This window comes from Aquarana catesbeiana, linkage group LG05 (assembly GCF_042186555.1).
Source record: "Aquarana catesbeiana isolate 2022-GZ linkage group LG05, ASM4218655v1, whole genome shotgun sequence".
NCBI classification, from domain to species: Eukaryota; Metazoa; Chordata; class Amphibia; order Anura; family Ranidae; genus Aquarana; species Aquarana catesbeiana.
The window spans coordinates 301,359,956-301,504,134 of NC_133328.1; the positions used below are offsets into that span (position 1 = coordinate 301,359,956).

At 42.1% G+C, this 144,179-nt stretch overlaps 1 protein-coding gene across 1 annotated transcript; it reads left to right on the forward strand.

Moving 5' to 3' along the window:
• Positions 1 to 46,483: 46,483 nt before the first annotated feature.
• Positions 46,484 to 111,477, forward strand: LOC141144792 (uncharacterized). The gene is made up of 14 exons (XM_073630821.1): positions 46,484 to 48,322; positions 48,443 to 48,668; positions 49,842 to 49,972; positions 54,077 to 54,233; positions 61,412 to 61,548; positions 69,855 to 69,989; positions 75,782 to 75,939; positions 81,451 to 81,577; positions 82,095 to 82,277; positions 82,393 to 82,536; positions 87,698 to 87,852; positions 98,865 to 98,991; positions 104,888 to 105,073; positions 111,316 to 111,477. The coding sequence occupies exons 1-14, from the start codon at positions 46,513 to 46,515 to the stop codon at positions 111,342 to 111,344; spliced, it is 3,705 nt and encodes a 1,234-aa protein (XP_073486922.1). The 5' UTR covers positions 46,484 to 46,512; the 3' UTR covers positions 111,345 to 111,477.
• Positions 111,478 to 144,179: the final 32,702 nt, after the last annotated feature.

Here is a 144,179-nt window from a genome sequence, read left to right on the forward strand (position 1 = left end):
GTGAGAAGGCCGCAAGCGGACATCTTTTTAAACCCACCCAAGTCTTGCATCTCACTTATTTCTACCAGTAGATTCAGCAGTGAAATATAGTATTTAGAAGTCTGTGACACTGTTTTGATTTTGAATTTTAAAAGTATCGGCAAGCCTGCTGATCTCACAGGTTTGCTAATCTGACCAAACACCACTGCTTTTAAAATTCAATATCAAAACAACTTGACGGATTTCAAAATACTGTATTTCACTACATAATCTGAGTTTACTGGTAAAAATAAGTGTGAAATGCAAGAGTTGGGTGGGTGTAAACAGATGTCCACTTGCAGTCTCCTGACCGTAGGCTTACTGCGGACAAGTGCAGGTGTACCAAGATGGCCACGGTGGAACGTCACTTCGGTTGCATTTTCTGATGGGTAGTGGTATTCTGATAGAACACCGGCAATTGGGAGAACATTATACTCCAAGGCAAATAATTCACATCAAAGCCAGAAAGGCATACTACACTGTGGGGTTGCTTTACTAAAACTGAAGAGTGTAAAATCTGGTGCAGCTGCGCATGATAGCCAATCAGCTTCTAACTTAAGCTTGTTCAATTAAAGCTGAACTTTATCCATAACAACTTGACAAAACATAATGTTCTTTAGCAAGGAACATACATTCCACATTAATAATTATGCTACCAAAATGAGTGTGTGCTGTAAATTGCCTCCAGCATTGCTCCTGTTCCTTCTTGCTGGAGGCTGCCATTTTGTTGAAGTCCAGAGCCCCTAAACAGTAGTAAATCATAAAGTGGAACTAAACCCATCGATTTAACGGTTTTAAAAAACAGTTACATTCCTGGAATGCTGGGATTGCTAACTGTCACATTTGATTGTGACCTCAACCAAACTGTCAAACCATCAAATGTCTGGTGTCATAACTGGTCACATGTGCAGCACCATGGCAGTTGCAGATCAAAACACAAGTAGCATTCTTGTAAGAGATAGGAGGGTTTAATTCTGTTTTAAGGGATTGTAAAGGTTCGTTTTTTTTTTGTTTTTTTTTTAAATAACAAACATGTTATACTTACCTGATCTGCGCAAAGGGTTTTGCACAGAGCAGCCCAGATCCTCCTCTTCTGGGGTGCCCTGGCGGTGCTCCTGGCTCTTCGTTTTCATCGGGTGCCCCCATGGAAGAGCTGCTTTCCATGGGGGCACCCGTGCGGGCGCGCTCATGAGTCCCGCTGCTGCGTCCATTGACACAGACAGCAGGATTCGGCCCCACCCCCCGCTCTTGTCTCACTGGATTTGATTGACAGTAGCGGAAGCCAATGGCTCCTGATGCTATCAATCTATCCAATGAGACAGCAGCTGGAGCTGCTGGACTCGTGCTCATCGCTGGAATGGATGGGTTCAGGTAACAAAAAAGGGTAAGGATGCAGCTGCAGCACAGAAGGTTTTTCACCTTAATGCATAGAATGCTTTAAGGTGAAAAACCTTGAGACTTTCCAACCTCTTTAAGGCTGTCAGCAGATCAGCCTCAACAAATTCAGCAGTGCCTAAAAATGCCTAAAAATAGAGAGCAACTGAGCATGTGCAGAGCAGGGTAACTTGGATTTTAAACAGTAGACACTTATTTTTAATGATTTACTTAGCTATACCTGCAAAAGAGGCCAGCCTAAAGTGATCGAGCAGAACTTTATTTTCTGACTAAAGTTCCACTTTCACACTTGTACGACTTGTCCTGGGACTGCAAAGTCGCATGACAAGTCGTTCCCCATGATTTCCAATGACAACCATTCATATTAGTACAACTTCAATTCGTGCTGACTTCAAAGTAGCCTCTGCACTACTTTGGTCCGACTTTGATGCGAGTTACACAGGCATTTCCTGAAATCGCAGCCAGTGGCCTCACTAGAGTTGGCGTCACCTGGTGCAGTAAAACATGGTGTCACCCCCCCCACTGGGAGAATACCATGTTATACGTTATACCGCACCACTGTGGCTCTCACTTCCTAGCCTGCCACAGTGCTCTGTCCTGTTGCTGTGGAGTGACAGCAGAAGCAGGACAGATCAGTAGACACTTGGCAGGCTAGCGCATAAGGCTCTCCTGTCTAGCCTGCCACAGTGCACTTGATTTTGTCACCCAAGGCTCAACCACACCCCCACCTGCTCCACAGAGGGAGAGAACACCGCATTAAAGGGTAGGTTTGGTCGAATTGCACTAACAATGGGAGGACCATACAAAGGCATTGATAATTACCATGAGTGCATTATGCACAGTGTTCAGAAGTACACTACATACAGAGTGCAGCGTTTAGGAATGTGATACAATCAGGGCTCAGAAGTTTGCTATGTACAGGGTGCAGGGCTCAGAAGTTTGCTATGTACAGGGTGCAGGGCTCAGAAGTTTGCTATGCACAGGGCTCAGAAGTTTGCTATGTACAGGGCGCAAGGATCGCTATGTACAGGGTGCAAGGGTCAAGAGTCCTCTATGTATAAGGTGCAAAGTTAAGTACTGCGTGCTTCACAGGACAGAAGAGTGGACAGAGGGGCTGCTGCCAAAGAGCAGCTTCAACTTACAGAGGGTGTGCAGTCTGCACGCATGGGCTGTAGAAGGAGCTGCCAGGCTGGGATAGTGGAGCCGCTGCTGGCCGGCATAGTGCAGCTGCTGCGGGGATGGTAGAGCTGCCGTGCACATCATCCCCCCACCCCTCACCCTTTCATAGAAATACCGCTGGGCAGGGAGGACTGTGCACACTGCCGGGGCGCTGTCACCTGTCCTGTGTGAAAGTGAAAGCAGTGAGCGCGCGCAAGGGACTATTGCCGGAGGTGGTCACCCGGGTGTGGGCCGCACCCCCATAGCGACACCACTGATCGCGGCAAAATCACGGCTGCAAAATTGTGCAACTTTAAAGTCGCGCAAGTGTGAAAGGGGCCTTTCACGATACAATTTATTCACTTCCTGTCATAAACAGGAAGTGAGGTTAAAACCCTACCAATTTCTTTCCTTGGGGACACACAGGTCAATCTAAATAGTTTCCCCATTAGGTAAATTGCACTCTAGCATTTTGCTTTGTACACCCAAATTATTAGGTATCTTGGACTTTGAGGTTTATTTACTAAATAAAGTGCAATTTGCCTAATGGGGATACTAGTTAGATTGACCTGTGTGTCCCCATGGAAAGACATTGGTAGGGTTTTACCCTCACTTTCTGTTTGGCTATGTGACAGGAAGTGAAGCCAATTTTCAGAAAAGGGACACAAAGCCCAACCTAAAAAAGGCAAGCGGGGGTTCTAACACCCACTTGGTTTCCCTCAAATGCCCACCATTAGAATAGGATTGTCTTGATCTAGATTTTAGCTCAATGCTCTAAATCAGTGGTTCTCAACCCTGTCCTCAAGTACCCCCAACAGGCCATGTTTGCAGGTTTTCCTTCATCTTGCACATGTGCTTTAAATCAGAGTCAATGGCTTGGTATTTTGGACAGCTATTTAAGCTAAGATAAATTCCCAAAACGTGCCCTGTCGGGGGTATTTGAGGACTGAGGCTGAGAACCACTGCGCTAAAATGGAAAATTGAATACTTACCTCTCTGTAATTTTCCTTTCCTGGTGCCTATCCATGGCAGCATACGCACAATCCATGCATATGCTACCATGAAGGCACCAGGAAAGTAGCTTTTAGACAAATCACACCTTTTTTTGTTTTGCCATGCCAATCAGCCTGGTTAAGCTGCAGCTGGGAAATCTGTTGCATGAAAATTGTTTGGGGGGGGGGGGATGCATTACTTGGATTGAGCGTGCATCTGCAAACAAATTATTAATATTATGGAGAAAAGTACGGAAAGCAAAAAACACATGTATGTTAATTTGAGACACTAACAGAATATGGTTTTTAAGGTCTGACCATTTTGCAGAGGAAATTAAAAGGAGTTAAAAGGACTTGAAAACACATGCACAGTCCATGAAACACACAAAATGCAAGTTCACCCAATGTAGAGAACGAACTTCAAAGTGGGTACACCTGTTAAGGATGTCCTTAAATTACTAACCCAAAAACCACACTCTGAGCATGCCCAGAAAAATCCAAGAGCTGTTCACACACAAAAAGCACAAAAAGAAAAAAAAACAAAGTCCCTGAGCATACTCAGAACAACCTAAGTGCAGCTAGCACAAAATAAGCCACCCCCCTGTCCAAAATTAAGCACATCATCCAGCATGCTACAAAATTACAGATGGGACAAACACCCCCTGTCCAGGGGGGAAAGCAAAGAGCCTAACATGGGCAAAAGTTATACAACCAATACCATTGCAATCTATGGGAACTGACTTGTTAATTTTGCTAGTCGCCACTTGGCTGGCTTATATTCTAGTTATTGGCCTTAAAATTAGGTATGGGGGCCCAGATCCCACCCTGAGGGACATATATCAATGTCACCAATTTGGACAACCCCAAAAATGAAACAGGGAGAAGTACCTTTAAAAATGCAAAATTGCTTAAAAGCTAGTAACTTGGGGGGGGAGGGGCTTACTCTGCCTGTAAAGTGGTGCATCAGTAGCATGCATCCAAAATGCTGCTTCAATGATGTACGGCTTTAGAGAAAACTTACAAATCTACATTGCAGCTGCAAGATTTTAACCCAAAACAAAAAATAGCCTGCCCCACAATACATACAAGGCCATTTGGGTCTGTTAAGGCTTAAAATGAGAACCCCCACGTGAAAAATACCACCCCAAACTAAAAAAATATTGTGCCCCTCCCAAACACTAACAAACCCCTAGCCAAACACACAGCAAGCCAGTCCATGAAAGGGGGGTGGATGCTTGGGGGCAGGAGGGGCTCGGGCACCCCAAAATTCAACCACCCTGTTCCCATATTCAGGGCGACAAGGGCCTCTTCCACACAACCCTAGGCTGGGGTTGTGGGGGGCTGCAGATAGGGGGCTTTACGGAATGTGGAAAGCCCCTTTAAACTAGTGGGTACAAGGTGCTTTGTGGTTGGTATTGGGATGAGCTCAACATGCCCCAAGGGCAGCCAGCTATGTTGAGTTCATGTGGCCTTGTATGGTTCAGGAGGGGGTTGGGTGATCGCTCTTCTCACCCCCTTTCCTAGCTGGCCCTGTTGTATGCTGTGAAAAAGGATGTGGTTTGGATTGGTGAAGGCAGTTCCCAGCCTTTGGAGAATGGAGTGGAGTGTGGAGTTCCCCTTTAAAAGCAAAAGTTAGCTATGGGAACGAGAGTCTTTTTACAAGGTGCATGTCACATGTTGGCAACGTAACATGCTAACATGACCTGTGTGCAAATCTCCTTAAAAAAAATGCATGAAGGTGAACCAGCGTAAAAAAAAATTGTCAAGTTTAGAGATGCGCCCGTTCAACCCATGCAATTGCATGTAGGTTGCTTAACATTTACAAAGATTTTGGCCGCGCAGTGAGCAAACTCATGTGAACAAGCGCAAGAGCCGCTTGCGCATGCACACTGCTTACATTGATCTCACGCAGTTCTAAACGTACTTGCAGGCACAGCAGGCTTTCTATGAAAAAGTTACTTGCTCATTCTATTTTGGGCATATTTGTTATTGGGGCAGTTGTTACTAAACTTCTTCACATCACCCCGAAATATTGGCACCTCCATCTGTCAATATTGAATTAGAAATGCCATGTGCCATATCCATAGTGGCGCACAGATTGCATTCTCCCGTGCGCCGAGATCGCTATAGTAAATGGAGGATTGCTTGTTTTGTTATATTATAGAACACCGTATGCATATGCATATGATACCCCATTATGTATATGAATACGAATGCGTGTGATGCCCATACTGTGTTAAGTTGCCTTATTTATATTATTTTATTTATATTATATTACTTAATTTTTATTCTCTTTTATCCTCATATATGCATATGCACGTTTTTATTATGGTGATATCAATTCCTCATTCCGACCTATGCAGGTAAAATTAGATGAAAGGAACCCCATAGGGGGGCTAGAACCCGGGTCTTAGGGACATACTCTACCCTATGACTCTGACATCTCATTCGCACGCATAGCTTGCATACATAGGGGGTATTATGATATAACATTATGATTAGATTAGCAATATACTGGACTATCACTAGGCTCATTTATCGTATGCTTTATTTGATCCCCCCTCCTATTTCTGCATAAAAACAGCTTGGAATGAGAAATGATATCGCTTAAATGCAGCTTGAGAGGTTAATGTAGTACCAATGTTATGTTTAAACACTATTATTTATGTAGTTCAGGATCGCATTATGTTATGTCTGCCCTTTTAACGACAAGCGGAGATATAAGTTCAGGTTCCCTTATATGGCAATCGGATTATCCTCCATTGTCTGTTATGATCTGACCTGGGAGGTGACATGAGTCTGTGATCACGCCTAGGGGAGGAGAGTGGGAGGAATATACTATCACTGCTTGTCTTTAAATAGCATAGGACGAGGTACGTTAGCTGCGCCTTTGATAACGTTGATGACGAAACGCGTAAGGCGGAGCTACGCACTGACGTCACACGCGGAAGTAGGAGAGTGTGGAACGCAGCTGAGGCGCACGCCGCACAGCTGCTGGTTCTAGATGCACGAGCTCTCTCCATACTAAACAAACTATACGCTGTGTGACCAATTGGCTTTCAATTTTATTTTACTTTATTTTCTTTGAGTTATTCATTTATCTCATCTTATGTGCTGTTATGATAGCTAAATAAAGTATTTAAAACGTATCACACTATGGAGCCCTGTTTCTTCCATATGAGGATATACTGAAGGATACTTCACAGCTGGAGCGGGGGACCCTGAGAACCCATAAACATCATATCGCTGCCTGGTACTACACGCTTACTACCCCTGCAGGGGTGTAGGGAGCTGGTGAGTGGGGATCTTTGAGGGGGAGCACCGCAAGTCACTGGATCTGATCAGCTGTTCTCACGAAAGTCACCTACCATAGACGCTTTGCTTTGTTTTTTGTTTTCTGTTTTTTGCTTTTTGCTCCTTGATGCTGGACTTTGATATACATACAAATTATTTTTTATATATTTTTTATATACTTTTTATATTTTTTCACTTTTTCACTATTTTTTACCATTTTTTCTGCACTGTATGCCTAAGTTGGGACTACTCATGATATATGTATTTATATTTATTTATTCACTCATGATATATGTATTTATATTTATCTGATTCACTTTATGCATAAACACTTTTTGGACACACCTGGGGATCAACATAGGATTTAGACATCTTGATTAATGTCACTCAGATAGTAGATTGCACACTGGGTCCGAGTAGGGGGATCCCCCTAAGACTGATCCCCTTTCGTGGCACAAACAGTGGTGTTTAATTCATCTTGTATTGTCATACATTATTTTGTATTGTCATATATTAATTTTTATAAGGTGTCACTTATATTATTTTATGGTGGTCAATTACACGGTGTACACGTGTATGAAGGTTTAAGACTGACACGTTAGTACAGTTTATAGTTTATGTTGGATACTGATATTCATTGTCCAATGAATTTGAATGAATAAGGTGTTGCACTAAACACACTTACTTACTCATATTTTTATTTATATTTTTATTAGTTATTTTTATTTCTCCTTTTGAGGCTCAACATATTTCAATTAGGGTACCCTGGGAAGGTAGCGCCATTCACCCCTAATTAACTTTCCTTTACTATTTTAACTTACCCCTTTGGGGGTAAGTGTAAGGGGAGGCTGCAAGCCTTCAGGTCTGTGAGCGCGGAAACTCGTCCCTTAGTCTATTCAATCCACACACCACCTATTGGTGCGTGATTTTTTCTGCAGCTATGGACATATTTGGGTACATGCACAACAGAAGTATAGATTTGGGAGGTATTTTCTGTCAAGAACAGGTCACTAACGCACAAGATATGCATAGCCTGATGAGACAACTTAAACATACCCTGGAGAAGCAATTAAGAGTATGGTGGGATGTCGCCACGCTAGAAACATATATTACGGCAAAAATGACTCCAAGGAGGCTTAGATGGGACGTACATCCCAATGACAACATTAATGATGCCGGCCTTATGGCGGATTGGTTCTCATTTTTTAACAAATGTGAGGGAGAGTTGCTCCAAAACATTGTCAAAAGGAGACAATTTAAGCTAAGGTTGATAGAAACCAATATCGCAGAAATAAAAGGCCTATTAGTACCATTTTCTAGCCAGAGAGATTATAAAGATAAAGAAAAGGAATTACAAGAACATATTAAGAAGTATGATGGTGAAGTGCAGGCAAAAAAACAGAAGAAATTCAAAAGGGATGTCCTGGATTATAAAAACAACAGAGTGTATAAATGGCAATCCAATTTGGAAGATGCCAGTAATGATATGGAGGACACCATAATGGATGATCACTCAGAAGAGGCCATCGAAGCTAGAATACTGGGATTAAGGGAAAACACCCCGCCACCAGGGACGCCGGTATACCCTATGATGAACACTAGAGGGAGACCAAGAACACCTCAACAGTATGGATATACACCCAACCAGAGGAGGGTGAGCTATCGGGAGCCCTCAGATCAGAGAACATCCAGAAGGTATAATGTCCCCACATACAATAGGTTCTCCCCTATAAGAAACGCACACCACTCTTACCCCTCATATGGGAGGGAATATGAAGAACAGTGGGATTTTCGCAGGGAAGACTACCAGAACAGGCCCCCAGGAAGGTGGAAAACTCGTGTCCCCTACAGGACCCCAGTATGGAGAGCACAACGGGGGAATGGAGGCGGACCCCCAAGAGGTGGACAGAGAAGAATAGGCAATCCCACCCCTGCAGGGAGACAGGATCCCAGAGAATGGACACATCCCAACAACGGGAGGGAATACAACCAGGAAAGAAACAGGGGCACAATGCCAAGCTATCCGGAAAGAAGAGGCAGACAAGAGGAAGGAGAGGAGGTAGGAAGAAAAAGAAGGAGAGTCTATTAGGAAAAGGAATATTCAACCTGAGTTCCTCTACTTTCTCTGACGAAGAACTCAAGATATTAGACCTAGGACTCAAGTTCGCTCCTGAAAAAACGCTAGATAAATTCGAAGCCTACATTGACCTCCAGAAATTTATGAGGAAACTCAACCTCAAAAAACACTTTGCTCTAAATCAAGTAGATGGTACACGGGAAGTTCCTGAGTATTTACAAACTAATCTTAAAAACAATTCCATCTACAACCCGAAAACACCAGGTAGCCAATGCATGAATGCATTCAAGAAGATGGTTGAAGAAGATCTAAGAAATCTAAGGAGAAAGGATAGAAAAGGGAAACATATATGGGACGCTATCAAGAAACTAGGGGAACGACATGAGGTGATCATAAGACCAGCGGATAAGGGGGGAGGACTGGTCATTCTGGATAAGAAAGATTACCAGGAGGAAATGGAAAATTTATTAAAGGTAGAGAATACCTACCAGAAACTAAGGAGTAACCCCAAGAAAAAGTATCAAAGGAAATTGAAGACCTTTATTGAGAAGGGGAAGAAACTAGGGATACTAAATCTAAAAGAGGCTGAATATCTGTTCTCAAAGTCCACTAAGACTCCAGTCATGTATTACACACCAAAAATACATAAAAGGTTGCATAAACCACCAAGCAGGCCCATAATAAGTGGGATTAACTCCATATTTTCGAGGCTAGGAGAATACCTGGATAAATACCTCAAATCAATAGTCCAAAAAGGGAAATCCTACTTACGGGATAGTCAACAGCTCATCCAGGAACTCCAAGAAATTCAAGATGGTGGTAATTGGATCCTGGCAACCATAGATGTCAATTCATTATACACCAGTATTGTACAAAAAGATGGGTTAGCCGGAGTAGAAAAGGCGCTGCATGAGAAAACAGGGATGAAGCAACAGCAGATCAACTACATCCTGGAGGGGCTGAAGATGGCCATGGAATGTAACTACTTTTGGTACAATAACAACTACTATGTACAAACCAAAGTTGTAGCCATGGGGGCACGATATGCCCCCAGTGTAGCGAACCTCTTTCTGGATATGTGGGAGGAGGAGTACATCTATGACCGGCAAATCCCTCAAATTAAGATGTATAGGCGCTACATTGATGACTTGATCATTCTATGGGACGGAACACCGGACACATTTGAGGAATTCCTCAGACAACTGAATGCCAATAAATATGGAATCACCTTTACAGGAAAGTGGAACTTTGAGAAGATAGAGTACCTTGATTTAGAAATCTTCAAGCTAGGTACATCTTTATGCACTCGCACCTTTTTTAAAGAAACGGACCGCAATGGGTATATACCCAGTTCCAGCTGCCACCACCCGAGGTGGAAGGGAAATGTCCCAAAGGGCCAACTAATGCGGCTTTGCAGGAATTGCGATCTAACTGCGGATTTTGATAAACAAGCAGATGTGCTCATCCAGAGGTTCCAAGAAAAAGGATATGCAGCTAATACCCTAGCAAAGCTGAAACTAGATATCATGAAGATAGATAGGAAGACCTTGTTCAAAAATACTAGGAAGAAAAACGCACAAGGAGAGATTTCGTTCATCACAGGGTACAATAATCAATATAAGGATGTTGAACGGATTATCCACAAGTACTGGCCAATCCTACAAGAAGACAGAGTTTTATCAAAAATCCTCCCTAGGAAACCTAAATTTGTTTACAGGAGAGCACCCAATCTCCGAAACTTTTTAGTACATAATGCTATAGACCCTCCGAAACAAGTTAAAATCAGCACCGGTCTAAAAGGGTTCTATAAATGTCGTAGATGCCTAGCATGTAGAGTCAGCAAACCACAACCTAGGAAAAGAGACATATTCAAATCTACGGTCGACCACAAACAATATAAGATTAAAAAATTAATCACATGCCAGAGCACTTACGTTACGTATATTATAGAATGTCCATGTCACCTCCAGTACGTGGGAAGAACCACCCGCCCCCTGGCAGTCAGAATCAGGGAACATATTAACAACATAAAGAAGGGGTTCCCTAAACATCATCTGTCCAGACATTTTGATGAGGTACATCAGAGAGACCTCACAGGGCTTGTGTTCTATGGTATAGACCATGTGGAAGATCATTGGAGAGGAAACAACAAACTCACTCTGATCTCCCAAAATGAAACTGAGTGGATCTATCGCTTACAATCCCTGGCCCTGAAAGGGTTAAACCTGGACATAGACTTAAATTGCTTTATAGCCAATCCCTAGATATAGGTTTGTTTAATTACCTAATGAACCCGGTGGATGGTTGTTTGGGTAATCATTGGGCTAAGTTTTATGTAATTTTGGGCAAAAACTTTTTGATTTTTCCTGGCCCTTCTCCTTTTACTTCCCTTTTAGCTAGAGAGCGGGAAGACAATAGGGTAGAGACCCCCTAATTTAATAAATATTGATTGATAAATATTTTTATACATTTTTACTTTTATCTTTAATGTTTGGGCTCACACACTTGAATTAAGATCCCGTACCTGGGATCAAGTAATATTAATACTAAAATTAATCTTAGTACTGGCACTCCTCCTGTGCCCCAATATATTCCTTTATGTAGGCTAATATCCTATGACTTCTTACAAATTTATGGGGTATTATCTAATACCATACAGTCTAGGTGTACGGGCCCCCAAGGTATCACTCTGGCTTGGGAATATACGGCCAAAGGCTTACATGTGGAGCCCCTTATGTGGAATGACCCCGGGAGGGGACATAATGGGAAGTACACACATCCGATCACACATAGATGCTTGTTCTGTTATATTATAGAACACCGTATGCATATGCATATGATACCCCATTATGTATATGAATACGAATGCGTGTGATGCCCATACTGTGTTAAGTTGCCTTATTTATATTATTTTATTTATATTATATTACTTAATTTTTATTCTCTTTTATTCTCATATATGCATATGTACGTTTTTATTATGGTGATATCAATTCCTCATTCCGACCTATGCAGGTAAAATTAGATGAAAGGAACCCCATAGGGGGGCTAGAACCCGGGTCTTAGGGACATACTCTACCCTATGACTCTGACATCTCATTCGCACGCATAGCTTGCATACATAGGGGGTATTATGATATAACATTATGATTAGATTAGCAATATACTGGACTATCACTAGGCTCATTTATCGTATGCTTTATTTGATCCCCCCTCCTATTTCTGCATAAAAACAGCTTGGAATGAGAAATGATATCGCTTAAATGCAGCTTGAGAGGTTAATGTAGTACCAATGTTATGTTTAAACACTATTATTTATGTAGTTCAGGATCGCATTATGTTATGTCTGCCCTTTTAATGACAAGCGGAGATATAAGTTCAGGTTCAGGTTCCCTTATATGGCATATCCTCCATTGTCTGTTATGATCTGACCTGGGAGGTGACATGAGTCTGTGATCACGCCTAGGGGAGGAGAGTGGGAGGAATATACTATCACTGCTTGTCTTTAAATAGCATAGGACGAGGTACGTTAGCTGCGCCTTTGATAACGTCGATGACGAAACGCGTAAGGCGGAGCTACGCACTGACGTCACACGCGGAAGTAGGAGAGTGTGGAACGCAGCTGAGGCGCACGCCGCGCAGCTGCTGGTTCTAGATGCACGAGCTCTCTCCATACTAAACAAACTATACGCTGTGTGACCAATTGGCTTTCAATTTTATTTTACTTTATTTTCTTTGAGTTATTCATTTATCTCATCTTATGTGCTGTTATGATAGCTAAATAAAGTATTTAAAACGTATCACACTATGGAGCCCTGTTTCTTCCATATGAGGATATACTGAAGGATACTTCACAGCTGGAGCGGGGAACCCTGAGAACCCATAAACATCATATTGCTGCCTGGTACTACACGCTTACTACCCCTGCAGGGGTGTAGGGAGCTGGTGAGTGGGGATCTTTGAGGGGGAGCACCGCAAGTCACTGGATCTGATCAGCTGTTCTCACGAAAGTCACCTACCATAGACGCTTTGCTTTGTTTTTTGTTTTCTGTTTTTTGCTTTTTGCTCCTTGATGCTGGACTTTAATATACATACAAATTATTTTTTATATATTTTTTATATACTTTTTATATTTTTTCCCTTTTTCACTATTTTTTACCATTTTTTCTGCACTGTATGCCTAAGTTGGGACTACTCATGATATATGTATTTATATTTATTTATTCACTCATGATATATGTATTTATACTTATCTGATTCACTTTATGCATAAACACTTTTTGGACACACCTGGGGATCAACATAGGATTTAGACATCTTGATTAATGTCACTCAGATAGTAGATTGCACACTGGGTCCGAGTAGGGGGATCCCCCTAAGACTGATCCCCTTTCGTGGCACAAACAGTGGTGTTTAATTCATCTTGTATTGTCATACATTATTTTGTATTGTCATATATTAATTTTTATAAGGTGTCACTTATATTATTTTATGGTGGTCAATTACACGGTGTACACGTGTATGAAGGTTTAAGACTGACACGTTAGTACAGTTTATAGTTTATGTTGGATACTGATATTCATTGTCCAATGAATTTGAATGAATAAGGTTTTGCACTAAACACACTTACTTACTCATATTTTTATTTATATTTTTATTAGTTATTTTTATTTCTCCTTTTGAGGGTCAACATATTTCAATTAAGGTACCCTGGGACGGTAGCGCCATTCACCCATAATTAACTTTCCTTTACTATTTTATCTTACCCCTTTGGGGGTAAGTGTAAGAGGAGGCTGCAAGCCTTCAGGTCTGTGAGCGCGGAAACTCGTCCCTTAATGGGGGATTTGCGCTTTGTTACCGGCACACCATTTCGTACATATGGAAATGTGCATTGCACCTCGCTGTGTGCCTCTACTGATGGCGCATGGCTTTTCGTAAATCACTCCCAATGTATTACTGGATTTTAAACAGTACAGGCACTTATTTTTAGTGTTTTACATAGCTATACCTACAAAAGGGGCCAGCCTCATTCTGGGACAACATCATATGACGGCACCCCAGAACGGGCACTCTCATGCGCCTGTGGGGGGCATGAAGCATGGCGATCACAGCCGCACCGTGTTCCTAGGACACGGCATGACCCCGATCTCAGAAAGGACCCGATGACACGGCTCTTTAACTATGTGATTGGCTGTGTCCAATCACAGCCGGTCACATGTATATGCGGAAGTGCCGTTTATCAGCTCTCCTCGACTCACACTGACAGTGAGTGTCTCACAGGGGAGACCAGAACAGCTAATCAGGGCACTATTAATGATGCCAGTCAGTGCTGCCTTTCAGTTCCCATCAGTGCCTACTCATCAGTGCTGCCCATCAATGCCCATCAGTGTCGCCCATCAGTGTCGCCTATCAGTGCCACCTATCAGTGCCCACCAGTTCCACCTATTAGTGCCCATCAGTGCCGCCTACCAGTGCCCATCAGTGCAGCATATTAGTGCTTCCTCATCAGTGCCCATAAGTGTCGCCTATCCATGCTCCATATTAGTGCCCACCTGTGCCGCCTATCAGTGCCACCTATCAGTGTCTACCAGTGCCACCTATCAGTGCACATCAGTGCCGCATATCAATGTCGCCTATAAGTGCCCATCAGTGTGGCATATTAGTGCCTCCTCATCAGTGCCACCTAATCAGTGCCCTTCAGTGCCGCCTCATCAGTGCCCATAAGTGCAGCCTATCAGTGGCCATCAGTGCCTCCTCATCAATGCACAACAGTGAAGGAGAAAAATTACTTATTTACAAAATTTACTGACAGAAAGTAAGAAAAACGTTTTTTATTTCAAAATTTTCGGTCTTTTTTCTTTTTTTTTGTAAAAAATAAAAAAAACAAAATGCCACCAAAAGAAAGCTTTATTTGTGTGAAAAAAGTGATAAAAATGTAATTTGGGGGGGCGTGGCCTGAGGAGCTATGGAGTAGGACGTTTGGAAAGAGAGCTCCCTTTGCCCAAATCCTGTAATCGACATCCTGCTCCAATCCTAGCAATCCTGACAGGACAGGACACTTCAATAGGCTTGTCCCATCATCTGTGTGGCCCTGGGCGCTGCCTGGCCGTCTGGAGCATTGCTCGAGGCCGCGGAGACCGGATCGTCCCGCCCCGGACCCGGCCTGTAGGAAAGTCCCCGGCTTCGGCCTAGTGCTTGGAGCGGCGGCCATATTGCTCCACCCGGCGGCGGCTCCTACTCATCCCCTGGCTATACAAGGCTCCCCAGAGACGGATCTTTGCCTGCCTCGGCCCCCGGACTACCTGTGGCCCCCAGCGCTGACCTTCTGCACCCTGAAACAGCTCCTGGGACGGCCCGAGGATCCGGCCTGGTCCTCGGAGCGGCGGCCATCTTGCTACACCCGGCGGCAACTCCTGCTTATCCCCCGGACATACAAGGCTCCCCAGAGACAGATCTTTGCTTGCCTCAGCCCCCGGACTGCCTGTGGCCCCCAGCGCTGAACCTCTGCACCCTGAGACGGCTCCTGGGACGGCCCGGGGCTCCGGCCTGGTCCTCGGAACGGCGGCCATCTTGCTGCATCCAGCAACAGCCCTGCAGATTCTCCTGACTTGCCGAGCCCCCCAAAGGACTACTTTCTGCGTGCAAGGGCCTCCAGATCTCCTCTGGGGACACAGTACCTGAGGAGAGGTCTGAAAGGTGAGGGAGTGAGATACTGACAGAGCAAACTTCCAGCACACAAACTCCTGATAGAGGTCCTGAGGAACGATACACCAAAGTAATTCATCACAAGGGTTCCCCTTCTGTCCCGGGACCACTGAGGACTATGTCACCACCAAAGCGGAACACTGGGACGACAGACAAGCTCGCGCAATTTCGCCGCCTGGAGAAAGACATGCAGCAGGAGGGCAGCGCAGACACGTGTAAGGGTCCCGCTCCTCAGGCGTCAGACACCGACAAAGTGCTGGACGCTATAGCTGCCTTGCAAGGTACGCTGACTGCGAAGATAGACGAGGTAAAAATCGATATATCCCTGATCAGACAGGACGTCTCAAAACTGAAAGACAGGGTTACGGAGGCAGAAACCAGAATCAGCAACGCGGAAGATGCCCTGCACCCCATGAGACATACTACAGAAGAGATGCAGAGACAAATACAACAACTTAATGCCCATCAGGATGACATGGAGAACCGCCTTAGACGCTGTAACCTCCGCTTCATAGGACTGCCGGAGAAAGAGGAAGGAGCGGACCCGGCAACCTATCTAGAAACGCTCCTGCTCAAAACGTATGGCCGGGAAGCCTTTTCAGTAATGTTTGCGGTGGAGAGGGCGCACCGCATACCTGCGTGGCCACCACCACCTGGAGCGCCTCCCCGCACATTCATCGCCAAATTTCTAAATTTTCGGGACCGAGACAAAATCCTTAAACTCACCCGGGAGAGAGGAAACATACAGATAGGGAACAGCCAGATAGCAGTATTTCCGGATTTTTCCAGCGAGGTGCAAAGGAAGAGAGCACAATATCAAGAGGTGAAGCGCCGATTGAGGACCCTCCATCTCAAGTATGCGATGTTATTCCCTGCCCGGCTGCGGGTGGAGGAAGACGGAAAAGTACAGTTCTTTGACGACCCGGCGGCAGCGACAGCATGGCTGGATCGTAGAGACAGGCTGGCTTAATCTGTCTAAGTTCATACAACCACAGATGTTGGCGCCACAGCTTGACCCATGAAACTCTGACCTGAATCATATAATGTGCCACCGGACGTGGGTCAGAGAGAGGTAGCCTAGTTACTTTCCTTGGTTCTGTTGCATAGTTGGAATACTGGCTCCCCTTGTCCTTCACAGCTAGAACGCAGGTAAAACTACGTGACTTTTGTCATGAGTACCACTAAGGGTTAAGCACAATACTTTTTAAGGTGTCCCTAAGCTGTATCCTGACTGGTAACTATAACAGTTTTATAATCACTGACATGGAACGGCTCACACAGGAAAACACAGATTGGAGACTTGAACATATCCTGTCATAAACTCAAGTATGACCTTTAAGGGAGCTCCCACTTGGGGAGATCTGTGATGGTATCGTTCCTATTTTCCACGTTTTGCTCCACGGTTGACAGTGAATTTTTCGCCCCCAAAGAAATAGTTACTCAACATGATATACAGCTACCATTCATATTAAGTTTAGTGCCTCCAGCTAGCCAGACAAGCTGGATGTTTATTCTCATGTTGATTGTTCGGGTTTGCATGCTCACACCAGGTTGGGGAGGTGTGCAGCTGGGAGGGAAGGGATGGGTTAACCACTGGTTGCAAAGTTTTGGGGAAATTGGCTTTGTCGTAGCACATGAATGTACAGATATGCATATTGTATTTGAAAGTAAATGGGTCACACTGCACAGAAACAGGATCAGGAATTGTGTCAGTAATTATGATAGCTTGGTCTTGTTCTGCTGGTCCGCAAAGGCGAAATACTCACTAGACAAAGATGACAAACATTAAATTCCTAACATGGAACGTGAGGGGTCTGAGGGACAAAGTTAAGCGAACCGCAGCACTCGCGTTCCTAAAATCACAGAAAGCTGACATTATAGCTCTACAGGAGACGCATGTAACCGGCCACCTGCAGGCGGCTTTAAAAAAACCATGGGTGGGATGGATTTATCATAGTACACACACAAACCAATCCAGGGGAGTTTCCCTTATTATAGCTAAAAACGTCCCATTTGAGTTAATAGAGCTGGAGTCGGACCAGCAGGGAAGATTTCTGTTTCTGAACGCCATGATAGGGGGTAATCCGGTTTTGGTCATGGCAAGCTATGTTCCTCCCCCATTCACGACAGAGGTGATCATGAAGGGATTGGCGTACTTAGCCAAGCACCCAACGGTACCGGCTGTCTGGATGGGGGACTTCAACATGACCATGAACCCGGCACTTGATAAACCAGATCAGGGTGGAGTCCCCGGTGCCTCAATACAACATACCAGACTGAGTCGCTTGTTGAAGGAGTTTGCTCTAACGGATGTATGGAGGCGGCAAAATCCGTCCACGAGAGCATACACATGTCACTCTGTCAGCCACCGTACAATGTCGAGGATAGACTATGTATTGGTGACAAACACCCTACTCCCTAGAGTTACTGGATCAGGCATAGCACCCAGAGCCCTATCGGATCACTCGCCATGCTGGATAACAGTTTCCATGTTAAAGGCAGCTCCCACTCCTACATGGCGTCTTAATCCATTCTGGCTCACGGTTATGCCGGACCTTGAGGCCATAAAGAGAGAACTGCAGTACATACTGCACAACACGTGCAAAGTAGATATACCGGGTATGGAATGGGACGCATTTAAAGTTCAGGCATGCAGGGTACTAACATCCAATATAAACAGATTTAAACTATCGTCCAAAACCTTACTACAGATGACGACTGACACACTTACAGAACTAGAGAATGTATATGCCTCAGACCCCAATCCTGATAATCTTCAAAAAGTAAACCTACAAGCCAGGGTGGTAAACCAGATACACGTAGAGAAAGCCAGACAGCACGTATTCTTCTGCAAACAGCGAGTGTTTGAGCACGGTGAACAGGCAGGGAAAATGCTAGCGTACTTAGCGCATTTGAATGACAAACCACCGGTGGTGGTCTCCCTGACTACACCTCAGGGAGACATAGTCACTGACCCCCCACAGGTAGCGGCCAGATTTCAGGAATTCTACAGTGAGCTGTACAAATCACAGAGCACATATTCCCAACAAGAAATAAAAAACTTTCTACATACAATACAGTTCCCCAAGCTTAATTTGGAACAAATCGAGATGCTCGAAGCCCCTATAACACAAGATGACATCGCAGAAGCTATATCCCAAATGTCTAAATCAAAGGCACCAGGACTGGATGGTCTGCCCCTAGAATTCTATGACACATTCTCGGAGATAATTATCCCAAAACTTAAACAGCTATACCAGAATATCTTTGATAAAGGTACACTCCCCTCCTCTATGCAGGAAGCACAAATAATAGTACTACCCAAAGCAGGAAAAGACCCCCGGTACCCAGAATCGTACCGACCCATATCCCTACTGCAAGTGGATATCAAAATATTAGCCAAAATACTTGCATCGCGCCTTAACAAGGCCATTTTATCGCTAATACACCCTGACCAAACTGGCTTTATGCCAGGGAAAAATACGGCCATGAATATTAGGAGGCTATTCATGAACATCCAAGCAAAACATGATAATCACGGAACTAGAGTGGTAGTAGCCTTGGATACAGCCAAGGCCTTCGACTCAGTAGAGTGGCGCTTTTTATGGGAATGCTTGAGGGAATTCGGTTTCGGACAAAACTTTATAAAATGGGTGCAGATTCTGTACCAAACACCTAAAGCGAGAGTATTCGTAAACGGCTGTCTATCGAAACAATTCCCCCTAGAGAGGGGTACTCGGCAGGGGTGCCCCCTCTCCCCTCTTCTGTATGCCCTGGCGGCTGAGCCACTGGCAATTGCTATTCGAGCGGAAACTGAAATAGTGGGCCTGCGCGTCGACAATTATACGGAAAAAATAGGATTATACGCGGATGACACCATTTTATATTTGGCAGATCAAGGTCCATCGCTGCAGGCAGCGTTAAAGTTCATAGAACAAATGGGCAGTTTCTCGGGACTGCGCATAAATTGGGATAAATCCCAAATTCTTCCCATAGACCATTTCCCTCCGTCGGTCACATACCCAGAATTACCCTTAGCCAGAGTAAACACTATCAAATATTTGGGGGTAGTGGTTACTCGGGAATTGGGAGACTACATCACCAATAACGTAGAGCCACTGTTTCAACTGATAAAAACCAAAACGCAGGCCTGGTCCAGACTGCCCCTAGGGGTAACAGGCCGAATAAACACCATCAAAATGATTCTACTCCCTAAAATTCTATACATGGTCTGGCACGCACCACTATACATTCCCCCCAAGTTCTTTAAAAAGATGGAGGCTATTCTTAACTCGTTTGTATGGGGACACGGAAGGCATAAATTAGCCTGGCACATCCTTAAAAACCCCACCTCCATGGGGGGGATGGCACTACCAGATTTACAGGAATATTACATAGCCGCCCAACTATCACACATGTATTACTTTAACAAGGAAGAATTACAGCGATATCAAATGTTGATTTGCAATGACCCAAGAAGTCCACTGTCATCACCACTACAAACTATTTTCCGAGGGGGACTAACGAGCAAACGATCCACCCGATATAATGAGGGCATGCTAACACACCACCGGAAAATATGGGAAATAACCTTAAAGAGGCTTAAAATAGGGCATATCCATTCCCATACCCCCCTTTGGCTCAACAAACACATGCCAGAACTTGAAAATCTCCCAGACCCGCATATATGGGCTAGGTATGGTATAATATATCTCCACCAGGTCATGACTGACTCAAGGCTCAAGACTTTCCAAGCCCTTAAAGACAACTACTCAATACCGCAACACTTGTTATTCAAATACTTGCAACTCCGCCATGCTCTGCGCATTCAACTTAGGGACACTGCTAATATTACTGCTCACCCGCAGGTCCTAGAGATAATCTTGGGTGCTGAACCTCAAAAGCTGATTTCAAACCTATATTACACTATCCGACTCCCCAGAATAGCAGCAGTAATCCAAAAGGCCAAATCAGGTTGGGAAAAGAACGTAGGGGACATCAGTGACTCGGACTGGGACGAAATTTTAGAGAACGTTAAACAGTCATCGCCAAAACTCTCAGACAGATTGACACAGCTCTACATTGTCCACCAAACATACTTGACACCCAAAAGAATAGCCAAATTCCAACCATCACAGAGCTCGGTGTGCCTTATGTGTACACATGGACCGGGAACCTTTTACCATTTGATATGGGAATGCCCATGTTTACAGGATTATTGGGCACAAGTGATAAAATTTCTACATGATAAAATGGGTTCCCCAGTAGTAACGGACCCAAAATTGTGTATACTGGGGCTGCTACCTGATACAGATATAGAGAAGTTTCATGCTACCTTTATACATGAAACCCTATTTACAGCTAGGAAAGCTATAGCTAAAACCTGGATGCAGTCTCTGCCCCCTACAACATCGTCCTGGAAAAGAGATGTAAACAATGTACTACCATATAAAAAGCTGATATACATACATAGAGGATGCAAACAGAAATATTCAAAGGTATGGGATAGATGGCTGGAAGACGGAGAGACCTGTACTTAAAGGCTCAACGCTGCACAGTTACATAAAACAGTGTATATGACATGATGGGGGGGGAGGGAGAGGTAAGGGCCGCGAAATAAAATAAAATAAAAGAAATATAAATAAGTGCATCTTAAGAGTGTGGTACCAAGCTTATCAATGGTTCTGTCTCAAACTGTATAACTATTAAGAAAATTGAATGTAATAATTTCAAGGTGCAAGGTAAATACCTACTTTCTAATATATGTACACAGTTAATGCTTGTTATGTATCTGTCAATTGAAGCTTAATAAAGTCGGATTTCCCAATTAAAAAAAAAAATGTAATTTGGGTATAGTGTTGCGCAATTGTCATTCAAAGTGTGAGAGCGCTGAAAGCTGAAAATTGGCCTGGGCAGGAAGGGGGTGAAAGGGCCCAGTAGGCAAGTGTTTGAGCAAATCCTATCTTGTAAGAAAGTGAGTAAACTACCACCTTCCTGCCAAAGTCAACTATAGTGAAGACTACTGAGCCTATCAGTGGTGCTGAAAGAACACACAATAAGAGCACCTGTTTGGTTGTCCTGTTTTTTGTTTTGGTTGACATCTCTACGTAAGGTACCCACAGTGTTCAGATGTTGCTGGTCGAATGTACAGCAATTGTGTCCAGTGGCTGCAGCTCAGCCATAAAGTGGGCTCTTCTGATTTAGAAACTACAAGACGATTGTTGAATGGTGTCTTCTACCCTCGTTTCTTTTTAAAGAACTAGGTATAGCTGTTCTGGCTACTTAACTTTTGTTTGTAGGTGTGCCATCTTTTATATGGATGTATTGAAGGAGTACTATGGCTGGTTAAAGCAATCCCACTGTGGGATAGGCAAATAAATGCCCACAGGTTCTGGATGCAATGACAACAGCAAAGCTGTGAACTGCCTGTAGCTCAAAAAGCCTGCCCATAGATTCTTATACCAGATGCTGGCTTCAGATGAGGCCAAATGCCCACCTGCCCCTGTTGCAAGTGCGCTAATATGGCTACAGCCATTTTAAGCACCTGGTAGAACATAGAGAAAGTGAGGATCGAAGCCTAGGTGGCAACCTTTCAGATCTGAGAAATAGTCATCTGCAGCCAAGATCTAAGGCATCACTCATAGATTTAGTAGAGTGCGTTCTGTCAGGAACGGATGCAACCTGAACCCTAGATCATGCAGTTTTTCGATAAACTCAGCATAGTGGAACTAGAAATTGGAGGATCAGTACAGGGTCTTAAAAAAAAAGAGGAATCTTGACATTGAGAGATAGACTCTCTATCCCAATCACATCCAATCAATAGAAGGAAACTTCCTTTGGGTGAACTTGAAGCAGACCAAGGAACTGACTAAGGATGTCCTGTTTGGGGAGGAATTACTCCCACAGGATTAGGCGCTGCTGTCAGATGCTGTCTGCCTGCCACTGTGTATACCTAGAATGCTCATGCATGACAAGACTGATGTTCCGCCAAGGATAGGACCCAACCTATCTTTTGCTACAGAAACATTCTGGATCCACCTGACAATTCATGTATGCCACCTTCATGGCATTGTCTGATTGAAACCAGATAGTATAACCTTCCACTTAGGGGGTCTGATAGTTCAGGAATAGTCAAACTGTTCACAACTTCTTGATCTCTCTTGGGAAATGAGAAGCCAAAGACAACCAAGTCCCTGGGTGTCCGGGTCTCAACAGATCAACCTCCTGGTATCGCATCCTTCAAGGGAATTTCTGAAACAAAAGGAAGGGAGAAATCCCTCACTTCAGAGCCAGACCCTTGAACCTCAGCTATAAGCAAGTCACCTGTCCGAAGACTGAATCAACCTGTCCCTTGAAGAGCAAAGGCCTGGGGTGAAATTATTCAAAAGGAATTGCCTCACACAAGGCTACACTCAGTTCTAGGACTCTCATACAAAAAATGAAGAGCCAGATGGCTCCTGGTCTAGATAGCTTTAATCTGATATCAAAGTGTGTAAAGTTACCAGAGAGGAAAAGCACTCTGTCCTTAGCTGTGTGCAGGACCATTTAGATATTCCTAATGCGAGTCGGTTCCAGGAATGATCTATGAAGGTTCTGGACTCATTCAAATTACTGGAATAACCTGAGGATCATGTCAGTTCGATAGAGCCTGCCCCGCATCAATTTTTCTTCAACAGAGGTCATATAAAGATCAAACCATGAGTATAAGGGATATCGAAAGCCAGCATCAAACAGCATAGATTACCAGATCTGTGTAGTTGCACATAGGAAACTGAAGTCAGACTGAGTAAGGTTAAAGTAAGTTTTAATAATGCAGACAAAATTAATCCAACACCAATAGATTAATAGCAAAGCAAACATGAAAAATAAACATGACAGTGAAGCAAACCAAACCAATACCCTAACTACTGTATATACAGTACACTATCTACAAATGGAAGGAAGCTGGCATACATGGGATGTGAGCAGGGCTGGTACTGGGAAACAGGGGTGCAGATATACGTAGGTTGAACAAGATACAGGGTACTGGATCCAAGGTACAGAGCAGGAGTAGGATCAGGCAGGGATTAAGATCAAGGTTATTCAGAAGGCAGGTACTGTATCTGGCCAGTAGGCAAAACACTGAGGCAAAATGGAATAGTAGAGGCGGGACTAAATACCTTCCCAGCAGCCAGCATCAGTTGAAGGCTAATTGCTGGGATCTGCTGGCTGCTGGGAGACACTCCCTGGTTGACACTGGCACTGCAACCTTCTGGTCTACAAACCCCAGTGCCACCAGCAGGTGATACAGTTGTTGGAATTTCTCCCCCTCTAAGGAGCGGCCTCCAGACACTCCAAACAGCCTTGGTCATACAAGTCCATATAAGAGATCCACATGCTGAAAAAGTCCAAAAAGAATGTTTTTCATTGAGAGAAGATGTGTCAGATTCCCTATTATAAAAGTCTGATAACCGATAAAATGCCTCGCCGCCAGGATCAAATAACAGGCTAGACGCCCTAGACCCATCTAGGTATGGCAACTGACTGGGTGCCCTCTCAACTGGATTCTTGGAGAGATATAAACCTTGGTGATGGGCCGAACACCCCTCGTTTCAGTTTTCACCAGAACTCCTGAACATGTAAAAGGTTTGGACTAAAGCCAAGAACTCTATTAAAGTCTATGGCACCCGAACTTGAAAAATCTAAAGTCCCCATTTTGACTTATATGCAAGTTATTGGCCATAAAAAAGGGTATTGGGGCCCAAGTCTTTTTTTTGTGTATGTGTGCGCTATTATCTATTGTGCAGTTTGTATATTGGTCTTTATAGCAGCACCAACCTTAGAAATGCATGTTTAGGGTGTGACCCCCAACACTTTGTTACATATTGAGTCCTGACCAGACTTCCTGGGTGGAGCACCCCACTCTCCCACACCAGTACTTTATTATCAGTGTCCACCAGTAAGTAGTTATAGGAGGAGCAGGAGTCCCTTTATAGTGCAGTTTAAGCAAAGGAATCTGCAGCTAGCACACTTCTCCCATGTAAGGAGTGAGTATGCCCCATGGTTTTGAGAAAGGGGATTTATCTTTTATTCTATGAGTAGTGTAGGATGCACTGAAAATGGTGGGCTTAAGCATGGTATGGCTATATAGTGTGACTAAATCCCCATATTTACTTATGAAGTTCAGGTGTGCCCCACTGCCCCAAAGCACCTTGTCCCCATGTTGGGGACAGGGGCCTCTTCCCCACAACCCTGGGCACAACCCTGGGCAGTAGTTGTGGGGGTCTGTGGGCAGGGGGCTTATCAGCATTTGGAAGTCCCATTTAACAAGGGGACCCCAGATACCGGCCTCCCCCCCACTATGTGAATGAGTATGTGGTACCTACCCATTCACCCAAAAAATAAATAAAAAGCCAGTGCAGTGTAAAAATAACCAAAAAAAAACAGTGTAGTGTAGAAAAAAACTGGAGCCAGTTTTTGACAAGTCCTTTATTAAAAAATGAAAAAAACAATGTCCCCAATGTAGGTCCATCGTTAATCACTTCGCCTGCCGAACTACCGGATCCGAAAAAAGAAAAAAAAATGCTGATAGCCTGCTTCTCCATCTGACAGTTCTTAAATAGGTAAGGGACGGGGCCACCTGGTGATATAACCAGGTGGCACAGCCCCCCTTGTGACGTCATCGACTGGTGCATTAGGGTCTGGTATGGATTTTGGGGGGACCTCACTGTGTTTTTTTTTTATTTTGGCCTGGCGTTCCCCTTAAAATCTATACCTTTTACAGCCTCCTGGGACATGATACATTTGATTAGTCAGTCTTTAGGTAAAAACAAAGTTGAACCACGGTAAGGGGGTGATTTAAAAAGAGGCAGCCATCCTCAGAGTGAGTCCAGCAACTCTGAAAAACATATAAAAGAAACAAGGGGCGGGAGGCACCTCTCTAAGTGTAGTATTAAAACAGTATAATTTATTGCACAAGATTAAAAACACTTACAAGGCTACGTGCTCGGAGCTCACAGCTCCTTCTACTGCCAGTCGAAGGAGCTGTGAGCTCTGAGTGTGTAGCCTTTCATTCCACAGAGACAGTCCTGACCACTTCCTCCCGCCCTGTACTGGTGAGTGGTGACATCATTTCCTCTTCTGGTTCAAGCTGGACAGCATGGAGCTGACTACTTCCTGGTTTTCCTGAATGTACAGCTATTCAGCACAACATCACACCAGAACCTTTCCCAGCTACCTGGATCGAGGAGCCTATGGGACGCAGTAGAACTGCCAGGACTACATACTTATGACGAGCATGACTCCCACTTATATCTTGTAAGTGTTTTTAATCTTGTGCAATAAATTATACTGTAAAGTATATTATTCCTGCGCTACCATGTAGTAAATATAGTAATAAGGGGAAAAGCCGCTTGCACCGGATAGGGTCCAACCTGGCCCCTAAGAAAGACGTAAGCTAGCAAGTGGGTGTGGTGCTGCGCTAATCCAGGTAAATAACCAAAAATGTATAAGTGCAATCGTGCTACAGTGTAAATGAGTCAGGGGCTATTCGCCTGACCTGGGCGTGAGGTGTGTGTTAAACTCAAACAACATGGGGAAATAAAGATGTAGATATACTGTGCCCAGTCTAAAAAATAAATAAATAAATAAATTGGGTCAAACTATCCGGACTATGTAAAATTGCAATAGTAACATCAACATGAGTGGTTTAAAAGCATGCAGTGTCAAACTGAACATATAGTGCATATATGGGAAAGTGGGTGAGTAAAGCACAATAACAGCTTCCTAAAAATACAGAAAAAAAAATGCAATGTTACACTGTACGTCCGGAGAGATCACAATGCCTGTGAGAAATGCAATAAAGTGTCCAGTGCTAACAATAGGTGCTCAAAATTGTCTAAAGACATAAATACAGTCCAAAAAAAAAGTGACTTGTGCAACAGCAAAATCTCCAATGATTCATCGATCTTCAGCGTGCCAAACAGTGAGATAGTGCAAGCAGCAAACTGGATTCTAAAATCAATCACTTGAATGGGTGAGAAGTGTGAAGTGTATAGGTCAGTCCTCTTCATGCAGCAATCCTACACTGGTGGGTAATGGCCCCTTACCTCATTATACTGAGGTTACAGCATCAGTCAGTCACCACTTATGGTAGCTCCTATGGAGGTTGGTCCTGGGTCCCGGACTATGTCTCTATATGCCTCAGGTCCACAGGGGGCATGGCGGCCGAGGGAGAAACAAGGATGCCATATAGTGTAGTATTTAAAACATAAAGACTTTATTCATAGATAAAACAAAGGTACTAACACGGTGAAACGGCAGAGGGCGCATATAACCAAATGAGCGGTGAGCTCGTACCCTGCTGACAGTGGAAGGTGCCTGTCCCTAAGCGTGGCGTCACGGGTCACGTGACTTCATCAGGGGATGCTAGAGGGCACACAGGGTTGTCTTTAAATAGATCAGGTAAAGTGGATGTGCGACAGCCATTTTCTCGAAGTCCTATGGAAAAATGCCATGGCGGCCATTTTCCCAGGGTTGCATGGAGGCGGCCATTTTAATGGTTATCAAAAAACTGACAGAAGTGCCAGTAAAACTAATGACCGGTGTCTACTGTATATCAGCAGCACACACATGCTCCAAAGAGTTAGAAATAGGGTAATCTAGCCGTAACAAGGGAGGGGATGGCCTGGGTAATATGACCAAATCCCTCCAGTATCCACTTATCATCAAAATAGTGGCGGCCAGTGCATAAATATAAGCAGAAAATCGAGGGCTCGTAGAGATTTAATATAAAAAAATGGGAATGTTGGTATATAATTTAATATTAATATTAAAATTGGGAAGGTGGGTAGTAAATCACTATGGGAAAAGACCTTCCACTGTAATCGGTGTACAATCATAAAATTACTATACAGGTGGTCCTCCCGGGGGTATCAGGTATTCTCCCCCAAAATTAAAATAAAACAGGAAAATATAATAAAAAAATGTATTATAAAAATATATAAAGTAGGAAAGCAGTAGGTATATATAAAATATTAAAAATATTAGTAAAGACGCCCCAGAGGCTGAAACCCGATCTAAAAATAGCAATAAGTAACAGGTGCAGTAGGACCATAATGGGACCATATTCGTAAGGGAATAATTTACAATAACAGATGTAGAAAAGCAGAGCAGGGATATGGGTAGTAAGGGGGTGGGAATAAGATAGAACAAGGGAAAGTAAGGGAAAGGGGTATGGGAAGAGAGAGGGGAGGATGGGGGGCCAGTATGGCATAGGAACTCGGTGTCTTGCATAAAACTAAAAGTCACTCAGAAAATAATTCAAGTCGAATTCTATGTTTAGGCCCCGAGGTGCAAACGTGTCCAACATGAATATCCATCTGGATTCGGCCTGACTGAGGGTCCTAACGTTGTGTCCCCCCCGCCAGTGTCTGATATATGGTTCAATCCCCCAGAATTTGAGATGGGTCGGGTCCTTGTTGTGGCATAGTAAAAAGTGTTTCGAAACGCTGTGCTTATTGTAGCCGTTTAGGATATTTTTCACATGTTCTTTAATCCGTACTCTAAGTTGTCTTTTTGTCCGTCCAATGTACTGGAGCCCACAGCTGCACTCTAGGGCATATACAGCTCCTTCAGTGTTACAGCAAATAAAATTGTTTATCTTGTATGTGTCTCCAGTACTTGTTGATGTGAACTGAAATTTTTTTTCATTTGGCCTTCTCGTTTTCAGGCATGCAAAGCACCTTTTGCATGGAAAGAAGCCTTTACCCGTAAAAAAGGTATAGGTCCTCTTGGGTGGATCTATTACATTCTTCACCACTCTATCACGAATAGTTGGTGCTCTTTTGTATATAAAACGCGGGAGCGTGGGTAGGGATCCTTGCAATTGTTTATCTGCTAATAGAATGTGCCAGTGGCGTTTAATGATCTTTTCGATTTTCCTGTGTTGTGCACTAAAATCTAAAATCAAAGGTGCTCCCCCTAGTGGCTGTTTGGATTTGTTGGTATCCTTAATCAATACATTCCGGTCCAGCACAGAGACCTCTTTCACTTTCTTCTCTATAAATTGGCGATCGTATCCTTTATTTGAAAATCTCAGTGCTATCTTTTCTGCTTGGTCCAGAAAAGTATTTAGCTGCGTGCAATTCCGTCTCAGTCGTACGAATTGGCCCTTTGGTACATTAAAGAGCCAATTCTTATGATGACAACTCTCGATAGGGAGGTAACTATTTCTATCAACGTTTTTGAAATGCGTTTGCGATCTTAGTACGGAGTTTTCTTGTATAATTTCTAGGTCTAGAAACGTTACTTTGCTATTGCTGATGTCCCAGGTAAGTGTAATATTTTTCAGTTCCCCTGGTGCATTTCTAAAGATATTATCCTCCTCCCACTGGGCCATGAATAATCCGGCTATACTCGGGGCAAATTTAGCTCCCATTGCAACTCCGGTGTGTTGATGGTAGTACTTACTATTGTACCAAAAATAATGATTCTTTAAATTGAAGTCGATGCACTTTATTAGAAATTTCCTCTGCATACAGGGTAGTTAGGTATATTTCCTCAAACCCCATTTTGCTGCTTCACATGCCAGATGGTGCAGTATTTTAGTATATAACGAGGCAACATCTGCAGTAGCCATAATCCATGGGCCTTCTTCTTTTGGGATATTTTCTAGAATCTGCAGCATTTGTTTTGTGTCCCTCAAATATGCTTGTGTGTTTTGTACAGCAGGTTGCAGAAATACATCGATATATTGGCCTAATCTAGATGTTAGTGAATCTATACCATTCACTATTGGTCTCGGTGGTGGGTTAGTGTTGTCTTTATGAATCTTTGGTAGAGTATAAATGATGGGTGTACGACAGGACTCTGGGACTAGGAATCTAGCTTCCTTTTTATTTAGTATATTTTTCTTGACTCCAAGACTATGATCTGTTCGAGTGCCTTCCTGCACTTGTACATGGGATTGCTCAATAGCCTAGTATAAGTATTCTCATCGCTTAGCATCTCCATCATGGTCTGGTGGTATTGTTCTTTTGAGAGCACAACAATACCCCCTCCTTTATCAGCTGGCCGGATGACCAAATCTTTCCTCCTTATTAGCTTCCAAATGCCACTTTTTATATAGTCGGGGTCCTCCTTTTTCTTAATTTTAAGATCTTTAATATCTTCTAAAAGCACTTTTTTAAAAACTTCAATATATTTATTATCCTTTATGGTCGGATTAAAAACAGATTTGTTCCTCAATGTGCTGTGTGTGACACCATTATCCTCGACAATCGGGTATTTTGGTCGGGTGGGGTTACTTGTGATGTATTTCTGGATATTCAGTTTTCTTATAAATTTTTGAATTCCAATATACGTCTGGAATTTATCCAGATTTTTCATGGGTGCATACTTGAGGCCTTTATCCAACACAGCAATCTCTTTGTGTGTCAATTCCTGCCCACTTAGATTGAAAATACCTTCTCCCTTCATTCTCTTTTTGTTTTGTTCTCTCTTTCCTGATCTCCGTCCTCTCTTCTTACTGGACTTTTTCTGGAATTTCTGCTCTCGTCTATCAATCTCGGTGGGTGGTCTTCCCTGCCCCTGTCTAAAAAAGGCCTATTATAAGCTTGGTCTCTATACTGTGGGGGATAGTTTCTCTCTTGTCTTTTTTCTTCACCTCTGTGCATTAGTGGGGCATAGTAATTGTATGTCGGTATCGGGCTCCGTTCATTTTGATATTGGTTTCTTTGTTGGGGGCCTCTTCTTTCCCCATAACCGTATTCATGCGTTGGACTTCTCCCTCTTGGCCAGTGATGTTCTTATGGTGGTTCCCTATTCTCCTTATCTTCATAAACCGGTCTTCTTTGGTCTCTGGGTCCTTGGGGTGGTCCCCTATACTCTCTCTGATCGTAGGGTGGTTTATGCCAGTTGTTATGGGGCTTCCTGTTGTTTTTCCAATAGGGTTTTCTACCTCCATTTTGGGGTGTACGGTTCGACTGTGGTCTTCTATCACCTCGATAGGGGGTAGAAGGTTGGTAGTATGTGTTCCTCCCATCAGAGTCTTGGTATCTCGGGGTGGTTACTATATGCCCTTCACTTGGGTCTTGGTAACTCCTGGTTTGGGTATTGGATGGTTCACCGGTCTGGTGTGGATCGACCCTCACCATTTTCTCTGGTGTGGAGTAGGTGGATGCGTTATCTCCCCTACCTAGTAGGCTCTGCCATTTAAATACCTGATCATTTCTAAAATCTTTTAAGTCTCTAGTGTACTTCTTGCTCTTCCTCTGCTGGACTTCTTTGTCTTTTTTAATAAGATCTTTATTTAGCTGTGTGGTTAAAGTTTCAAATTCCGTTGTTTCTTTATACACTTCAAGTTCTTCTTTAAGTTGGGTAATATTTTGGTCTATGATTTTAATTTTTCTTTGTTTCCTTTCTAATAAAAATCTTAATAGTTCCAATCCTTTATCGTTAAAGAATTTGAACCATTCCTCATTAGACTCTTGGTCTGTGAGGCCATCATTCAGGGGTACGTCCCATCTCAGTCTCCTTGGGACTAGGCTTTCTTTTAAGTATGTTTCAAAGGTGGAGGTGTCCCACCAGAGACTCACCTTTTTTTCCATGTTGTGTCCAAGCCTCCTCATTAGACTCTCTAAGTCTAAGTTTTTATTAGTGTTAGTATTAGAAGCATTAAAAACTTCTTCAAGATTCACTTTCCTTTTTTCCATATAGGAAAAAACATCCATGATTGCAGCAGGAATGGGTATGGTGGGTAAGTAAGCAATGCAAAGTATATTATTCCTGCGCTACCATGTAGTAAATATAGTGATAAGGGGAAAAGCCGCTTGCACCGGATAGGGTCCAACCTGGCCCCTAATAAAGACATAAGCTAGCAAGTGGGTGTGGTGCTGCGCTAATACAGGTAAATAAACAAATGTATAAGTGCAATCGTGCTACAGTGTAAAGGAGTCAGGGGCTATTCACCTGACCTGGGCATGGGGTGTGTGTTAAACTCAAACAACATGGGAAAATAAAGATGTAGATATACTGTGCCCAGTCTAAAAAATAAATAAATAAATAAATTGGGTCAAACTATCTGGACTATGTAAAATTGCAATAGTATCATCAACATGAGTGGTTTAAAAGCATGCAGTGTCAAACTGAACATATAGTGCATATATGGGCAAGTGGGTGACTAAAGCATAATAATATATACAGTTTAATAAATTATACTGTTTTAACACTACACTTAGAGAGGCGCCTCCCCCCCACCCTGTTTCTTTTAAGTGCTGGACTCCAGGCACTGGTAAGTACCTGATTTTTAAAAGTCAGCAGCTAAATTTTTTTTTAGCTGTTGACTTAAAAAAAAGAAAAAAAAATCACAAACTAAAGTTCCTCTTTAGGCTTTGTTTACACAGGGCGTATCAATGTGTATTCCATGTTCTGTGCATCCCAGTGCAGGCAGTCCCAGTAAAGTCCATTGAGATACAGCCACTGCACAGACACAGCTGCTGCTCCCAGTTCGACACCTGTGCGGATGTGGGTGCAAGTCCTGAATGCAGGCATATCAGTGGAGTTAGTTTTCTTTGTCTCAGAGAATTCTTATGCCTCTATCAGTCCAACATGATCTTCTTCGGTGGACTATTCCTTGAAGTATGTTTCAGAGGAAGACCCTGGTTCTTGGTGTATGGGCCCCTCTTACATCAGATGCCAGGCAAGGGATGGGGTGCTCACTTCAAGGGATGCCAGGTCCAAGCAAGATGGCAGCAGTGTCCTTCGCATTACTCCAACCTCCTGTAATTGACAGCAGCCCTGATAGTTCTCATTTACTTTTCCCCTCTTCTTTAGGGCAGGCCGGTGGTAGTTTTGATGGCTAACTAAACAGCAGTATCTTACATTATAAAGTAAAGTAGGACCAGAAGTATGTAAATTCCTTGTGTCACGGTGGAGATTTTTTAGTGGGCAGAAGGACTGTTGTTGCAATCCTATCAGACAGTAATCTGCCAGGGTCAGATTCTTCGAGCAGGAGGTTTGCAGTCCAGAAAAAATGGTGGTTGAACTTGAAATATCTGTGGAAGACCTAATGGCAACAGACCAGAATTGCTGCTTTTCTGTTCCATATAATGGACTTGTGGGACAACTGTCCAGGACACCTTTATGTTCCAGTGGGATTTCCTGCTGGCTTATGTGTATGGCTTATGTGTATCCTCCGACAGCATTAAAATTCAAGGCGAACCAACATGAGAGGGTCAGGGCCATTATAGTGTTACCTTTCTTGCCCAGAAGAATCTGGTTTCCCCTGCTCCTGAGGAGGGCCTGGACTCCACCTTGGTATTTTCCCTCGGGGAGGGTACTTCTTCAAGGAGGGTGAAATTGTGCATTTCCAAACCCTCAACACTTTTGTTTAATGGCAATGCCTAATGCTTAATGGCGTTGCGCCTAATGTGGTTGAGACCTTGTTAAAGTCAAGCTCTCAACTAATGTAACCTATTTCCAGATATGGCAAAATATGGCAAAATATAAGATTCTTCCAGTTTGGGCAGGAAGATAAGTCTGATCCTCTTAATCTGACAATTAACAAGGTGCTCCTTTTCCTCCAGTCAGGCCATTTTCCTCCAGTCAAGACTGACACCAAAGATAGGGCCTGTCTTTACACATACATACACCAGTGAAGGGACTTATTTTTTTACTCCTACTGAAACTAATGATGGGGCTTATATTTTACTGCTACTGACACCAAAGATGAGTTTTTTTTTCTGCTACTGACAACAATGATGGGGCTTATTGTTATTCCCACTGACACCAGTAATGGGGCTTATTTTTAAACACACTAGGACCAACAACGCTTATTATTTTATATCTACTGACACTAACAATGGGGCATATTTTTATTTTCACTGACAGAAATGATATGGCCTATTTTTTCCCCTACCTACCAACACCAATGATGGGCTTATTTTTACTGCTACAGACACACTGTGGCTTATTTCTATTGCCACTGACACCAACAACAATGTGGCTTCTTTCTACACATGCTGACACCAACAATGGGACTTATGTTTACACACTCTGAGATTAATGAAGGGGCTTTTTTTCACATACTGACACCAATGCAGGGACTTATTCCCAATTGTTGGGCATTTTTTTTGTCTAACTGTCACCAACAATGGGCCTAATTTTACACATACTGACACCAATGATGGGCTTTATTTTTACAGAAAATGATGGACACATTTTTACACATATTGACACAAGCTATAGGATTTGTTTTTAATACCACTAACACCAGTATTGTGGATTATTTTTATTTCCAGTGACACCACTTATGGGACTTATTTTACTCCCACTGTTTCCAGTGATGGGGCTTAATGTTACTCCTACTGACAACAATGTGTTTTTTTTTTTATTTCTGCTGACCGCAATTATGGAGCATTTTTTTGTAATCCCACTGACTATTTTTAGTCTTATTGACACTAGCCATGTGACTTATTTTTACACTCCCTGACACCAATATTGTTTATTATTTTTATTCCCGGTGACACCAATTATGGGGATTTTTTTAATCCCACTGACTTCTATGATGGGGTTTATTTTTCTTCTACAGACACCAACAATATGGATTACTTTTACTTCAGCTGAAATCAATGATGGGACTTATCTTTAAGCCTTATCAATGTTGTCAGTGAGACTATAAGTAAGCCCTTTACCCACAATGACATGGTTGATGGTGCTTATTTTGTACTCTGACACCAATAATGGGGATTATTTTTACACTCACTGATATTAATGATGGGGTTTAAGACACCCACTGACCAGCAAAGTAAGAGGCACTATACTACTGTATACGTCAGATATTCATGCTCAAAGTATTTGTTGCTTTAACAGTTTGCTGTATAGTCTTGTTTTTATTGACATCCGGGGGATACAAAAATTGCCAAAAGCAGCACACTGTGAAGAGAGCATCTTCATACTTCGCTTTCCGCTTGTTTGCAGAAATATCACTTTGTAGCAGAGTTCCTGGTGCTGTTCTTATTCCATTGGTTAAAATGTATCCTTTGTCCTGATGGTTATATGTGTCTATGAGACTGCCACTTGTGTCATTGCTTTTCTAGTTGAAGCTTGTATTATAAGCTGAACTGCTCATATTTTGCCTTCCCTGGTTCCACCTTCCCCTTCATCAACATACTAATGGCATTCATAAATAAAGTCTTTCTGTTTTCATTAAATACCTTATTTTGGACCCAATGATGACATCACTGGATCTCTATGCTGATCTATGCAATGTAGGCAGATCATGACTGGTAAAGGGGGCCAACAGAGTGCTGTACTAAGCGTCATGAAAACATCACAGCACCTTGCCTTTGTACTCCACTCCAGAGCCCTCAGCCCTGATGTAAGTAGTGGCTCTTGGGAGTAGTTATGCAAATATCAAACTGCCTTCATTGGTGGGTGTCAGTCTGAAGGCATGGGAGTTCATAGGCAGACTGAATTTGTATGCAGACTGCCCTAAGTGACACTGCGCCTCCATAATTGAAAGGACTGAAATCAGTTAAATGGAAGGGGTGGGCCAGGGACAGATCAGCTGGGGAGAAAAAGCAATAGATGATGCTGGATGTCTTCCACCCAGGAAATGGGGTGGGCGCTATCTGACTTGCTGCAGCTTCTAATGCACACTGTTAAAAGCACACCTTGCGCAGTGAAATCAGAGTAAGCAATTTCAGGGCAATAGAGGAGCTTGTACAACTGTGCAAGGCTGAAAGTAACGCTAGCGTTCAGCTCTAAAGCATATCTAAGCCTTAATAATGAACTTCTCCTTTTTTTTTTATGTTTTGCTCTTTTAGATATATAATTGACAGCTTTTTGTTATATCTGTTTGATGTGTTTAAAAATACCTTTTGATCTTGCCAGAAAACTCTAGCTAGTGTGCTAGGTGTAAATAGGTTTTGTTAGTGTAGGAAAATTGGTCTTGCTGAGAGCCAGGCCTGGGTTGAATCTAGGTCAGGGCTGAGTGACCTCGGGAGGCTGGATGACTCAGCAAGCAGTTGCCTCCCCTTGCCTCTTAGGTGCCTCCCCTGTTTCTGGAACCTTGAAGAAACTTCCAGATGTAGTTGATGGAGACTAGGAGGCACTGCTTGGCATATTTATGAGGTCCTCGACCAATCCCCAGCAAAAAGGGGCTGGAAGGGGTAGACACCTTATAACTAGGCATGAGTCATGCCAACAGGGGCAGTTGGGTGGAAGATGGAGATGGAGTGCTGAAGAGGCTGTCGAGGGCCCTTGAGGGTGCCCTTAAGGTCTGAGGGGGGTGACCTCGGGCCTGGAACTCGGGTGCTTGAAGGATCCCCCACAACACATGGAGGAACCCCTTCCTGGATGCATGGGAGCAAGGAGAGGACAGCGGGACCAGGCCAGCATGTCCAGGAGATCTCCTGAGAAGTCAGCTGGGTGGGCTGGTAAGTGATCAGTCTGGGAGGACTGTGGAGAGAGTTTCAGCCTGGCAGGACTGTGGAGAAGTTAGTCTGGAGGGCTAGTGAAAGGGGCAGCTGCAGCCAGGCATGCTGGCAGTGCCTGAAGAGGTTGTGCTGGGATCAGTAGCCACAGGAGTGATAAATTTGGACACTCAAATGGGCCTCGGGTTCCTTCCTATAACAGGCTGTTGCTCTAAATCTGACTGAGTGCTTTTTATCAGATCCACAAACAGTGTGCCAGCAGGAGTTCTGCAAGCAAGTGTGCTGGAGGAATTGAGGAGTGTATATAGACTGTATATAGAAGAAGTTGTCCCTGAAGTTGTTTGAAGTCAGGGGGCATCCCATAATTTCCTAATCCCTATCCAAGTTATTTTCCGTCAATAAAACAAAAAAAAAACAAAGTACTGAATGTTTTCTGACTCTGAAGTGACTAAAAATTTTGTTGTGCTTGGCTGTGCAGGGTGCACAGAGGCTCCTTAGGGGGTGCGCTACATTGTTATATTGTTCTCTCTGAGGTTATCTCTGAGGGGTGCAGAACTCTCCCCTCTATGTTAGCGACAGTAGGAGAGGGGAGAGTTCTGTGGTCCAGTCTTTCTATAGTCCTGATGCAGAAGGGTGGGTGGGTATTGTCATCTTAGGACTGAAAGTGTCTTGGTGGCATAGTCACCAGGTGAAAAGAAAAAAACCTGAGAAAAAAGAAAATGAATGCAAAGACCACAAATGAAAAGCTTGATATTACATATTTGTTTTTTGGGTTTAGATATGTTCATACTCTAGTTATTGCCAATATTGATTGCAATGTTGTTTCTGCCTTTAGGGTGCATTTAGCATGCTCTATTGCAACAGCATAAATAAACTAGCATGAACAGGGTTAACGTAAATTCTAGCTTCCTTCAAGGAAGGCTTTTTTAAACAATCTCTTCCCTGCTTGGTTTTCCAATCCATCCTCTACTTCTTCAGGATGGTACATTTCCTTCCTTTCTTTTTCCTTTAAGGGTCTTTTCGCAGTGAAACTCAAGCCCATTGTAGTATTAGCTATAATTGTGTACTATGGAGTGGTTGTTATTCTGCATGCTTCAAGTTGGGCTCCTCTCTACAAGCTTCTGCATCCCACCATGCAAGCACTACTTGAATCGTAAGTTCACATTTGCAACTGCATTAGTAATAATATTGGAATACAAAATCAGTTTTATGCTTATCATGACAATTTTCATACAAATAAATATTTTATATGCCTAAAGAAGTCAAAGTATTATACCGTATATGGTCTATATAGTTTTATTATTTCTTTGACCAACATCCAAATTATGGAAATTCAGTTTTTTTCTCTGTATATACTTCTTGCAATCTTAACAACTTTTTCATTTTTCACTGTGCAAATATAAAATCAGTGCTATTAGGTGTTGTATTAATTACATATGGGCAAAATTAAAGAATATGTTAGTGAAATTACTGTTATTAAACACTGTAAAATGACCTCCCACCGGTAATGTGGCTGATTATAACTGCACCTCTATTGAGTCTTTATAAACTATATGTTCTCTTTTTATCACAATGTTAGCCATGATACATTGGTTTGTAGCCAGTAAAGAGAAAATAGGGTAATTTAAGCCAAGGTTGAGATTCTGGGTGGATATCTCTATTTGCATAATTCCCCTTCCTCCGTCCTGTAGCTTGTTTTCAAAGGTCCCATTGGGAGTCTGAGATTGATGAAATGCAGTGAAGTCCCCTCAAAATGTCATCTCACATAAAACATCAGGAAACAAAGCAAATGTGTGTTAAAATGAAATTTTATATTGTTAAACTTTTTTTTTTTTTTTTTTTTTTAATAGTACTCAGTTTATTATTAATTCATATGTACTTTTGAAAGTAATTTATTTTTGTCTATTTCAACTCAACTTGAAACAACTTGAAAGAAAAAAACACAAACATGAGACTGGAACAAATATAGGAAATACTGGCAACAAATTTAGCACTTTTTAGAGGTATTTAAAAATAAAAGGACGCACCAAAGTGGTAAGTGGTAAACTTGGGCAAAGTAAGTAGTTATATAGTTTATATAATGCTTGAGTAGTCTCCCACGGTGGCTTCTTTGAATACAAAGAGGACAAATCAGAGTTGAGTGATGTTTACTTTTAATCAAATGTTACAGAACAATAAAAAAATAGAAATAAATAAAATCAAGAGAATAGCCATAATTACTTGTTTTGCCTGTCTGTCAGCACAACGTTCACATTGTGTCTTTCATTGTTTTCATGCAGTTCCATTATAATCCCAGTTTACAGCCACCGAAGGAGTCTTTCAAACAAACATCTTGAAAAAGTGGTGATTTTGGTCACAATAAAATCAGTGTCAAAATGCATTCAAAAATTCAAGAAAAAGTTTATGTAAGAGCAGGGTAATGTCAAAGTGATATAGATTCCCATTTAAATTATAAATGCCAATTTCATACTAAATAAGCTTTAGATATCAAAAAGGCAAACAAGCAGAACAATATTACATAACTACATTCTAAATGTTTAAATGGAAGATATATACACTATATAACTATATATATATTGGATCTGATTTTTTTAATAAACTGTTTTAGATGTATAATTAATTATACAATTATTTGTATAAAATCTTTATTTACAAATTAAAATGAAAAAAAAAATTCCCTCTTTGCTAGGACAAAAAGGTTTCCCTTTTTCTGAGCCATCCTATTTTGAGTATAACAGCTGCTGTTTAAAGCAGAACTTCAGTAATTTTTTCAACTTTCCATCTATTAAATCTTCTGCCCTTGTTGTTTTAACTTTGGAAAGTAAAACATTTTATTTCTGCCAGTAAATATCTTATACAGCCCACTTCCTGTTTCTTGTCTGGAAAAAAAAGCCTAGGCTTATGACATCATACACAGGTCTCTTGCTCACTCTTGTGAGGGTTTGCCAGGAAGAGAGGGGGAATGAGTCATAAGAGGACCAATGAAAGCTGCAGAGCTGTAGGTGTGCCTCTATGCGTGTCTGTGTTTATCCAGAAAGTGAACAGGCAGCAGCTTCAGCTGCCTACAGTTAAAATGGTTGCAGCCAGACTCAGTGGAGGGGACAGAGAAAAGCGGGGCTAACAGAAGGACAAAATACAGGTGTATCTATCAAAAGTGAAAATTTATTGGCATAAACACAAGTTATAGGTAAAAGGGTAGAGACTCAATATTGCACTGTACCTAGAAAAACATCGCCGACCGCCTGGAGAGGCTGGTCTGTCGCGACCACAGATAACAAAACAACATTAAACATGGACATAAAACATAAACAGCGTCCGGACGCAAATTTTAATTGGTGTCAGCCTTGTCGTCCACCATGGAAGTAGATTAGCAAATGCTGAATGAGGCTCCAAGGCTGACATCAATCCCTGAGGTGAATGAGAGGAGCTCGGGGGAGGGGGATGAAGGACTGGGAACAGAGAAGGTCGTAGAGTGTCCACAGGGCATCTGGGGGGCTCAAAGTCGACACCAACTGGTGGGGGTGCCTTACCGGTGTCTACAGGCTAACAGATCCAGACAGCCTAAAGTAAGGGGCAAAATGAGCAAAGTTCGGTGCTGTGTAAATGTATATCACCAATGCAGCAATATTGCTAGGAATAGCCTGTGGTCCGGAATGTCCTGAGCTGAGTGTATTCCCAGAGAGCCTGGAACAGTGAACTGTCTGTAAAGTGCACAACTGGCATGAAAAAATAATTGTATCAAGAAGTGAGAACAGCCATGGTACATTACCACCCCAGGTAATCGATGGATGCCATCATCTGCTTCTAGAAGTTGGCGTCTTCCTATATCAATGTCCTGCCGTCATGAAGTCACAAACACATCGTTGGTATGGAATGGTTGGAGATCCAGGCATGGTGTTGAAAGACAATAAAGTGCCAGACAGTGAATAGCAACGGTGGACTGAAGTCATCCATTGTGCATAAAGGGCTATATAATTTCAAATCAAAAAGGAGAGGGGATGGGAAACGGGGAAGGGAGAGGGAGGGATTGATCACATGACCGCTCGGCACTCAGGGAGATCAGAGAAAGACACAGACCAGGCCCTATACCTGGATGGCTGATCAACACATGCTTCCTCATATATGTCAGCCCACCTGTACTCTACATGCAGTGCTTCCTATAGAGATACTGCCCTATGGTATTGTGACTTCATGACGGCAGGACATTGATATAGGAAGACGCCAACTTCTAGAAGCAGATGATGGCATCCATCGATTACCTGGGGTGGTAATGTACCATGGCTGTTCTCACTTCTTGATACAATTATTTTTTCATGCCATTTGTGCACTTTACAGACAGCTCACTGTTCCAGGATCTCTGGGAATACACTCAGCTCAGGACATTCCGGACCACAGGCTATTCCTAGCAATATTGCTGCATTGGTGATATACATTCACACAGCACCGAACTTTGCTCATTTTGCCCCTTACTTTAGGCTGTCTGGATCTGTTAGCCTGTAGACACCGGTAAGGTACCCCCACCAGTTGGTGTTGACTTTGAGCCCCCCAGACGCCCTGTGGACACTCTACGACCTTCTCTGTTGTTCCCAGTCCTCCAACCCCTCCCCCGAGCTCCTCTCATTCACCTCAGGGATTGATGTCAGCCTTGGAGCCTCATTCAGCATTTGCTAATCTACTTCCATGGTGGACGACAAGGCTGACACCAATTTAATTTGCGTCCGGACGCTATTTATGTTTTATGTCCTTGTTAATTATTGTTTTGTTCCTCCCTGTTATCTGTGGTCGCGGCAGACCAGCCTCTCCAGGCGGTCGGCGATATTTTACCAGGTACAGTACAATATTGGGTCTCTACCCTTTTACCTATAACTTGTGTTTATGCCAATAAATTTTCACTTTTGATAGATACACCTGTATTTTGTCCTTCTGTTAGCCCCGCTTTTCTCTGTCCCCTCCTGTTTGGGATACTTTTTGCATTGTCTTTTTTTGGGGTTGAAGTGCAATTACAGTGACTTTTTTAGGCATATACTGCCCATATAGGAGACAAGCCTCTTCTCGCTCATATATTTTTGTACAGACTCAGTGGTGGCAGCATATTTGGCAAGTACAGAATCACAGTATATATAAAATAATATGCAAAGTGGTTGGAGGGAAGCTTCAGAGTGGCAAAGATGTTTTTATTACAAATTATGTGAGCAGACTGCAGTTCCTCTTTAAGCCTTTAGAGTGCCCCTATTGTTGACTAAAGCTACATTGCTAATTCACAATATTTTATAGGTGCTTGGTTAATCACTTGACCACCGGAAGATTTTACCTTCTTCATAACCAGGATATTTTTTGCTATTCAGCACGGTGCTACTCTAACTGCAAATGCTCGGTCATGCAACAATGTACGCAAATGAAATTTAAATAATTTTTTCACACAGAAAAATAGAGTTTTCTTTTGGTGGTATTTAATCACCACTGGGTTTTTAATTCTTTGCCATTTTTTTCTGTTATAAAATTTTGCAAACATATCATCTTTCTTCATACATTTACGACAAAATGTATTCTGCTAAATTTTTGCGTAAAAATAACCCAAATCAGTGTATATTTTTAGTCTGTGTAAAGGTTATACAGTCTACAATCTGATATATATTTGAAAATTGATCAATCCTGATGTACTGATGGCCTATCTCATTTCTTGAAGCTCCAAAATGCCAGGACAGTACAAATACCCCCCCAAATTACCCCTTTTTGGAAAGTAGACAGTCCAGGGTATTTAGTAAGAAGCAATTTTAAAAAATGTTTTGGAAAATGAAGAAATTAAATTTACATTTTTTTTTTTTTTACATTTTTTTAAATACTGTCGCCAGTGGAGTACAATGTCATCATATGATTGGTGTGGCAGTGATCAGGGATACTGACTGGTAACAGGAAAAAAAAAAACAGTTTACCTGTCATGAATGGCTTTCATTCATGATCGCTTGATTCCTGTTGTGATCTGTGATTGGCTACAGATAACCACATGGTACAGGGTGCTGTGACCAGAGGCGGCTCTCTAATTAGGCAAATTAGGCGGTCGCCTAAGGCCTCGCGCTCCCAGGGGCCTCGCGGACGCCTAAATTTGCCTAATGTGTGTGTGGAAGTTGGAGCGAATGTCCCCTGGTTGGTGACCCCAGGGCCGTGTTTATGGCTGAAGAATAGTTTTCCCCAGCCAGGGTGCAGACTGACCACTTAATCACTTCCCGAGGTCCCAGGGTCAGTGCGTTGTGGCTCCATGTACTTCCTTCCTCCAGCTCCTCCCCTTCTGCCACGCTATGCGGATCTCCTGCAATATGCAGAGCGCGGCAGCTGAGCAGCTCCCTGATCCACTCTCCAGGACAGATGCTGGATGGTCTTTGTAATGGAGGAACCTTCCATAGCTGGTGCTTGGCGATCGGGAAGCCTGTCTGCGGCTCGTGGTACAGCTTGACGGACGGTCCTGCCTACAGACACATCCTGGGATGTCACCCCCCCTGACCGAGGGTGCCCCGAAAATCACTGCTGCCAACCACCCCACACACACAGCCATGATCTGTATATCATCCGGTATATGATGCCACCTACTGACCACCAGTCATACATTCATCCCACCTGTACCCCTCTGCCAGCTTCCTATCACCCCACCCCTGTCATTTTCATCCCACCTGTACCCCACTGCCAGCTTCCAACCACCCCCCTGTCATCTTCATCCTACCTGTACTCCATTGCCAGTTTCCTACCACCCCCCACCCCCATCATCATCCCACCTGTACCCCACTGCCAGCTTCCTACCACCCCCTGTCATTATCATCCCCACTGTACCCCTCTGCCAGCTTCCTACCACCTCACCCCTGTCTTCATCATCCGACCTGTACCCCACTGCCAGCTTCCAACCACCCCCCTGTCATCTTTATCCCACCCCCCTGTCATCTTTAGCCCACTCACCCCGCCAGTCCCTGGGCGGGCGGGGTGAGTGGGCTGCCACACACTGGAGTAAAGCCATGGAGGTTCCAGCCAGCTGTAACAACCCCCCCCCACACTGAGAACATCTCATCAGCTGCAGCCAATAACAGGCTCTAATGTCATCCTGGCCTTCTCCAAAGTTGTAGTTCTCCACACTACACACTGGTCAGCCATTACCTGCGCTCTGCAGAGACTACACCTCCCAGAATGCACTCTTGGGCGCTCAAAGCGAATGTCTTGGTTTCTCTTGCTTGTAGCTGGGAATGGAGGAGTGTATAGAGGGATCATCTGTCTGTACCCTGTCTGTGGTGGGATCATGTGTGGTTGTGGCTCTAGTGTTTGGCTGCTGCAACAATGTGGTGTTAGTGTGTTAGGCGGGTGAGAGTTTGCTTGTCATTACCATTAAGACCATCTCTTTTATCATGTCTGCAGCCTCTGACCATCTCTTGTATTATAGCCGCACAGTCTCTGACCATCTCCTGTATCATGTCTACAGTCTTTAGGGGGGGGGGGGTACAGAGGAGTCAAGAGTGGGAACGCTGCTAGGGCAGGGGTCATGGGAGGAGTCAGGTGTGTGTGGACTGTGGAGAGGAGAATATTGGATGAGACCAGATCCGCCACACTAGAGCTCAGAGAGAACTGTCTGACTGAGCCCTGCACAGTGCACCTAAGAGGAGGTCAGTGACAGCGTGGCCAGGCTGAGGGGGGGGGGGTCACTGATGTAAGGGGGAGTGGATACAGTAAGGTAAGGGGGCACTGATATAAAAGTTCCCCCTTATATCAGTAACCCCCACACCCTTACATCAGCGTTCTCCTTTATACCAAAGTCTGCACCATTCCCCCTTGCATCAAATTTCCCCTTTCACGGTAAGGGGTTCTCCTGCAGACTCTGATGTAAGTGGGAACTCTGTGCTGGCTGGATTATATTAACCTGACCTTGATGTTAAATGGAGAAATATGGTTTTTGACACTTTTGCTATAACTTAAACACATTGCTAATATACCCTATGTTTAATGATATTTGATTGAAGAGTAATTGGTTAGAGAAAATTCTAGAAACTGTGTATACATAGTTCATATGATTTAAGGCTCTTAATATATGCAATTTATACAGTTAATTTCTATCTCTTTAATTTTTTTTCCCATTATGGGCGTGAGTGGGGCCTTGTGTCTAAGATTTGCCTAAGGCCTCACAAAGTCTAGAGCCGCTTCTGGCTGTGACTGGTATCATGTGATAGCTGTGGGTCAATCACAGCATCACAATAATAAGAAAAACAGTCATGAATGGAACCATTTATGACTGTTTTGTTGACATTGTAATCATGTGATTGCTATGACCAATTATAGCGATCACATGATACCCTGCCCGCTCATAGCATCGCCAGTACCATAGCACAATTTTTCTCAACTCCAGTCCTCAAGGCACCACAACAGGTCATGTTTTCAGGATTTCCCTCAGATGAAACAGCTGTGGTAATTACTAAGGCAGTGTGTTTTTGATTGAGTGGAGATTAGTGCACCTGTCAGTTTATGCTGTCTGTGCCCCCGTAACAGAAATTCACCCTCTCTATTTGTCCTGTTTACTGTTATCATTGAAAGTGAAAGTAGAGGAAAATCACAACTTTTAGGTTGAAATCTTCCAATGGGGACACTAGTTCTGGTGACCCTGGTGACACTGGGATTCCCTAATTTTGGAGGTATTTCCTCTCACTTCCTATTTTGGCTATTAGAATGGAAGTGGAGGTAAATCTCCCCAGTGGGACACAGATAGCAAAAAAAAAATAAAAATTGATGGTGGTTATAACCCTCCCATACACTATCCAAAATGAAAAAAAAGTTTTGCCTTTATATTACACTTAAAGTTATAGTTATATACACTGATCAGCCATAACTTTATGACCACCCACCTAATATTGAGCAGATCCTCCTTTTGCCTCAAAACAGCCCTGACCCATCGAGGCATAGACTCCACTAGACCTCAGAAGGTATGCTGTGGTATCTGGCACCAAGCTGTCAGAAGTAGATCCTTTAAAGAGGAAGTAAACCCTGATGGGTTTTACTTCCGTTCTTTTACCCTGCAAAGTAAAAGCATAATGTGCTAGTATGCATCGCATACTAGCACATTATGTGACACTTACTTGCAAATGAAGCCCGCGCCATCCCCGCTGCAGGCCTTCCGTGGCCGCGGACTCAGGCTCTGTGACTGGCTGGAGCCGCGTGAGAGCTGCCATTCACGGCACTTGCTCGTGAAGAAACGGCACGAGGAGGTCGTTTCTTAACAGTGCATGCGCCAATGACATCATCGGCGCAGTATACAGTAAATATCTCCTAAACGGCACACGTTTAGGATATATGTACAGTATCTATAGGTAATCCTTATTCTAGGCTTACCTATAGGTACAACTTGCAAAGGGAGGTTTACAACCACTTTAAGTCCTGTAAGTTGTGAGATGGGGTCTCCATGGATTGAACTTGTTTTTCAAACATATCCTACATATGCTATCCCACATATGCTAGATTGGATTGAGATCTGGAGAATTTGGAGGCCAAGTCAACACCTCAAACTTGTTATTGTGTTCCTTATTGTGTTCCTCAAACCATTCTTGAAGCATTTATGTACTGTGGCAGGGTGCATTATCCTGCTGAAAGAGGCCACTGTACTTAGCAGTGTACTTGGTCAGCAACAATGTTTAGGTAGGTGGTATGTGTCAAAGTAACATCCACATCAATGGCAGGACCTACATTTTTCCAGCAGAACATTGCCCAATGCATCACACTGCCTCTGCTGTCTTGCCTTCTTCCCATAGTGTATACTGGTGCCATCTCTTTCCCAGGTAACCGACGCACATTCACCAGGCCATCCGCATGATGTAAAAGAAAATTTGATTTATCAGACCAGGCCACCTTGCTCTGTGGTCCAGTTCTGATGCTCACATGCTCATTATAAGCATATTTAGCTGAAGACATGAGTCAGCATGGGCACCCTGACCGGTCTGCAACCACACAGCCCCAAACACAAAAAAACGCGATACGATTTATTCCGCTTTCAACACATCAACTTCAGGGTCATGTTTTCTTGCTTTCTAATATATCCTTCCAACTTTCAGATGCCATTAAGCCGTAAAGAGATAATTAATGTTATTTACTTTAACTGTCAGTGGTAATAAAGTTATGGCTGATCGATGTATTTTGTTCTCTGGAAAAGAGAACAAAGTAGACTCTGAAGAACCTAATAAATGTTTTGTTTTAGTCTTGACCTACAGTACAAAATTACTGTTTATTAGTTGCTGTAGGATTAATATGATAATCTTAGAAGAGAAGCATATACTGAGAATGAAAGCTTGCCTATAGACCAATAGAACTTGTGCTGTACAGTTTGTCAGTATCATACTAATAGCTGCAAGAATGTGTAAAAATAAATGTTATACCTAATATTCTCTAATAATATTTTTGATTTCAAGGCCGTAAGGAGGGTGTATTTCATTATGATCGCCACATGAGATACCAGCTAACATACTTCAACGCTCAACATGCGTGTGTACAGGATTTTGGTGGAAAACTGGCTACAAGAGACCAGTTATTACAAGCACTGAAGTCTGGCCTTGAGGAATGCCGAGCTGGCTGGATCGCATTAGCAGAGGTGGCTTACCCAAGAATAAACAGTCACTGGAACTGCGGGTTTAATAAAACAGGACTAATATCTTATGGCATCAGACAAAATCTACATGAAAAGTGGGATGTGTTTTGCTTTAAAGATGACGATGACTGTTCACATTATGATCGGGTGTATTTTGGGGTGCCATTTGGAACACTGGAAATCCAAACAAGTAACCCATCTCCTACCTCTGTACCAGAAACTACTAAATCAACTTTTAGTTTGGAATCATTAGCAAGTTCTTTAAACTCATCAACTTCTATAAGGAATGTGAACCTCCTGCAGGAAATGCTGACGCCAGAGCCATTGGCAGAAGGAGCATTCGAGCTTCCAGCCACGCTTTCTGAACATCATTCTTCCACTGAAAATGAATTAGTAGAAAATAAAGAAAAGATGTCTGTAAATACAGACCTCGGCAACCCTACACAAAAATATAAAGATGATCAAAACAGCAATTACAAAAATGTGCAAGTACCCAAGCTGGTTTCATACATAGGTGAATCAGAAGTAAATTCTTCGAACAGAGGACACACAGTAAGTTCCCTTAGAACTGAGGTCACTAGTAACATAATGATAAGCACAACACCTTTACAATCCTTTCCTAATCGGCATGATATAAGAAATCCAGGAATAAATGAACACCTATTAGACTCTCAGTTCTTTGGAATAAAAGAAATTGATAATTTGTCTTTGCAGTCGCTACATACAACTCCCTACAGTTCTGATTTGTTTAGTAAGTTATTTGAGTCAACAAGCAACATTGTTTCAGAACAAAAAGTTATGCCAGAAATAGGTAGTAAATCAAGTGTAACACCAGAACCAAAGGCCTACTTAGCCAATAACTTCCAAACTGAAATTATCCCATATATGACAAATGTACCCATAATATTTGCAACTCAAGAAGACACAGAAGAGAATGGTTTACAAAATTCTCCAAATAGTACCAATATTGCGGCGGAATTTTTTTCTGGGACAGGGCAGGATTTTATCATAACAGCAAACTCAAAAATTACGCCATTGACACCCTTGTCCACTGGAAAACAAATGGATGGTAAAGCTGTTGGTGAAAACACAGACAGTTTTTACACCAACCTGTTTCAATTGCAACATAAACTAGAAAAGGATGTTACAGTTGACTTCAACAGTGTATCAAATACTAATGGGCCAAACATGTCTATTGATCGTCAAGCTAATGAGTATCAGCCAGTAACAGATAACAAAAGCCAAGCAGAAAGTGTTTACAAACAAAATGAAATGTTTACTGTACAACCCACTACATTTAATCTCTTAAATCTCCAAAAAACAGATCAGTCATTTTCACCCTCAGAAAGTAGTAGCCTTTCATACATGATTTTAACATCCATTTCTGGAAAACACAATACAGCCCAGCTGAGTAAAAATGAAAGAAATGACTCTTTGACCGGGCATTTAACACCAAAGGAAATTAGGACAGAAGATGTAATATTTTCAGCCACGGAACAACCAACCATAACATACACTCATAGGCCGGTGACTACACGTGATACTGTAGAGGAATTTGCTTCCACAATACAGACAGATACAACAACATATTCACTTTTCAGTCCTTCTCCGCAACTGAAAGGAACCATTAACCCAGAATCTAAGATGGCTGTAACAGACAAACATGTGGGTAAGCAGAAACATTAATCTAGTCCTAATGAAAGAAAAAACCCACCTTATATATTCTATTTAACAGAGATTAATAACGAAGATTTTCTAGAGTTACTCAAACCAACTTATTTTGTTTCAGGTATGTGTGGGGGCTTACTGAGAGGACTATCTGGGCAGTTCAACAGTCCTGGATTTCCACAGTCCTATGAAAAAGATATGAATTGTTCATGGGTCATAAAAGCTCCACTTGGCCACAATATAATTTTGGAGTTTTTGTCCCTTGCTATAGAAGCCCATAGGAAATGTGAATATGACTATGTAATTGTGTATGATGGAAAGGAGAGTAATAACAATGTGCTGGGCAGGTAATGTATCAATAAACATTTTTTTTATGCTTTCTTCACAAATGAAAACTATTAAAAATGTAATTCAATTTAATTCAACTGCAGAACCATGTAACAAAAGCCTGTGCTACTCCTAGAGGCCAATTTAGAAGCTACCTAACTCTGAATAAATAGTATTTTATAAACCTTAAGTAAAGCTGACTTTAACTCAAAATGTAAAGATTTGCTATAGGGAGCATATACATTATGCCTAAGCAGTACCCTGAAAAATCCACCTTTTGTCTTAAATTCTTATTGAACAAAAACAGTGCAGTTCCTGGTAAGTGATGGTACATATGTACTACTGTGCATACAGCCTTATAGCTGTATATCTGCAGTCTGAGCTATAGGGCACTGCCGGCTCTAACTGGTAGTCAGATTAGGTGATATCGCTACTGTGCTGCTTACTGTTGTTCTTTCCTGGAGGTATATTAAGCACATAAGCATAAAACAAGAGATCACATAACACCTGCATGCAGATAGCATATCTCCTAAATTCCAAATCACACATTTATTTCAATGTTTTTTTTTAGTAAGAAGGCAGTGTTAATGTGCAACAGCCGTAACTCTTTAGTAGTGGGGGAGGGTGTAAATCGCATCTTAGTCCTAGGTATTTGCTTACGAACAGGGTTTCATGTAGAAAAATAGAACTATAATTATGTAATTCCAACTCACTCAGTAGGCCCAGGAGGTAAATCTTTTCATCATGTAAGAATGTATTATTTGTTTTCAGTACCACTGGATGGCTGGGAACATTCAAAATAAATGAAAATGGTTCCCTGTGCATTAGAACATGTTGGACATAAGGGGCTAGTTAAAAGTATGAACTTAAAAATAACATGTGTGCTTTGCCATGAAAAAAATGCTGCTTTTGAGCTTCCTCATGTGATTCAAATCCAAAGGGGCTCTTGGGAGCTGTGTTATGATGCCTGCTGAGCACCCCTAACCATTGGGCCTAGAAGAGTTCAGTGAGCAGAACAAATTTCATACCACTGTGTTTGTCAAGGTTCAAAACCTTTCAAACTGGCCTGAACATTGCAATGGCTGGGTTATATCACTCTATCAACTGTATGTTTTATTTGTGGTTTCTGTACTGATTTACATATCTTCAATTTTCTATAATATCAGTTATTATCTTTTACCTCTTATGACCAGGTTTTGTGGCTCCCAACATCCCCCCCAAATGCGATCAGCTTCCAATGTGGTGACAGTGATAATGAGGTCTGATTCTTCAGTAGAATTGGATGGGTTTTCTTTACGCTTCAGCACAATGCAGTCCACCTCTGGTAATGTTGACATCACTGTTCAAATAAACCCTAATGTTGAAAGAAAGAGATTATAACAGTGACTCTTACCTTTATTCTATATGTACATTTTATATATTCTTTATAATTGTGAGGGTTTAAAGTATATTAGTTACATAATTACATAGTTGGTAAGGTTGAAAAAAGACACAATTCCATCAAGTCTAACCTGTGTGTGAACTCTTTTATGTCAATATTACATTGTATATCCCTATATGTTGTGGTCGTTTAGGTGCCTATCTAATAGTTTTTTGAAATGATCTATGCTCCCTGCTGAAACCACTGCTTGTGGAAGAGAATTCCACATTCTTACCGCTCTTATGCCCTGTACACACGGTCGGACATTCCAACGACAAAATCCATCAGATTTTTTCCGACGGCTTTTGGGCCAAACTTGTCTTGCATACACACGGTCGCACACAGTTGTCGGAAAATCCGATCGTTCTGAACGCGGTGACGTAAAACATGTACGTCGGGACTATAAATGGGGCAGTAGCCAATAGCTTTCGTCTCTTAATTTATTCTGAGCATGCGTGGCACTTTGTGCATCGGATTTGTGTACACACGATTGGAATTTAAACGATCGGATTTTGTTGTGGGAAAATTTTATATCCTGCTCTCAAACTTTGTGTCAGAAATTCCGACGGCAAAAGTCCGATCGGAATTTCCAACAACACAATCCGATCGCACTTTTTCCATCCGAAAATCCGACCGTGTGTACAGGGCATTACCGTAAAGAACCCTCTACGCAGTTTCGAGTTAAATCGATTTTCCTCTAATTTTAGTGAATGGCCGCGAGTCTTTTTAAATGCCCTTTTGCGGAAAGGTTTTATCCCTATTGTGGGGTCACCAGTACGGTATTTGTACATTGAAATCATTTCCCCTCTCAAGCGTCTCTTATCCAGAGAGAATAAGTTCAGTGCTAGTAATCTTTCCTCATAACTAAGATCCTCCATTCCCTTTATTAGCTTTGTTACTCTTCTCTGTACTCTCTCCATTTCCAGCACATCCTTCCTGAGGACTGGTGCCCAGAACTTGGCGGCATACTCCAGGTGCGGCCAGACCAAAATCTTGTAGAGTGGGAGAATTATCGTTTTATCCCTGGAGTTTATTGCATGCCAATAGTTTATTGGCTTTGCTTGCAGCAGTTTGCTGACCCTGTCATCTACTAGGACTTCCAGGTCCTTTTACATCCTAGATTCCCACAGAGGTTCCCACCCTAGTGAGTAGATTGCATTAATGTTTTTGCCACTTAAATGCATTATTTTAGATTTTTATACATTAAACCTCATTTGCCATGTAGTTTCCACATCCTGCGGAGAAGCTATTGCCCTGCTTAGCTTAGTATCGTCCGCAAATACTGAGATTGAGCTGTTTATCCCATCCTCCAGGTCATTTATGAATAAATTAAATAAGATTGGTTCCAGGACAGAACCCTGAGGGACCCCACTTTCCACATTGAACCATTCCGAGTACTCCCCATTTATCACTACCCTCTAAACTCGCCCTTGTAGGCAGTTTTCAACCCAGGTACTCACCCTTTGGTCCATGCCGACAGACCTTAGCTTGTATAGTAAACGTTTGTGGGTAACTGTATCAAATGTCTTTGCAAAACCCAGATACACTACGTCTACGGGCCTTCCTTCCTCTAGATGGCAGCTCACCTCCTCATAGAAGGTTAATAGATTTGTTTGGCAAGAATGATTTTTCATGAATCCGTGCTGATTACTGAAATGATACAGTTTTCATTACTAAAATCTTGTATATAGTCCCTTATCACCCCTTCCAAGAGCTTGCATACTATTGATGTTAGGCTAACTGGTCTGTAGTTCCCCAGGGATATATCTTGGTCCTTTTTTAAAGATTGGAGAAAAGCCAACGTTGCACCAATCAGCTGGTACCATACCAGTCAGTAGACTGTTTGTAAAAATTAGGAAAAAACGGTCTGGCAATTACTTGGTTCCTTAAGGACTCTCGGGTGCAAGCCATCTGGTCCTGGTGACTTATTTATGTTAAGTTTTTCAAGTCTGTTTCTGATTTTATCCTCTGTTAACCATGGGGGTGCTTCCTGTGACATGTCATGAGGATAAACATTGCAGTGTTGGTTACTGAAGCCCCCCGTTTCTCTCGTGAAGACTGAGGAGAAGAATTCATTCAAAACCTTTGCCATCTCACCATCCTTTGCAACCAGAATCCCTTCATCATTTTTTATGGGGCCAATATGATCTGTCCTCCCTCTTTTACTATTCATGTACTTGAAGAATTTCTTGGAATTTTTCTTACTCTCTTCTGCTGTGTGCCTCTTGTGTTCTATCTTAGCTGCCCTGATTACATCCTTACATTTCTTATTGCATTCTTTGTACAGTTGGAATGCTGATGATGATCCCTCAGCCTTGTATTTTTTGAAGGCCTTCTCCTTTGCTTTTATATAATACTTTACATTGACATTAAGCCACCCAGGTCTTTTATTAGCTTTTTTAAATGTATTACCCTTTGGGATGCACTGGCTAATACCCTTATTTAATATGCTCCTAAAGCACACCCATTTTTCCTCTGTGTTCTTTGTTCCTAGAATTTTATCCCATTTAATATCTTCTAGCAAGAAGCATAGTTTCTGGAAGTTGGCTCTTTTGAAATTCAGTGTCTTTGTATCCCACTTATGTTTCCTATTTTTGTGATTTATGCTGAAACTAATTGACTTGTGATCGCTATTTCCTAAGTTGCCCCGTATTTCTACATCCGTATTTCTACAAGTCTGTATTGTTAGTAATCAGTAGGTCTATTAACGCATTGTTTCTTGTTGGTGCATTTACAATCTGACCCATGAAATTGTCCTGTAAGGCATTTAGAAATATCATCAACAACAAAAAACTTGTTTTAGAGATGGAACCCAGGGACACACACATGCTGTCATTGAATGAAAGTTCTATCAATAAGCACTGGCGGTTTTATTCGTCCCTTGGCTTTGAGTCCACTGCAGAACTTTGTTTTTTCAGTCCTTGAATGCCCTCTATGGTCACCTTTAGCACATGGTTCTCCCATTTAGACACCTGTGACCCTCAAGTGATTTGACTGATATTTCAAGAGACTAAGAAGGCTTGTACCTCTAGCTGGACAGCATCCCCTGAAGAAGCCTGATATATGGGTGAAACATGTTGGGAATTCTATCCTTTTATGCTGTATCCAGAAAATCTTGTTGATTTGTACTTGCTGATTGTTGTGTTTTTAACAATTTTTTATTTTTTCTAAAAAAAAAAACTTTCTTATACAATATAGTTGTTGCTATTTTTCAAACTAATTTGCACCTTAAAAATCCAATTCCTTCCTTCTACATATAATCTATTAAGAGATGTGGTGCTATTACTAAATTGATTTGTCTGTGATCAAAACAACTTCCTTTTTAAAGGTGATGTGTTGTTGTTTACTGCTAATTTAATTTATTATCTATAATACATAAAGGATGTAACCTAGTATGCTATAGAAGAATTTGCTCTTCAATTGAGTTAGCTTTACATTGATAACTGATCCTGCGTACACCTGTCAGTTTAGAGTACATATACTAAACCAAATGAATACGAAGCCTGTGTGCTGAATAAACTCCTCATTAAGTTTTATGAAGATCTGGCCTATTGCCAAAGTTGAAGGTAGTTCCACTTATTATAACTGCTGCAATATATGATGTCTGGGATGTTCACTAAAGTCTTTTTTTAACTTATGTTTACTGAAGTCTTGACCAAAGACATAGTCTCATGAGAAGGGGTAGTGCTAGTTACTGATTATAGCCATAACCAACACAAATCACTCAGAATCTTGTAATAAAGATCTTTTTGACAGAAAACTCTGCCCCCTGCTTTGTTTCCTGGGAAGCAAGATGGCAGCACCTATATACAGATTTTATTTTATATTCTCTGATAAAATATACAAGGTAAACAGTGTGTGTTTTAAATACCCTTTTTAAGTAACTCTCTATTAATACATTTGTTTTAAATTGAGTAGACAAAGTACAGGTATTTAAAAAATGCATCATCACCCTCCATCAATGTGTTGGTATCCTTGGACATTTTAAACAGTTAATATTTTTATAAGGTATTCACCTGGTTGGGGGAAAAAATAGCTTGGAAGGAATAGTTGAAGTGGACTACCAGGGATTTCGAGGAAACATTTGTCCTAAGCATTGGAGTAACAAGGATGCCAAAGTCGTGTGTCGCCAGCTTGGCTTTCAAGGACCTGCAATAGCTACCAGGTATTTTTTTTTTTATTAAACTCTATCACTTTTGTCTTGCTTGAATTATGGATTATGTTAATCAAACACAACCTTACATAACACATGCTTGCTTGATCAAACTTTAAATATTCATACTGGAATTAACTGAATATGGCACCACTAAACAGAACTGACAATTTCAAAGAACCAGCGCCATGCATAATTAGTAGAGAGAATTCTTAAAATCCCATTCTTGCTCTATTCAACCACAGGTATCTGTCCACAACAACAAATGTGCTATATATCACCACAGGTGTCAGCTAGCAATTGAAGAGAGAATATGGTCTGTGTACTGTACAATAACAACAAAGGACTCCCTAAGAGAAAAAGAGAGGGGCAAGTGGGACTTTAAATGAAGCATGTCAATTGAAAGTATAATAATAATGAATACATGTGAGTAGGTAAAATGATTGGATTTAATTTATAGTCAAGTCCATGATTTTGATGCATACAGTACCAATAAAGTAGTATAGATACAGACATAGTCGCATGAATTGATAAATAAGCATATTTAGCAGTAACAATCATTGAAGACTCAGTAGTGTAAAACAAATCAATGGACATACATATATGCAATTCATAACAGAAATACATGAATTAAAATTGGCAATCAAAATCACAAAATCGCATGAAATGAGAAAACTCGATAAAAAATTGATAAATGTCAGGGATATGATTTAGGCTTGATAGGGCATCCTTAGTTTGCGAACCCGACGCGTTTCTTGGCTTCTTGCCAGTCATCAGGGGTGGGATGCATAATTTAACTGAGAAAAACAAAGGAATATCATAAATATTGATACATGTGGAACCTCCAGCCAATAGAGAAAATCGTATCAGAAATGTCCATTGTCTACTTTGAATAGTGAAGCTACTTACAAAATAGCCCAAAAGTCAAGGAGAGTCGCCAGCAATGGGATCTGTTAGGGTGTGAGATATAACCGTCTCAACCGAGGTTGAGGCAGGGCACCGACCATCCTCCCAAAATGATTGGAGGGTGGGCCAGGAGAAACCACAGCCAACTGATTCCTGAGCCCTCAATATACTGGTCAATGAGTTGTAAATGGGAAAATCTGCAGAAAATTGAAAAAAATGGAATGTGTCAAAGAAAGTAAATCTAGAGTAGAACGTGTTGGATGAATAGAATGACTAAAAGAAATATGTACTAAGTACATCTGAAAGAGTAAATGTGTGAAAAATGAGATGATAAAGGGGAATAGAAATAAAATAGATGCATAAAAATGCACGTGAAAAGAGATAGAAAAAGAAATCCCTAGGAAATGTGTGAAAATAGAGAGTGTCGTGCGCCAGGTAAATGGGTGAGAGGATGGGAATGTGTGTACTGTAAGCAGAAAAAAAGATATATAAAAAAATAAATAAAAATATATATTAATTACCCATGTGTTGAATAGTGGCTGCTTAACAGAGCGGTCCCTTCCTAGCGAAGCACAGTGAGGGAGTGAACCGTCAGTCTGTCGGTCCCAGCTGATATACTCTGGCCCTGGGCGGGTCCCTGCCAGCGTCATGCATGATGTCATTGGCAGCTGAGAGACGAGAGAGCAATCACAGCTGAGAGTAACTCAGTGGATGTCTACTCATCACAGCTGTAGGCGTCAGATGGAGAAAAAAAAAAAAAAAGGGTGCATGGCGCCGATGCGTTGAGATCGGGCCCCAGCCGCCCCGAAATAAATGAGGGGAGGTGGGGAGGGAGCTGAGCGCATCACAACCCCGGACATAGAGACTGCAAAATATCAAAACACCCCAGCCCATATGCTGGATTTAAATCATTAAGTGGATTCCAGGGAATAAAAACCCTGGAATTAGTACAAAATAGTTCTCAATAAACTCAAGGAAACACATGTAAAAATACAAAAAGATATTTGAACTAAGGATGAACAAAAATTAATGATGGTGCGACTTGGTCACCGAGGGAGCGGGTGTCTTCCACCCAAATATAAATATAGACAAAAGAAAGTGACCAGTCGCATAACTAAATATCAATGGCATGCTTCCATCCCGGGTTCATATATAAAAGAAAAAGAGAGGGGCAAGTGGGACTTTAAATGAAGCATGTCAATTGAAAGTATAATATTAATGAATACATGTGAGTAGGTAAAATGATTGGATTTAATTTATAGTCAAGTCCATGATTTTGATGCATACAGTACCAATAAAGTAGTATAGATATAGACATAGTCGCATGAATTGATAAATAAGCATATTTAGCAGTAACCGAGGTTGAGGCAGGGCACCGACCATCCCCCTCCAATCATTTTGGGAGGATGGTCGGTGCCCTGCCTCAACCTCGGTTGAGACGGTTATATCTCACACCCTAACAGATCCCATTGCTGGCGACTCTCCTTGAGTTTTGGGCTATTTTGTAAGTAGCTTCACTATTCAAAGTAGACAATGGACATTTCTGATACGATTTTCTCTATTGGCTGGAGGTTCCACATGTATCAATATTTATGATATTCCTTTGTTTTTCTCAGTTAAATTATGCATCCCACCCCTGATGACTGGCAAGAAGCCAAGAAACGCGTCGGGTTCGCAAACTAAGGATGCCCTATCAAGCCTAAATCATATCCCTGACATTTATCAATTTTTTATCGAGTTTTCTCATTTCATGCGATTTTGTGATTTTGATTGGCGATTTTAATTCATGTATTTCTGTTATGAATTGCATATATGTATGTCCATTGATTTGTTTTACACTACTGAGTCTTCAATGATTGTTACTGCTAAATATGCTTATTTATCAATTCATGCGACTATGTCTGTATCTATACTACTTTATTGGTACTGTATGCATTAAAATCATGGACTTGACTATAAATTAAATCCAATCATTTTACCTACTCACATGTATTCATTATTATTATACTTTCAATTGACATGCTTCATTTAAAGTCCCACTTGCCCCTCTCTTTTTCTTTTATATATGAACCCGGGATGGAAGCATGCCATTGATATTTAGTTATGCGACTGGTCACTTTCTTTTGTCTGGACTCCCTAAGAGGTTCACCTGTCACTGCAAACCAGTGTCAAAAGCTGCAATTTTTACATATGGCAAGCATCTTCTGTAGTGATCCAACAGATTACTTCAGATATCCTCCACAGACAACAGGCAATATATAAGTTGAAACAAACTCAGTAACACAAGTTAGTAAATCTAAATATAAACCAGTCCATTTTTGTTTCAGAACAATATATTTCAAATTCAGTCCTTAATTAGCCCATTTAGATTTACTCAGTCTTGCACAGGCAGTTTAGCCTGTGGGGTATAAAAAAGAGGGCATTTTCTATGTCTTTAGGCTTTTGGGATGTAAATGTTATGCTGATCAGATCATTAGTTAGACCTCATTTAGAATACTGGGTCTAGTTCTGGAAAATCTACTTACAAAAGATATTGATAGGATAAAACAAGTCCAGAGACAGACTCCATGAGTCCAGAGACAGACTCCATAAATCCAGAGACAAAAAAAAAATAAAATCTCTAGGGGACAAACATATCAGGAGAAACTTCTGGAACATAATATGTACCGTCTCCAGGAAAGAAGGGAAAGGGGAGACATGATTGAAACCTTTAAATACATTAAGATGTGAATAAGGTTCAGAAGGGCAGTATTTTTATTATGAAGCTAAGATCAAGAACATAGGGACATGACCTCAAACTAGAAGGAGGAAAGTTCAACACTAATCTTAGCAAGTATTTTTCCAAAAGAGTAGTTGATGTTTGGAATAGACTTCCAGCAGAGATAATGAGTCTGTCAACAATAAGTGGATTCAAACAAGCTTGGGACAAATAAATAAAAAAAACAAAATTATTAGCTAAAAATATTTAAATAAAGTACATGGGGCAGACTCGATAGACCACTTGTTTTTATTTCTGTTATCACTCTTCTGTGTTTCTACTTTTCTTGTCTTGTCTATTTATACTCAGTGCAGCTCCAAGTTCACAAACCGAGCAATGCTTTTGCGAGTTAGCTGCCAAACCTGTACCTGCCTGCTATCCAGGCTGTTCTCCACTATTGATTCCTGTATATCAACATCCAGTTTCCTTCCTGCTACCTGCCTTGACCCTTGGCTTTGCTCCTGGCTATCTGAGTCTGCTGCCTGGCCTGATTCCTCTGCCTTATTCCTAGCTGTCCAAATTTACTATTTGTCTTGACCCTTGGCTTCATTGTTGGTTACCCGCTTCCACTGCCGGACATGAACTGCTACCTTCCGTACGTTGTCCACAACCAGCTCCAACCTTTGGACTGTCACTGTAGTGTACCTCCCTGATTCAGTCCTGGGTCTTATGTAGGGTGAACCTAGAAGTCGTGACATGGGGTTAGCACAGTAGCTGTGGTGAACACTGGCTGACCCTTGGATCTCACATCACCGGCTCTCACCTTTTTCTGTGAGTATTGATCCTATTTCCAGACCACATTTGCCTGTGATACCCTGCTTTACTGTGAAACAGTGGTCAGCCTACACTTCTTGGCCGAATCATCTCTCCATGGGGTATCCCTTACAGTGTAGCTAGAGGGTCGTTCCATGTCGACACAGCCGCTGCCCTGAGTTTGCTTGGGGCATTGACACTCCTGATGCACCACTGCCTCCAGATGAACAAATTCAGAGAACTTAAAGCTCAGAAATTCAATGTGATGCAATTCCTGTAAGAACTGGAAACTTGTTTTGAACATTGCAACCAGAAGCAGCACTTGTTCAAACCTTAGTTGCAGTTAGTCCTTTCTTGCATTTAACCACTCTTCCATGCTATTTAGGAGACTCCAAGAGCTGCAGGAGGTTCACAAACCAGTGTATCATCCACTTTAAATTTCAATCTCCTCAGGGTTTTCCATCATTACAGGTCAAAGTGGCTTACATTACCTTCCTTTTCGCCTGTGCTACACCTATTTGGGAGAAGAATGATCTGGTAACCTCCAACCTCTCCAACTTACTCCATTTTTGAGGAACTGGGATGGACTACATCAAATGCTCTCTTACATCTCTATTAGGGATCCACTATTTTAGGACAATACGCTCTTCAGTTTTACAAACACATGGGAGAGTTAAATTGAAAGAACAAGGCCTTGATCGCTACCTATTGGTGATTAGTGCCTTAGGGATAAAATCAAGGATGTGTTTGGCAAAAGAACCATTTCCATAATCCTGGATAAGTTAATATCTCTATGTACTTAGATCAAAATTCGCTTTCAAGAAAGCTCCCTGGAGAGGGCTTGCCAGCGTCACTGCTTTCCAAGTCATTCTCTGTCTACTTCCCTCCAACCTATGAAGCATAAATCATAGGAAAAGGAGGCATGAGGGTAGTAAAAGAATACTACTTCAAAAGAGCCAACGATAATCCTGCCACTTTATAAAACTCTGATTCGGCTACACCTGGAGTATTCCATCCAGTTCTGGTCACCAATCCTGATGAAGGATGTGCTGGAACTGGATAGAGTCCAGAAAAGGGCAGCAAAGTTAATAAAGGGACTGGAGGACCTTGAATAATGAGGAACGTCTACAAGCACTACATTTATTCTCCCTGGAGAAGAGACGCTTGAGAGGAGATATTACAGCAATATACAGTACAAATACCTCAAAGATGATCCCAGCGTAGGAAGAAAACAATTTAGTCTCCGGGAGTGTAGAAAGACACAGGGCCACTCAATGAGATTGGAGGAGAAGCAATTTAACCTTAAGCTGCACAGGGGTTTTTCACTGTAAGAGCACTAAGAATGTGGAACTCTCTTCCACAATTGGTGGTGTCAGCAGGAAGTATTGATAGTTTCAAAACAGTTTTGGAAGTGCATCTTAGTGAACACATTATACAGGGATATGGGAAATATCAACATGAACACACATACACCAATTACACAGGTTGGACTAGATGGACTGGTGCCTTTATTCAACCTTACCAACTTTGAAACTATGAGTATGAACCTTCACCAATCACCTCTTTCTCTGCTGAGGAACATATGCAGTTTGGAAGAACCATTACAGCATGCGAGTACCACCGCACACTGGATTCAGGTGTGAAGTAATTGAAACACAAGCTTCAGCTGTAATCCCCACCCATAGGTCATACCCTTCTATGATATTTGAAAGAACCAATATTACTTCCAAGGAATGCTTTAGACGCTGAAACCTGGGCCTATGTTTTTACTGCGGCGCCAAAGGACACTTTTGTGATTCTTGCCAAGTTCAGCTGGGAAATTCTGGTCTAACGCACATGAAAGGTGGAGTATTAGACCCTTTAACATCACCTTCACAATCTAATCTCTGACTGTGATCCTTCACACCAATTCCCATCTTCACTCACTTTCAGCCTACATCAATTCTGGGGATGTTGGCAACTTCATGGACTGCGGAACAGTGACATCCCTAAAGTTTACCATATTACCTCTTCTCTCTCTTCTTTTGGACCAATTCACTTTCAGACCTGTTCTTCGGGGGTACTCCACCACAATTAGATATCCTTCCTTGTTTTACCTAAAGCCTCAACTATTCTCCTCATATTGACTGGGCAGCTGCAAAAATTTTGGTCTGGGTTTCCTATTTAACTTTTTCTATAATCAAGTTTCTCCAGGCAAGAAGCTTTCACTCGCCTCCCTCCATCCTATGTAGAGCAACTTCAGGAACATATTTGTAAGAAATTTACTGAGGTACTCCTCCCCACAGACAGTTTGACTCTGCCGCACTGTTCTCATTTCTGGTGCTACCCCGCCCATAGGGCATAGCTATTCCTAATCTGCTGCCTTGACAGTGTACTCAGGCAGTGTACACTGCCAATGTTCTAGTGCCTATAAATTCAAACCCTTTCCTAGTAACTTGAAACCCAGAAGTCCAACCAGTGGGCTACAATCCCTGCAAGAACTGGGCATCTGTTTTGAACAGCTTCTGGTGACCCCATTCTTTACAGTCCATGGCAAACTTCCTCTTTCCCTTAATTGCTCTTGGGACAATCTTGCAATAGAAGTTGGGCAAAAGTCTTTTAATTCCCTTTGCTCTGAAGTATAAAGCTTGCTCCAAGCAGCCTCCAACAAATTTCATCAGGGGGAGTGGCTGTAGGAATTGTAAACAGCCCTAAAATTGTATGTGCAGTTACAGTAAGTCAAAGCGCACTATGTTTTTAAAGCGACCCTGACGTATTTTTTCTGATTTGTCAGGATTTTTGGAGAGGATACAGTTTTATCAGCAATTTCGTCTGTTAACTGCAATGGAAGTGAGGCTGTACTGGAAAACTGCAATATGAAAAATTCTGGTACATGTGATACCAAAGAAAGAGCAGGTGTTATTTGCCAAGGTAAAATAATTATTGCATGCTGAGGACAGTGAATAGGTTATTATGTGTGCTCTGTTCACTCACACCTACATGTTGTACAGTATCTCAGAAAAGTGAGTACACCCCTCAGACTTTTGTAAAAATTTTATTATATCTTTTCATGTAACACTGAAGGAATGGTACTTTGCTACAATGTAAAGTAGTTAGTGTATAGCTTGTATAACAGTGTAAATTTGCTGTCCCCTCAAAATAGCTCAACACACAGCCATTAATATCTAAACTGCTGGCAACAAAAGTGAGTACACCCCTAAGTGAAAATGTCCACATTGGGCCCACAGTGTCAATATTTTATGTGGCTACCATTATTTTCCAGCACTGCCTTAACCCTTTTGGGCATGGAGTTCATCAGAGCTTCACAGGTTGCCACTGGAGTCCTCTTCCACTTCTCCATGACGACATCACGGAGCTGGTGGATGTTAGAGACCTTGCGCTCCACCACCTTCTGTTTGAGGATGCCCCACAGATGCTCAATAGGGTTTAGGTCTGGAGACATACTTAGCCAGTCCATCACCTTTACCCTCAGCTTCTTTAGCAAGGCAGAGGTAGTCTTGGAGGTGTGTTTGGGGTCATTAGCATTTTGGAACACTGCCCTGCAGCCCAGTCTCCAGGGAGGGGATCATGCTCTGCTTCAGTATGTCACAGTACATTCATGGTTCCCTTAATGAACTGTAGCTCCCCAGTTCCAGCAGCACCCATGCAGCCCCAGACCATGACACTCCCACCACCATGCTTGACTGTAGGCAAGACACACTTGTCTTTGTACTCCTCACCTGGTTGCCACCACACACGCTTCACACCATCTGAACCAAATAAGTTTATCTTGGTCTCACCAGACCACAGGACATGGTTCCAGTAATCCATGTCCTTAGTCCGCTTGTCTTCAGCAAACTGTTTATGGGCTTTCTTGTGCATCATCTTTAGAAGATGCTTCCTTCTGGGCGACAGCCATGCAGACCAATTTGATGCAGCGTCCGGTGTATGGTCTGAGCACTGACAGGCTGACCCCCATACCCCTTTCCCAAAGACAACCTCTGGGTATGACGCTGAACACATGCACTCAACTTCTTTGGTCGACCATGGCGAGGCCTGTTCTGAGTGGATCCTGTCCTGTTAAACCACTGTATGGTCTTGGCAAACGTGCTGCAGCTCAGTTTCAGGGTCTTGGCAATCTTCTTATAGCCTAGGCCATCTTTATGTAGAGCAATAATTCTTTTTTTCAGATCCTCAGAGTTCTTTGCCATTAGGTGCCATGTTGAACTTCCAGTGAACAGTATGAGAGAGTGAGAGCGATAGCACCAAATTTAACATACCCGCTCCCCATTCACACCTGAGACCTTGTAACACTAACGAGTCACATAACACCGAGGAGGGAAAATGGCTAGTTGGGCCCAATTTGGACATTTTCACTTAGGGGTGTTGCCAGCGGTTTAGACATTAATGGCTGTGTGTTGAGGTAATTTGAGGGGACAGCAAATTTACACTGTTATAAAAGCTGTACACTCACTATTTTACATTGTAGCAAAGTATAATTTCTTCATTGTTGTCACTTTTGTGAGATACTGTATATTTTGTTTTTATACTTTGGTCAAATGTATCCTTATTTGTTTTATCTCTAGTGCAGTGAAGCAAAAAATGGTATGGCTTCTGTTTGTTTTATATTTGTGACTAGCACATACTGTATATGCCGGTTTATTTAGGAATACAGTGGGGGCGGAAAGTATTCAGACCCCCTTAAATTTTTCACTCTTTGTTATATTGCAGCCATTTGCTAAAATCATTTAAGTTCATGTTTTTCCTCATTAATGTACACACAGCACCCCATATTGACAGAAAAACACAGAATTGTTGACATTTTTGCAGATTTATTAAAAAAGAAAAACTGAAATATCACATGGTTCTAAGTATTCAGAAACTTTGCTCAGTATTTAGTAGAAGCACCCTTTTGATCTAATACAGCCATGAGTGTTTTTGGGAAAGATGCAACATGTTTTTCACAAATGGATTTGGGGATCCTCTGCCATTCCTCCTTGCAGATCCTCTCTAGTCCTGTCAGGTCAGATAGTAAACGCTGGTGGACAACCATTTTTAGGTCTCTCCAGAGATGCTCAATTGGGTTAAGTCAGGGTTCTGGCTGGGTCATTCAAGAACAGTCACGGAGTTGTTGTGAAGCCTATCCTTCATTATTTTAGCTGTGTGCTTAGGGTCATTGCCTTGTTGGAAGGTAAACCTTCGGCCCAGTCTGAGGTCCTGAGCACTCTGGAGAAGGTTTTCCTCCAGGATAACCCTGTACTTGGCTGCATTCATCTTTTCCTCGATTGCAACCAGTCGTTCTGTCCCTGCAGCTGAAAAACACCCCCACAGCATGATGCTGCCACCACCATGCTTCACTGTTGGGACTGTATTGGACAGGTGATGAGCAGTGCCTGGTTTTCACCACACATACCACTTAGAATTAAGGCCAAAAATTTCTATCTTGGTCTCATCAGACCAGAGAATCTTATTTCTCACCATGTTGGAGTCTTTCAGTTGTTTTTTAGGAAACTCCATGCAGGCTTTCATGTGTCTTGCACTGAGGAGAGGCTTCCTTTAGGCCACTCTGCCATAAAGCCCGACTGGTGGAGGGCTGCAGTGATGGTTGACTTTCTACAACTTTCTCCCATCTCCCGACTGCATCTCTGGAGCTCCGCCACAGTGATCTTTGGGTTCATCTTTACCTCTCTTACCAAGGCTCTTCTCCCCCAATAGCTCAGTTTGGCCGGACAGCCAGCTCTAGGAAGGGTTCTGGTCGTCCCAAACGTCTTCCATTTAAGTATTATGGAGGCCACTGTGCTCTTAGGAACCTTAAGCGCAGCAGAAATTTTTTGTAACCTTGGCCAGATCGCCACAATTCTGTCTCTGAGCTCTTCAGGCAGTTCCTTTGACCTCATGATTCTCATTTGCTCTGACATGCACTGTGAGCTGTAAGGTGCTATATAGACAGGTGTGTGGCTTTCCTAATCAAGTCCAATCAGTATAATCAAACACAGCTGGACTCAAATGAAGGTATAGAACCATCTCAAGGATGACCAGAAGAAATGGACAGCACCTGAGATAAATATATAAGTGTAACATCAAAGGGTCTGAATACTTAGGACCATGTGATATTTCAGTTTTTCTTTTTTAATAAATCTTCAAATAAGTCAACAATTCTGTGTTTTTCTGTCAATATGGGGTGCTTTGTGTACATTAATGAGGAAAAAAATGAACTTAAATGATTTTAGCAAATGGCTGCAATATAACAAAGAGTGAAAAATACTTTCCGTCCCCACTGTATGTGCATGTTGGTAATTGTTTTAATTTTGCACTTATGTAAAGTTTCATGTAAGATCTTGTATTTTTATTTTGTTTTATGTATATTTTTTATAATAAATGTTACATTTGATGAGAAAACCTTTTACACATTTGACATGAAATAGCACTATAAAGTGCACCATAAAAGAAGGAGCACTATCAATAGATGCTGAAACACTTATCTAATAAAAGCCTCAAGCAGTGCAGAATGTTCCTATAAGGGCTAGTTTAAACTTGCTTCAAAACATGGCTTCGGACACGCTTTGTTAAAACTCTCTGAGCGCTAGTCAAAGCTCCTGTCACTAAATAAAATGGTTAACTTACAGTTCTGTTTACACCTGCTTTTGCTTGGTGATTCAATGAGGTTTCGATGGGGCTTCGGTGGGGCTTCAGTGAGGCTTCATGGGGCTTCAGTGGGGCTTCAAGCGAGCTTTGCCATAGACTTCTATGGAGGCTTTGAAGACGTTTTGAAGCACCACTGAAGCTACATGGGGTATAATTTTTGAAGCGAAGCAGAACGCAAAGCAAAGCAAAAGCAAAAGCAAGGTGAAAACAGGACTGTAAGCTAACCATTTTATTTAGTGACAGGGGCTTTGACTAGCGTTCAGAGAGCTTTAACAAAGCCTGTCCGAAGCCTCGTTGAAGCCTAGCTGAAGCCAAAGCAAGTGTAAATGAGCCCTAACATGCTTCTAGAGCTTCATGAAAAGTATCAGATATAAACTAATAGAAAACCAATCTGATTGGGTGGCTCTATGTTTCTTTACTTTAAAAGACTTTGAAAACTATACATCTCATAAGGACATGCAGTTTTTTAAAGGTGTTTTGTAGATAAAAGGTGTGTCATCTCGTGTGCGTAACTGAAGATACTTCAGCTGGTTGGTCACAAAACATATACAGTGGGATTCACTGTGGTGACAGTTGTTTTACATTATTAGGTATAATGGGCAGTTAGCGATTACATGCAGTGACCTTGGCCAGTGTTTTAGTTGGGTATAGATTGTATATAATGACTTCAGTTAGAATATATGATGAAAGGTGAGAATTTGTGATTGTCAGTGACAGGTATAGCATAGTAACATTAGTCAGTATGATAGATTATACACAGATCTGTATATTATACAGATTCATTAGTCAGTATGATAGATTATACACAGTTGTATTAGCTTTTAGGGCAGTTTATAAGAAATTACCATTAGTCAATCCACAAGTAGGAAAAGCTGATGGCTCATGGAGGTGGAGTGGGAAAAAGAGCACAGTGTGGATAGTATGGACATATGTCTATGGGGAAAGAGCTGCCACTACCACTGGTGAGAGCTGTGACAAGTCTAGTTCCCATTATTATACACACAGACAATCCTGCAATATAGATAGTCATATAGAACCCCCCCCCCCCCCAGTACACTAAAAAGCGGCCATTTTCCCAAGTTTGCAGTTCCTATTGTGCAGTTCTCTGGCAGGGGAAAACAAATGGGTACAGGGCACAGAAAGTGACAGCATATTTTCGTTACATCCTGGGCCACACTGTTACATACAATCCCTAATTCCACTCTTGGTTTTGTATTCTTGTTAAAGTCGCCCATAGAAAAACCATAATTCCCAACTTTAGAAACAGAGGTGTTGCTTGGGTTGTTAAAAAACTGAGGCACCTTTGGGCAGCTCAAGGAAAGTAGTAATGCGGCGTAAGCACCATGTGGCATACAGTGGGTGTACCCAAACTTAACAGTAGGAGGGGCTTGAAGGGCATGGTTAAACAAAACGAGGGCTTCATTGTAGCTATAAAAAATGCTTTGATTGCAGTGCCACAAGCAAGAGTCTCACACACATATATATATAAACCTCTGCACAATTATAAAAAAATGAAATGCTGCCATTTACATATGCTTTTATGCTTTCGTGCACACCGAATATAGACAGAGATTTAACACTTTTTTTCTGAGCCTACACTAAAGAAGAACATTTAAGTAGTTGTAAAGACTAGGCATTTTTACCCTAATGCATTCCTTGCAATAAGATAAAAAATGTCCCACTAGTTGTATCGGACTTCGCCACCTCCCTTTATACTTAAAGTGTTTGTTAACTCAGATATAATACTCAATACCAGACCCTCTATTAGAGCCTGGCATAGCACACTGTAGAAGTCTTTTGTAAAAATGAGGCATGTAAATACCTGTTTGGAATGATCTTCAGGCTGGTCAAGTCACTCACTGCCGCTGTATACATCCGATGGATGGTTTCTGCAGGAGGGGCTGAGATCTCCCTCTGACGTCAGCCGGGGAGATCACATGGCCACTCAGCCTCTCCTGCTGTAGCCCTGGAAACCGGCCAAGAGTCACGTGACCGGCTTGAAGATCGCGGTAAATCAGTATTTACAATACTCATTTTTATAAAAGATTTATACAGTGTGGTATACCAGGCTATAATAGAGGGGCTGGCAGAGAATATATATAAACTTTTATTTGGACTAATAGTGGTGGGGATGGGGGGTGGAGACAGATACAGACACAGAGATGACAGGCAGGGAGGAGGGGGTGAGGGGGAGAGAGGAGAGCCCAGACCAGGCTGCGGATGACGGAGGGACGCACAAACTGACCAAGGTGGTCAGGGCTCAGCAGCCCTGGTTATCGTGGTCAGTACAGAGAGGGGGATACAGGAAGTGGCAGGTACAGGGAGGTTTTTTTTAGTTTAGAGGGGGGCAGATCACACAGCACAAGCACTGTGCTGTTTAATCTGCTTTAAGGGACCAGGATCTGTATTTTTTTTTGGGGGGGGGGGGTTAACAAACACTTTAACTGAGTCCCATCTCGATCCAGCACTGTGCACGTCTGCAGTGGTGCTGGTCTCTCACTTTCCTCACAGGCTTAGTGACAGCAGGGGGAACCATTGGCTCCTGTTTCTCAAATCCTGTGAGGGGGGATACAGCCCGGCTCAGGAGCAAGTCCAAAAGTGTGTCACCATAGCAAGAGGAGGGGCCAAGAGCGCTGACAGGGCACCTCAGAAGAGGTTTGGGGCTGCTCTGTGCAATACCGTTAGATGAAGCAGGTAAGTAACTGCTTCCAGTAAAATAGTCAGGAACTGTTTAGCAAACAGCAACTGTTAAGACAATGAACACTTTGGTGAAAAGTATGTAATGTCCACTATAGTATTTATAGTGCAGGAGTCTGTAAAGCAGAGTGCAGGGATCGCTTTGTGCAGTGTACAGAGAGCAGCATTCATTGCCAGATTTAGGAGGATATAACTCAAAATTCCCCCCACAAGTAATGCTCTACCCCACTTCACCCTTTCAGCCAAAATTCCCACTTCCCCCCTCCAAAAAAAATAAATAAATACAGCACTAATCTGCATGGTCACCTCAATCCCCCTCGCAACAGAAATACTTTTACCTTCCCAGCACAAATCTGCCCTTCAAATTCCAGTTCTAGTGCAAATCCTCTTCCCCCCCCCCCAATCCCCCCAGCACCAATCCGCCTCCTAGTACAAATCCCCCCAAAATTCCTCCTCCCAGCACAAATTCTTCCCCCTTTTAGCACAATTCCTGTCCTTAAATCCCCAATCCCAAAATTAATCCTCTCCTTCCCCAATTCCCTCTTCTAGCATGAGTCCCCCCAAATCCCCCTCCCAGCACAAATCTTCTCTTCCCTCCCCAAACCCTCCTCCCAGCACAAATCCCCCCCCCCCCCCCAAACTCCCCTCCCAGCACAATTCCAAACTCCCTTGAGAACAAACCTCTCCCCCAAATCCTCTTCCCCTTCCAGCACAAATCTCTGTGACCCCCACCCCAAATCCTCCCTTCCAGCACATATCCCCTCCCCCCCTTCTAGCACAATTCCCCCCTCCAACCCCAATTTTTCTAGCACAACTCTCCTCACAAATCCCCCCTCCCAGCACAATTCTTCTCTTCATATTTAGCCCAAATCCTTTCCCCTTCAATCCCCCCTTTTCTAGCACAAATCATCTAGCCTAAACAATCACTCCCCCTTTTTGCACAAATCCTCTGCCCTTTCATATCAACTGCCAACACAAATCTTCTTAGAAACTCCTTCCAGCATAAATCCACTCGCAGCACAAATTTTGTTAACTGCCCCCTACCACCTCATATGCCCCCCAGTGCAATTTTCCCTACCTAAAACCCTAAAACAGACTACAGATCAGTGCGGCTCAATACAAGGGGATATCTCTCCTCCCTGCTGCTCCTCCTCCTCTTGTGCAGGATACACACCAGAACCAATGAGGAGCCCAGCTTCCCTCAGCTCTGACGTGTATTGTTGTTAAACGCAACCAGCAGGGTGCCTGTACCTGCAGAGGGTAAGATTGTGGCACTAGGGACCCAGGGCACCTCATCACAGATGTGGGGAAGGTGCCCGGTGCTAGCACTCCCCTACCTGGTGAATTTGTGGAGCCAAGGGCCAGAACTTGTGCCCGCACTTGACTCCGGGACTCTGGACAGGACACTCGGAGGACACTGGAAATTTGTTGGAATCCAAGGATGCTCCCACAGAATCTGGAATGATTGGAAGGTATGGAAAAACAAGGACATCTGCACGTGCAGACATGTGTTGACAATCTGAAAATGTGTTTGTGCCTGGTTTCAGCCATAAACATGGCTGATTAGATAGCACAAGAACACCAATTTCAATGTATGCACTGGACACCAAAGATAGTCATGGGACTAACGTATCTTGATGGACACACTAGTATATTGGATTAGCATTCAGGCTAAGTTTTTCTAACCTGTATGATTGCATTCTTCCCCAAAATATTTGCCTGGGACTGTCTGAAGCTTCCCACAGACATGACATAGTCACCCAATGTGGTTAGGCACACTGGAAAGTTTTTTTTCTAAATAATTTTCATTTGTTGCATTCACATTCCAGAATTATGTTGTAAAATCATCAATGTCTTCCTTATTTAACATATTTATTTATTTACTTGCTGTGTAGTGTATGAGTCGTGTGCAGCTTTAAAGAATGTTGGTGTGCAAGTGTCTGGAATCTATATGATAGACCCAGATGGCGTGGACGAAGGGGTGAGCCACTTCTATGTAAAGTGTGATATGGAGTCTGACCACCTAACGGGTAAACTTCTAAATTATTATTAAATAATATCTAAAGCCAAAACTTTGTTTAGTTTTGGACAGAGAAGGGGAGGGTAAGTCCTCATGCACACGGACGTTTTTACAGCTGCTTTTTTGAGCTTTTTTTGCAGCTTAAAAAGGCCTGTCTATGTTAGTCTATGGCTTCATAAGGCCTTTTTAAGCTGCAAAAAAAGCTCAAAAAAGCAGCTGTAAAAACGTCCGTGTGCATGAGGACTAAGACTCATTGTCAGGCTTTTATTGTTGTCTGCGTCATCACTACATATATCCTCCCTCTTTATTTCTCCTGGTGAAAATGGTGATGAAAGTGATGGGCAAATCTAATATTTTGAGCTCTCATTGGAAAAGGAATAAAAAGGAAATCTTCCCATTAAATTTTTTTTTTCGATGACATGGGGTATATTTTCCTTATTTTGAAACGACTGCCTACTTCTTGTGTCACTAACACAGGAAGTGAAGGTAGTCCTCCCTAATGGGACATATGACTATTTAAACTTGTAGAACAGCCTATTCAGTTTAAAATAGAAATTAAAGGCAAAGCTTTTGTGCATACATATAAAAAAACATTATAAACAAGTTTTTTTTTTCCCTTTTTTAGAAGTGATCACATACCCTCTTTACCTCAGTTCTCAGCTGCATAAGAAGCTCAGAGAGCTATGGGAGGAAAGATAGCAGCAAACTGGTCTTTCCAGGAAAATGGCTGTGCGGCGTGAAGGGCATGTCAGTACAAGTCTAATCAATGGAGGAGGGCAGGCACAGCCAGAAAATTGACCACGCTGTGCTCTCATGCCTAGTGTGCTCAGGTTTTAATAGGAAAGCAGAGGAACTGGCAGGAACACCAGATATTTTACACAAAGGATCCAATACAGAGATAACAGGATACTTTTTCATACAAGTACATGGTACCGCAGGCACATATCAAGAGTATGATTTGTTGGGGGTAACATTCTTTAACACTGTCTGTTACTGTATATACAGCATTAAACTATCCATTTTTTTTTATTAAAGATCTTCTTATACCTCAAGGTAAAATATAATCCATTATGTAATGTGGCTCAATACAAAAATAACTGTAAATATTATACACTATATTACCAAAAGTATTGGGACACCTGCCTTTACACGCACATGAAATTTAATGGCATCCCATTCTTATGCCCTGTACACAAGGTCGGATTTTCCGATGGAAAATGTCCGATCGGAGCGTGTTGTCAGAAATTCCGACCGTGTGTGGGCTCCATCGGACATTTTCCATCGGATTTTCCGACACACAAAGTTTGAGAGCAGACTATAACATTTTCCGACAACAAAATCCGTTGTCGGAAATTCCGATCATGTGTACACAAATCCGACGGACAAAGTGCCACACATGCTCAGAATAAATAAAGAGATGAAAGCTATTGGCCACTGCCCCGTTTATAGTCCCAACGTACGTGTTTTACATCACCTCGTTAAGAACGATCGGATTTTCCGACAACTTTGTGTGACCGTGTGTATGCAAGACAAGTTTGAGCCAACATCCGTCGGAAAAAATCCTAGGATTTTGTTGTCGGAATGTCCGAACAAAGTCCGACCGTGTGTACGGGGCATTAGTGTGTAGGGTTCAATATTCACCCCTTCCCTGCCAGTGTCATTTATAGTGACAGTGCATTTTTTTTAGCACTGACCACTGTATTGGTGTCACTGGTCCCCAAAAAGTGTCACTTAGTGTCAGATTTGTCTACTGCAATGTCGAAGTCCAGCTAAAAAATGTCTGATTGCTGCCATTACTAGTAAAAACAATTAAAAAAAAGTCCATAAATTTATCCCATAGTTTGTAGACGCTATAGCCTTTGCGCAAACCAATTAATATAGCTTATTGAGATTTTTTTTTACCAACATGTAGCAGAATACATATTGGACTAAATTGATGAAGAAATTAGATTTTTTTTACCAAATTATGATTTTATTAAGTTTTACAAAGAAATGAACACATCAATTTGATTTCTTACATTTTTTAATTGGATATGTTTGATCGCAGAAAGCAAAAAATATTGTTTTTTTTTTTAAAAATGACGGTCTTTTTTTTGTTTATAGCGCAAAAAAAAAAAAAAAAACACAGTGGTGATCAAATACCACCAAAAGAAAGCTCTATTTGTGGGGGAAAAAAAGACATCAATTTTATTTGGGTACAGTGTCACACGACTGTACCATTTTCAGTTAAAGCAACGCAGTGCAGTATCGCAATAAATGGCCTAGTCAGGAAGGGGGTAAAACCATTTCCGAAGCTGAAGTGATTAAACAATATAGTCTACGGTTAATTTTTGCAATACAGCATTGAATGCCTGTATTTACTCTTGCAGAATAATATTGTTCTGACATGCAGTCAGATTTTAGAGTCATCATTTTTATTCTATTTGTCTAGTTTTGTTTTTGTTGTGTTATTTTATTCAGAAGGCTTTCATGCAGGGGCAATGCAAAGTGTAGGGATAAGAAATTACAAACATTTAGATGTTCCCTATAAAATAAGATGAACTAAGAAAAGGTAACTAGCAATGATTCAAAGAAGCAGAATAAATTATTAACTACAACAAATGACACAGATCTGAGGCACACCCAGTTTTACATTGCCTGGAAGTATAGACACTGCTAGCATGGAAATAGAATAAAAATCTTGGTAAATCATGAATCCACATTCACTGTATGTACTGTATGTAGCCACAAGTTTACTCACCCAGTATCTTATCAGAAGTAGCTCATATTTTCTTTAACAAACCCATAAACAATCTTGAAGCTATTGGACATTCTCACACAATAGCACAGTGGCAGAAACTCCTATATGCAAAAAGCATTCTGTAAAATAACCCGATTTCTAAGCCTGCTACACGTCTTCTGTGATTCTATTTAGACAAAATCAGAAGCGCTGCCTGTAAAATGGTAATGGAAACCATTGATTTGTATATATCTGAAGCATAATCTGCTATGACATCAATAAATAACCTTTACTATCCTATAAATGTCTAATAAATATTGTGTACTTTATACATTTTCATTTACAGTAGTTCAAAATCCTGTTCCATTTTTGGTTAATGCTCCTTTTCCTTTCTATCACTTTTATACAAAGACCTCAGAACATCAAAAGAAGACTTTTAAAATTGAATTTTGCAATCCTTTATCACCACATAACATCCTTAAAGCAGTTATATACCAAAATGCATGTCTGACATTATTCACTATATTCATAACTTTATTATTTTCTATAGAGACACCACTTAATGGTTGCATAAAATAATGTTAAATGATAGATTTCTTAAAAGCAGCATCTTTTATCCTGCATCCGATGTGATCTAAAATATGTCCCCTTTATTGAAGCTATTGTGCATGTGCACCTGGGACCACTGTTGCATTATATTGTACTCTGTCCAGCAGCATCTCATACAGCTGACCTATTGTGAGACACAAATGTGCCCAGAGGGAGTTTTCAGGGCACATCCCTGTCATGTATCCTAGTCTCCCTGCAGCTTTATGTATAACATCTCTATGCTCATCAAATATTTATTCCGGGCCACCTGGCTGTCAAAATGAGCATGATCAACCTTGTTTGTCCCGTTGAACACTACATACACTATACACTATACCCCTTATTTTTTTTCTAAAGACTTCCCCAGGCTCCTTTGCCTGCACTGTGCCATAGCTCCCAACTGTCCCTGATTTCGAGGGACTGTCCCTGATTTGGAGTAATGTCCCTCTGTCCCTCATTCCTCCTCATTTGTCCCTCATTTTGGTCTGATCTATATAGATGTATATATAAAATGCACTTTTTATGTACCAAAAAGCGTTAAACTTTTGCTAAATTGCTAAATTTGTAAATTCCAAAAGCCAATATAAAGGAATAGTAGTGGTAAAAAAAAGCACTTGTGGGTTCAACCAATCTTGTTTTTTTGTACAATTCTCCTTTTAAGGGGGCGTGGCAAGGGGTGTGCCCTATGCCTGCATACTTTTGCTGATAGGTGTCCCCCATTCCCATCTCAAAAAGTTGGGAGGTATGACTGTACGGTTCTTATTACTTTTCTTAACATCACAAGGGCTTTGATAATTAACTGACATGTAAAGCAACATCTCTGAATATAGATGTTACCTGTAAAGAAGTAGCAATTTTACACCAGCTGCACCACCAAATATGGCTCCATTGCAGAGAACACAACCCCCCAAATTCCATCAAGAAATTGACATTACCAGGAATGCCAATCTCATGTACCCTGCAGCTCTCAGTGGCTCCCTCTGGCAACCACCACATCACTAGAGAAAACAGTGATGTACTTTCAAAATATGTCTTCTGTGTCACTGTCCCAAAATAAGTGATGTCCCATATAAATTAATGAATGAGAAAAAAATGCTGGGAGGAGGATAACTCCAGTTATATGACCTGTCAAAGTGATGTGAGCAGCCTCTCCTCCAATCACAGAGAGTTCTCTGCAGCGTTATGCAAAGAGAGTTGAACTCTGCTGTCTCTACACTGCCCTTTTATGAATGATCATTATGAAATTTTATGAATGATTAATAAAATGCAGAGCACAGTGTGAACTAAATGCTGCAGTGTCAGATGGATAGCAGATAACGACTCGGCCCTGAAGAGTAACCTCTTAACACATGCTAAACAGTGTAAACACATCTCCTCTTCTGACCTCTAAAGAACAAACAATTACAGTACCACTCAGACTATGGACCTCATATCAATAAAATGATTATCCAACTCCCTTGTTGGGTTACTCCCATTCAGAGGTTTTTGCATGCTATACAGCTATTTCAGTTATTGATTACAAAAATTGAGCCATATAGGGAGGTTAAACCCAAAAGCAAACATCTATTATATTGCAGTTTACCAATTCTTTGATGCGGTGGCTGCATTCGTTTTTTTTTTTAATCTTTCATGTTCACCTGGTGATCTGGTCAGTAAGTCTGTTGCTTTTCAACAGAACAAGTTGTTCAGCAGATGTAGCCGCTTCAGGGTTAAAACAAACCATTTATTACTGACAAGGGCTTACAACTATCAACTTTTATTTATTCATGTAAAACCTTTATCCCGAAAAAATGTTTGTTGTAACTGCTTGTAAAGTGTTAAGTGGAGTTCAGCTTCAATTTGATAATGTATCTAAATCTGCTAGTTAGTAAATCTAACATTCCCCTCCACCCAGATTAACAATGCTGTTGTCCAAAGGTGCCCCCTGTGCTACTTCATCCAGAGTGAGTGCACTCTATTATTGGAGGTGTGTCACTTGCCAGATCACTGGGTAAAAACAGAAAGAAAAAAGCCTTAAAAAAAGGCAGCCATGAGTACAGCTAACACTCCCCTCCACCCAGATTAACAATGCTGCTGTCAAAAGGTGCCCCCTGTGCTCCTTCATCCAGAGTGAGTGCACTCTATTATTGGAGGTGTGTCACTTGTCAGATCACTGGGTAAAAACAGAGAGAAAAAAGCCTAAAAAAAGAAAGTAAATGCAGCCACCACATTTGATGATTGCTAAGCTGTAAAATAGTACATTTTTGGTTTTGGGTTTAATGCTGCTTTAAGGAGCAATAATTTGCAGCATTGTAAATCCCTGTTAATAAATATTTACTGCATGTACACTTGGCCTTACTAGTTATGTGAATGGTACCACTCCTCTTTACCTGTAATACTAAAAAATATTTCAGTTGCTGTTATTTTTTTGTTATTTAACATATATTTGATGTTTTTAATAGTGTAATACTAACATAGTATAATATCAGTTTGTGTTTGACTGTGATGTTATACAGGAATAACAATTGTTGGACATGATGCAGAAAATAAGGAGAGAGTTATTCCCTGCAGAGAGCCTGGATGTTACTCCAGAACTATCACATATAAAACAGCTTCCTTGGCTCAACTAAGAAGCTTGACTAGTGTTTCTGAAAGCTGTGAGCAATTTGTGAAAGTAAGTATGACTGTCAGTTGCCAAGACAAAACTCATGGAAGTATATAATGGCACATAGTTTGCAAAAGAATAAAATACTTGTTCTCACCTTTTTGGCATCCTTTGTTGCATCTCGGTGCTACTGATCTCCCACAGCCTCTATGCAGCAACTTCTTGTCTACATGCATGCACTCCGGTGATGGCTCCATGGCATATCCCAAGGCAGGTTTGCTGTTGGTCAGGCCTGGACTGGGACAAAACTGGCTACGCCCATAGTGTATCCTTAGCATATTGTATATCCTATGCAATGTGCATAGCCTGATACATCTTTATTCCTCCTCCAATAGGTTGCCTAGTCTACAAGCCTACTTTCCCTCCATAAACACCAGCATACTCTACTGAGCGCTGGCATCTCTATTGAGCACCGGCTTCTCTACGAGCACCAGCATCTCTATTGAGCACTGGCTTCTCTACGAGCGCCACCATCTCTATTGAGCACCGGCATCTCTACGAGCGCCAGCATCTCTATTGAGCATTGTGAGAGGTGACACACTGCAACTGGAGGATTACTCGAGCAGAGTAAGTTCCTGCCCGTGTCACGGTCCTGCCCTGGAGGCCCGAACCTCGACATGGAAGTAGAAAACAGAATTTGGCTACACACATCATATAACAGATTCTGTTTTCTGTCTTTCTCAGCTGGGTTTTTATAGGCAGCTACGACAGAGCACCGCCACCATCATGTTCTGTGATGAGGTCGAAAGGAGGACCAGTCTGGGAGGACTCAGAGACTCAGTCAGTGTAACTCTCTAAAGGCCCACATGGCTTGCGGCAGACAGAGACCTGCGGGTGAGAGCCAGGTGCATATGCAATATAATCGTATACTTTATGTCTCGGTTCTCACCCTCTGGAACCCCCTGTCACTGTCTTTAATATTGACCCTGGGCGCACATTTTCTTGCCTCCCCATGCAATTTTGCTCTCTACCTGCTCTGAGACATACAGTAAATAGCAGCTAGACTCAAAATCAGTTTACTGCAGCAGATCAGGCAACGATTGCGATTGGTTGCCAAAGGTTACAGCACATAATTTCTGCTTGCTAATTGGTTGCTGGAGGTTACTGCACATCACTACAGCTCACCCATTGGTTGTGGGGTCTGGGGGGGGGGGTTGAGGGTGTGATTAGTGGCAGTGTTGGGGGGATAGGATCAGTGACAGTGCTGTGGGGGGGTCAGTGGCAGTGTTGGGAGGGGATGGGATGAGTGCCAGTGCTAGCAGGGATGGGATGAGTGCCAGTGCTGGTGGGGGGAAGGGATTAGTGGTAGTGTTTGTGGGGATGGGATCAGTGACGCTCACTCGCTGTCACCTGTCAGTCAGTGTCCACTCAATTCCCCCTGCCTGCATGCTGGAGGGGGGGAGTGAGGGGGGAGGGAGAGAGGGGGGATGACAGAGAGTGGGGAGAGAGAGAGGGGTAGGTGTGTGTGATTCTCGGTACCTTCTATGCCAGCAGTAAGATGTTCAAGGCTCTGGGATGTACTGGGGATGCTACGCCCACTGCTGCTTGCCTCTTCGGGGGTCAGGGAGGGGGTCTTCTCCCTCCTCAGCTCTTGGTCCTAGGTGCCCTTGCTGCTTACCTTCCCTGCAGCCTCCATCTTTAGGGCCTCCCGCTCACTGTGTTGGGATGATATGCAGAGCAAGCCGCTATCATGCTGCTCATGCCCTGAGGACGCTGCTGCCTGCATCTGATTTAGCTCCACGGGATCCAAGGCCTTCATTGTCCACCCCACTCCCGCCGCCACCATACTTGGTCTCTCCATGACAAGGGGCTCAAGGGGCAGATGCTTTGGGCCTTCTCTGTCACATTAGCCACCTCATGTTAGCATGCAGCCCGGTGGGCAAATGTCCGGTGTGCCCTATGGCCAGTCTGGGCCTACTTATGGTGACAATAGTTAATGATTGCTGAAACTGCCATTCGTAGAAATCTATTGAAAGCCTATCTGAAAGAGTGACAGCACTGGGGCACAATCTGGAGGCTGGGCAGAACGCTTTCAATTTATAGCAGGAAGAGCCTGAATAACCTACATGGCAAGATTGTCAGGTATTATTTAAATGGAAGCTGCAGATTGGATAAAACTACCAAAAATAGCTTTTGAGATTACGATAACATGTTAAACTGAGTTTACATATACTTTAGGCCTATTTATAAAGCAATGAATGTAACTTTCATCAAACATTCACTTGTGGTAAATCAATCACTGTCATTTAAAACACATACACTAGAAAAAACTCTTGAATTCTTAATGAATGTCAGATTCTTTTTTTTGGATCATTTAGGCCCCATTTACACAGGCGTATCTATGCATATACCCATGCGAAGGGCCATCTTTGCCCGCACAAGGATGCACAAGTGTGTAAGGGTAGAACAGGTCAAGGTGACACGGTGGCTGTTCTGTCCTCCATGTTCTCCCTTCTCATTGGGCGCCAAGCGAGGGTCACATGGGCAGCCTACCCCGGGGTGGGTCAGGCATTGAACAAGGCCAATAACCCTTGTACATGGGGTAACACTTAGCCCGATGAGGTGTACTCACCAATGCCTAGGACCAGGCGGAGCTGCAGTCATGTGTAGAATCAAACATCAAGGCAGCCTCCCAACTCACACTTCTTCATCCCATGTCCTACATGCTGGAATTGATGTATGTGTTGCATTCGGAGGGACAGACTGAGCCTCTGCCCATTCCGCCATTTAGCATATCTCTGTTACCTCACTTCCAGTAACAGAATGGGGTCCCACCAAGCACACAGAGCGGACCTCATACATGCTGTCACTTAACTCTTCTCTTCCCGTACCTAGTGACTGGGCCATCGATCTGCGAAACGCTAGTCCTCTCCCAGAGACCAGAAGAAATGGACAGCTAGGGAGGGAGTCAAAGCACTGACACCCTTGCTACTGGATAACCTGTCACCTAACCAGATACCATGCCAAAGACTGGCTGTTTTCCTTGTAATTACTCATGGCAACTACCTTTTCCTTCTTGTCTTGTTGAATGAACCTCTGTCATAGTGATGTTATGCATACCCCATATTTTGGCTATGGACCCAAGTTCTTTAGTAATACGCCAAGACCTCACATGCACCCCTTTAGACCAGGCTCTGAGCAGTTCAATCAACCTTTACTGTAAACTTGGCACGACATGTATAACATGCAACAATGTCCTTTTCCTAACTAAACCTAATTGTGGCTGCTCCAGGTTATCTGCACAAGTGAAGTTTCTTTGAGGAAAACTCCAAGCTTGGGCATGCTCGAACAGAGAAGTCCATGTTCTATGGTTCTTCCAACGAATCAGCGTCCCAAAGTGGACCACAGGTCCCAGCAAGTTTCTAGTTGCATGTGTTCTCCATGTGTTTCTCCAAGTGTTCCCCAGAGCCCCATTAGGATATGGACCTCTTCCCTTTCATAGAACATGGGTGGGAGGCTGGACCTCAGCGAAAGCCCACAAACACACTGGGAAAAGGCAGCAAAATATTAACCCTTTCTCCCTTACCTGGGCAGCTAACTAAATACACAGTAGGCTACTTGCAACAGGTATTCTGTGCATCCTCATGCAGGCAGTCCATTCATGTCTATTGGAATACAGCCGCTGGTCCTAATTTGACAACCGTACAGGTGTGGGTTCATGTCCCCGAACACAGATAGAGTGCGTTTGAAGACAAGCTCATGTGAACAAGGCCTTGAACTTAAACTCCTATTCTGAAGCCTATAAAAAAATTGCTTTTAGTTTGGATATAAACTGTTTTATGCTGTTGCACAGCTAGGAAATTAACTCAACATCAACAAACAAAATTATACTGAAATAATAGGTTTTTATTCTAATATGTTACCTACTTTTTTTTTTCTTCTTTTAATCCAATGTCAATCTTGTTCATTACTGAAAATGTAGAAACTTCTCAAATAACTCTACAGGGAGATACTAGTTACCGCAAGCATTACATTTTTAATAAACTGGGGACAGTTTCAGTGCTACTGTGGTGATGAGTAAGAAAACAGCTGTGTTTTTTGTTTTTTTGGGGGGAACTTGATGATATGGTGTCCTTGATAGAAACAGAGAATAACAAGTTGGTTTTCAAGTGTTGACATACCCTAATCGGCTGTTGCCCTGGATCTTAAACCATCAACCTGCTCATTAGTGGTACAGTAGTTACACTACTTCCATGCCTGTCCACTTCAAAGCCATAGGGGGTAACACATGTGACCATGCATGACAGTAATGGCTTAACATTACCTACTCCCCAATTAGATGTGTCCTCTATTATAGTGACAACATACACTGAAGAGAAACCAGTTCACCAATTTCCCTTAAGGGTCAGTGGCATGTGCCATAAATCAACACATCCAATCACTTTCCAAAGCTTGCCGCCTCAACCTCCGCAACATCTCTAAACTACATCCCTTTCTAACCAATGAAACCACAAAGCTCCTGATTCACTCCCTGGTTATCTCTCGCCTCGACCACTGCAACTCCCTCCTCATTGGCTTACCTTTAAATAGACTATCCCCCCTTCAATCCATCATGAATGCTGCTGCCAGACTCATTCACCTTACAAACCGCTCAGTGTCTGCTAGCTACCCCTCTCTGCCAATCCCTCCATTGGCTGCCACTCGCCCAACAAATTAAATTCAAAATACTAACAATAAGTTACAAAGCCATCCATAACTCTGCCCCCAGCTACATCACTAGCCTAGTCTCAAAATACCAACCTAATCACCCTCTCCGTTCCTCCCAAGACCTCCTGCTCTCTAACTCCCTCATCACCTCCTCCCATATCCGCCTCCAGGACTTCTCCTGAGCCTCGCCCATCCTCTGGAATTCACTACCCCAATCTGTCAGACTGTCTCCAAATTTATCCACTTTTAGGCGATCCCTGAAAACTTTCCTCTTCAGAGAAGCTTATCCTGCCTCCATCTAACAACTGCACTATTTTCTCCATTAGCTCTTCCCCCACAACTATTACCCTTTTGTATAACTTGACCCTCCCTCCTAGATTGTAAGCTCTAACGAGCAGGCCCCTTCTGTTTCCCCCTGTATTGAATTGTATTGTAATTGTACTGTCTGCCCTAATGTTGTAAAGCGCTGCGTAAACTGTTGGCACTGTCAGTACACAGTAAACACTAACATACACCACTAAACTAACAATTTAACTTTGAACCAAAATGTATTTTTAGTTTTAAATAGAGCAGGGTGGGTTCCAATGAGATTTGAAAATGACAGTAACATGGCTCAAATAAAAATCCCCATCCTTGTGTTAAAGCTTTGTGAATTGAGCCTCCAGATATGCCTGAATATGTGCCATTTGTTTTTATTCCAGTTTTTCTCAAAACATAATTTGGATTGTAAGTACACACTACTGTTTATGTTAAACCAAATATACATATACCCCATTAGTGGATTCTGCCACATACTGTATGATAAAGATGTTTGTTTATGTGGACTCCCATTTATAAGCTGTTAAAAGGTTATCTCCTTTTTTTAATTCACAGCTGGACTGTCGGTACATTAGATTTTTGGATGGACCATGGGGTTGGTGGGTTTCCAGAGATGGGGAAGCCATCACATCCTGGGGGGGAGCCCCAACAAACAGTGGAAGATGTGCATGTGGAGAAAATGGTAATATACCTTGCGTTAGAAATGTTGATCAATGATTATGTATAAAGTAGATACTTTAGTTGATATACAATAGGGAGTTAATCACATTCTGGTCTCTATACTTTTATGGAGACTGCTTTGGCAGGTCCTGTACTTGCGTCATACAAGTGCAAGCTTCTAAGTACTAAATATAATGGAGTATGTACAAATACGTATATACGGAAGCCACCAAGCATGTCAAAGTGACTCTGCACAATGCAATGTCCACTTTAATCTTCAAAAGTACCAACAATGAGAAATAAGAGCGCAAAGAGCCCGGGGCTCGCTCATATTTCCTTAAATATATGAGAGATCCAGATATCCTGAGCTGAAGTCCCCCTTTGTGTACAGCAAACAGAAATTGGTAAGGAGCTCAGTCACACGCATGGAACATATTTGGGATAGGGGGAATACAATGTAAGTGTATACAATAAAAATGTTAAGAAAATTTGAATGCAGCTGCTTTAATATCATTTGTATCATTGTATATGTATTATAGGTGACTGTGCTTTTGAAATGACATCTTGCAACTGTGACGCAAATGATGGTGTGTGGAGGACAGATGAAGGAGTCATAACGGATAAGTTATCATTGCCAATTAAGGAAATCAGATTTGGAGTGACAGATATAACACGATCAATGGCATTCTACCATATAGGCAAGCTTCGTTGCTTGGGAACAAGTAAGGTTATCTCTTTGTTTCAAATATACTGTATATTTCGTAAGCTGTGACATATGATTTTTAAGGTAAAGGGCCTCTAACACTATTGGGCCTATGCATTTCACCTTTTTATAAGTTTCAGAACCTCCAATCTTAGAGTCGTGTGCTGCTCTCAAAGAAGCTGGAATTAGTGAATCGGGGAAATATGTAATCGACCCAGATGGTGTTGACAAAGGACTTTCTGAATTTGAGGTCTTCTGTGACATGTCATCACAATCCGGTAACAACACCACACAACTTTTCTTAAACAGAATGATTCAGATTGGCTGAATTTCTAAGCAATGTGGAAGTGTTCATGTTTTGAGTACCAGTGCTGAATAGGGGGGGACTGGGCTGGGGACAGAGAGGCATGTTCCCCCTAAGCATGTACTAATAAGATACGTTGGGCTCAAGATACTCTTCCATTTAGACATTGAACAGAATGGGACCCACATTCTGGCCATTATACAGCTAGCCACATGTTGGCCATTATCTAACTAAGTTTACCCCATTCAGACCTACAATCACAGTGTCTGGCAAAGGGAAATTTTCTCTTATGGTTTTGAAATTTCATGTAAAATGCTGCTAAAGGCTGCAAATGAAGTAAATGCTGGAAGATTTAAAAATGTGTGTTACAATAAACACCCATGTTTTACATTGGCCACCAATCTTATTATGGCAGACTCTCCATGTGTTTTCTTCCCAGACCAAAACTTCCTAGCCTTCCCTGGTGCTGAATGACCCACATCTATGTAGTAATAAATGTCCCTGAAATTGATCTATAAATGATTATTGTTTTTTTAACTAGAAGTTTTTTTATTTATTTCTAGAGCCTTTTCTAAAGCAAACATCTTTACAAACCTGTAAAGTAATACCTTGGTTTAAGAGTAATGTGGTATACGAGCGTTTTAAAAGACGAGCAACATTTTTTAAAAATTTGTCTTGATATACGAGCAGTAGTTTTACTGTAAAAACAAAATTAGACTCACAATGTTAAGAAGTCTGGTGTTCATCCATGTAAAGCTGCTGTGTATATGTACAGTAAAGCTGTTGGAGACACCCAGAGACACTCCCAGCTGGGTGGGGCCGGCATAACGTGTGTTCGGAGCACCCGGATGTGATGTCAACAGTTCCAGAGTGTCTCTGAGTTCTCCAGGAAGCACTGGGAGCCACCATCTCCCCATAACCTCTGGCCACATATAGCGCTGTATACTGTACACCAGCGGCTTTACTGTAATATACACAGCGGCTTTACATGGATAAGTGCCAGACTCCTTAACATTGTGAGTGTAGTTCCTTTTTTTTTTTTACATTAAAACTGTGATTCTTTTTTTTTTTCAACACGGATGTACAGTACAGTACAGTATTCCTACTACAGTACTGTACAGTGTTAATATGAGCCTTTGCTCATATTTTGCTAATTTATATATGAATAAATGATTGTGGAACGAATTATCTGAGTTTCCATTATTTCGTATGGGAAAATTTGCTTTGATATCAGAGGTCTTGGGATTACAAGCATGCTTCTGGAACGAATTATGCTTGCAAACCAAGGTATTACTGTATATGAAAAGCTGACAATTAAAGTATATTCAAAGCTAAAACATCTGTTTTTGTAGTTTTATAATTAGTATGAAATGGTAAGATTCTATCACTTCCTGTCCTAGAGACACAATAGTAAATGAATGGAAATCTCTCCAAAGTGAGGGGGATCATATATTAGTTGTCACTAGAACAGGGGTCCCCATTGGAAGAAGTCCCCAGTAGGGATGAGCCGAACACCCCCCTGTTCGGTTTGCACCAGAACATGCGAACAGGCAAAAAATTAGTTTGAACACGCGAACGCCGTTAAAGTCTATGGGACTCAAACATGAATAATCAAAAGTGCTAATTTTAAAGGCTTATATGCAAGTTATTGTCATAAAAAGTGTTTGGGGACCTGGGTCCTGCCCCAGGGGACATGGATCAATGCAAAAAAAGTTTTAAAAACGGACGTTTTTTCGGGAGCAGTGATTTTAATAATGCTTAAAGTGAAACAATAAAAGTGTAATATTCCTTTAAATTTCGCATCTGGGGGGTGTCTATAGTATGCCTGTAAAGGGGAGCATGTTTCCCATGTTTAGAACAGTCTGACAGCAAAATGACATTTCAAAGGAAAAAAGTAATTTAAAACTACTTGCGGCTATTAATGATTTGTCGGTCCGACGATACACATAAAAGTTCATTGATAAAAATGGCATGAGATTTCCCCACAGGGGAACTCCGAACCAAAATTTTTTTAAAAAATGGTGTGGGGGTCCCCCTAAATTCCATACCAGGCTCTTCAGGCCTGGTATTGATTTTAAGGGTAACCCCGCACCAAAGTTATAAAAAAAATGGCGTGGGGTCCCCCCAAAAATCCATACCGGACCCTTATCCGAGCACGCAACCTGGCAGGCCGCAGGAAAAGAGGGGGGGACGAGAGAGCGCCCCCCCTCCTGAACCATACCAGGCCACATGCCCTCAACATTGGGAGGGTGCTTTGGAGTCCCCCCAAAGCACCTTGTCCCCGTGTTGATGGGGATAAGGGCCTCATCCCCACAACCCATGACTGGTGGTTGTGGGGGTCTGCAGGTGGGGGGCTTATCGGAATCTGGAAGCCCCCTTTAACAAGGGGACCCCCAGATCCCGGCCCCACCCTGGGGGTCCCCTTGTTAGAGGGGGCTTCCAGATTCTGATAAGCCCCCCACCCACAGACCCCCACAACCACCAAGGGTTGTGGGGATGAGGCCTTTGTCCCCATCAACATGGGGACAAGGTGCTTTGGGGAGACCCCAAAGCACCCTCGCAATGTTGAGGGCATGTGGCCTGGTACAGTTCAGGAGGAGGGGTGCTCTCTCGTCCCCCCCTCTTTTCCTGGGGCCTGCCAGGTTGCGTGCTCGGATAAAGGTCTTGTATGGATTTTTAGAGGGACCCCACGACATTTTTTCTTAAATTTTAGTGCGGGGTTCCCCTTAAAACCTGAAGGGTCTGGTATGGATTTTGAGGGGGACCCCCATGCCATTTTTTTTTTAAATTTTGGCACGGGGTTCCCCTTAATACCCATACCAGACTTGAAGGGCCTGGTATGGAATTTATGGGGACCCCCACGCCATTTTAAAAAAAATTTTGGTTCAGGGTTCCCCTGTGGGGAAATCCCATGCCGTTTTTATCAATGAACTTTTATGTGTATTGTCGGACCGACAATTCATTAATAGCCACGAGTAGTTTTAAATGTAATTTTGCTGTCAGACTGTTCTAAACACGGGAAACATACGCCCCTTTACAGGCATACTATAGACACCCCCCAGGTACAAAATTTAAAGGCATATTACACTTTTATTGTTTCACTTTAAGCATTATTAAAATCACTGCTCCCGAAAAAACGTCAGTTTTTAAAACTTTTTTTTGCATTGATCCATGTCCCCTGGGGCAGGACCCAGGTCCCCAAACACTTTTTATGACAAAACCATGCATATAAGCCTTTAAAATTAGCACTTTTGATTTCTCCCATAGACTTTTAAAGGGTGTTCCGCGGCTTTCGAATTTGCAGCGAACACACCAAATTGTTCGCTGTTCGGCGAACTGGCGAACAGCCGAACAGCCGATGTTCTAGTCGTACATGAGTTCGACTCGAACTCGAAGCTCATCCCTAGTCCCCAGTAATGATAGTGATCAGGTAAATAGGGAGGGTGAATCTCCAAAGCTTAGTTACAGATAACAATAAACATCTGACTGGGTTTTAACCTTTTTATATTCCATCCAAAACTTAAAATAAACAAAAAAAACTTTTAGCTTAATATTTTAAAGCCTAATTGAACCTCTGTATTTATTTACTGTAATGCAGCCAGGCTGCACAGTGGCGACTCCAGCTTTCATATTTAGGGGGGGCATATGGGGGGGGCAGGGGCAAAAGTAGGGGGGGGAACTATAAAACACAATTTTATATATATATATATATATATATATATATATATATATATATATATATATACCTTGAAAAAGTATTCATACCTTGTGGACAGCTGGACAGCCTTGGTTCCTCTTCTCCTCTCCCGGTCCTCTCTCCGCTCTTCTTTCCCTTTCTGCTCGGCATGGTATCTGGAACTACAAGTCCCATAATCCTCTGGCTGTTAGTTTCCCATTGGCCCTGAATTGCTTGCTGGGCTGGGTGAATGAGAGCCGCTGGGCTTAGGGTTGCCACCTTTTCTTCATGTCAAACTCAAACACATTAGCGGTGCACAGCTTTTTTTGTAGTATAAACTATAGGATTGATGTTTGGTGCCCCAAGAAAAGCAGTAATGCGAAATGCTTTGCATGCCACAGTGAACAGTTGGTAAGGCCAGGTTGTGCTAACAATGGGAGGGGCTTAAAGGGGCATGGTTAAATAAACCAAAAGCTTTCTTGTATCCATAAAATAAGCTTAGATTGCTGTGCCACAAGTAAGAGTTTCACAGACATGTATAGATGTGCTGAAGTGCATTGGAAGCCCACTTGCAATGCATTGAGTGCCTGAATGCAGAAAAACACCTGCACTGCCACACACAGCTGTGCACGTGACTTGTGAACTCCTTCATGTCCTTTTCACAGGGGCACCTTCGTGAAGTGCAATCTGCTTGCTCAATGGGGGATCTGTCTGCTGATCCAATCTGAGTGGACATGGACACAGTCCTGCTCTCCCCTATAGGGCAATCGGATGGAAATAGACCGCCTCTCTGTTACCATCTGATGCCATCCGATCCACCAGATGGATGGAAAATAGGACCTCCATCTGTCTGTTTTTGGCGGACAGGATCAGATTGGATGGCGGTGGGTGACGGTGGACATCCGTCATTCTATAGGAGAGACTGCTGTGTCCAATCAATCCAGGGAGTGTTAAAAGTATTGCATTCACATATTTCATATAATTTCCTTACACATTATGCTAAAGTTTTACGACCCCCCTGCATTCTATAGCTCTCCCTCTGTCTTATCTCACTAACTCTGCTGCTATCTTTATTACCATTGATTTGTATGTGTTTGTTTTTCTCTTTTTTTTTTTTTCTTCTTTAACATTCTGCTTAAAAATTTGTGAATCAGTACTGCTTGGACTTTGAAGAAGGGGACATACCCCGAAAGCTTGTCCTGAAAAATTGTATGTTAGTGCAAATAAAAAAAGGATCACGGACAGTACTCAATTTTCTCTGTCACAATTACACTAATACGGGTACAATCAAGTCATTTAAAGAGGAAGTAAACCCTGGTGGGTTTTTCTTCCTTTCCTCTTCCCTCTTCCTTACGTATAGGTACCAATTCCCCATGGAGATTTACAACCTCTTTAACTATTTTGACACTAGCTCTGTCATAAACAGTCACATTACAATTTATAATTTTTTTGGTTACAGGTATAACAGTTATAGGCCATGATGGTGAAAGGCGTATACCAGTAAGCCCATGTGAGGATCCTGGGTGCTACAAGAGAGAATTTACATACTCAGCAGATCTCGCTCAGCTAAATGCTCTTACTAAAGTGTCACAAAGCTGTGAACAATTCGTTAGGGTAAGCAGTTTGCTTTTTACCCAGAAATTAAAAGGAATTACAAAAATTGTGCAAATATATTTTAAATTAAAAAAAAATAAAAGTTGTTTTTCTTTAATTCTTTTTACACCCATGTTTTTTTTTAAGAGAGATTATTCTATGAATGATACATTGGGGAATTGTTGTCATGTTATCTAAATTTTGTTGTATGATTGGAACCCTATGATCGGCAGTGTATGTACACTTGAACATTTTATGTTGTTAAATAAAACTTTCTTAATATTTAAAAAATAAAGTGTTTTATAAGCGACGTGGTTACTTGCAATGATGCAGATGTATGCCCCAAAAACAGTATCTGTGTACAGGGAAGTTTTCTCTTCCAGAGGCCCCCTACAAAAACATTGAATTTCAGATGACTCTCTGATTAAGGCTTGCCAATGGGTCTAATGCCAGGGCAAACAACATGAGTTTTAGATTGCAACCCTGCCTTGTTCCCCTTTTTAATGGAAAAGGGTCTGATAAGTCACTGTTAATTTCCAATCCAGCCAATAGAGCTTAGTAGAGTAGTTGTATCCATCTTATAAAATTATGTCCCAGCCCAAACTGTGCCAAAGCTACCCATAAATAAGGCCATTCTATGGGTACAATACATTTTTATACATTTTTTAAACATATTAATAGTTAAACATACATGAGGTTTTGTACTGTATTTCACATATAATCACAAAAGTTTTACAACATGTATACAATATAAAAATATCAAAAGCTTATAAGAATATATATATATATGCAGCTTAAGGTATCCAGTTGTTCCATACATGTGTAGCGGGCACCTACTTTTAGGTAGGTGACCTTTCCTAGTAGTTTCTATGTCAGATAAATTTAGACTTAGTCTTGGCCAATCATTAATTTGCTTGGTAAGGCCTGGGACTCTCATATAAAAGGGGGGTCAGGTAGTGCCGGGAGTTGAAAGTTTTTTGGGGTTCGTGTTGGTGTGGGAGTCCTGCTCTGAGGAGTGAGAGGAGCCAGCCTGGTCCCCGGAGGGGGGAGTGGAGGTTTTTCCCCTCCAGGGAACCGATGGAGCTTTACCCCTGCAACAAGGGTAAAGAACCGGTCCTCATGGAGGAACAGACGACACCTTACAGCATGTAGTCACTGGGCCATAAAGGAGAAAAGAAACTAAGAATTATTGCGGAAGAAATAGCAACAAAGCAGAAGGAAACTGGGCGATTGATCGTTTATGAGTGGCACATGGACTATTGATCACGTAAGTGAAAGCCCAAGGGAAGGGTACTACCAGAGGCTGAGGGTTGTTGGTACGCAAGTCAGTGAGATGGACAGTGATGGTCTATGACTTTGGGTTCAGCAAGGCCCCGGGATTCCAATCAGTCAAGCAGGAGAAGTTATTCGGAGTGACTTTTCTTTAGCTCAACTTGGAAGTACCATGCAGATGGGAAGTAGTGGTAACAAGGTAGCGGTGAAGCTGCAAGCACACATATAGAGATATGGACTGTTCTTTAAAAGTCATGCAGATGAAGAAGTTATTCAGAGTGACTCTTTATCAATTATTCTCTATCAAATCTACTTCTATCTTCCCCGATTGAAAAAATCACATAAAGTGATTTCCCAACTATCCGCAATTGATCATAGTTTTCCAGTAAGAGCCAGTGAAAGATGATGATGTAACAGAGAGCATCTCAGAGAAAGTCCTTCCCCCATCCCAGTTCATGTTAATGAATAAAGCAAGTGAAAAAGCATTAAGGACTCTGAGTTTTAAATCTATGGGCTGCGAGGGTTGAATGGAAACGTGAATTACGGATATAAATTTTAATTAGCCGCTCCTTTGGGGGTAAGCGCTACACATGTATACAAAAATTATATTAGTATTATCGGATTGGACATAAACAACATCGTTATATGAATTTAATGCCAAATTAACATTTAGTTATCAAAGTGAATATGAATATGTAACCAATTGGCCTTAAGAAAGTCTAATCATAAAATATAACCATTTAAGATTAAGTAGTAATAAATAGAAGAATTAAAAAAAAAAAATATCTGAGTTAAAATAATAAAACAATAAAGATAACAATGAGCGATTTACTGTAAACTCAAAAATAAAGATTTAAATAAATAAATAAATGTAAGTTGTAACCTGAGTGAAGTCTGGTGAATTTCTGAAAATAACCCATGGTGACCATATGACCATAAACTTTTAGGGTTGCACCAATTAGTGGGTGTTGTTTTAGCATATCAGAGCATGAATCATATAGTATCTAAAGAGAGAATTTCACCAGTAGAGCGCTTAAGTCATTCTCTAAATCCATCCACTCTTTATTAAAATTGGGAAACCCAATTCCCCCAATTTGTTTTGGACGTGTAAGTATTTGGAGATTAATACATGGTCTCTTATCCACCAACAGAAATTTCCTAAGTAATGACTGCAAAGAGTAATGAAGATTTTGAGGGTAAGAAAATTGGTAGGGTTTTAAATAGATATAATATTCTTGGTAATACCGTCATTTTGATTATGGCTGCCCTATCAAACCAGGAGAAATACTTAAGTGATCATTTCTGTAAATCCTTCTTTAAAAACCGTATTATAGGATTAAAATTATTTTTATATAGAGCATTTAAGGTGGGTGTAATCCAGACTCCCAAGTATTTCAGTGCCCTGTCTACCCAAGTGAAGGAACAATTTTTCCAAACTAAGGCCAATTAGGCATGTACATTGCGTTTTGTTCCGAATCGAAATTCGGACGAATTTTTCATTATTCGGAAATTCGGATGCATCCGAATTTCCGAATGACAAAAGTAAAGAATTTAAACGAATCAGAAAAAAAAGAATGAATTCGAAAACATATTCGAATCGAATTAGAAAAAAATAGAAAACGTTTTTCTAAAAAAACAATAAGACAGAACATAAAATAATAAAGCAATAGAATATATATATGTATATGTATATATATATACATATATATATATATATATATATATATATATACATATATATATATATATATATACATATATATATATATATATATATATATATATATATATATATATATATATATATATATATATATAATTTTTTTTATTATTCTCTTCTATTGTTTTTTTATGCTTTTCTTTTCTATTATTTTATATTCTATAATAGTCTTTTCAATTCAAATTCAAATTCATTCTATACGAAATTCGAATTTCGGAATATGGCTTCTGAAGTTTAAATTTCGTATAGAATGAATTCGAATTTGAATAGAAAAGATTAGAACAGAAAATAATAGAAAAGAATGAACTAGAAAAACAATAGAACAGAATAGAAGAAAATATAATATATATATTATATTTTCTTCTATTCTGTTCTATTGTTTTTCTAGTCTATTCTTTTCTATTATTTTCTATTCTAATCTTTTATATTCAAATTTGATTTCGGTCTATATGAAATTTGAATTTTGGAAGATGTTTTATATATATATATATATATATATATATATATATATATATATATATATATATATATATATATATATATATATATATTTTTTTTTTTTTTTCTATTCTGTTTCATTGTTTTTCTATGCTATTTTTTTCTATTCTATTTTAAACCTCTCTATTTGAATTTGAATTCATTCTATCCGAAATTCGAATTTCGGAAGATGGCTTCTAAAAGTGGAATTTCGTATAGAATGAATTCGAATTTGAATAGAAAAGATTAGAATAGAAAATAATAGACTAGACAAACAATAGAACAGAACAGATTAAAATATAATATATATATATATATATATATATATATATATATATATATATATATATTTTATTCTATTCTGTTCTATTGTTTTTCTAGTCTTTTCTCTTCTACTCTATTCTAATCTTTTCTATTCAAATTCGAATTCATTTTATAAGAAATTCAAATTTCGGAAGATGGTGTTATATATATTAGAATTCGATTAGAATAGAACAGAAAATAATATAAAAGAATAGCATAGAAAAACAATAGAACAGAATAGAAAAAAATATAAAATATTCTATTCTAATCTTTTCTATTCAAATTCATTCTGTACCAAATTCCAATTTCGGAAGATTGTTTTATATATATACACATATACTGTTCTATTGTTTTTCTATGCTATTCTTTTATACTTTCTATTCTATCCTAATCTTTTCTATTGGAATTCGATTTCATTCTATACAAATTTCAAATTTCGCAAAATGGTTATATATAGTTTACTTTTTCAAATTCAGTTAATGTTTTTTTCGAATGCGGTAGAATTTTTTAGAATTTGATAGTTTTTTTTCGAATGTGGTAGAATATTTTCGAATTTGACAGTTTTTTTCGAATGTGGTAGAATTTTTTCGAATTTGATAGTTTTTTTCGAATGTGGTAGAATTTTTTCGAATTTGACAGATTTTTTTCGAATTTGATAGTTTTTTTCGAATGTGGTAGAATTTTTTCGAATTTGACAGTTTTTTCGAATGTGGTAGAATGTTTTCGAATTTGATAGTTTTTTTCGAATGCGGTCGAATTTTTTCGAATTCGAATACTAATTCCGAAAACGAATGTAACGAATGCAACGAATTTAACTAAACGAATTTAGTTAAATATCGAATCGAAACAAAACGAAACTAAACAAATTTTTTCATCCTGCACATGTCTAAGGCCAATGTATGAGAGGTCAGAGACAAATTCAATGCCTTTGATTTTTTATAATTAATTTTGAGGTTGGAAACATAACCGTAATGTGCAAATGCTTGCATCAAATTTGGAATAGAGATATGAGGTTGTGTGAGGAAAAATAGGAAATGTCTGCAAACGCTGCAGATTTATATTGTCTATCTCCTATTAGAAACCCATGAATTGACAGGTTAGCATTGACAATAAGCATACTAGTTCATTATGAAATACTTACTTTAGATCGAAGCTTCCGCAGCGATCCCGCCACACTGCTGTGGCCGGCGACATGTCTCCCGGAGTTATATCCATGTATCGCGGGCTCCGCCGCTGTGATTGGCTGGAGCTGCGATGACATCACTGCCCCGCATGTAACGGCACAGCAGCTGAAGAAGCAGCACGGGCAAGCCGTTTCTTCAGTGCGCATGTGCCGATGATGTCGGCACATGCTGATACAGGAGATATTCATGGTACCTACAAGTAAGCTTTATTATAGGCTTACCTGTAGGTAAAAGTGGTGTGTAAGTGTTTACAACCACTTTAAAAAGAGGATTATTTTAGCTTTTAAATTTATTATCAATATTATTATAAATTTTTTTGTGCCTCCAGCATTATTGGGCCGTTAAAGTGGTTGTAAACCCATTACAATCGCTTTAACCTACAGGAAGCCTAGATTAAAGTGGAGTTCCACCCACTTTTACAACTCTTCAGCATCCCTCACTAAACTGTGCACTGTAAACGAATTGGATATTTTAAAAAAAATTTTCTCAGCACCTACTGTATATCTGCTGTATTCACTTTTCACTTCCTCCTCCCTGGCTGCGGCCCATCGCATCATTTCCTGTTTGCAATGCCTTCTGGGAAGGGGCGGCAACTTCCTCTGACACTGTCATTGCTATGGAAACCTGACCTGAAACCTATTACATTGCTTGTGCTGCACTGAGTATGTGCAAGATCTGCAAGGATGAGATCCAGGAAGAAATACAGTCTGGCTTCAGATGCCCACACTTAAGATGGCCACGGCCTGCTGTATGTTTATAAAATAACAAACTACTGCTATAAACTAACAAAACAGACCTTAGTTTATAGACTAACTTTACTAGAATACATTAAGCTTGTGTATTATAGGGGTATTTTTATTTAAAAAGTATCATTTCGGCCGGAACACCACTTTAAGGTTTACCTGTAGGTGCAAGAAATATCTCCCAAACCTAAAAGGTTTAGGGGATATTTGCAGGAATAGTGGCACCGATGTCTACGGCGCATGCGCCATAGACATCGGACGCAGGCGCACTAAGCATGCCGTTTCTAACGGCGATCATGCTGTTAGTGGCGGCACCAGCATGCATGTGCAGGAGTGACGTCATCGCAGCTCCGGCCAGTCACAGTGGGAAGTCACTCCGGGATAGATGGCGGTGTCGCAGGAGGCAAACGAGGGCCGATCTCGGGTAAGTAATTCATAATGAGCTAGTATGCTATGCATATTAGCTCATTATGCCTTTGCCTTGCAGGGTGTATTTTTTTTTAAGAGGTTTTACTTCCTCTTTAAGGAAGTCCTGATTTGCCTTGTCATTGGGAAGGGAACATTTATCTGGTAGTTGCGCTACTCCTTTTTAGAGGTATACAAATCTATTGTAGCGGGGTGTCTGTGAAACAGGTTCGAATGCCAGGAAAAGTGATTGATTGGATATATGTTCCTCCACGAATTCTTAGATTTGCAATCTAAGGTAATACCAGCAAAGACTTCATGGTAAAGAAAGATAGTTCTTTATCCTGTGTTATTAAAGTCCGTTCTGGGGCTGATTTTACTGGGAGTCTGATAGAGCTCTGGGTGGGACAGACTCCCAATTCCATGGACTGCAGTTTGATGTTTTTTCTCTAGGTCTGGATTAAGGCAGCTAGTGCTAGATCTCAAGGATAGTGCATGTGTGTGTCTCCATGTGAGGAGGCAACTAGGAGTATGTCTGTTTGTAACCGAAGTTGGATACAATTGTTTGCTTTATAAAGGACACTTACCTTAAACAAAGGACTTTCTCGGACTACGGACACAGTAAAGCTCAGTAGAGCAGAAGTTAACTTAACAAGCCTATGCAAGGTGTGTTTAAAAAGTTTGGTGAATGTTCCAATATCTCAATGGCAGCATGGGCCAGGTGCTCGCGCATGCACGTGGCTATTGCAGAGACACATTGAGAAGCACCACCTAGTCTGGAGTACACATGACCATCAGGGTAAACCCGCTGCGGACAGTTGAAGGTAGTCAGTGTGAGAGGTAGGGTGACTGCAATGGAGCAACAAGTAAACATCAAGTTCTGCTACAAGTTAGGGAAAACGGTGCGACGGAGATGCATGAAATGTTGGTGCAAGTGTACGGGATGGAAGCTGTGAGCAGAAAATATATTTACAACTGGTTCAAATGCTTTCTGCGAACCATCATCACAGGGGATGAGATCTGGTGCTACCAGTTCAATCCGGAATCCAAGCGGCAATCGATGGAATGGAGTTCACTGTCTTCCCTCTGACGCAAAAAGTCCAAGGTCAAGACAATGTTGATCGCCTTCTTAGACAAGGGGGGTATCATCCATAAGGAATTCGTTCCTGCAGGTCAAACCATGAGCGATGCATTCTACAAGGAAGTTTTGAAAACGGTTGCTACGACACATTCGCCGTGTTTGGCCACAGTTGCCCAAGACTGGACAGTGGATGTTGCTGCACAAGAACACACCTGTGCACTGTGCGATTCATGTGCGCCAATTTTTGGCTCAGCGCCGCGTACCTGTTCTCGTTCATCCACCGTACTACCCTAATCTGGCGCCTGTGGACTGAGGACTGTTTCCCCGCCCAAAGAGCATCATGAAAGGCGCATGTTTTGTGGACATGTTGGCAATCCAAGAATGTGTGACAGTGGTTCCGCGATTGATTCCTAAAGAGGCCTTTGCTGACAGTTAATATCAGCTTTATGAACATTGCCAAAAGTGTGTTGTGAAGGATGGCGATTATTTTGAAGGCCAATAAAGGTAATTTGTTTGTATGTTCTGTTTTGTTTGTTTTCTGATACCATTCACCAAACTTTTTAGACACACCTTGTAGACTATAACCAAGGGAAGCACAAATTAGTGTGAAATGGTATGAACAGCCACCATTGCAAAGGATCTTAGGAGATGCTTTTAACCTTTGCATTTTGACATAAGCAGAAATTTCACGCCTACGCCCAGTGATGATGGTCAGGCACTATAGCTGGCTCTGTGTTCTTTGCCTATAGCAGCCCCCTTTCCTATAAGGCAAGTAGGCCTATCAATACTTGATGACCCCCAGGTCTTATACACAATGCTATAGGGCCTGGCCTTCAAGCTAAGCACAGCAAGCAGGTACTTGCGGTTGGCAGCCAGGCAGAATGGCCTGATATTTTTGTTTTTAGTTTTGCAGAAAATGGTTGTTAGCTCTAATAAATAATCAGGAGTTTTAGGAGTAATGTCTAAACAGATCATTTGTGTACTAATTTATGGTATTGTATAGTATTTTTGTAAACTTTTGTATTTATTATGTCTTTGACTAGAAATTATGATTTTATTTTTTAGCTAGGTAAATATGAAAAAATGCACATTAATATTTCATATTTACCATGTGTAGCCATGACATAGAACTAAAGTCTGCTGACTGCAAGTTTTGTTCAGTTCTATACTTCAGTTCTATGCTGTAAAGATAGCATCATTTGATCCTCTGTTGTTTAGTTCTATCCTATCAGAACACACACGGCTAAATAAGTCAGAGTATGACATACCCCCTCCCTGTCTCTAGTTCATACTTATTTATGTAGCTCCCCGTAGCTGCAGGAATGTTGTTGCCCCGTAACTCCCAGCCAGGGGCCTACAATGAGGGAACGTTTCATGCATGAACAACAGTGACACTGGGGTCAGATTATTAAGTCAGTTTCCAGCCCAGTCACTCGATTAGCTTGTCAGGAGAGAAGCAGTGGAGCACTCCCATAGGACACTTCCACTTAAGCAAGATAAGGAGCCAAAACACTTTGACACACAAGTAAGGCCTGCTTTCCTGGATGGTCTCAGGCCTGCTACCTAAGCTAGTAAGCTAGTCCTGAACCAGGAAAGAGTGCAGGACTAGCTTACAAGATTGTGGTAGCCTTTTCTACCTAGTGAGTGCATCAGGTACCTTCTTTAACCTCTCCACCTCCAGGACTAATGTCTCCAGGCCACCACTTGCTCCAGCCTTGACCTGGTTGCTAGTTACACATTCTCCCCAAGTGTATAGGCTGTACTTGATAGAAAGTTACTTCTTCGGTCCCAAATATTGACTCTTTCTTGATATAACCAAATCCGCCTATATGCAACACTTTTGGGTTATTCTCATGGGACTCTTGAAATACTGCTTCTTTATTGAGCTTAAAACAGAAACAATCAATAGAATTGGCAGTAAAACATTTTGTCAACATAACTGGGATTCAGCGTTAGTCTCAGACCATACTCCTCTCTACATGTATTGAGTATCAATTGCAGATATGTCCACAAAAGGTAATGCTGGGCTGTCTTTTCTGAAAACCCCAAATTCTTTGCACACACAGTGTTATGGAAGCTCCCTGTATTAATTGTATGTAGCGCCCTGCTCCTGTTGATCAGGAGCTTGTATGTAAATTTAGGGGGTTATCTGTTCTGTATATAGTTCAGATTTAATCTGTGGCTAAATTAGCTTCTGTTCCAGCATTGGCTGTGTTGCGTGCAGTTCCACACTGTTGTCTGTAGGTGAAGTTGTCACCACAGGCCAGTGTTGGAAGCACAACAGGCTGAAGTGTATTGAGTGATCTTCTTTCTCAGAAGTAACCCAGTGGGGGTGGTCCACCGCTGTGCATTCTGGGAGAGGGTACTTAAAGGGCAGACACCATTTTTGTTTCTCTCTTACCTCCTGGCCCTCCTGGCCTAAGGTATGTGGGGACTTTTCTCCAGCCTCTGGGCCACGCTGGCCTGAGGCTACGTGACTACGAGTAGGCCCAGAAGCCTGTCTGGGGCCTACTACCGCAGAGGTGGTCCTTAAGCTGTCTTGCCTGTTAGGAAGAAGCCGAGCCAAGCTGAGGAGATCCAGGGGAGGACCCTTGCTGGAGAGAGCCAGGATGAAGGCTGGTCTCTTGGGAGGGCCTGGTAACTTACTTGGAGGACGTACCTATACTTAACCAACCTACAGCACAGTACTGCCGGGTCGGCTTAAAGGTTCTGGTACTGTGTTTGTTGCTCAACTAATACTAAATCCTGTGGCAGAGGATCGTGCAACCATTTTGTTCTTTTCAAGTCTGTGGCAGAGACTTTTTGTCCGTGCGCCATTCCGGCTGCTAGGTCAGTGAGAGAGGCCTATCCGGGTGGGCAAAGATCTGGTGACTGAAGGTGTGTTTTTCTTCAGGATCTCAAATTCCTCAGTGATCTGCATAGGGTATCTGAACCCTCCTGCAACTCCCTTTCTACCTCTTTACTGTTACTTCTTCAAAAGTTTTGCAATAAAGCATCGGAAATATAACTAAATGACTGGTGCATACATTGGTGGGTGTAAGGCCTAATATAGACTCTAAGTCCCGTGTCTGGTGGAAATACAAGTAAGGGGGTGACGGCAAAGACCCAAATAAAATCAGCCGCTCCTTTGGGGGTAAGCGCTACATGTATATTTCTCTTTCGCCCCCTCAGTATTGGGTCTCCATAACATATTGCACCCCAAAAACGGTCTACTTGGTATTTTTTGTGACCTATCTACCTCCAAATACGCAAAACGCTTATTACATATCCTTTATTTTAAGACCAGTAAGACTAGCCTACTGGCATGGAAACCACTGATACCTGGTTGAAATTGATTATTGCTAGCCTCCCACTATATAAGCTTGAACTTAGGAATAAATCACGACTGTTTGACAGCAACTTGGACTAGTGTGTTTCAAGTCCACTTATTCTTGCCTCTCTAAATCCAGGTTATTGAACAACTGTATACTATTTGCTTAGTTTACTGTCCTGTTGTTTGATGTGATCCACGGAACCCATTGTAATACCTGCAATATTCCTATTGTTGTGCATTTAGATATGTGAGAGACTACTCAATCTTGTATTGGTTTGTTTCTTTGTGTATTGTTTTATTATAAATTCAATAAACATATCTTTAAAAAATGCGTATTTAGAAAATGAGGATTTAATTTAGGTTATTACAAAGGAGACAGAAAAGATTAGTATATAGAACTCCAAACATTAGAAATATTCAAATATATTTGGCAACAAACATTTTAAGTCTTTCTTTAAAGAATGATTGTGCGTTTGTTTGTCTTGTTTACTGTTCATTTTTTAATGGCTGTTAATGTATATTTTTTCTATTCCAGCTTGACTGCCGCCATGTGCGCTTCATTCAGTCTGGATGGGGCTGGTGGGATTCCTGGGATGGAGAGAAGATGGATTACTGGGGTGGTGCTGATCCTTCAATCAGGGGTTGTGCATGTGGAAAAACTGGTAAAATATGTAGTAACTGATATTTGATAAGAATGCATTTACATGGTATATACGATTTAAGCAAATGAGCTTAGTTACAAGAGCTATTCAAAAAAATGCAGAGATATTTTTATAGGTACTTATTTCCATGGGCATCCAAAGCAAACGTTCTGGGGGACAGCCAGATAATATTAAGGAACATTACTGAAACCAAAAGTAATATAAAACAATACATTTGGCTGACATAAAACATATGTTAGCAATTTATAATAGTAAACTGGTAAACTTCAAAAAGGAAAAGCTATCACATGTGAAATAAATTGCTGATGGTTGAACATAATTTCACAACTTGCTAAAAATTCTGTAGGTTCAACTTTATGCTCAAGAATCTGTATTTGGTAACACTATCATCATCTGCCTCTGTATGTCCTTCAGGCAGAGTTGGTTGTTACTACATACACACTTTCTTCCAGTGATGTCATTGACATGGCCTCATGGTGATATTTGGTAGCTCTCCCAAGCGGAGTGAGCTGGTTGCTATAGCAGCTCTGAAATTGGCGATTTTAGCAAAGACAGAAAATAAACTCTGGCACAAACAGTATTATAATACAATCATTCCATTTGTTTTTTTTGGTTGGACTTCTTTCTGCCAAAAAAAAAAAAAAAAAAATATATATATATATATATATATATATATATATATATATATATATATATATATATATATAATATATTACACTCAAATTTAAATGTGTATGGGTGTGTATATATATATATATATATACACACATTTAAATTTGAGTGTTTATTAAAATATTCAGAAAAAAACAAGAAGAATAACAACAAGGTATACAGTGTGATAGCAATAATGTCAGTATGTTGTTAGAGAATATATATAGGCAGTATAAAGGCAATCAATTGCGGGATAATCAGACGAGATAAAATAACCAGAGTAACAATAATGAGAGAAAGAGAGAAATGGTGTAATCCACAGTTATTTATGGTAGCTATGGCAAAAACATTTAATATCATACATGTATAGTAAAGCTAATTAAGGTAATTGAAAAAATTTGAGTGGGCCTGTGGCGAGAGTGGCTTATAGTGAAAGCTTGTAAGGTACTAAGGTGGAGTTTAATCAGCTTTTAAGTTTAGGTTAAAGTTTAGATCAGAGTAATGCTTCTGCGATTTGTAATCCAGGAATCCCAATTGGAGTGAAATTTTGGCAACATAGAGTGAGCCTTAGCAAACATGTATTCCATATGGAAGTGTTTGTTAGGGATAGAAATGGTCTCATCACTAGTGGAAGGCCACGGACACTTCCATTTTCAAGCAAGAGCTGGGAGGGCTGCTATAAGAGTGTGAGTAATAAAAGTATGGGATTTAGCCCAGGTTCACATTGATGTGATTTGGCATGCGATTTGACAAGTCGCATGCCAAATCGGCGGCTACTGCTGGCAATAACACCGACCGAATCGGTGTGACGCCGGCTTTGCAGCGCCGCACCAATTCTCAAAAGTAGTTTCTGTACTACTTTTGGCGACTTCGGCTGCGATTTCAATAGACACCTGTGTAGGAACCTGCACAGATGTCTCTGAAATTGCCCCCAAAGTCGAACTGACATGTGTGTATGAAATCGTGTGAGTTCAGCTGAACTCGCACGATTTTAATCCCGCAGCAGTGTGAACCTAGGCTTAGGAGGCCACTTATACATTTCCAGGCCCAGGAGGATTGTTTGAGGCGTGGGAAAAAATGGAACCTGAATTACTGAAGAGGTAAACCTGGCAGTGTAAGACCAGAATTAAATGAGGTAGGGGCAATACCACCAGACGCGTTAAAGTGATCCAGGTTGACCACAATTTCTCCAATAATGCGGGGAGGAAGAGGGTTGTATGGCCGCAAGTTTTGTTGGAGTAAAATACCATTTGTGGTGTATTTTTTGATCATATTCCCAATGGATAATACAGTGGGAGACTTTCAGGGGGATCCAAAGTGCCTGATACCAATGTGCAAGTGCAAAAGATAAATGTAATGTATGCTTCCAGACTTAGGGCTGGCCCAAGCCATTGTGCTGCCTGAGTCCAAGAATGAAATGCTGTTCCACCCCCACCCACCTTTCCAAAAAAAAAAATCACACCCACCAAAAGGCCCCCACATCTACTTTTTTATATCATGTTAATAAAACTAAAATTACATTTATCAGGCAGTCAGATTTACATGCAACAGCACCTTGTCTATATGCAAAATTACATGACATAACATCATGTTCAATTCCAAGGGGCAGGCTAGGGCAGTATATAGACAGGCAAGGGTAGTATAGGGGCAGGCTAGGGTAGTATATATACAGGCTAGGGTTGTATATGGACAGGCTAGGGCAGAATATAGACAGGCTAGGGTAGTATATAGACAGGGTAGGGTAGTATATGGATAGGCTTTGGTAGTATATGGACAGGCTAAGGCAGTAAAGCAGCAGGCTAGGGTAGTATATAGACAGGCTAGGGTAGTATATGGACAGGCTAGGATAATATATAGACAGGCTAGGGTAGTATAGGGGGGCTAGGGTAGTATAGTGGGGCTATGGTAATATAGGGGCAGGCGGAGCGGCCCAAGGGGCAGTTGTCTTCATGACACACAAAACTGCTGGAAAAAAAATCTTGGTTATCAATTTGCTGGGTAAAAAGAAGAGAAGGAGAGGCGGCCGTGGTTCAATTTGCTGCCCCTCTCAAAGTGCTGCCTGGGTCCAATGAACCCACGGGGACCTATGGTAGGGCCGGCCCTGCTTCCAGGATAACATTGATGGCAATTTGAGGTGTGGTATTGGCTGTGACAACAACCTATAAATAAAGGAGATGCCCTTAGATAGAGGAATGGGAGTGTCGTAAAATTTAACCAGGTTTAGAACTAAAGGATTATCAGACCAATGTAATGTGGGAAAGAGCAGATCTTATACGCAGGTACGTGTAGAAGGTTTTGTTAGGTATACCACGTGAGTGACAAAGATGTTGGAAGGGGTGCAAAGTATTGCTATCAAATAAGTCATTAAGTTTAGTGATACCAAGCCTAGTCCACAGGTGAAGATGGAGGTCTGGTGCTAGAGAGACAATTGCAGTAATGGGAAGATAATGCAGTATTGAGGTGGGTATACCTTTAGTGGTTTGCAGTTGTGCAGCCCAGGTTTTGGTAGTTGCATTAATAGAGTCCAAAAGAACGTGTGGGTTGAAGTCCAGTAAAAAGGGCTGCAAGATAGTCCTTGGGTTGGCTTGAGATGGACAATTGTTCTATGTAGTCTGTTGAGAAGGAGACCACCATAGTCTTGCCTGATCAAGAATAGCCCCTTTGTAGTGGGTTCTGATATTGGGAGCTCCGAGTCCAGCAAATATTGTAGGTGTGCAAAAAATAGAGCATTTAGTTCTGGGTTTCTTGCTGGTCCAGATAAATGTTAATAGAGTAGTTTGAATCATATTTATACGTGTGGGGAGCAATAGCAGAGGTAAGGTTCGGAATATATACAATACATGAGGCATGAGATACGTTTTAGTTAAGGCTATAAAAAATCCTATATTTTATCCAAGTCATTAAAATATCAAAGTCATTAAAATATTACTAAACGGTAAATGCTGCAATAATTATTTAAAATATGTGCTGACCTAAAATACACCATGCTTTTCATTTGGTGGTATCCAGCCTATAATTGGTAGTAGAACACAGTCAAACATGATAGTAATGGTATGCAACAATAAGGTGCCTCGAGACTAATGATGGGCGAATCTGCTTGGTTTGAGTTTTGCTTAGGTTCGATGAGCCAAGGGTGAAACTTGTTTGCAAATCGGTGAACCCAAACTGTACAGAAAAATACAACTGAGTTCTATGAAGGGCCTACTGTATCTTGTTAAATTCTTTCCATTTTTAGGGCTATTAGGCAAACTAGTGTACAAAAAGCATGGAAAGCTGGGCACTGCCATGGAGGACATATACCAATTTTATTTTATCTATGGGTATAGGGCAGTGATGGCAAACCTTGGCACCCCAGATGTTTTGGAACTACATTTCCCATGATGCTCATACACTCTGCAGTGTAGTTGAGCATCATGGGAAATGTAGTTCCAAAACATCTGGGGTGCCAAGGTTCGCCATCACTGGTATAGGGGGATATTGTGAATGTTAGTGATATAGTGTGGACTTTTTGTGTGGGAAAACTGTTCTTGCAGCGATAGGCGGAGTGATGCCAAAAGCACTCTACCTGGGGCAACAACAGCTGGTGAAACCTGAATGGAAGACTGTTATTAAAGGTGAGTTTATTAGTACAATCACAGTGTATATATGGACATATCTGTTCTGCAGTGGTTACTGGGCTGCTTTCAAACTAATCCACAGGTGCAGGGTGGTGCACCTGCGGGTTACCTGCACTGAGCCATAGACTTATGTTTTTACCTGCGGGTGTGGTGCAGTTTCAGAAAGTGCACCACACCTGCAGGATATAATAGAATTCTATGGCAAAGTGCAGCTTACCTGCAGGACAGCCACAGGTAAACCGCAGCGCATCGGTGTGAAAGCAGCCTTAAGCCCCTTTCACATGATCAGTGCGACCCAACTGGACCCTCCATTCATCTCTATGGAGCAGCAGATGTAAATGGACTTACCGCATACCTCCAATCAGATCCGCTAAAAAAACAGAAGGGGATCTATCCCCTTCCATCTGGGCGGATTGGATCGGAGGGCCCATTGGGTAGAGCGGGCTGTGTCTGTGTCCGCTTTGCATATGCAGAGTGGACACTAACCTGTCATCCGCCTGCTCTTCTCATAGTGACCCGCGATCGGTTACCAAGTTGCTTAAAGAGGAGGTCCACCTTAAAAAAAAATATTAAAAGCCAGCAGCTACAAATACTGCAGCTGCTGACTTTTAATAAATGGACACTTACCTGTCCAGGGTGCCCACGATGTCAGCAGCAGATGACGAGCAATAGCTCGGTTCCCGGCTGCCCCCGCCGTCATCCTCGTTCAGGGAATCAGGAAGTGAAGCGTTGCGGCTTCACTGCCCGGTTCCCTACTGCGCATGCGGGAGTCGCGCTGCACATCTTCACTGGTCCCTGTTGTGTTGTGGGAAACTGTGTGTTTCCCAGAACACAACGGGGGGGGGGGGGGGGGGGCATCTGCGGCTATCTGCAGCTAGCTATTCCCGAAAGTGGTTGCAAATACCTGTATTATACAGGTACTTGCACCCCCCTCCCCCCTGAAAGGTGCCAATTGTGGCACCAGAGGGGGGGGGGGGGACTGATGAGCGGAAGTTCCACTTTAGGCACATCTGAACATAAATTTGCCAGAACTGCACCCCAAGAGACTCACCTCAAAGCCATGGAAGTGTTGAGCCTCAACCTCATCCCTACTCTAGACCTTTGAGAACAGTTGGTCATTCACTCATGTTCTGATCAACCTCAGACACCTTGGTCCATTAATAATACATACTGAAAATGCTCATTTTGACTGTTTATTGCGCTAGGGAGAGTGGATAGCTGCCAGCTGCCAGCAAACTTTATCTTTATATGTCCTTTATTTTAAATAATAGCAAACGTTTCTAGTTACAGAAAAATGCAATTGGTGAGTCATGAACTTGGAGGACTGTAAAAAAAAAAAAAAAAAAAAACCTTCAAATCAAGGTTTGTCTATATGATTGCTTTTAATGAAAAATACCACTACAGGGATCTTTATAACAATGATAAACTGAATTAAATTATATAAAGTAATTTTCTCAACTTTAAGTTTATGAATCATTTATAATGAAGCAATCTAGCTATCATAAATAGCCAAACCTACTGAAAGGCTGCTGACAGCAATATCGGGTTTAGATAAGGGTTACATGTAGCTCCAAAGGTAAGAAGAAGACAGCTACTTAACTCAGTACTCACTTATATTTATTCTCCAGGTACATGTGCATTTCCTGATAAACTCTGCAACTGTGACAGCAATGATAACATCTGGAGAACAGACGATGGCTTCCTACGTGATAAAAGAGCTCTGCCAATTAAGGCTGTGTATTTTGGAGACACCAATAACTTCCCCCTGGAAATGGCTTACCACAGTATTGGAAAATTAAGATGTAGAGGCAGGGGTATGTAAAACTGTGGATATAAATGTAACTTTCAACAGTATAGTATCAGGACTGTAAAGAATAATTATGGGTGAAAAACTCCCTAGAAAGGGGGTTTCGGAAACTGGGTGAATAAGGACTGAACATACTGCCTAGTTCAAAGGAAGCTTGTACTAAGATAAATACTGGACTACCATTGCTGACATCCTATGGCACATGTTTATTCTATTTCAGAGCCATAACAAGTATGCAGCCACTGAAGGCACAGTGAAGCCAGAAAATTTGGTCTGCATATGGTTTTTGGTAAAGTGGCTTAAAGTATTTTATTTGGAGAACACATTAAGCAACCAACAAAAACTTTTAGAAGGAATGGTCAGCAATGGTGGCACACATACCGTATTTCTCTCAGTAAAGATTTATTTTAATACAGCAAGAAACAATTTTGCTCACATCCAAAGTCAGAGACTGCCTGTATAGGCATGTACTGTATTACTTTGTGGCTGCCCAACCAATTAAAGTATAAGGCCTCATGCACACTCAGGAGCAATGCCGCTCTAGGCATAGTATCCCAAATAAATGCCTCCCCACTCAAGCCTTCAGGTGCAGACTCTCCAAATGTGTAGACAATCAAGGAAGATAGCTGAACGGCCACACTCTGAATATATATCTTTATTGTGGCAAAAACAGTATTTAAAAATCCAAAACTGTCACATCATGGCTGAAGTTGGTACAGAAAAAAGGCTAACGCGTTTCACATCATGGTAGATGCTTAGTCATAGCTGGTGACCATAGTCTGACTAGAAATATATATAGTAATGTTAAACTAATTAAGGAAGCAAACACTCCCCAAAACTCCTCCCATATATAATCAAACTAGAATGGAAACCTGGTGTGCCAGAGAGGACAGCACGAAAAAACAGGAAAATACAGAGTATCAAACTTTGCAGAGTCTGTACCTGAAGGTTTGAGTGGGGCGGGCGTTTATTTGGGATACTATGCCTAGAGCGGCATCACTCCTTATTATAGCCTGAACTTTGCTCATATATGCTGCTCAGCTGATTGTGTCCCTCACGCCGTTTCTTGTACTTTGTACTTATGACATATTCATTGCTCCCCACTCTATACACACCCGCTATGGCAGAATCTGTACCTGTCACCATGGAATCTGAAATTGGTCACAGCAGGACACTTACGGCTCCATCAGACAATCCTCTCCTTTCGAATATACAAGGAGGGGTATTGTCATCCCGAGATACTGTGGATCTTACTTTCAAACTAACCTTTTGGAAGTTGGAAAGCCTGATGGGAAAAGAAACCAGATCTTTTTGGGATGTTAATACTCTGAATGAGTATCTTACAGCTGAACAAATCCCACAAGGATTGAGAATCAAAAATTTCCTGACGTTTGATCTGTGTAATGAGGAATTAAAAAAGGAGTAGACAGACACATTGTCAGCATGTTCATTCCAATTAATGAAAATCATTGTTAAGTCTAAGAAGATTGACTTGGACCGTATCCAAGGTGAAATGTCCACCATTCAAAAGGAGTTATCTGCACAGAAAGACCATGTTAGTTTTTTGGAATTAGATGGACAACTTAGTAAAAGATTGGATAGATTGGGAAGGGGGTCATAACTACTAAGAAAGTGAAGCTTATCAGAGATCGAATCGATTATGAGAATAACAGTGTGTGTGTACATGGAAAAAAACTTTCTTTCAACCAGGTCGATCTGGAAGGTCTCAGTTAAAAAACGTGTAAGTTTCTCTGATCAGGAGAGTGAACCAGCATATGACACCCTCGCTGCTACGGCTTCCGACTCCTCACTGGATACTGGAAGATTTGCCGATGCTATTGGCAACAAAGATACTCAGCATTTAAACTCGGAAGCCCATGGCACCAAGAAAAAGAAAAAGAAAAAAAAACAAGAAAACGAGGAGGGGAAGGAGGAAGCATTAGAGAAACAAGTGGAAGTCACTACCAGCTACGGGAGTGGGTGCAGCAATAACTATTAATGTTATCAATTTATCCCAAAGATCATTATCTCTGTCTGAAGAGACACTCTTGTCCAGAGGTTTGAACTTCTGCCCTACAAACCATTTTGGTTTATTTGGCACCATTCTGCATGTAAACAAATTTTCAAGAGCTCTAACTTTGAGGAAACATTATTTTGATGTACCAGATGATACAATATATCGCACAACTTTAACTACATTGTGTGAGTCAGCTCAGTATCATTTAAATTAAAATCGGATTTTTATCCTATAGGGTCAAGGGGAAAGGATATGGATTTATTCCAGAAATTGGTTGAGGGGGATCTGACACACCTAGCACATACTCACACATTTAATAAAGGGCTTGATAACCTTACATCTGAAGAAAGGGAATCCTTGAAATCTCAATAATGATACAACTATTGTCGTTAGAAATGCAGATAAGGGAGGTTCGGTAGTGGTCCTTGATTCAACAACATATAAAAATGAAGCTATCTGACACTAATATATATCGTAAACTCAAAGTTGACCCTACTTCATCTTTTAAAAACAAACTTTCAAATCTTCTGAACAGAGCAGTTTCAGTGGGTATTTTTTCTGAAAAAGAAAACAAAATATTCATTCCAGATTTCCCAGAAATGCCCGTTTTTCATCACCTACCTAAGGTGCATAGTGCATAAGTGGTAAAGTCCTCTCACAGGCAGACCCATTGTGGCTGGGATCGGGTCTCTTAATGAACGTCTAAGACACTGGGTGGATCAGCAACTGCAACCCTTAGTTGTTGAGCTGCCAGGGGTTCCTCAAAGATACCACTCATCTTTTATCTTAGCTAAAAGATTTTGTGTGGAGGGAGGACTATAGATGGATCACCTGTGATGTACCCAATCTCTACTCCTCTATTCCACATGTTTTAGACTTACATGCAGTATCATTTTTTCTCAAGAGGTCGGGCTAATTCTCTCTTGACCTCCAAGAATTCATTCTTATGAGTTTAGAGTTTCTTTTAACTCATAATTTTTTTATTTTCGATGGGGACTTCTATCTCCAGATGTGCAGGGCCTCTATGGAAGCTAAGTTCTTGCCATGCCTTGCCAATTTGTACATGGGATTGTGGGAAAGGTCCCGCATTTTTGGAGCTGATAGTCCCCGCTGAGCAGACACTGTGCTATATTGTTGTTACATAGACGACTTGATGTTTATTGCCTCTGGGCAACATTTTATTTTGGAGACATGGCTGGATTTCATGAATGACAATCGGCTTAATCTCCGGTTCATGGGACACAGTGATTTCTCATCGATTGAATTCTTTGATGTTTTGCTGATGGGGATCGAATAGCGTCCAGTCTATATAGAAAACCCTGTGCAGGGAACACTCTCCTAAGGGTTGACTCGAAACATCCGGGTCATACAATTAGGAGCATACCAGTTGGTCAATTCTGTAGACTAAAACGTATATGCAGTAAGGAATCTGATTTTAGAAGGGAGGGCATTTTTATGACCTTGGGATTTAAGGAAAGAGGTTATCCCAGTTCTGTCATCAATAGGGCTTAGGATACTGCTGAGAAAACGGCCATGAGATATGTTAATGAACAAGAAATCCTCGGGTAATAAACGCTGTATGCATAAAACTTCTCAGTTCTCGAGAACTCCTGTATTTTCAACCCCCTATATTATTGAGTTTGAAAAAATAAAAAAAGTTATTAAGAAATATCTTCCAGTCCTGACCAATGACCCCATTTATGCTCAGATCTCATCCAATGGGATACAGGTGGTTCCAAGAAGGGCACCCACTTTAGGCAGATGGTTGTCACCTAGCCTGTACACAAGCGAGTGATCACCCACGCACTGGTTACAGTTCAAGGGTACTTTTAAATGTGGCGTGAGCAGTTGCTTATATTGTTCCTTTGATAAAAGGGGTGACCGTGTCACTTTGTTGTCCACAGGCAAATCCTTTGGGATTGGATATTTTATCAATTGCAGTACACGCTATATGGTGTATGTTATTACATGCACCACATGCCAGGTTCAGTATGTAGGAAGGACAACCCGGCGTTTGAGGGATTGATGGTGATCCTTGGTACCCCAGATGTTTTGGAACTACATTTCCCATGATGCTCAACTACACTGCAGAGTGCATGAGCATCATGGGAAATGTAGTTCCAAAACATCTGGGGTGCCAAGGTTAGCCATCACTGGTCTATATGATCACCTACATGATAAAGAAAAGGACCACTCCACCAACATGGCTAGGCATTGGGTTCAATACCATAATAAAAATACATCCAGCCTTGTTATTCAAGGCATGGAGAAAATAAATATGCCTACTAGAGTGATGACAAATTTGGCATTTTGTGTAAAAGAAGTTTCCTGGATATTCACTTTACACACAAGAAAACCAGTAGGCTTAAATTTTGATTGGAATGTTTCTTATTTCTATGAATAGTTTTTCATTGAAATGGATTGGATTGGTATTGGTCCTATATTCATACGCTTGATTATATGTGATGCAATATTGTATTGATGTGCATGGATAGTTGTGGTTTTCCACACCACTGTTGTCTATGCACATCACATATGTGAATCTGGGGCAGGACATCTATGTACATTTCGTGTATATTGCATACACATTATTGCATATTTTTATGGCTCTAAGCATCGCCTGTATATTCATTTGTATATTTGTTTGATATTAATCTGTTTCCTATTCTTCTTCTCTTTATCAGTATTCTTCTTTATTTTTTCATTATCATTATTACTTTTTCTTTTTTATTAGCACACCATAGGGTCCTTCTACCACAGACATGACAAATGGGAGAACGATCGCATGACTTTATAATAATATACATCATTCTATTATTATTCCATATTAACTGTAAATGAAATATGTTTAATACAGTAATTTTCATAATATGAATTTTTACAAAAATTTATTTTTACAAATATCAATTTCGGTTATTAGAGATTTACAATGATGGTCATTTTTTGCTGTTGTCTGTGATATTTTGATTGCACAAAGCTTTGCAGATATACTCAAATGCATTGTTCAGTGTATTAACGTTGTATATAGTGTTTGTAATAGAACATTGTATAATAAAGATATTTGCTAGAGGACAACATGTTATTACAGAGAAACAGCTTAATTGACTTGATCAATTTATTATGCCATACATTCAGAGTTTGATACTCTGTGTTTTCCTGTTTTTTCGTGCTGTCCTCTCTTGCATACCAGGTTTCATTCTAGTTTGATTATATATGGTAGGGGTTTTGGGGAGTGTTTGCTTCCTTAATTGGTTAAACATCACTATTTATATTTCTAGTCAGACTATGGTCACCAGCTATGACTAAGCATCTACCATGATGTGAAACGCATTAGCTTTTTTTCTGTACCAACTTCAGTCATGATGTGACAGTTTTGGATTTTTAAACACTGTTTTTGCCACAATAAAGATGTATATTCGTAGTGCGGCCGTTCAGCTATCTTCCTTGATTGTCCTGGGTCAATTGTACTGGGTGTCAAAAAGCCACTTTTAAGGGGGTTACTGTTTTTTTTGCGTCTAAATGGTCCTCCATGATAACCTATGTGTCCATGCACACATAGGCATTTACAGGTGTTTAGAGGCAGAAAAAAACCCCAGAGCCAGCGCATTCAGGAAGAAACCCCTGACAGTCCTAAACATGCACAGTCAAACAAAATCTCCTGTGCTCAACAGTGGTGCAATGGCAGTGGAAATAGCCTAGAATTCCTGTGGCTCCCAGTAAATGCACAGGTCTTGCTGCCCTCCAAGGGTCAGGGGACACCCAATGGAAACACTTTAAAAGAACGATATTTCTTGAAATCAAAAGGAAAGAAACAAAAAAGTGGATAATAACAGCATATCAGAGTCCACAATGGACACAGAGCAACCAGGTTCTCCAGGACCATGTCCAGTACGCCGGAGGACCTTCTGAATGACTGACGCGTTTAGAGAGGGCGTTTGTTTTGAGTATGTTTCCTTCCTTTTGATTTCAATCCTAAACATGCGTAAGCATGTCTAAACATGTAAAGGGTTGAGTATTAATTTATTTCAATGGCCAGAGTGAAGTAATATTCTATTCAATAAAACGGCCAAGTGCTTGAGGTGCCTAAACACATTTCTGACACTGCTTTTCTCCTGCCAGGAGAAAGATGTTTAGAAGAGCTGGGCCCAGTGAGCACGAGGCCTAAGTATGCAGTTTCAAACTTACTACTTACATTTTGTTATAGAATCATATTTTCTTTTCTTTTGTTTTAGTTAAGAAAAACGAAGACTTTCAACACTAAAAATTTCTTCTAAATTCTATGCTGAAGGCAATGCAATCTGCAATCCAATGAAGATATGATGTGCTTCTTACTTAGAGTTCTTAGACTATGAGTTGTTCCTATCACTTTAATACTTTAGATTAAACTACATTTTAAATGATTTGTGCTTACCTACTTTTTCACTTGAATTCTACAAATATAAAACATTTCAAATGGTAATTACATGAAATAAAAAAAATATGCTGCATTTGATTAAGATTGTACAACATACTGAAAATGTTTCATGTCAGTTTTATGTGATGGAGAAATATGAGTTTCCAAGGCCAGCTCTGCATCATGCCTACAAATTCCAAGTAGCTCTGAACACTCTGATGTCTTACTGTTGATTGGTAGCCAGTTGGCAGAGGTCCAAATAGCATTATTCCTACTAATTGGTTTATGGACAAAAGTTAGGTGAAAAGATGATTTCCAGTTTCTTACACTGTCCAAATCAGCTCTTCTGAATTTTGCATCAAAAGCACTGTATTGAAAAGGTTTGATAACAACAAAATATGCCATTCTACATCATTTGTTTCTTTTATTGAGTACAAATATCTTGTAAGATCATTTTCAGACAGGTTGTGATCTGGAGTTTCAAAGAAGGAGCCCATTTCCTGTGCATGGAAGAGGAAAAAAGATTCAAAATGTCAAGTGACTGCAGATATAAGTCAGTAAAAGGGGGGCTGGCCTGTAATGTTCACTTTGGGCACTGGATCCTGCATTTGGTGCTCACCTTGATATGTGGTGCAACAAGTAAGTTAGCCACAGGGTGCTATACAAGACCATGACCATGGTCCATTCCTATAGCACATGGACCCTGAAAACACTTTGGGGGGTATTCCGTGATAGGGAAACCTGTACCCTGGATGGGAACAGCAAAGTGGATATGGGAAGATAGGGTTTTCCTGGCTACACACCAGTTCCTGGCTACACATAACTTATTGGATTATTTCCTTTTATCGTACAAGACATTTCACAGTGCTAAGCACACAAGCGATTTTGAGGACACAGGTTATGGGAAGTAGTTATGGGGTAATCTACTTTTTAAGTGTTTTTACCCTGACAGATAATGTTGTAGCTTACTCTGCCTTATAATGTTATTATAATGTTTACCTATTTCAAATAAGTGTTCTTGTCTTCCTACTCGCTGCCACAAGTTCCTTTCTGGCTAGTGACGTAGTGCTCCTAAGACTCCTGACTGCGCACTTCCGGCCGCCATTTCTACCAATGAAGCAAGTTGATTGTTTGCGATCTGTATCAGTTTTCTGATACTTCAGAAACATAGCTATTGGGTTTTTGCGATTTATTCAGACCAGATATGCTGAACCCCCTCAGTCCACCTCCATTTTTTGATTACCCCACAGGGGGAGATCCACACTTAGCAATGATGGATTAGGGGCAAATTGTAGGCACCACTTGAGCACTCTAAATGTTCTTCATCATAGACTAGCAAAATGCAACCTGTTTGATTAAAGTATTCTTCTCTGCCACTAGGTATTGTTTCGGAAATGTTTATAGCTCACTTAAACGATTAACGATACAAATATAGGTGATTAAACCTTTGTCTATATAAGAATAAAAACGAACAATAACAGGGCAAAAAGATAAACCATTACATTTATTTACACAGAAAAGAAAGTTAGAATAATTAGAATTTATCATATATCTCAAGTGATGCCACAAGTACAGTGATGCTTTAGGCTGCAAAGGTAATTTAGGCCGAACTCAGAAATGGTTACAACGGACATACACAGGCTATACAATATTCTAAGGCATTGCGTCTTCTAGAATTGGCAGGTATTAACACCAGGCTGTAACACTCTTCTGGATCTCCACTCCCTGATTATCTTCAGGTGTAACAATTTGAACTGCCTAGTGCAATTCTATTTGCAAAAGGCAAGAGGACACTCACATTTTTGTGGAGGCTGTAGATTATTTTTACATCTTCTCGCCACATGCTGGCTACTGTGGACTCATTGGTTGAAGCAGTGAGTTGTAGTCCCTGGAGAGATACGCCTAGTGCTGCTCATCCCCCACATAGTCTTTCAAACATGAAAAATAAGTCTATTCCTAGTAAGCTTATATACTTGTTGACACAACTCAGAGAGGCTTTTTACCTCTTCCTGATAATTTTGGTGCCTTGTGCACTGTGGAAGGGGAGTTTAAGAAGAAATAGTCAATTACCACTGTGGAGTCGGTCATTATTGCACTAAAGAATCAATCTACTGTTTCACTTGATGGAATTTCCCACCTTTTAAGGATTCAGTTCATTTTCCACAGCAGATCCTGCCCGCAGCCGGCTATTGCCAACTTGTCAATTGCCCAGACTATGCCAAACTGGACTGGAGTAATCAGTATTAAGCAATCTCTGCATACAGATGACCCTGTTCTTGTTCCAAGATTACAACTCTTGCCCTCAGCACTGCACTTCCGTATAGATACCATGGAGAACATGATTCATTAGATTTCCAGAATGTCCTTACTTTCTGTGCACATGCACAGAATCTCATGGCCTAAAGCTTGGTCAGCAGAATGCCTTTGTGAAAGGTACCTTTTGCACATGCCCTTTAAAGGTGAGCTCCTCTTTTGAAATTCCCTTGAGGAATACATTGAGGTGGCTACTGAGGGACAGGGGTTTTTACCCCACTACCTACAATCAAAATTCCATATTTAATGGGGCTCCTCATAATTCCCCTTTTAATAGGCCTCCCCTACTGTACAGATACAATCTTTTCATCCTCATAAGGGGTCGTCATCATCTACTGCATGTCCTTCACCTTGTGGCAGACCCGCCACTACTAATGTGGAGGCACATTTATTGACAATTGCTCCACCCTAGAGCAAAGATGTCACAGCCTTTTATTTCACTCTGTCCTTCAGAGAGTTACACATAGAGTCTCTATTGCTGTCCCCTCTCCACTGGTTTTCTCTGCTATACATTCTTACTTGCAGCCTAACTAGACAGACCCACGGTACTGTAGAGACCATTTTTTCTTGAAAAGCTCATGAGTTAAATCTTTGAATCACAGGTCCAGACACTGATGCTCTTACTTTCCCCGGCGGTTGACACTGCACCTTTCTCAGATTCTGTCCCCTACTGCTCGGAATTAGGGATGAGCCGAACACCCCCGGTTCAGTTTGCACCGGAACATGCTAACAGACAAAAAAGTTGTGCAAACATGTGAACACCGTTAAAGTCTATGGGACACGAACATGAAAAATCAAAAGTGTTCATTTTAAGGCTTATATGCAAGTTATTGCCATAAAAAGTGTATGGGGACCCAGGTACTGCCCCAGGGGACATGTATCAATGCAAAAAAAAGTTTTTAAAACAACTGTTTTGTCATGGGCAGTGATTTTAATAATGCTTAAATTAAACAATAAAAATTAAAAATTCCTTTAAATATTGTGCCTGGGGGTCCCCTTAGTCTGCCTATAAAGTGGCGCATCTGTCTCATGTGTTTTACTGTGCCACAGCAAAATGACATTTCTAAAGGAAAACATGTCATTTAAAATCGCCCTTCGGGGCTGGTATGGATATTAAGGGGGGGGGGGTATTAAGGGAAACTCCACGCCAACATTAAAAAACAAAGAAGGCATTGAGCCCCCCCCCAAATCCATACCAGGCCCTTCGGGTCTGGTATGGATTTTAAGGGTAACGCCATGCCAAAATGTAAAAAAAAATGGCGTGGGGTCCCGTCCAAAATCGATACCAGATTCTTATCCGAGCAAGCAGCCTGGCAGACCAGGATAGGGGGGAGGAGCGAGCGCCCCCCCCTCCTGAACCATACCAGGCTGTTTGTCCTCAACATGGGGAGGGTGCTTTGGGGTCCCACCCAAAGTACCTTGTCCCCATGTTGGTGGAGACAAGGGCCTCATCCCCACAACCCTGGCCATTGGTTGTGGGGGTCTGCAGGCAGGGGGCTTATCGGAATCCCCAAATCCCACCCCCCATGTGAATGGGTAGGGGTACAGCGCGCTGTGATTAGCCAAAACATGCAGGTCAGGTGCATGCTTTGGCCAATCATCAGACATCAAAGTACTGCGATCTCGCAGTGCATTATGGGGCATTCCACGGTGCTCAAATTTGCCACGAACGCCCCATAATGTTCGGTATTCGCCGAACGGGTGAACACCCGATATTCGAACATTGGGCTCATTCCTACTCTGAATATCTGAGTGTAATTCTCATATAATTATTATTTACATTCTCTTCCACACAACACTTTATCTATCACTGATGCTATGTTCATCACCATTCTGCCACTGGCACCCTTTGTTTGCTTATCCATGAGAATTTTCCTCAGGTTCTGCTAGCAGACTCCTTCAGGACAACCAGTGAACAGCATCTCCACTCAACATCACTGAAACTCTACTCTTCACTACAAGCAGAGGCTAGCTCCATTGCATGGACCCCATCTTCTACGCAGGTCTCCATTGTCTTCAACCCTCAGACTCTGCCCTGAATTTTTATATTCCCTCTCTTTCTGTATCGGGGTCAAGGATTACTGGGCTGACTGTTTTATGAGCTGATAAGTTCTTCTGCTCTCACCTCCTCAAAAAAATGATCTTGGCACTAGTCAGCCCCTTTCATCAATCTAGTACTGGAAACGTTCACATTGGTCCTGTTCTCAGTAACCCCCTTATGTGCTTGTTTCTCCTTCACATGCAGTCTGTAGGTAGCTCAGCACTTGCCTGCTCATTTCAACAAACATCTTCAGTTATGTGACTGCTCTACAGAATCTCACAAGAACTGTCCCAGCATTGCTAATTCCCTGATATTCACCAGTTGGGCACATTCCAATCTCTAGGTTGGTGCCCCTCTTTCTTGGGGCAGGCAGATCATCCCCCCCCCCCCCCCCCCCCCCCTACTCTGTATTCTGGCTCTTTTTATTGATTTCTAAGGGAATGTTATTTTGGCTCCTTGCCTTGAAGACATGTCAAACACTTAGGCTGGCCATATATTATACAATTTTCTTGCACAATTTTCCTTTAGATTTAGCAAAACTATATAATTTGAAGTCAAATCGAAACACTTTCAACTTGTATGCAATCAGGCAGGCCCTTACACTACATATTAGAAGGTAAATCTAAAGGAAATCGAATAAGAAAATTGTATAATGTATGGCCAGGTTAACGATTCGCCTTACGGGTGCGATCAGGCCTCTCATCTATGGCTGCCTGCCATGTATTCCCTTACCAACTGACCGCTCTTTTGTTCCTCACTGGGTTGTACCTCTATGGGATTCCTCCCTCCTCTTTTTTTTTAAATATATTTTTATTAGATTTTTTGAGACAAACAGCAAACAATACAAAAACACATGGTTGCTACAGTACATCAAGTCCGCGCCAGATTAATTAGAACATTTGATAGAACATATGACAACGTGAGTTGCTAGGTTAAATTAACAGTAGTCAAGGTATATATATGGTTCTCCTCAGAGGAATTTAGTCAGCTAGATACCATAACAAATTGCGCCTGAGATTTCAGATATCTAAGCCTAGAAACATAGTATTTTGATCAATACGTTTAACCTGAGGACTGCTGTGAAACTGTGTTCAATGTGAAATATTCAGAACCTCCATCCATTTGCACCAGACCCTGTCAAATTTCAAAGGACAACCTCTGTTGGCGTATGTGTCTTTGTATAGTGGGAGGCTCTCATTGACCAAGCGTTTCCACTGTGTAATTGAGGGGGGGTTAGGTTTTTTCCACTGTATTGCGATGCACTTCCTGGCATAGAAAAGTAATAAACTGGTCAACGTGCGTTTGGCTATGGTTGGAACAATATTTTCTAGTAAACCTAGTATGCATATCTCCATCAGCGGTGGTAGATTAGTTGAAGCCACCTTGTTAGTCAAGTCGAGTACTTCTCCCCAATATTGCTGTATTTTTGGGCAGCGCCAAAAGATGTGTGCAAAGTCTCCCGGGGTTAGACCACATCTCCAGCATTCCGAAGAATGCTGAGGGTTCATCAAATGTAGTCTATGTGGGGTAAAGTAAGCCCTGTGAACAATTTTAAATTGTACTACTCTGTCTCTTATGGAAACAAGTGACCTGAAGGGGAAATCCCAGACGTCATCCCAGTCATCATTATCCAACGCAGGAATGTCGCGTTGCCAACGGGACCAGAGCCCTTCCAAAGGTGGTAGGGACACAAACACCAGGTGCGCGTACAGAGATGATATTGGCTTCTCAGCGCAGCCGGATCTAAGCGTCTTCTTCAGCTCGGATTGGATCAGGATGCAGGATGCGTGGGGAAATTGAGCTGCAAATGCATGGGCTAGCTGAAAATAACGAAACTGATAATGTTTCGGAAGATTGTACATTGAAGATAGCTGGGCAAAAGAAAGCAATGAGGTCTGGGACACCACTTGTGAAATTAATTTGATACCATATTTAGTCCATGCCTGGGGGTCTGTGAGCTTAAAGATATGTGGTAAGTTGGGGTTTGACCATAGTGGGGCGTTGGGGGAAAACTCTGAGCGGTTATATTTACCTATACTAAGACCTATTCGCCATGCTCGCAGAGTAGTATGCATGGAGGGGGTAAGTGGGTGCAGGGCGCGTGGACCTCTGTGAATTAAAAACTGAAGGGTCTCCCAGGAACCCACCACCGTAGCCTCCAGAGCCGAGGCCGCGTTAGTTTTGTCAGGGACCAACCACCAGACCACTGTCACTAGCTGAGAGGCCAGGAAATATTTGTAGCAGTCTGGAAAAGCCATGCCTCCCTGTGATGTGGGCCTCATCAAGGTAGACATTTTATATCTGGGTGGGCTGGGGCCCCACAAGAAGTCTGAAAATTTTTGGTTAAGTTTGGTAAAGAATGATTTGGGGATCCATTGTGGGGAGTGGCGAAAGAGGTAAGTAAATTTGGGGATGATTTTCATTTTAAGGAGATTAACTCTACCCCAAACCGATAAAGGTAAATTGCTCCATGCTTTGAGTTTAAGTTTCATATCTCCCACCACTGGGTCAAGATTTAGTTTGATGAAATCCTGGGCAAAGGCAGAGATCTGGACCCCAAGATACTTGAAGGTGTCTACCCATCTCAGCGGACTATCAGGGGGAGAGGTGTTTTTTGCTTCCTGATCTATGGGGAATAGGGTGGATTTTGACCAATTGACCCGAAGACCCGTTACCTCAGAGAATGTGTCCAGGACCGATAATGCGCCCTGGAGCGACGGGCCAGCGTCTGCGAGGAAAAGGACCATATCATCAGCGTACAGGGCTACCCTCTCCTCCAGCAAGCCAATACGCAACCCCTTTATGTGGGGTGATGTACGCAGGGCTTCAGCAACTGGTTCAATGGCTATGGCAAACAAGGCCGCAGAGAGGGGGCAGCCCTGCCTAGTTCCCCTAAACAACTTGAAGGGAGATGATAATTTGGAGCCGAGTCGAATCGAGGAGGTGGGAGATTTGTAGATCACCTGTAGCCACGCAATGAATTTTAATGGGAAGCCCATTCTTCGGAGGGTCTCCCACAGAAAGGGCCATTCCACTGTGTCAAAGGCTTTTTCTATGTCCAATAGCGCTATGGCCCTGGTCCCTGAATTTTTATGTTGGGTATGGATGTTTGTGAAAAGTCTCCTGATATTTACGTCAGTGGACCTCTTGGGCATAAAACCTGTCTGGTCGGAATCAATTACTGATGGCAACAATGGGTAGAGACGGGAGGCTAGCAGTTTGGTTAGGATTTTAAGATCATTGTTTAACAATGCGATCGGTCTGTAAGATGCGCATAGTTCCGGGTCCTTGGGGGGCTTGTGTATTAAGGTAAGGTATGCCTGGTGCATTGATGGAGGTAGGTCTCCCCTAGATAGGCAAGTAGTATACAGCTGGGCCAGAATGGGTGCCAGTAGATCACAGTGAGTTCGATAGAATTCTATGGGAAGTCCGTCTGGCCCTGGTGCCTTACCGGTGGGGAAAGAGCGGATAACGTTTAGAACTTCTAATGTCGTAAAGGGCTGGATCAGTGACTGTCTCTCTGCGTCCGAGAGCCAACCTAGTGCTAGCGGATCTAAGAGATCTCATAGTGACTCTGGTTGGTAATCGGAGGGAAGAGAGGAGGCATAGAGCCTTCCGTAGAAGGCACTGAACATCTCTAATATGTCAGATTGGGACGTCACCGTCTCTCCATCTGAGGAGCGCAGGCTAGAGACTACTGTGAGTGGATGGTCATGTTGAGCCAGCATAGCCAAAAAACGACCGTTTTTGTCACCCTGCTCAAAGAACCGTTGTCTACCTGTATGTATGTCTAGTCTAGTGACCTCCGACATATGTATGTTCAATGCACTCTGAGCTGCATTTAGCGAGTCAAAATGAGAAGGCGAGGGGTCTGCACTAAACACCTCAGCCTGATCATCAACCGACTGTTGAAGTAGCTGAGTTTGTTGGCCTTGTTGTTTTTTGACACTAGCAATGGTGGAAATGTATAGCCCTCTGGCATAGGCTTTGAATGAGTCCCAAACTATTTGCGGAGATGAAGAGTCCTTGTTGTGGTCCCAAAAATCAACCAACCCGGGCGGAATGATATCTGCCACCTCGGGGTGGGAGATCCACCGTGCCCCCAGCCTCCACAAAGCCGCATCACGGGATGCAGACGAACGGAATTCCACAACCAAAGGGCTGTGATCGGATAATCCACTAGGGAGATATGAGGCCTCTACCACGTCTGCCAAAAGCGACGGGTTGGAGAAGGCCAAGTCAATTCTTGAGGCAGTCTTGTGGGAAGCTGAGAAGCACGAATATGTCCTGAGGGCAGGATGTCTCCATCTCCAAATCTCTTCCAGTCCCATTGCCCGTGCCCAGCAAAGTAAGTCAGGGTTATGCGTTTTGGGGGGGACAGGTCTATCCATGTCTGGGGAGATGATAGCATTAAAATCCCCCATTACCAAGAGTTTCCCGGGACAGAAGGGGGCTGCCCTTTCCAGGGCTGCGTAGAGAAGGTCCGGAGAGAAGGGCGGAGGGACATACAGATTCACAACAATATATCTCTGGTACCAGTTTCTAAACACCAAAATTGCATATTTACCCTGGGGGTCTGTGCATACCTCTTCAATTGTACATGGGAATTTTTTAGCAATTAGAATTGAGACCCCCCTGGAATATGAGGAGTATGTTGCATGTACGGATCTCTGTATCCAGGGTTTTTTAAGAGTCAGGACCTTGCTGCCCGTGAGATGAGTTTCTTGTAGAAGTATAATGTGAGGGGAGTGGAGTTTAAGGTATTTGGTTAGTAGCGCACGTTTACATTTGGAATTCAGACCTCTGACGTTCCATGAAAGGACAGTAAACGTATCAGCTAGGGAGGTAGCCATCTGAAGTGAGGAAACCAAGGTAAAGCAGGATGACTGGGGGGGCTTATGGGGGAGCAACTCACGGACAGCAAGGACCCCAGGTCAACCCACCATGGGGCAGTAACAATTGACCACCGTAGCAACCTTCTACAACCTATAATTAAGCAAACCAAACTAAAACATAAAATACCCAAGCACGGGGTGCTTTTCCTACTAGTTCCCATCTCCTCTCCCGGAAAGGGAAATGTAACTCAGGGAGGAGAAGTGGGAATAGTTTTACCCAAAAAAACCAATAGAACATTAACTGTAGATGTACCCCTAAGTAGGGTTATCACGCTGCGATACTCTTACCGCAGACCAGTCCGTGATTCTTTGATCCATCTATAATTCAAAACAAAGTCCCAAAAGCAACAAAAAGATCAAGAAAAAAAAAAGGGGGAAAAAGGGGGGGGGGGGGTGATAGACCTCCTTCAATTAGAAACTGATAAGGGGGGTGTATGGGAGGGGCACTTGAACATGGGTATGGGTGGAGATCTCTGGATCAAAGAGGGGGGGGGGATCCTAAGAAAATCAGGGCGCCTGTGGGCTGATCCCCGTTCCGTGATCCAAAGGACAAAATCAAAAGCAATGAAAAGGAAAATGGAAAACAAAAAAGTCTGCATGGGTGTCACTGGAGCTCCTTCAACAGGAGACGCTAGCATTAGGTTCAATATCTCAGTGTGTCACATATAAATTTAGGATATGGTCGGGTTGTAATAATGCGGGAGAGGGTGGGAGCTGAAAATAGATTATGCCGGGAGTCAAGAGGGGGCGAATATGGGGGTCTTTATATGGAGGTAGGATATGTAGCTGGGTCTCACAAGTCATAAAGCCGTAGATGTTCCAGATGTTGATATGACCCTAGTGGGTATCCAACCATGCCGCAGCGGCTTCAGGGGTATCAAAGAAGCGGGTGGAGTCACCATCGGTGATCCTCAATCTGCTGGGGTACAGAAGGCCAAAGCGTATCCCTTTCTCACGAAGTCGGCGTCTGACATCTGTGAAGGATCTGCGGCGCTGCTGTACCTCTTGTGAGAAATCAGGAAAGAAGGACAGTCTAGTGTTCTCATACTTGATTTCCGGCATGGCACGGGCCGCCGCCAGGATACGGTCCCGGTAGTTTAACAGGCGCAGGAGGAAGGGGCGCGGGGGGGCCCCGGGTCTCGGAGGGAGCGGCGGGACTCTATGGGCTCTTTCGACCACGAAAGTGGGTGGCATGTTACCCAGATTAAACAAGGTGGACAAAAGCTGTTCAGTAAATTCCGCCGGTTTGGAGCCCTCAGCTCTCTCAGGCAAACCAATTATACGAATGTTGTTGCGCCTAAGGCGATTTTCGGTATCAATGGCTCGTTCCTGTAGCGCCTTTACCTGAAGTTGCAAGGCCCTCACCTCTCTGGAATCCGTCCGGATCGCATCCCCTGTCTTCTACTTCGGATATACGTGATCGAAATTTATCCATGTCTTGACGAATTAGACTTACATCTACTGTTAGGAAATCAATTTTGGTAGTGAGGGTTTCTTTACATGCTGTGATAGCAGCTAGGATCTCAGCTCCCGTTGGGGACTCCTTGGTCTCCGACTCCGCCACCGCCTGCGCGTTTGCCGCCATCGTAGCTGTCTGATGGCGCCCGGACGACGCGGCCATTGAAGAAGTGGTGTGGGAAGCCTTCTTTTTTGGGTGCGTGCAGCGGGTCCTGGGTGGGCCCATCCGCAGAGTGTTCTGCTCTGGGGGGCGGCTTATTAGGTTATGAAGGGGGGCAGGAAGGCACCAGGAAGCACAGGGGGTGAGATAGAGGATGCACAGGGCCGGGGCCCACTGTAAAGGCAGTCCTTGTTGGGTGGTATCTAGTTTAATTAATACAGCTTATATGGGGCACAGTACCTCAGTGTGGAAGGTGGGCCAGGTACCACAGGCCTCCGGATGGCAGCAGGTCCCTGGCTCTCAGTATTCCTCTGGCAGGTCCACCTTGTTCTCCACACGGCCCCGCAGCTCCCGGGGGCCGTCGCTAAAGGTGCGGAGGTAGATGCCGCCCCAACCGCAGCACCTGAGCCCGGGGATGTTGTAGGATCCGTAGGCCGCAAGATGGCGGCGGCCGCGGCGTCCGGGATCCCCCAGAAGAGAGCCGTCCCCCGGCCCTCAGCGCCAAAAAGTCTCTCCCAGGGATCACTGTCGTAGAGACAGGAGGATTGGCCGCCTCTCGCTCACCGATCCCCTCGCCTCAGCCCGGATACGTCGGAGGCCTCACAGGCCTCAAGATGGCGGCAGCCGTTGCTGTGTGGAGCCGGCCGCAGCCGAATATAATTGGTCAGCGCAGCCCAGCTCCACAATTTTCCCCGGGTCTAGTGCGGGTGATGTCCCGTATGAAGTGGGGAGAGTTCTGGGGCCCAGGATGATTCCTTTAGGTCAGGATGGCAGCGGATTCTGTCAGGATTATTGGAGCTCCACGGGAACACGTCTGGTGCGCTCTACATCCGGACACGCCCCTGGGATTCCTCCCTCCTCTTTAACTTGGCTGGGTGGTTATTTTGCTTTTCTTTCAGGGCTTCAGGGAACAAGTCCTACTTTTCCTACTTGAACCCATTCACCCATTGGGTTCTTTACACTATCTAGCATTGTTCCTTCTGAAGGGTTGCAGACCCAAAGATCAACAAAAGCATGTTAATACTGGTACCAGGCAATCTCCAAGGAAGGTAGGAAATACTATGATAAAATCACACTCACATATATTAAACCCATCACATCTTGTATAACTGTTACCGGGAAGCTGCTTGCATCAGATTGATATTTCTTGCTGACATCATCAGTGATGAAACATGTGCGGAGCAAAAAGTCCACGCAGGTGTGAGGTTGTTACTCTATGTTGACCGGAGTAAAATGCTGAACACTGTTGTCTGTGCGGTGGCACTTTCTTTGTGCAAGATTGATCTGATGCAATTAGCGTTTTTATTATAATAATAAATGTTTGATTTTATGGAGTGCCTTATGGTTCGTATTTGTTTTCTCTGAGTCCTCCGTGTGATGATCCTAGCAGCTGAAGTGAGCTGTAATTTTCCTACCTTAGAGATTGCCTGGTCCCAGCATTTAAGGGAAAAACACTTCTGTTGACCTTTGTACACAAAAGGTCTATGCAAGGTGAGAGTCTGTCCATGGCAGACAGTAGAGGAGAGGTCACACTGAATGGTGTCACAAATTGAATCATGTAAGAATTTAACTGGATATTTAATTTCAATAATTCTTTGAGGTTTTAACAAGTACAAAAAAATATTGCATTAATAAGGTTGTAGTAAACAAACAGTTGGTCCGTCTTGGAGGATCAGTACAAATTAAATGTAGAAGATGGGGTTTGAGTCTGGAGAGAGGTTATGGGGGGAAGAGAGGAAGAAGATGAATGGAGGGAAGGGGGGAGGTGGGAAGAAGCAAGAGAAAAAGAGATTATCAGCTTTATAATCGCATATGCATTAAGCAAGGTTTACAATTGTACCATACATTTCGGGTGGGTGAACCAAATAGACCAATTGGAAATTATTTTTTCCATTTGCATTTTCTTCCTGCTATCCATCTCATACTGGAAGTTAAAGCAGAACTTCAGTCATTTTTCCAACTTACCATCTATTAAATCTTCTGCCCTTGTTGTTTTAACTTTGGATAGCAAAACATTTTCTTTCTGCCAGTAAATACCATATACAGCCCACTTCCTGTTTCTTGTCTGGTAAAAAGCCTAGGCTTATGACATTATGGACAGCTCTCTCTCACTCTCGTGAGAGTTTGCAAGGAAGGGAGGGGGGGATGAGTCATAAGAGGGCCAATGAGAGCTGCAGGGCTGCAGACCTGGAGGTGTACCTCTGTGTGTCTGTGTAAATCCAGGAAGTGAACAGGCAGCAGCTTCAGCTGACCACAGTTAAAATGGTTGCAGCCAGACTCAGTGGAGGGAGATTTCTGCAGCATATTTGGCAAGTACAGAATCACAGTATATATAAAATAATATGCAAAGTGGTTGGAGGGAAGCTTCAGAATGGCAAAGATGTTTTTATTACAAATTATGTGAGCAGACAGCAGTTCCTCTTTAAAGTCGGAAACTGTCATAAACATAGTGGGAGTGTCTGTGGTTTCCACAATCTAGTACTATTCAGTTTAGCAGCGAGTAACAGCACCAGTATCACTATCACGAATATCACTATAGATCTAGCGTTTGGAGGGAATTTCTCTACGCCAATATGGAGTAACGCTAAGGCCAGTTTGGGGGCGATAATTTTACCTGTGATAGAAGATATTATAGCAAATACTTGCTTTCAGAAAGAAATTTGCAGTAACAGTGAGTATGGGCTAAGGTGTCTATGCTACCACGTTGTCTTCATTAGCTGAGGGAACTGCAGGGAAGAAATGGATAGCTGAACACCAAGTACCGGAAAGTTCCTTTATTCTTCAATCAATAAAACATGGAATAACACCACAGGATAGTAGCAGAACAATAGCAGGTGGACGCGTTTCACACAGTGACCTTGTGCTTACTCATTACCTGAGGGAACTGCCAGGGTACATCTTTGACATCTTTGAAATCTGAAAGGGGGTTAGGTACCACTGATGGAGAGTTTTCTGGTAAGCTTCCCCATGATTAGAGCAGGGGGAGGCCTTGTAAGTCTCTCTAAATGCACGTTGCCACATAGCAGGTGTACAACATTTATTTAGCTCAGTCATCCATTTTGCTAAGGAAGCAATTTAAATGTATGGCTGGTGGTTACTTAGGACAGTATAGAATGAGGCAATACCTCATTTGGAGCAGGATGGGCGTGCAAAGAAGTTGTATTTGGGTTCGAGAATCATGGACGTTAGTGGAAGTTTTAAAGTGTTGGGGAAATGCATAATCCTAATGTATGTATAGGCGTATAGGTGGGCAGAAAGTTAAATTCCTTACAAACGGGGTCAAACGACTTTAGGTCCTTATCCCTTGTAAGAGCTAATAAAGTTGTGATGCCATGTGATTGCCAGTGATGTGTTGGTAAGTCAAGTAGGTGTTTATTTAGTGCCCTCAGAGGTATAGGGAGTTTGTGGGTAGGGAGTGTTGATAGAGAGCTCTTCCCAGGGCCCTAGGGATGCTTTGATGCAGGGAAGTGGTTCTAGAAGAGGGGGCAGGCCTACCGTGGTGAAGGGGAGGGAGTTAACAGGACAATTGTGGGAAAAGCGAAGTCTTAATGATGGACTTTTCTGTGGTAGGATGCCACCAATAGTATATTTGGTCGAGGACCGTGGCATGGTAATAGGTGCGGATGCGAGGAACTCCAACTTCTTCCAGGTAGTGAGGTCTGGTTAAAGTAGAGTTAGCACAATGAGGCAGTTTTGAGTCCCATGTAAGTTTTTTGTATTGTTGTAAAATATGAATGATGGATAGGAATGATTAGTGTAAGGAAAAAGTAAAGGAGCTTTGGTAAGATGAGCATTTTTAAGAAAGCTTTTCTGCCTAGTTTGGAGAGACGGGTAAGGCTCAGAGTTGGGGAAGGTGTTGAAGGAAGGACTTGTAGTTTAGGTCAAATAGTTTGTCGGTAGAGTAGGCTAGATTAATCCCTAGATAGGGAATAGATTGGTCTGCCCATACAAACGAGAAGTCATTTTGCAGTTGGGAAATTAACGGTTGGGGGAGATGGAGCAGCAAGATCAGCGACTTGGTGGCATTAAGTTTGTAGGACACTAGACTAAACAGTGTAGGACATCTTGTATTCCTGATAATGATTGGGGTAGATTGGTAATCAAAAGTATAACATTGTCCACAAACAGGCAAACTTTGTGTTCCTTGCCGGGGCATGTGATACCTGAAATACTAGGGTTTCATCTGATTTTAGTGGCAAAGGGCTCCATTATCAGGGCAGAGATGAGTGGGAAGAGAGGGCAGCCCTGTCGCGTGCCATTGGTTATACTAAAGGGTGTGGACAGTGCCCCTCCTGTGAGCACTTTATCAAACGCCTTTTCTGCATCTAAGGAGAGCAGCAGAGAAGGCATTTTCATGCGGGTGGTGTGGTAGATAAGATTGATTACCCTCCTAGTGACATCTAGTGCTTATCTCCCTGGTATAAAGCCAACCTGATCTGGGTGCACTAGGGAAGGGAGGAAAACTTGCAGTCTGCAGGCAATTACTTTGGTTAGTAATTTGATATCCGTGTTCAAAAGGGATATCGGCCTATAATTGGCTGTGGAAAGGGTTTTTTTCCCTGGTTTAGGAATAGTGGTGATTACTGAGCTTAATAAATCATTCGGTAGAGAACCAGAGGATGCAGCATTATTGGAGAGGTTAGTTAAGTGGGGCAATAGTATGTTGGCAAAACCTTTATAGAATTTGTTTGTTAAGCCATCTTCAACCGGAGATTTGTGAAAGAGCAATGTTTTAATTGCTTGAAGAGTTTCTGTATCAGAGAATGGCTGGGATAGGGATTCTTTTTGAGAAGAATTTAAAGAGGGCAGATCATTGGTATCTAAAAAATCTTTGATGACATTCTCTGTGGGTTGAGGGGTGGAAGGGTCCTTGTAGAGACTGTAAAGGGAGGAGCACCAGTTGCTGATGGTATTAGCAATCTCCTGAGAGTTGGTCAGATGGTGTGGTCAAGGGAGGTCATTTTAATTTTGGCGTGCTGAGCTTTGACTCGGCACACAAGGAGAGCCCCAGCCTTATTACCTGGGGAGTAATAATAGGATTTTTATAACAGCTTACCTGTAAAATCCTTTTCTTGGAGTACATCACGGGACACAGAGCCACAGTAATAACTGTATGGGTTATATGGCACCTTCAAGGAGAGCCCCAGCCTTATTACCTAGGGAGTAATAATAGGATTTTTATAACAGCGTACCTTTAAAATCCTTTTCTTGGAGTACATCATGGGACACAGAGCCACAGTAATAACTGTATTGGTTATATGGCACCTTAAGGTGATGGACACTGGCACACCATAAACAGGAAGTTTAATTCCCCATATGACCCTTCCCCTTACCGGGAGTAACTCAGTTTTGTAGCAAAGCAATACACGTGTAACCAAAAAGAAGGGTGGGACCTCTGTGTCCCGTGATGTACTCCAAGAAAAGGATTTTACAGGTAAGCTGTTATAAAAATCCTATTTTCTTTATCGTACATCACGGGACACAGAGCCACAGTAATAACTGTATGGGATGTCCCAGAGCAATGCCACCTGAGGGGAGGGGACACAAATAAAAGTAGGGTGCAATCAGACTTGAGAACCTATACTGCTGCCTGCAGCACACTGCGCCCAAAGGCGACATCCTCATGCCTTCTTACATCCACCTGATAGACTCTGGTGAATGTATAGACTGAATACCAAGTTGCGGCCTTGCAGATTTGAGCCATGGAGGCTTGGTAATGCACTGCCCACGAAGCACTAACAGCCCTGGTGGAGTGCCCCTTGACCTGAAAAGGTAGAATCTTCCTCTTCAAGCCATAAGCTTGAATAATTATCCATTTGACAATAGTGGATTTTGATGCTGCCTGTCCTTTCCTTGGACCTTCAGGCAACATGAACAAAACATCTGTTTTTCGAATCTGAGCAGTCGCCTTCAAATAGATCTTGACTGCTCTCACTCCATCCAAAGACTGTAGCGACTGTTCTTCCTTAGAACAGGATTCTGGAAAAAAATCAAGGTAAAACAATATCCTGGTTCAGGTGAAAACCTGAAACCACCTTTGGCAGAAAGCTTGGATGAGGACGCAATACTACTCTATCCTTGTGAATGATTAAATATGGCTCTTTACAAGAAAGAACCACCAACTCTGATACCCTTCTTGCAGAAGAAATGGCTACCAGAAAAACTAGCTTCATTGTCAAAAGGACCAAAGGAATATGTCTTATCGGCTCAAAAGGCTGTTTCTGTAATACTGGCAGAACTAAATTCAAGTCCCAAGGGTTCAGGGGTGCTTTAACCAGTGGATTAAGCCGCGTTACCCCCTGTATAAAGCTTCGGACCAAAGAATGTGAAGCAAGTGGACGTTGAAACAATACTGATAAGACCGAGACCTGGCCCTTGATAGTATTCAAAGCCAGTTTCATCTCTAGCCCCATTTGCAGAAAGGCAAGAATTCTACATATGACATACTTCCTAGGATGCCAACCCCTGGATTCACACCGAGAACCATATGCCTTTCAGACTCTATAATAAATGACTCTGGAAGCTGGCTTAAATCAGCATAAATCAGTGAGAACTGATCACACAGGGTCACCAACACATCTGTTCCGCATGCGAGTGGATATCTTATACTTGACACAAAGTTGTCGACTTTGTTGTTGAACCTGGACGCAAACAGATCCACATCCGGGATCCCCCATCTTTGGCATATAGCCAGGAAGACATTGGGGAGAAGGGACTATATCCCCGGGAACAACTGCTGGCGACTTAAGTACTCTGCCTGCCAGTTCTCTACCCCTGGAATAAAGATTACTGATATGCACGGAACATGTTCTCCTGCCCAGGTTAGGAAATGGTTTACCTCTTCCTTGGCTGCCTGACTTCTGGTGCCCCCTTGGTGATTGATTAAAGCCACTGCTGTGCCATTGTCGGATTGAATCCTGATAGGAGAATTCTGCAACCTGTCCAGGCCCTTAGGGCTATTCGCGCTGCCCAAATTTCTAGAATGTTGATGGACGAGGTCCTTTCAGTTCTGGACCATTTCCCTTGGACAGAAGTTTCTTCCAGGACTGCCCGGTAAGAAGGATTTCCCCTTCTGCAGGTTCTCGGATATCCTCCACCAACTGAGGCTCTGGCACATTTTTGGCGACAGAAGCCTTGGAAAATCTAATGCCTGAATCTTCTTGTTCCAGGCCGATAGGATACTGTTTTGCAGCAGTCTCGAATGAAACTGGGCGTAGGGAACTGCTTTGATCACCATCTTCCCCAACAACCTCATACAAGAGCGAATAGAATTCTTTGCCCTGACCCCCTGGACCAGCTCCTTTATGGCGCTAATCTTTGCCTGGGGTAAAAACACCTTCTTCTGGGCTGTATCTATGACCAGACCCAAGTACTCTAATCTTCTTTAAAGAAGATTTCTCTAGGTTGATGACCCAACCTAGGTATTTTAGGTAATTGACTGTGGTGACCACTCTTTGGTCCAAGCGGACTACTGACAGGTCTATTAAGAGCAGGTCGTCCAGGTATGCTATTTTTGTTATACCTTGAGTCCTTAATCTGGCCAGAGGTTTTGTAAACACCCGAGGTGCAGTACCTAGACCGAAAGGCAAGGCTACAAACTGAAACTGCAGTTTTTCTACTACGAAATGCAGATACTTCTGGTGAGCGGTGAAAATAGGTAAATGCAGGTATGCAAATTGTAGTAAAAAACACAATGGGCAGGGTCATGATGACCAGTATTGTTGGTCAATTCAGGTAACAGGTTACCGGCTCACCTAATAGGGTGGTGTTCCTTGTCAGAACAGGAGAAGTAGTCAAAATAAAAGGGGAGTGGGAATAGGACCCAAGGTGTCCTTACCTTCAGTGAAGGAAAAGGAACAAACTGTGGTTTAACCTGATAAAACTTTATTAGAACAATTAGTAGAAAAACATTTTTAATAATTGAAAGGAAAGCATAAACAATAGGAGATTGCATAAGGTAAAAACTGACAACGTTGTCACTTAAAAACGCATGTCCATGAGCTCAGCCATATCCCAGTCATCCACACGTGTTAATCATCTCAAGTCATTAAGTGTGACTTAATATATAATGCTTATATGTGTTTAGGCGAGGTGAGTTCCAGGAAACCTTGGTAGCACAAGTCAGTACCCATATTGTGCTTAACCATGGACCTCCAGACTCCCTATATGCCTATAGAGCTGCTGCATTAAGTCTTTACAATGTTGAAGAAAGCATTGGTTATCTCAGACAAATAAATGCAATTCTGGCTAGAAAGTATTCCTGATAGATAGTGAACAGGACAGGTTTGATTTCTGGATGTAGCACTGTCAATCATAGAGATAATATAAAAAAAAAAAATGCAGCACGCTGTGATGCAAGCATGCGACTTGAGTCAAGGAGAAACAATAGATCTACAACAAGCCTGTTAGTAATTCAGCACCATGTTTCCATGAAACAAAGATAGCACCGCATATAGTTTGGATAGGAAAATATAGTCAGCTGAGTCAAAACACAGAGCCTCCAAAGAAAATAAAAAAAGTTCAGGCTGTGATTGCTTGCTGGATATACCAGCTGAAAAGAGACTCGCTGTTTAGATGATATTAGATTGATCCTCAATTGCAGCGACAAGGTGGTGAATCCAGAGTCCTTTGCAGGGGTCCACAGGTGTGTAGGATGCGAATCTCTGTATTCCTAGTCCTGGTGACACGCACAGGATGTTATTCACTCAAAACCAGCATGGGGCCGTCTGGCCATTTACTTTCAGTTTTCGGTTGTTTGTGGATTTCCAGTTTGCGGAGATAGGATGAGGGCTAAAGAATGATAAAAAACCCAAGTTGGCTATCAGCAGAGGGCATGTCTAGGCACACACACCAAGGTATGCATCCTTGATGTCGATTGATGCCAGAAGCTCTCCCCCTTGTAGGATGGAGATTACTGATTGGATTGATTCCATGTGAAAAGAGTGAATCTTCAGGAACCAGTTTAGATCTTTGAGCTCTAGAGTGGGTCTGACATCCCCATTTGGTTTTGGTACCGTGAAAAGGTTTGAATAAAACCCTGACCCCTGCTCAAAGAAATGCTACAAAGAAAGAACTCTTTTTCTCTGGATCTTTGGGGACATTTGACCTGAGGAAACAAGGAGACGGGAAAATAGTTTGTAACCTAGAGCTATTGTGGAGACCACCCATCTGTCCTGAAATTCTTCCTGTCAGAATTTAGTGAACTACAGAAGTCTTCCCCCCCACTCGAGCGAGCGGGGGTGCCCCTTCATAAAGAGACTTTAGCGTTCTGTCTTGCGGGTTTCCTCCCCCAGGACTTCTTTTGTCCTTGGGGTTGACCCTGAGGTTTACCTCTTGAACCTGACGGCGGGGGACGTCGCGACTGCCTGGAGGCTGATGCCTCTGGCACTGGAAAAGGAGCCCATTTAAATGAGGGACGTTTTTTTCTTAACTGGCAAAAAGGGTACTTTTCCCACTTGATATTTTTTGGATATATTTGTCCAAATCCTCCCAAAACAGATTTTTACCACAAAAGGAAAACCAGCCAGGAGCTTTTTGCATGGCACTTCGGCTGACCAACTTTTTAACCATAAGATTCTACGCATATGTACCAACGCAGCGCAGGGCGAGAGGTTTGAAGAATAGAATCTCCGATTACGTGAATTGTAAAACACAAAGCCGCTGGCAGCTCAGCTAATTCCTTGGACTGCTGTTCAGGGAACACCTTGAGTACCTGTTTTAAATGGTCTCTCAAGGACTGACATAACCCAATTGCTGCTACTGCAGGTTGAGCCACTGAACCTGCCAAGGAGAAAATGTTTTTTAACAGGAATTCCAATTTTTTATTAGGTGGATCCCTAAGTATTTGTACATTATCAACCAGTCAAGTCAAACTTTTATTCACAGAGGATATCGCAGCGTCATTTGCTGGTATACTCCCATCTTAGTAAATTTTTTCCTCCATAGGATAAAGTGTTGAAAACTTTTTGGGAGAAAAAAAGTGCTTATCTGAGTGATCCCACTCAGAAAACATAAGCTTTCTAGTAATGAATGGACAGGAGCCTTTAGTGAACACAAACAAGAAGTGGGCCCTTCAACCGACTCTGTTAAGGGTGGCTTAAATGTGGAGCTGACCATTCCAGTAAGAGAATGCACCAGCAACTTCTCAGCATGTGAAGCTGAAGAAGCTCCTTCCCCACTTGATCCCACGAAAGAGGAATCATCAGCCTGTTCACGGTCCCCTGAGGGGGATTAATCTTCCCCTTCCCACAGTTCCTCCGTTTGAGGACCCTGGGTGGTAGAAGGGGACCTAATGCGTTTTCTTCCACTCTGTGAAGATGCAATTAAAGCCGCTAATCTTTCCTCTAAACCACTCATAGCTGAGGAGAAAACCTGCTCAGTTATATAGACAGGGGCTGAAGTGTCAGAAACAATTGCAGGCCCTGATGGCTCCCTCTGACCAGCCTCCTTAGAATGGGATGGTGTTGCAGAGGGAGGGTCCTTAGGACCTGAGGGCGACCCCTTCGAGTACTTGGTCTTTGTGACATTTGAACCACCTCCTCTGGCTATTAAGCTCAGACTGATGCTTTAAGTAAATGTTGCTGGGAATGCCTGTGTCACCCACTTACATGCCACCCGTCCCCTCTGTGTCCCTCCTAGCTGTATGCACCTGAAAAAGGCGCATTTTATAGCCATACAGCCTGGATTGTGGACACTGAAGTGCGCTAACGCTGCTAAGCCCTGCCCCCTTCCTCTGACCACCCACCACGCCCCCATCCCTCCTCTAATTTTAAATGAGATAGTTTTCCCGCCCGAGCGGGCTCTGATCCTGACCGGACCGCATGGAGGGGGACTGGGGGAGGAGAAGAGGAGGAGAGACGCCAAAGGGAACCGCCGAAATGGTGGCGGGAGCGGCGCAGCATACCGCCGTCTAGTGCCATGCTCCCTCTGCCTGGAGGAAAGCTACCCAGGTGGAAGGACATTCCTAGGAGAAGAAAACCCCCCTTTCCCATGACTTTACCTGGAGCCTGGGCTGGAGGAAGCGTGCAGCTTGAGACACAGAGGCGAGACTGACAAGCATGGACAAGTACTTGCTCTTGACAGCCCCCAGTGGTGACTATAGGCATAGCAACATTTACTTTAAAGAAGAAAACCCACAAGAATTAGAAAAATTCCTTAGGAATCTCTCTTACCTTATCCAGCTGCAGGGTTCTGTGGTAACAGACCCAATCTTCACCTCTCACGGTGGGCTCCGTTAGAAAACCTTCAGGGACTGGGGTCCCCTTTTTACCAGGGGATCCACAGCCCTGGGCCTGTAAAAAGCACCCCGCCAGGAATATGGTTGAAAAAAACAAATACTGGATCCCGGGGTCCAGCTCTCTAAAAAGAGAAGCGTTACAGGCAAAACCTTGTTTCTTCTGACACGAGGCCCGGGTACCATTCAATTCGGCCTGGAAAAGACACTTTGAATGGATCCAGTTGCATGGCTTGCCCCAGCAATGAATATTCCAGCAGAGCTCAGCACAGCACATCTTTACTCGTGACCAACACCTAAGACACTGGCGAAAAAACTGAGGTAATCCCGGTAAGGAGAGGGATTATATGGGGAATTGAACTTCCTGTTTAGGGTGTGCCAGTGTCCATCACCTGAAGGTTCCATATAACCGATACAGTTATTACCGTGGCTCTGTGTCCCATGATGTACGATAAAGAAAATTGGGTTTGGTGAATTTCAGATTGGACTCAAATCTGTGTAGAAGCAGTAAGCGTAGTTTCTGCCTTGCCAGAAATAGTTCATTGGCTAGGAGAGGAGAAGATAACTGTTATTCCATTCTTCTAGGTGTTTAATCAGGAGTAGTACCTACCACGCATGTTGGCTTTTTAAGTGGCTCATATTACAAATTGGTCAGTATGTATCTGGCAGGTCATTTACATCAAAGAAAGAGTGATGTGCATCAATAATGCTCTGGCAAATATCAGGGTTTGTCAGAAGAGAGGCATTAAACTTCCACAAGAGTGGCGCCCCAACCTGATGGGTCCCAAGAGTTATTGAAATAGGGGCATGGTCGGACGAAGTAATGGTACCAATTGTCGATTCTGTTACCTTTTGGAGAGTCCACTTATCAACAATGAAGTAGTCTATACGGGAGTATGACAGATGGGAAGGAGAGAAGTACATAAAGTCCCACTCTGTACCATGCTGGCATCTCCACACATCATATTGATAATTTACTTGAGGGAGAGTGTTTAAAGCTGGTTAATGGTGTTGAAGGCCCATAGACGTGTCCATGGTGAGATCGCCCACTTCATTGAAGTCTCCCCTATGATCATGCTGCCTTTTCTTAAGGTATCCATTTTCTTCAGGAGACACTTATGGTAGCAAATCAGTTATGTGTAGATGTTTACCAGAGTGTAAGTGGTCTGGTTAAAGTCATACACAATGATGATGTAACGGCCTTGTGGGTCTATGTACGTTTGGTGTAGTTAGAATGAAAGGGAGTCCCGAATGGCTATTAACACCCCATTCTTTTTTGTAGGTCCTGAGGCAAGGATCAATTGGTCATAGTGTTTAAGTTTGAACGCCTTCCTTTTAGTCAAGGCAAAGTGCATTTCCAGCAGAAATAGGATATCAGCTTGAAGGTTGTCTTCCTCCTTCTGCAGGGATGCTCACTTCTGGGGACTATTGAAACCCCTGACGTTCAGTGACACAAGTTTAAAGGCCATAGCGGGATGAAGGTGGTTATGGAGCAGAGATCTCAAGGAACAACAATCGGGCTGTGGTGGAGAAGACTGGAGGCTTGCATTGCTATTTGTGGTTCAAGTCCCAGAAAAACTGCAAAGCACAATAAGCTTAGGAGGATAGGGTGCAAATGGAAAAGTATACGGAGCTGGTGTAGCAACAAGGGTAGTAAATCAACTTCTTAAAAAATGAGAGCCTGCAAGTAAACTGCTAAATTGTTTATTCCCGAGGGGGGAAACAGAAATTGCAGATGACACCATTAACAACTGGAAACTGGTAAAGGTATAAGGCACTAACTGGGTACACCGCTGGAACCTAGCAAGGTGGCGTGGTTAGGGCAAAGAATGTTCCTTTAGGTATTTTGGTGAACCCACTCAGTCTCCATGTATGAAGAGATAGGGAGGGTGGGTGTTTGGGATTCCTCAGGGATTAGGTGCCATGCCCTCAGCAGTTGTAGACCTCCAGACAGAGTTTGTATGGCATGCGTGCTTCCTTGGTGAGTTATCAATAGTTTGGTGGGAAATCCCGACTTGTAGGCAATACAATGGTTTTGCAAAGCTTTGGTGATGGTGGACAGTTGTCTTCTATTTTCCCCTGTTGCTTTGGAGAGGTCAGTATAGAGTCTGATGTATGTGAAGGGTTCCAACAATTTATCAGCCCTCTTCTCCACAAGCATCACTCTTTCTTTAGTGGTGAAAAAGTGGATGCGAGCCAATACGTCCCTAGGTGTGGACGCAGGAAGGTGGGATGGTTTTGGGATCCTGTGAGCCCTATCCATTTCCATGTCCTTTTTGGACAGGTTGGGTATGAGAGAGTGCATCAAGGTCTGCAAATATTGCACAAGCTCAGCTTGCTGAACCTTTTCAGAGATGTTACGAAATGTTATATTATTTCATCTAGACTTGCCCTCCAGGTGTGCAAGCTTGAGTTTTATAAGCTGGAGCCAATCTTCGTGTTCTGTAAACACATCAACAAACTCATTGTGTGCAGTGGACATCGCTGCCATTTTAGACTATGTGTGTAATACATTGATTCTGTGCTCGCACAGTATGGGATGGAGAAGAGACTCCTGTGAAAAGATCAAAAAACAGGGTGTGTTTCAAAAAGATCAACATTTTCTTCAGAGTCTTCTCAGAAATGAGCTGATCTGAGGCTGGGAAAGATTATATCACTGATGGCTTCTGTGTGTCTGGAAGAGGCAGCATGAAGAGAGCTGGAGCAGCCTGTGAGGGGATTGGTTCTTCTATTCTAGGTCTGGATTTAACAGGACTAGCAGTAGAAGGAGAGCTAGGTTCAGAGGACTCACCACTGGTCACTGGAGATTGAGAGAGCTGCGATCTCTGTGCAGGGCTGAGTTTGGAGGGATGAGAAGGAGAGAGCCTCATAGGATCCCCAAGGGAGCCACCAGCACCATCTTGGCAGCAGACCAGGCTCACTGAGGAGAAGAATGCAGAGAGCTTCTGCGGTGGTTTGAGGTTCCTTTGGCACTTGGACATAGTGCCTGATGGAGGCAGGGATTTAGTGGATGCCAGTAAGTCAGATTGTGGCCTTCTAAAAGTTGCTGTGTGGCCGCTAGAGCTGGGTATTCAGCAGAGCTCTAATGCTGTGCTGCCATTTGCAGAGTCAGGTGACTCCGCCCTCTGAAGAGGATATTTAGATTTGTATTCTTATAATATTTTGACATTGACACAGTTGATTCACAGACACAATACTAGTTCTATGGACGCTGTCATTTTTTTGTGTTTTATCGCAACATGGTATGCTTATGTTCACAAAGGAGCTAAGCTGTTTTATGTGGATACTAATGTGGTTCATTTTTTTTTTTACACATGCACATATAAGTTTATTGTTGGATTTAATTATTTTTAGTATTTGGCATCACTTTTCTATTTATGTATTTTTAGATGTTTCTTTCATATCGGGTGCTTACAGCTTAATATTAAGAGTAAAGTTTGCGAGAGATATTATAAACAGCAATTTAACACATTTACAATTTTTTTTGCATAGTTTAGCACATTAACATACAGACAATTGCATTCATAGTATTTTTCCACAAATATGGTGACATACTGAATGTACATTAAAGTTCAAATATAGTTCATCGCACAGGTACTTTTGACACTGTTCTGGAGACATTTCCTGCTGCAAATTTCCACTTCATTCCTATCTATGGCTGTGGCTTCGCTCCAGTGTTCCTCTGAAGGGGAATGCATGCACTAATACCCATTGGCCTACATTCTCCTCCACTTCCCATAAATACCTTCCAGCCTACCAATTAATTGAGTGGAAGGTGTCATAATTCATAACTGACAGGGGACTCCACCCTGCTACATGCCCCTGGTTACAGTATAGTTATCAATACTGTGGGGGTTTTTTTGCAAGAGGTCTACATGTAGAGACTTTACACTCTTGGGTGCTAGCAGTTGACCAGAAACTTTGCGGAAATGCTTACCTGGGGAGAGAGGGGCATATCCCTTGTGGGCCAGTCTGCCTCTGATTATACTTTAGTTGCTCTCTTCTGTCACCGGAAGATGCACTAGATCATTTTAAGCTTATGTGACTTAAGCTATTATGTGAGAATTTCTGCAATATCTGCAATAAAATACAATGCAACACATGCAGGGGCAGGACCGTTTTTAGGGCAGGGCAAAAGGGGCAGCTGCCCTGGGCCCCAAATCAGCTGCCTCATACTTGCTAATTATCCCTGTTAAATTCCCTTGCCCCTTGAAGTTTTAGTCCTGTACTGTGTCCCAATATCTCAGTGTGAATTTCTGTTAGTAATGCTGCTCTGTCCTAGTGCTGTGTACATATGACTCACCTGCAGACCCTGTGTTTACATGTAAATAACCTGCATTAATATGTAAATAGAGGAGACATTGATATGTAAATAGCCATGGACCAACGACATTGATATGTAAATAGAGGCAGCATTCATATGTATATTATGCCCCCCTGAGGTCATATCTACCATCACTTCTGCTGAATGCTGCCCACTGGGGAGGTAAAGGGGCATGCTGGAAAGTCTTGCCTACAACTGTGGTCATTAAGCCTAACATCAGCCTGTTCTGCAAAGGTAAGCAAATTGGAGGTATAACATTTTTTCAAAATAGCATGGTGCCACAGCACCCTGAATTTTGGTGCATGTAAATACACAGATCTCAACAGATGCGTGAGGGTGGTAATAACAATTAATGGCACTGCTGTTTCTCTGCTAAAGGGCAGCATGTTTCTGTGGTGTCAGGAATGCAATTTTGCATGTGTTCCCGACACACACAAATGTGAACGCAGGTTAAATGTTTCAGTTACATTGGTGGTCAGTGTAAATCTTCTCATTACATTGGCTTGGTGTAAAATCATTTCATTCACACTAATGGCCAGTGTGAAGGTCCCCCTTACATTGGTGGTCAGTATAAATCCCTCTTTACATTGGTGGTTACTGTGAATGCTCCTATTACATCAGAGGTCCGTGTAAATCCCCATTACATTAGTGATCAGTGTAGAAACTCCTCTTTATATTGGTAATCGGCAAAAAAATCCAAACTTGCATTTGTGGTCAGTTTCAAATCCTCCCTTACATTGGTGGTCCATGTAGAAACCCCCTTTAAATTGGCGGGGAGCGTAAATCCCCCCTTACATTGGTGAACAGTGTTGAAATCCCCCTTTATTGGTTGTTGATATAAAATCCCCCATTACATTGGTTGTCAGTGTAAATTCTTCATTACATTGGTGATCAGTGTACATTTCTCTTCACATTGGTGTTAAGTGCAGAATTGCCCTTACACTTATGGTCAGTGTAAATCCCCCTTTAAATTGGTGGTCAGTGGAAATCCCCCCTAACATTGGTGCTCATTGGAGGTCATTGTATATTCCTCCTTACACTGGTGGTTGGTGTAAATGCTCCTATTACATTGGTGTCAGTGTAGAAATCCCTCTTTATATTGGTGGGTGGCGTAAAATCCCCATTACATGGTGGTCAGTGCAAATTCCCCCTCACATTGGTGGTCAGTGTAAATCCCCCCTTACATTGGTGGTCATTAAAAAATCCCCATTACATTGGTGGTCAGTGTAGAATCCCCCACTACAGTATATACGGTACTTGCCAAAGATTTCCAGCTTTGCCCTACATGATTCAGAATTTGCCACAGTGTACTGCCTACTAACCAATCTCATCCCCCCACCACTGCCACTGATCACATCAAACCCCCCCCCCCCGCATTGCCACTGATCACATCCCCCTCCCCAAGAATCGCCACTAATCCCAGAAGTCCTAGGATTCCTAGGAGTTTCTGTCTATGGATGGGTCCCCTCACCTCCCCGATCCATGGTGTGCAGGCAGTGAGGAGATAATGTACTATAACCTTTGGAAACCAGTGAGTAGTAATGATGTGCACTAACCTCATGCAACCAATCATTGAGTGGTAAGGATATGCAGTAACCTCTAGCAACCAATTTGTGAGTGGTAAGGATGGCCAGTAACCTCTAGCAACCAATCAGCGAGCAGTATTGATGTACACTAATCTCTAGCAACCAATAAACAAGCAGACGGCATGTGCTCCAGCAAATAATCAGTGAGCCATAATGTGTGCTGTAACCTCTAGCAGCCAGTCAGTGAGCTGTAATGATACACTGTAACCTTTGGCAACCAATCACAATGGCTGCCTGACCTGATTCAGTAAACTGATTTTGAGGCTAGCTGCTATTTATTGTATGTCTCAGAGCAGGTGGAGAGCGAAATTGCAAGAAAATGTTTGCCCAGGGTCCAATCAATATTAAAGACGGGCCATGTGTATTCTTATGACAGAATTACACTATTTTTAAATACTTCAAATAGTTGACACTTGTTATTTGCCACAATGGTCATTATTTTTTTGCCAGCTGACTGTTATATTCTGTTCTCCTTGGCTGTCAATTCGATAAATATGATGGATTGAAGTTAGGTGTTAGGCATAGGATTACACATTATCCCCTTCATTGTGAAAAAGACGGTAAACCTGTTAATTACATTTAGTTATTTAAAATGTTCTTAAATTTAAAAGTATGCCATACTTTTTGACTAAACAGGAGACCTCTTCTTACATTATATATACTTATTAATAATATTAAGCAACACTTTTACTGCAATTTGCGTAATTGCCTGCAAACCTCTATATCGAGCAAAAGATGGCAGTCTTTTCTTTAAAATGCATTTTAAGCCAGGCGTGTTATGTTTTGCAGCTTTGTTTGACGGGTTGTAGTTAGAAAGCTAATAAAGAATTATATTTTGTGCATAATGTGAGAATCCTTAAAGCACAAATAAGCTGCAATCAGCAGTAAGTAAAGCACATCAGGGTGGTCTTATCATTGTATTTTTTTGTGGTTTGCTTGCTAAAATGTTTCAGTTCTTGAGGAAGCCTAAAGTTGAAACGAATGCTCTTATGTATTCATTTAAATGAACATTTTATTGTATCTAGTCTAAGGATCTGAATCTGGCTTGCTATCAGGCTTTTGCAATTCCTTGTCTAGTATAACTCAGACTGGGAAGGGGAGGGGCAGCTCTATAGAATGCAGTGAGATGAGAAGAGAACAGGGCCCATTTATCTAACTGAAGCAGAGAAAAGTCAGGTCCCCAACTTAGCTGTACTGTCTGGACTCCTGACCCTTTCTCTGTATATGCTATGCTGTTTATTATACTTCTAACCCCTTTTCTTTATAGTGTATATTGTACATTATACTCCTGACTCCTTTGTATATTATATGTTGCACAGCATATTTCTATTATATAATAGATAGTGCTACGCTGCTGGAGTGTGTGTTAAAAATCACTGAAAATATTGTAAAGTTCTGGATAAAGAATATATAAAAAGTGCTGTATAAAAATGTAAACAGGTAAATAATGTGCAACACCGCAACAAATATATAAAATACCATCAATTTCATGCAAATGTAGTACCCTGATGTTTAATCTGTACTTAAGATAATCTCAGGTTGTCTAACCCCCATTAATTATGTTTTCTATGATCTGTGTTCCCAGCAACCATACATGTCTGTTTGGGCTATGTCCAGCATTTCTAATAATGTAACTTTTTTCATTATGATGTAAATTCTATTTTAGCCCAATGTACTCTTTAGAATGCATATACTTATTGTCCATTCAGGCTAGGACATGCATTGATAATAATGTTAACTGTACTACTATGATGCAAATCATTTTTCAGTTTATTACTTTGTCCAGGAAACATAGATATATTGTTGGGGGTCATTAAGTATGCTGCTCCTTCCTTCACTTGGGGGCATATCTATATAGTGTTGTCTCTTAGATTGGTTCACTGTCTGATCGGTCGGTGTATGCCCCGTGCGCGGCGGGGTGTCTGTGTGGCTGCGCACTAGGCTCACGGCAGTTCGAGTTCCACATTCGGTGCACGGGGGCCGCCCACTGCCGTCTGGCATGGGCGGCCTCCTTTGTTGACATGATAGCGCCTGTCCCCTTTGGGGGTCACGTGTTCTATGTCTTGTGCGCCGCGGGAGGATGACGCGCGGCGGCACAGCTGGCGCATTAGGCTTCCCTTGCTACACAGGGGATCCCAGGGCCTGACGTCACTGCATCTTCTGGGAGCAGTGCGTCACTAACCACACGCCCCCTGATGTGTTGAGAGGCGCCATCTGCGCGCCGCCATCTTGGGGGACGCCCCGGCCAGCCCCGCCTCTCCAAGTGTTTGCATGCAGTGATTGGCTCCTTGCCAGTCACTCATGCTGTTTTAAACCCCTCCATATTCAATTTCATAGATATATATTTTGTGCTGGGTGGTTTTATGGTGGGTGACAGTCCCATGAACCAATTTAACATATGCCACCTCTCTGTTTCTCCTTTTCTCTCCACACTATTACAGTAAGGGGTACACCTCGGAGGGCCAGCCTGGGTTGTCCTTTGTGTGGGACTCTGCTTTTGTTCCCCCTCCTGCTGCCGTTGGACCTATCCATCTGTGCTGGCGCATCGATCTACCCCGTCGCACCAGGGGCCTCACAGGCTGACAGCTGCAACACACACTGCTTTTAAATGACAAATCCTGGATAGGAAATCAATTCTAAAACCATACAGCTTGCACGGTCAGTTTTCAAACACTTTAAAATGCAAAGTACGATGTGTCTATATACGTACCTACCAATTTGTGTAAAATCAATATTACGCATTTAATGTGTGTTCATTTGTTTAAATTGCAGACGTTTGCACGTTCTGCGACAAAATCGCACACACCCCTGATGAAGAAATAGCAATTTTGAAACGCGTTGTTTTTTTTTGTTGTGTTCACCATTAACCCAACAGATCTCTGCGATCATCAGCTGTCTTCTTTGAATTGTTATTGTATGAATAGTCCTGTCCAGTATCTAATTATGACCTTTTGATATGTGTAGTGTATGCATGTGCTTATCATTTTAAACTTATGTTTTCTAATAAAATCTTATATACTTTTTATATATTGTTTTCACACCTCATTGCGCTACCTACCCCTCTCCAAAAGTCCCACCCAGAGGAAATCTGATTCTTTCAATGCTTTGCTACTCGGGATGTGGGGCAGTCTAGCGTGTACTCTGTGACATTTAGCACTTTTTCAATTATTCTTTCAGTTTTAGATAGTAGATATCCACTCCTCATTCAGTGCTTTACTGGTCACTTCTCTACTTGTTTCTAGAATTACAAACTTGAATTTTCATATTTTACTACCTAGATTATTGAACTTAACATGACCAAATTTGCAGGTGCCAAATGGGACACTGCCATGTCAGTCCACTATAGAGATTTTGCCTCTAAGGAACAGAAGGAGACTGAGCTATTATCCATTTTTTCTAATTTAAGGAGATTATTGGAGAAAAAGACTGACAATCATTGGCACATACAGTCATTTGAAAACTATATCAAATACAAGATTAACCCATTGTGACTGCGAGTCCAAATATTCCCCACGTTGGAGAATGTGGGACCTGCCTTTAAAAGGGAATGGGAGAAGGACCTAATATCTTGTTCAAATGGAACGATGTCTCTTCTGATGGAAGAATATCAGAGAATCAACAGAGACTTGGATAAAGATATTGAAACCATTTACACTCAACTAACAGCGTTCAAGCAACATGAACTCTACATGCAATATGACAACGAACTCAATCAACACTTGGAGCATTTCAATAGAGGTATACTCATAAAAAAAGAGAATAAATTCCAAAGAGACCAGAGGGCTTTCCAGGAACAGAAAGCATATACCTGGAAAAATGTGCGAATGAAAGCCAGGCCAAATTTTAAGTCAAATACACAGAGTAGAGACCCCGGCTTCTCAGATGCTTCCTCTGTTTCTTCAGTTTCATCTAAGGGCTACCGGGGTTTGAGAAAATCTAAAAAAGTAAAAAGAGACTCTAGTGGGACAAATTCCAATGAGAAACGCAATACTAAAAAGCATATTACGGAGGCGATTGGGCCATTCATGCCCTCTACCCCCAATCAGACCACTCCGGGCATTCCGGCAGGTACTAACGGGATTCCGTCACTCTTTAATATCGATACAGGTACAGTGGCCCCCACGACACAATCTAGTAGCAGCAAATCAGCCTATGACTGCCTAGTCAAACATGGTGACAAAATGAAGCCACAATGAACTCAAGCTAGGGCGGGGAATTACCATAAGCCATCCTCAGACCCTACCTCGAACGATTTGAATGTAATTAATCTATCTTCTTACACCCTTGATCCCATCCAAATTCAGGTTCTTGCACGTGGCCTGAGTTTTTGCCCGAACCAAAATCTGGATAAATTTGAGGTCTTGAAAGACCTACAGTTGTTTGCCAGGAAACTCATCCTAAAACAACTTTACTCAAAAGAAAAACCCACTAAACCGGAATTCGAACCCAAGGATCTGAAGGCCTTGGATGACCTTATTGATCTTCTCGAAGAGAACGATCCCCCAGACCTGATTGATCAAATCAATCTTGAACAACTTCTTGGATGGCATGACAAAACTGAACCTATTGCAACTCCTAGGCCTTTATTGAAAAAGAAGTCTAACAAATTTCCACCACTAAGCACCAATGCAAATGTTCTAGCTTTCATCAAATTGACGTACAGTGAAATATGCAAGATCAAGACCTCACATCT

Bases quoted from the DNA above. Each gene is read 5' to 3' on its own strand.
- LOC141144792 (XM_073630821.1), top strand. From the start codon at position 46,513: ATGAGATACCAGCTAACATACTTCAACGCTCAACATGCGTGTGTACAG. The intron at 75,940-81,450 runs GTAAGTATGACT...TTTAATTCACAG, and splicing joins GCTGTGAGCAATTTGTGAAA to CTGGACTGTCGGTACATTAG. The intron at 82,537-87,697 runs GTAACAACACCA...TTTTGGTTACAG, and splicing joins TGACATGTCATCACAATCCG to GTATAACAGTTATAGGCCAT.